We start from the raw sequence: 144,179 nt of genomic DNA on the forward strand, positions 1-144,179 counted from the left end.
CTTAAGAAATATTTAGTTCTTAGGTTTTATTTCTTTGGTTTTAAAATGTTTTCTATAGGTATCAGGGCCGCCATCAGGGGGCTACAGCCAGTACACATGTAAGGGGGCCGCGCATTCGAGGGGCCCGGACCACAGGTCACAAACCGGGCTATCTTTAACACGAGGCAGCTGCCATCAGAGTGGACCGGCTGCCAGAATGCAGGGGAGGATGGAGAGGTGGGTGGATCCCATGTGTGTGCAGTTTGGGGGCCCGCTGTCAGACGCTGTGCGGGGAGAGGTCAGGTGCCAGGTGCAGGTTGGAGGACCCGTGCATGTAGGCTCCGCTCTGGTCAGGTACCAATGTGTGCCGGGCTGTTTGGGGTGGTGAAGTAAATATGCATGGGGCCAGTTGGTGTCAGCGGAGGGCACCATGGAGGAGATGGTCAAGGTGAAGAAGCCCCCCCTTTCTTGCATCTGACGCCAGAGATCCTGGTGGAGATGGGACACAGGCTCAGCTGCCCCTCCTGGCACTGGCTGGGCAGGTGAGAGCTGGGAGGACTGGTGCTTCCCTAGGTGTGTAAGACACTCCCTCCCACCTGTCTCGCTGCCCCCCTACCTGTGACACTGCCTCCCACCTGTCCCACTGCCCCCCACCTGTCCTGCTGCCCCCACCTGTCCCGCTGCCCCCTACCTGTTACACTGCCTCCCATTAGTCCCACGTCCTCCCACCTGTCCCCCTACCTGTGACACTGCCTTCCACCTGTCCCCCACCTGTGACACTGCCTCCCACCTGCCCCACTGTTCCCCACCTGAGATACTGCCTCTAATCAATTTTACCGCTGCCCCCCTCTTGTCCCGCTAACCTCCTCCCATGACATTTCCCCCTCCAGTTCCACTGCCCCGCCTGTCCCCTGCCCCCCTTTCATCCGGTTTCCCCCTCCTGTCATGCTGCTCTTCTCCTGTGATACTCCCCCTCCTAACCTACTGCCCCCACTTGTCCCCCTGCTCCTTTCCTGTCCCACTTCCCCCCTTCTGTGGTAGGATGAGATGGGACTGGAGGAGGAGGACATTTGACTGGAGGAGGACATGGGGTGGAGGAGATGGGATTGCAGGAGGATAAAGAGGACATAGGTTAGAGAACATGGAATGGAGACAGAGGAGGACGTGAGATGGCCAGTGGGCGGATTGGATGGGACAGCCAGTGGGCAGGCCCTGGGGAATGTTGGCGATCAGGCAGGGAGGGCCTAAAGCTGTGTAAAGGGCCCCACCATTTCTGATGGCTGCCCTGATGGGTATTACATTGTAGCGCAGACTAAAAGATAGTTTCATTGGGATTCTGAGCACTTATAAGGCAGTATAAGTGGATACATTTAAAAGCTTAGCATAGAGAGCATAAAAATTCCCAGGAGCCCAAGAACCAAGCTTTTTTGGGTTAAAATTGGAAGAAGGATCTCAATGTTTCACTCCTTCATTTTTCAATAGCACTTGAAAAATGAAAATTAATCTTTTACTCGGCGTGACAATGATAATCTTTCATGCTACATAACCATGTCGGCTGAATTGCCATGACAACCTTCTACTCCAGTTCTGAGAATTCCCAGGAATAATTGGCACATCACTTACTACAAATGAGATGACATGCACGCAGCTAATCCCCCAAAGCAAACAGGAGTAGACCTAATCATATTCTGCTTTTCTCTTGTGTAGTCCATATAAATAGCCTAAAATCAATTTGTGTGTGCTTGAGTAACTCTGAGGCCGGGTACTCACGACCAAACATGTATGGTGAAAGCGGTCCGTCGGACCGTTTTCACCATACATGTCTGCCAGAGGGCTTCTGTACGATGGTTGTACACACCATCGCACAGAAGTCCGCGCGTAAACAATACGCGGGGCGTGTCCGCGGTGTCGCCGCGTCGATGACGCGGTGTCGCCGCGACAATGACGCAGCGACGTGGGCGGCCCGCCTTTAAAATGCTTCCACGCATGTGTCGAAGTCATTCGACGCATGCGAGGGACGGCGGGCGCCTGGACATGTACGGTAGGTCTGTACTGACGACCGTACATGTCCGAGCGGGCAGGATTCCAGCGGACTGTTTTAAAACAAGTCCAGGAATATTTGTCCGCTGGGAAAAGGCCCGGCGGGCAAATGTTTGCTGGAATTCGGCCCGCTCGCGCCCACACACGACCAAACATGTCTGCTGAAACTGGCCTGCGGACCAGTTTCAGCAGACATGTTTGGTCGTGAGTACGGGGCCTAACCTGGTTTGCCGCAGGATAATTCATTTGGACCCAATAACACACTGACAAACTCAATGCAAAGACACCGGTCAGGTACACCCAGGCCCGGATTTCCCACAAGGCCACTGAGGCCAGGCCTTGGGGCGGCAGGGCGCCAAGGGGCAGCAGTGGCATGGAGTCCCCCGACGCCCGGAACATACAGTTAAGGGCGGTAAGTTATGGGGGAATCCGCTCGCTCGTTAACAAGTGATTGCGGCGATGTCGATGCTCCCGTCCTTCCTCCCCTCTCCCCCCACCCCACATACCTCTCTTTGCTGGCTCTGTCTTCGGGACTCCGTTCTCCCCCCGGCCACCGAGTCTGTCTCCTGTTCCTGCTGCCGATGTACACAGTGAGAGGGGTGAGCTGTGGTCTTCCCATCTCAGCTGTGACAGGAGTTCTAGCACAGTGCTAGGACTCCTGTTTTGGAGGTGACAGGGTCAATAAAGAGAACATGTCACCTCCAATTGCTATCACACATGGAATTGTTTTCTCCTGTGTGATAGCAAAAAAAAGTTAAGTGAAAAAAATTGATAAAAAATAAATAAATAATAAGAAATAATAATTAAATTAATAAACTAAAAATGTAAATAATAAGAAAAATAATAAGAAAATTATAAAAAAATCTTAAAAAAGTAAGCGATAAGCTACAAAAAAAGTGATAAAGTAAAAAAAATTAAAAAAAAATTGAACTTACCGTGCCGCCCATTCTCCGTTGATTTGGGAGGTGGGTTCGGTTGGCAGGGAGGGGGTGCATTGCGGAACCTGGCCTTGGGGCGGCAGGGAGAGCAAATCCGGCCCTGGGTACACCGCAGCTCAGTGTTTGCCACGGTGGAAGTGAATGCTGCAAGAGCCTTCCTAAAGGTTTGGGGTTTACTGTAGGTGCTTCAAATGTCGCCTCCAAGGCATGGCTCTAATGTACCAAGAAGATGGCTTGGGTACCACATTTTTTAGAATACATTTTGAGTATCATTTGATATTCTGTATCTGTGGTCCTTGGGTTGTGATGATAACCAATTCTGCCTTTTTAGTCATGTTGTAAGATGGGTTCTAAACCAGGGGTATCCATAGACATTGGGAATATGAGACTGGATCTCAAACTATGGCCCATGGGCCAGAATTGGCACGCAACAAGATTTTATCCAGCACATGGCCAAGGGGAGTGGCAAAACCCCAATGTGCACAGGCTGAGGATTCAGATGAGCAGGGGTTGGCTATGGTCTCTGCTTCAACTTGATGTAAGGGGGATCTAATGAGGACCCTGAAGGTTGGGTTCACAGTAGTGTAGGTCAGGAATGTGTGCATAATTGTGCGTGTTGCCAACCCACACTGAGAAGCACTTCACTTTAGCAGAGATGCAGGGGTGTCTTTTAATTCTTAATGGCACCCCATTGGATCAGCACCCGAGTTGCAATTTAAATAAAGGGTCAAGGACTTCTCTGTGTTTTTCATGGGTACAAACAAATGGCCACTGCCCTCACCTATAACTGACTTTTATAGCAAGGAACATATGGAAGGGCAACACATTCAGTTCAAAACCTTTGGACCTGGAGGGAGACCACCCCCTCCTCTTGGGACACACTGGACAACTTTTGCTGCCATAGTGCTACATGCTGGGTGTCCAGTGCACCCCTGTGCCTTAAGGAGGGGTGGTCTCCCTTCAGGCTCACCTGCCCTCTGCCTATCTATTATAATGCATGGGTTTCCAATGTGGGGGCTCTCAAAATTTTGAGTTGGGATCAGGGCTCAAGTCCTGCGGGGAATGCATGGGAACGGAGTCCCTGCACTTTTTTCACAGCAGGAACGCAGTTCCCTTTGCAGAACTAGAGCAGCCGAGCCGCACGAGCCGATCCTTCACTAAGCGGCAATGCCCAGCTCGAGTCACTGTCAGGGGCAGGCGAACCTTAGTAATCTTTTATGTTACTGGCCGCTTCCTGTATATGGATTCATCGGGTAGTGTGCGGGTATTCCGTCACTTCCTCGATGCCGCAATGTCTCCTGGGAGCTTTTGTCATTGTTCCCAGGAGACATTGCGGAGGTCTGCCGCCAGTTATCGTGGGATTTAGAAAGAACTCATCGAGGAAGAGACGGAATACCTGCACACTACCCGATGAATCCATATACAGGAAGCGGGCAGTAACATAAAGGATTACTAAGGTACAGTGGATCAAAGAAAAAAAAACATGCGGTTTAGTAATTATGCATATGAGCGTATAATTTTTTTTTTTTTTTGGTGGGGAAGTGGATCTTGGGTGGGAGTTCCCACACTTTTTTCCCCAGGACTTGACCCCTGGTTGGGACTACAGATACCAGGGTGCCTTGACGGGGCTCTGTGGCTTACACATGTATTTGCAAATATGTGCAAACTAAAGTCCCGTTTTTACGGCAAACTGTAAAGTGGATTTTGGTCTGAAAGGCATTGGCCGTGAACTTGTTCTGCATACACACGGCCCAACGTTTCCAGCCAACATTCACCAAATCACGTGTTTTTTTCAGCTCTTTACCGCCACCCTTTGGGCAACTTCTGCTATTGTTGGCTGATGTTTAGCATTGGTTCCGAGCATGCGTGTTTGTACTTTGGATTTTAGTTGGACTGACTTGCGTACACACGATCGGATAAACCGACGTAACAGATTTATTGCCAGACAGTTGGTGAGCATGAACAGCCAACATTTATTGTCGTTAACTTGGCAAACAATTGTCTGATGGAGCATACTCACGGTCGGCTTATCCGGCACAACACATTCATCAGACAATTATGGCCATAAAATTGGATTGTGTGTATGGGCCTTTAGACAGGACAATTTTGTTGGTTAGCAGTCTGGTCAGTAAGTTGAACCGGTTTCTTTTGGTTTTGCTTTTCATGGATACAGCATCCCATTTAAATGAATGGGCTGCTGTACCTACGATGTGTGCAAGCACACACACCACACGAGTGTGAACAAAATATCAGAGAGTATTGTTATGAGGATCCTGATGTAGTGAGGGACTCTGATGGGAGCCCTGAGGTAAGGGGGGACTCTGATAGACTTAAGAGAGGGCTCTACTGGAGACGCTGATGTAAGGGGACTATGATGGGGGTCCTGATGTAAGGGGGGGGGCCTGACGTAAGAAAGGACTTTGATGGGGACCCTGATGTAAGGTGGGGTCTCTGCTAGAGATCCTGGTGTAAGAGGGACTCTAATGTATGAGGCGACTATGATGGGGACCCTGATGTTAGAGGGAACTCTGAGGGGGATTCCTTTTATTTATAAAACTGATTTTTTTCGGCCTACTTAATCATTTGTAGCCCCCTGCTGTAATGGATTAACCAAAAAATTCCACCTATTAGTTAAAACCACGCTATTGGCATATTTTGAAGCCATATTGATCACTAATACAACTGGCGATGATTATGATTTGGACAGCCTGGTTAAGGGGTATGGGAAATTTATTAGGCAATCCATTGGGGGTCTGTAATGATAAAAAAAATATCAACAAGCCACTGGTGAAAGGGTGTAAAGGAGTGATTACAGCCACAGCAGTCTGAGGAACATAGGAATCAGAGAAGGTGACTCCAGCAAACAGGCAAATGCCGCGTACACACGATCGGCTTTTCCTTTGGAAAAACCTTGAATGGTTTTTCCGACGGAATTCCGCTCAAGCTTGGCTTGCATACACACGGTCACACAAAAGTTCTCTGAACTTTCGACCGTCAAGAATGTGGTGACGTACAACACTACGACGACCTGAGAAAATGAAGTTCAATGCGTCGGAATTGCTACAGACGAGCGATAGAATTTTTTTTCTGCCGGAAAATTTGAGAACCAGCTCTCCATCTTTTCTTTGGAGGAAATTCCGACAGCAAAAGTCCAATGTAGCCTACACACAGTCGGAATTTCGGACCAAAAGCTCACATCGGACTTTTCTTGTCGGAATTTCCGATTGTGTGTACGCGGCATTAGTGTTATTTTTCATCACAAAAAAAAACGTTTATTTTTTTTTTTATCGATACACCTCAGTTTAGTGCTCAGAACATACATTTTCCAGCTATCTCTAGGACTTGTGTCTTCCGTTTTGATGGCTTGAGATTTTATTGGTCCAGTTCTGATGGGTTTGGTAGAGGTCGGCACTGCAGCTGGAGGCAAGGCAGCAGCTTGATTCTCTTCTACCTTTTCTTGGGAGACAAAGGAGGGTTCCGGTATAGAGTCTGAAGGCTTGGTGGCACCTGGGGTGACTTTCTGAGGTTTGGGGATCACTGGTTTGCTCTGCTGATGCTGTTGTTGCTCGTAGAATCTATGTGTAGACTGCAATACCTCCGCTCTCTTCAGATCTTGTTCTGCCCTTATAGCAGCATTAATTTGCACCCTAGAAGGTGGAACAGGTGGTGCACGGGACACATGGTGCAAACGTGGATGGTTCATCAGGCCTGTGGGCATCTGTGGAGGCATCTGATTGGTAAGTGTCATTGGTGGACGTTGAACTGGTGGTTGGAAAGAGTTTGGATGGGGTCCTCTGAACATTGGAGGCACCAGGTTAGGCTGGGAAAGCATCTGAGGTGGGAACTGTGTTGGGTAGGGAGGCTGGCCCATCCTTACATTGGCAGTTGATGTATACTGATGTTTCTGGTAAACCAAGCTATTCATTTTACTTGACTGACTGTTAGGACTGGTAGAATTGGCCGGAAAAGCTTATTACACCCAAACCCTTGACCTCAACATACCCACTAAACCTTAACCAAATCAATAGACATGAGCTAATACTCTGGATTCATGCTTAGAACGACTGTAGTTAACGATAAGTTAATAATTTGACATGGCTGGACTATGAAATACAAGATAAGAAGACTGCATTCACTTAGTTTTACTGAATTTTTTGTCCAATGTCTGCTGAAGTCACTTCAGGGGCTGGTCCTAATATTAGCTGTACAGGGGGACTCGTGTGCCAATAGCCCCTTACAATGTTTGCTTGATGCGCCAGGCTAATCATGCTCAGATAATAATAATAAAAAAAAAAAGGTTGATGAGTCAACAGATCAAGAACTCCACATTAACATCAGCCAGCTGCAAATGAACATGAGTGGTATTGAACCTAGAACACGTGTTCTTAACTCCGTTCTTTGTAACCCTGTCGTGATGAGAACTGTATGACTTGCTTGCCTTATGTAGTACGGAGTTTGTTGAAATAGGTATCAGGTGGATGACAATGACAGAAATGAGGCATGAGCTGGGAATGTTTAACCACTGAGGTCCTCAATTAGCAGTCACCTCACATACAACAACGTGCAGTAACCATATTGGTGTTTGCTTACAGGGGATAGAGAGTCCAGCCTATGTCACAGTGCTAGAACTTCACAAAGGTCACTGACCCTTAAAGCTGGACAAACCGCTTAATACACATCTGAAACACAAACTGTCTTGGTCTCCAAAGGATTTGATCTTCTGTTTAGCCCGTCTTGGCATCCCTATCGCAGCAACAAGGCAGCATGGTCAAAGACACCGCTAGGTAGCCTGCTGGTTGGAGAATGAAAAAGTAGCCGTACACTGCTGTCATCCATCTGATCACTCTACTCTTTCCTTATCCACATTATTCCTTTCTGCACATGTGCACTGACCTTATTGACTCTTAGGCCTTTGTCACATTTCTAATCTTTCAATGTATTTGTTTTAGAAGACTAAAAATCTCAACTCCCCTGTAACGACACCCTGAGTATGAAAGTGGTTAAAGTTGTTTAGGACATTCTATACCCAAACACAAAGGCAGCTACCGAACACTCCAATCAGCCGAACAAGAAACCCATACGAATAATTCTCCCCTAAATACGAGATGAGGCTCTGTGTTGAGGGTCAAACAGGAATCGGCTTTATTGGAATGAATACTTTATTGGAATGAATAGTCTTTCATATACAGTAAAACGAGGAGGTGCATATCACTCTGGAAATACACCTGTGACCAGACCTAATTAACATGAGCTAATTAACTAATCCCTTTAAGCAGCCTGGTCATTGTTATGATAAATCAGGATTTCACTACAGGTCAGACTTGTTGTCACTGAGCTTCACACAGAAGATGATACATTATCATAAGTTTTAAACACAGGAAAAAACAAAACAAAACACAGGACATATTCTCACAATAGCAGGAGCTCCACTAGGAGTCGGCCCGTCTCCTACATTGTACAGAGGCAGCTCTTTCAATTAACATGTTGAGTTCAGAATCAAACAAACCAAGAATAGTCTTAACATATATCCTGGGAGATATTGTGGATAAATATCACTGTCCCATTTTAAGTAATCCAAGACATATTTTCTCAGTTACCCTATGCCCCTAATGGACACAGGGTAACTTAGACATAAGAGGTGCATGGGGAGCTGAAACAAGGGTATCCCATACTTTCCAAGGGATTCTGGGTTCCACGGGCCCTCCCGTCGCATCCCCCCACACCTATTTTTTTATTTTTAAATGACGGTATACAAACCCCAAATCCAGCAATATTCGGTTTGGTTACTGGACTTTATGGATCCTTTCCCTTAACTGATGTTGGCCCTCCTTACTCTTATAGGGGTGACTCCCTAAGAAGCTACTGGATTTAATTGGGTTACTCTGCCTTTCCCAGTGGTGACCCACCCTTTTCTGGATCCAAAAACACACTGGGGTAGATTCAGATAGAAGATACGACGGCGTATCTCCAGATGTCCCCAAACATATTGCAGCCATGTCCCCAAACATATTGCAGCCATGTCCCCAAACATATTGCAGTCATGTCCCCCATATATACGCAGCCATGTCCCCCATACACGCAGCCATGTCCCCAAACATATTGCAGCCATGTCCCCCCACATATTGCAGCCATGTCCCCCCACATGCAGCCATGTCCCCCGTACCTAAATGATGCCGCCGCCGCGTTAATCACCGCGCGGGGAACATTACAGTCAGCTTTTGTTTGAATAAGCTGTTTTCCCTGCCGCGCTGTGTATAGAGACACTCCCCCTTGCTCGCGATTGGACAGATCCGTCCAATCCCGAGCAAGGGGGAGTGTCTATGCGCGGCGGGGAAAACAGCTATTCAAACAAAAGCTGACTCTAATGTTCCCCGCGCGGTGATTAATGCGGCAGCGGCTTTGCGATATACGACGACGGTGGCGGCGGCGGGGGGGGGGGAAGTATTCTATTTAGGCATCGGGGGTATTTGCGGGAGTACAAGTACTTCCGCAAATACTGGTATCGGTATCGGGACAACCCTACTGCAAGTCATTGGCTTGCTAAGAAGTAATTTTCAGATAAGAATGATAACCCTGGTGCCTGCAAGTTGGCAACATTAGGCCCCATATTCCCATATATAGCCATGTCCCCAAACATATTGCAGCCATGTCCCCCACATATCCAGCCATGTCCCCCCACATGCAGCCATGTCCCCCGTACCTAAATGATGCCGCAGCCGCGTTAATCACCGCACGGGGAACATTACAGTCAGCTTTCGTTTGAATAAGCCGTTTTCCCTGCCGCGCTGTGTATAGAGACACTCCCCCTTGCTCGCGATTGGACAGATCCGTCCAATCCCGAGCAAGGGGGAGTGTCTATGCGCGGCGGGGAAAACAGCTATTCAAACAAAAGCTGACTCTAATGTTCCCCGCGCGCATGGGCATCCGCTCCATAGGGCAAGGGGGGTCGTTTGCCCCCCCCCCCCTGGAATTGCCAGGGAGAGCCAGGAGCAGGGCCCAACTGGCCCTGGGGCCGATTTAAGCGGTGACTGCAGTGCTTCCCTCCCCTCTAGTTGTCCCTTATTTAGAGTGCCTGTCCCTCTTCTGGAATTAAATCCATTTGTCCCTCATTCCAAAAGATTCCTCTTTTAGACCTGAAATAAATATACTGTCAATATAGTGTAGTGTTTCAGTCAAGGGAAAGGGGTGCTGTATAATGTAAAGGGGTCCAGTGATGCAGGGTGCTGTGTAATGTAAAGGGGTCCAGAGCTGTAAGGTGCTGTGTAATGTAAAGAGGTGCAGTTGTGGAGAGGGGGTACACAGTAGTGACAAAGATATTGAAAGATGCAGGGGGCACAGTGGGGTGTTTTTCCATATTAATGTGTGGGGGGGGGGCGCTTTTAACCCCTGCTAGCGGTCGAAGAAAGGGTAAAATGCAACTGTGTATCACCGCTGCCAAACCGCCCGCCTCTGAAAAAATTTCAGCGGACGCCCATGCCCGCGCGGTGATTAACGCGGCAGCGGCGGCGGCTCTGCGATATACGACGGTGGCGGGGGGGGGGTCAAGTATTCTATTTAGGCATCGGGGGTATTTGCGGGTATCGCGACAACCCTACTGCAAGTCATTGGCTTGCTAAGAAGTAATTTTCAGATAAGAATGATAACCCTAGTGCCTGCAAGTCAGCAACATTAGGCCCCATATTTCTATCCTCATGTTAGATACCAGTCTACCTTGGCATCAACTTTGTTATGTAACACAAGCAATTTTAACAATGATGTCTTATGTTTGTGCAGCTAGCAATAGCCAGGCTCCTCTCGTTAAATGACGCCTGTGTTGCAGTCACTGGAGGGGACACAGAAGGTGCCAGTATTCCGTCTGCCTTCGGATCAGGACTTTTCATTTCACAGCCATGTCTGGTGCCCACAATGCTGTTATCTCCAGCCGCTGGGAATCATCAGACTGGCGAGGGATAAGATTCCCTCTGCTGCCTTCAAGCAACATATAATTGAGGAGAATCCACACCGTGTAACGCTCTGTGAAATAAAAACTGTGTTGGCTAATGAGAGTTTATTTAATTGTTGATGCTACAAAGACAACGGCCGTCGTATTTTAAAAGGGTTCGTCCATCCCTAAGTGATATTTCAGTATTTTTTTGTAAATACTGGAGCTTTAGTGATTGTAAACCTGAACAGATTTATCTTATTTGCTCCTTTCTGGTTGGTTAAAGTTCAACTTTAGCAAAAAAAATTATTTTTGGACATTTGCTATGTATAAATTGTCTCTTTTTGCATGGAACAATTATAAAAAGGAAAAAACCCTGCCATGGCCTTGGCAACCAGTGATTTCAATCGATCGTGATAGGCGGAAAACTGAACACAGTGGCCCAGATTCTCAGTGGAGATACGACGGCGTATCTCCAGATACGCCGTCGTATCTCTGCGTTGTGCCGTCGTATCTATGCGCCCGATTATTAGAATCAGTTACGCATAGGTATCTGTTAGATCCGACAGGCGTAAGTCTCTTACGCCGTCGGATCGTAACTGCATATTTACGCTGGCCGCTAGGGGCGTGTACGCTGATTTACGTGTCGAAATATGTAAATCAGCTAGATACGCGAATTCGCGAACGTACGCCCGGCCGACGCAGTAAAGTTACGCCGTTTACGTTAGGCTTTTCCCGGCGTATAGTTACCCCTGCTATATGGTGGCATAAGTGCGGCATACCAATGTTATGTATGGCCGTCGTTCCTGCGACGAAATTTGAAAATTTTACGTCCTTTGCGTAACTCGTCCGTGAATGGGGCTGGACGTAATTTACGTCCACGTCAAAACCAATACGTCCTTGCGGCGTATTAGGAGCAATGCACACTGGGAGATTTCCACGGACGGCGCATGCGCCGTACGTGAAAAACGTCAATCACGTCGGGTCACACCACATTTACATAAAACACGCCCCCCCTGTTCCAAATTTGAATTAGGCGGGCTTACGTCGGCCGATTTACGCTATGCCGCCGCAACTTACGGAGCAAGTGCTTTGAGAATACAGCACTTGCCCGTCTAAGTTGCGGCGGCGTAACGTAAATCGGATACGTTACGCCGCCGCAAAGATACGCCGCTTGACGAGAATGTGGCCCAGTGTTTTCTGGGAAACCGAGTGTTCCGCCTATCACGGAACAGCACAAGGAGGAGCGTGATTTTTTAAAACTGCATGGCCACCGTCTATGGGCCATATTCACAGAAGAGATACGACAGCGTATCTCTGATACGCCGTCGTATCTCTCAGAGTATCTATGCGACTGATTCATAGAATCAGTTACGCATAGGTAGCCCTTAGATCCGACAGGTGTAATTGACTTACACCGTCGGATCTTAGGATGCAATACTTCGGCCGCCCGTTCGCGTCGTATTCCAGCGTCGGGTATGCAAATGAGGATTAAAGTGCCCAGAGGCGATTAAGTTTGCATGTGTTGCGCTATATAAGTTTTCATTCATTCATTTACGGCGATCCACGACGGTTTTCGCGTTCGTTACGTCGTCGCTAGTAATTTTTTCCCGTCGCAAAGTTACGGCTGCTTTAACATGGCTTAACTTTAGTCGAGCCATGTTAAAGTATGGCCGTCTTTCCTGGGTCGAATTTAAAATTATTATTTTTTTTGCGTCCGGGAATACGAACGTACGTTACACACGTCGCCATTCAAAAAAATGACGTCACTTCGCGCAAAGCACGGCGGGGATTTCAAAACGGAGCATGCGCAGTACGTCCGGCGCGGGAGCGCGCCTAATTTAAATGGTACACGCCCCATTTGATTAGGCGGGCTTGCGCCGGACGCGCCGCCGTAAGTTTTCACGCAAGTGCTTGGTGAATCAGGCACTTGCGATGAAAACTTGCGGCGGTGTAACGTATATACGATACGTTACCCTGCCGCAATTATATGTGAATCTGGCCCTATTTCACAGACTCGGTACACAGATCGGATTCTGCAATGGGCACGGTAAGATCGGGCTGCAAATGGGCACAGTGAGGTCAGGCTGCAAATGGGCACAGTGAGGTCAGGCTGCAAATGGGCACAGTGAGGTCAGGCTGCAAATGGGCACAGTGAGGTCAGGCTGCAAATGGGCACAGTGAGGTCAGGCTGAAAATGGGCACAGTGAGGTCAGGCTGCAAATGGGTATTGTTGACCCTTATTTTCCGCTTACAGTAGCTGCTGCATTCTCACCCTCGGTTTATACTCAAGTCAATACGTTTTCCCATTTTTTTTGTGGTAAAATTGGGTCCTTGGCTTATATTCGGGTCGGCTTATACTCGAGTATATACGGTATGTTATGTTTTGACACCCAAACTCAAGACAGGTAAGTTCTTCTCATTCCTCGCTCCTGCCCAGGCTGCCTTGATGATGATCCTGCTCTGCTCTGCACTATGGCTTCCTGTGCTGTACCAATCTATGACTTTTAGATTGTGAAATGTGGAACATCCATAAACTAACATCACGCATGAAGCTGGCAGGAATTCCTAACATTTTTATGTAAACTTGGTAGAGGAGAACACAACCGTCTTTCTCTGGGATCTCTCAATGCAAAACTCCGCTAACAATGGGCACATTACATAGAAAACGTGTTCTCCAACGCATTGTCTGTGGGAGGACCGAGAGAGCGCTAGATGCCTGAATATTTACCCCAATGTTGGGGGACACAGAGTATTTACTATTATCTGCTGCTATATTGTTTTCTATTCGGTGAAGGGTTTCATATTAATATGTAGCTATGTAACAATACATACAGTGTAATATGTGTTTGCCCAAAGCTTACATTGTTGTTAAAGTATCTAAACCCAAGAACAAAAAATATAATATATTGTGGCTTACCCAGTCCCTAAATGTTCTGGCTGCATTTGTTTTCTTTTTACAGACTTTTCTTTTTTTTTTTCCTGTTTGTTTTACCTTGTGTCAGTTACGCAGTTCTAGGGTGACAACGCTCAACAATTGCACTGTATTGATGGAGAAGCAGTACTGTCCCTCTAAAGCCTCGTACACACAATTAGGTAGATTCAGGTAGATAGGATTAAACTTGCGGCGGCATAGCTTAGCCTGTTTAGGCTACGCCACCGTAAGTTAGCTAGGCAAGTACATGATTCTCAATGTACAATATACGGCGGCGTAGCCTAAAGCGGGCGGGCGGAAGGGCGCCAAATTCAAATGTGTTGGAGGGGGGCGTGTTTTATGGTAATGAGGCTTGACCTCACGTTTTTTACATTTTTTTTCAATGCACATGCGCCGGGCACCTACATTTCCCAGTGTGCATTGCGGCTTAGGCCCCGTACACACGAGAGGATCCATCCGCTGAAAAATCTCAGCGGATCGGTTTCAGCGGATAGATCCCCTGGTGTGTACTTTCCAGCGGATATTTATCCGCGGATATTTCCGATTTCCAGCAGATAAAAATTTGTAAGCATGCTTACAAATCTATCCGCTGGAATCGGCTCCAGCGGATCGATCCGGTGGTCTGTACAGACTCACCGGATCGATCTGTCCGAACCCGTCCCTCGCATGCGTCGTAATGATTCGACGCATGCGTGGAATTGCTTATATGACAGCGTCGCGCACGTCGCCGTGTCATCATCGCGGCGACGGCGTGACACGTCACCGCGGTGTAAATTCTGCGCGGATTTCGATCCGATGGTGAGTACACTCCATCGGATCAAAATCCTCAGAGGATTTATCCGCGGAAACGGTCCGGAGGACCGTATCCGCGGATAAATCCTATCGTGTGTACTAGGCCTAAGTACGCCGCACGGGCCTATGAATTTCGACGTGGACGTAAACGACGTAAATCCTGATTCGCAGACGACTTACGCAAATGACGTAAAAAATTCGAATCTCGCGGCGGGAACGGCGGCCATACTTTAACATTGTTATTCCACCTAATAGATGGAATAACTTTAGGCCTGCTAATGCCTTACGGAAACGGCGTAAAACTACTGCGGCGGCCGGGCGTACGTTCGTGAATCGGTGTATCAACTCATTTACATATTCTACGCCGACCGCAATGAAAGCGCCACCTAGCGGCCATCCGAAAAATTGAAAAACCTAAGATAGGACGGCGCAAACCGTCTTATCTTAGATATGTTTAAGCGTATCTCTGTTTGAGCATACGCTTAAACATAAGTCGGCGTAGATTCTGAGTTAGGTCGACTTAACTCCTACTGAATCTACCTAAATGAGATTTTCTGACAACAATTGTGTGATGGCAGGGTTTTGTCGGAAAATCCAACCATTTGTACGCTCCGTTCGGGCAATTGTCGTAATAAAATCCAAAGTACAAACACGCATGCTCCGAACCAATGCTAACCATAGCACAACATTAGCAGAAGTTGCCCAAAGGGTGGCGCTAAAGAGCTGAAAAACAACATTGTTTCTTGTATGTTGGCTAAAAAAGTTCTGCTGTCTGTGTGCAGAACAAGTTCACAGACCGCGCCAAAATTCCACGGATTGTCAGATGGAAATCCGATCGTGTGTACGAGGCTTAAGAGAGGACTAAAAGCACTACCCCCCCCCCCTATCTTCTCTTCTGCTTAACCAAGAAAGGAGGGGTTCTGTAGTCCTCAAAGAATGAATGTAACTGATGTAGCCATGCCTGATTTTGGGGTTGCTGAATGTAGTGGTTCACCCATCACCCTGCCAAGCCAGACATCCATCCCAGTCACTCAGAGACAGAAACCAGTCCATTGCTTTTGTTTATTTTGAGCAGGGCTTTTTTTCAGCAGGAACGCGGGGGAACGCAGTTCCGGCACCTCCAGATCTGAATGTATGTAATGGTGCTCGGAGGTGGGTAGAGGGTGGAACCAAGGAACGGTGCTCGGAGGTGGGTAGAGGGGTGGGTAGGAGGTGAAGCCAAAGAATGGTTCTTGGAGGTGGGTAGGGGGTGGAACCAAGGAATAGTGCTCGGAGGTGGGCAGGGTGTGGAACCAAGGAATAGTGCTCGGAGGTGGGCAGGGTGTGGAACCAAGGAATAGTGCTCGGAGATGGGTAGAGAGTGGAACCAAAGAATGGTGTTCGTAAGTGGGTAGGGGCGGAGAAAAGGAATGGTGCTCGGAGGTGGGAAGGGCTGGAACCAAAGAATGGTGCTCGGAGGTGGAACCAAGAAATGGCGCTCAGAGGTGGGTTGGGGGTGAAACCAATGAATGGTGCTCAGAGGTGGGTAGGGGGTGAAACCAATGAATGGTGCTCAGAGGTGGGTAGGGGGTGGAACCAAGGAATAGTGCTGGGAGGTGGGTAGGGGGTGGAACCAAGGAATAGTGCTCAGAGGTGGGTAGGGGGTAGAACCAAGGAACTGTACTCAGAGATGGGTAGGGAGTGGAATCAAGGAATGGTGCTTGGAGGTGGGTAGGGGGTGGACACAAGAGGTGACAGAAGGAGGGAGTTCCTGTACCTATTCTCTGAGAAAAAAAGCCCTGATTTTGAGGGAGAATACATTTGGATGGGGATTTGGGAATTAAGGGATGCCCAGGAATATTCAGTGCAAAGTTTCTTAGGACTCCTATATACACTCCTGTATATACACTTCACTCTTCTCTCTCCAGCACAAACACTTTCTGCTCACCGTTTCCTCCTCCAGCACTTTACTTGCTGCAGACTGTTCCTCCACCAACACTTCCCTTGCTGCAGACTGTCACTCCTCCGGACCAGCTAGCACTGCATGTGTAGACCTGACACTACTTCAGCCAGGCCTCAAAGAACTGCCTTTTGCAGGCAGGGACCTTAGGCCCATGTGGTGTAGAATAGTCCAGGTGCTAGCTGTCCTCTACTTGGCTACCACTCCCAGATAGCTCTCTTCAGGCCCTGCCAACCAGCCTGGTTGCAAAGACCCTTTCCACTGCCCTTCTCCACAGTCCTCTCTCCACTGGTTCTGCACCCATCTCTCAAACTGCAATCTCCCAGTTCTCTCAGGCTTTCCCTTTCCCAGTCCTCCCGACTGTGCTCACTCACCAGCCCTCCTGGCTGTGACCAGTGTTCCAACATGGAGACTCTTAGAAGTGTTCTCTCCCGCTGTCCTCTACTTGCCCTCTCATGTGCCTCTTCTTCCAGGATATCGACACTCCTCCTGGATGCACCCCATCCCAGGGTCCCTGTGGGGCCCGACAGCCTCCACACCTTTCTCACTCCATCTCTTCCACCCAACAACTCCTCCCTAGCTGGGCTGACCCCAGGTATTTAAGGAGGCCAGCCCCCTGCCAATCCAAGTTGGGGATTAGTCAGGGCTCCCTAAGATACCACAGGAATCTCCCCCTCTCTTCCCCTCCTCTCCTTTTAGAAAATGCCAGAAGGGAGAGGGAGGTAACCAAGAAGTGAGACTGCCTGTGAGTCATCAGCTGCTACCCTGAGCCACTCCCAGCCCAGAATGAAAACAAACAGACCTAGAAGCCAGCTAGGCCTGTCTAAATGTACCTAAACATCCCCTCCCGCTGCTTGTGATAATTGCGGAGTGGTTCTTTAGCCGCATTGGTTGGTATTACTTGAAAGCCGACTGCCATCTTTAAAAAATGGTACTGGGGTGATGCCTCTGGCTGCAGACATCCCCCTGGTACATTCACTTCAACAAAATTACATACAGGTACGTGATTTTGCATGAAGTGGTTAAAGTATAACTAAAGGCAAAGCTTTTTTTTTTTTTTGGATGGAGTGGAGATGGATTAGAACCCCTGTCCATTTTTATTGTTGTCTGTTCCCCCCCTTTAATGAGATTCACCTTCTCTATTTGTCCTGTTTATCATTATCATTGAAAATAAAAGACAATCCTGAATGTCCCCAGAAAAGTAATAGAGGAAACATTTTGCAATGGGGACACAGGGTTTTGATAACCTGGGAGTCCCCAAGAAATTCCCTTAATTTGCAGGGCTTTCCGCTCACTTCCTGTTTGGCTATCGGACAGGAAGTCAAGCGAAATCTCTGAAATGGCACACAGATGGCTATATACCATGATCCATGAGGCTGCGCTATATACCATTATCCGTGATGCTGCGCTATATACCATGATCTGTGAGGCTGCGCTATATACTCTGATCCGTGAGGCTGCGCTATATACCATGATCTGTGAGGCTGCGCTATATACTATGATCTGCAAAGCTGCGCTATATACCATGATCCGTGAGGCTGCGATATATACCATGATCTGTGAGGCTGCGCTATATACCATGATCCGTGAGGCTGCTCTATATACCATGATCCGTGAGGCTGCGATATATACCATGATCCGTGAGGCTGCGATATATACCATGATCCGCGAGGCTGCGCTATATACCGTGATCTGCGAGGCTGCGCTATATACCGCGATCCGTGAGGCTGCGCTATATACCGTGATCTGCGAGGCTGCGCTATATACCATGATCCGTGAGGCTGCGCTATATACCGTGATCCGTGAGGCTGCGCTATATACCGTGATCTGTGAGGCCTGCGCTATGTACCGTGATCCGTGAGGCTGCGCTATGTACCGTGATCTGCGAGGCTGCGCTATGTACCGTGATCTGCGAGGCTGCGCTATATACCGTGATCTGTGAGGCTGAGCTATATACCATGATCCGTGAGGCTGCACTATATACCATGATCCGTGAGGCTGCGCTATATACTCTGATCCGTGAGGCTGCGCTATTTACCATGATTCATGAGGCTGCGCTATATACTCTGATCCGTGAGGCTGCGCTATATACCATGATCCGTGAGGCTGCGCTATATACCATGATCCGTGAGGCTGCGCTATATACCATGATCCGTGAGGCTGCGCTATATACCATGATCCGTGAGGCTGCGCTATATACCATGATCCGTGAGGCTGCGCTATATACCATGATCCGTGAGGCTGCGCTATATACCATGATCTGTGAGGCTGCGCTATATACCATGATCCGCGAGGCTGCGCTATATACCATGATCCGTGAGGCTGCGCTATATACCATGATCCGTGAGGCTGCGCTATATACCATGATCCGTGAGGCTGCGCTATATACCATGATCCGTGAGGCTGTGCTATATACCATGATCCGTAAAGGCTGCGCTATATACCGTGATCCGTGAGGCTGCGCTATATACTGTGATCCGTGAGGCTGCGCTATATACCATGATCCGTGAGGCTGCGCTATATACCATGATCCGTGAGGCTGCACTATATACCATGATTTGTGAGGCTGCGCTATATACCATGATTTGTGAGGCTGCGCTATATACCGTGATCCGTGAGGCTGCGCTATGTACCGTGATCCGTGAGGCTGCGCTATGTACCGTGATCCGTGAGGCTGCGCTATATACCATGATCCGTGAGGCTGCGCTATATACCATGATCCGTGAGGCTGCGCTATATACCATGATCCGTGAGGCTGCGCTATATACCATGATCCGCGAGGCTGCGCTATTTTCTCTAATCTGTGATGCTGAGCTGTATACTCCTGACACTATGGGTGGAAGCAAGTGTACAGGGGACAGAGTGGGTGGATTATATAAGGGGTGGGGCTTATATGAAGTGGGAGGCGGTCAAAAACGAAGGACGGGGTATCGCCCCCACCCCATCCTAAAACTTCACCGGCTGCCACTGGTGTACGTGTTTTTTCATATGAAGTCTTTTTTGAAGTTGTGGAAATATGATCAGGGTTGTGGACATTTTGCAAAATATAAAACTTGCGAATGTCAGATGCGCACAAAAGAACTTGGCACATGCAGCCTGTAAAAACTATTTTCTTTAATGTTTTATTACTAATGCATTGTCCCTGCTAGAGGGGTGATGAGGGATTTTGCAGTATTTGTAATGCTGCTGCCCTCCTGTGGACAATGAAGGCACGGCATCCGCCCTTGGCCAAGGAATATAGGATGTCTTTTTTTGCACCAGTCTGTATTTAGTAATAGAGCTGTGGTCCTCATTCACTCTGCATGTAAGCATCAGAAGTCCTGCATAGTGATGGTTCCACCAAATAATCCTTGTGACAAGCCGGTAGGATGGGACTCATTCCTCAGACAGACGAGGTCACCTGAACAAGTGACTGCTTAACGGTCACAATAGTTACCACTGATCACCTCTAGTTGTCTGGCTGACTTGTTGACCTTCTGTTTTAACCACTTGTCAACTGCCTCATGTACATATAGCTCAGCAGAATGGCACGGGCAGGCAAAGCAACGTACAGGTACGTTGCTTTAAATCTGCCGCCTAGCGTGCTCGCGCGCACCCGCCACAAGCTCCATGACCGTGCCCGCAGGACCCGCGGACTTGATGTCCGCCGTTGTCCAGCGATTGTGTCATGGAGATGCAGAACGGGGAGATGCCTCTGTAAACAAGGCATTTCCCTGTTCTGTCTAGTGACAGGACACTGATCTACTGCTCCCTGTGTTCGGGAGCAGTGATTGTCTTGTCACTGGTAGCCCGCCTGCCCAACCCCCCCCCACAGTTAGAATCACTCCCTAGGACACACTTAACCCCTACTGGTTAACCCCTTCACTGCCAGTGTCATTTACACAGTAATCGGTGCATTTTTATAGCACTGATCGCTGTGAAAATGACAATGGTCCCAAAATAGAGTCAAAAGTGTCCAATGTGTCTGCCGCAGTCACGAAAAAAATCACTGATCGTCGCCATTAGTAAAAAATGATTTTTTTTATAAAAATGCCATAAAACTATCCCATATTTTGCTATAACTTTTGCGCAAACCAATCAATATATATATTTTCTTTTTTACCAAAAATATGTAGAAGAATACATATCAGCCTAAACTGAGAAAGAAATGTTTTTGGGGAAATATTTATTATAGCAAAAAGTAAAAAAAAAAATCTTTTGTTTATAGCGCAAAAATTAAGAATCGCCGAGGTGATGAAATGCCACTAAAAGAAAGCTCTATTTGTGGGCAAAAAAAGGACATCAATTTTGTTTGGGTACAACGTCGCACGACCGCGCAGTTGTCAGTTAAAGCGACACAGTGTCGAATAGCAAAAAGTGATCTGGTCAGGAAGGGGGTAAATTCTTCCGGGGCTTATAGGCTGGGGGTGGAATTGTGTTGCCAATTTAATAAAGGACCAGTAGAGGGCGCCAAAGAGTGTGAATCAGTGTACTGTGTGGAACTGCATAGGAAAGGATTGATGGGAGCCTGTGTCTTTCAGCCAATACAGCTTGCTGGTAGAGTCAGGAGGTTGGGGCATTAACAGACAGGCAGAGCTCTGAGGAAAGTGGTTTAGTGAACATCTCTCCATCTCATTTTAGTTTGTTGATGAAAATTTGAATTGATTTTCATCAATTGACTCAATTCAAATTTTATTGTCATTGAGTTTTCGGCACGGAAAACCATGACGGAAATATTTTCATCTACGATATTAACACTGCTGTCCTCCCTCTGGGTTGTGACAACCGCAGTCTTTCAACCCGCTTCCCTTGAGTGTAGGGCATCATGGGTGTCAGTGCCATTCTCCTGATTTAGGACTGCTCAGCACTGATGAGGTAATCAGGAGGACCTGATGTGTCGTGTGACTGACTAGAGGACATTTAAAAAGATACAGTGCATCCGGAAAGTATTAACGGTGCTTCACTTTTTCCACATTTTGTTATGTTACAGTCTTATTCCTAAATGGATAAAATTCATTTTTTTCCCCTCAAAATTCTACAAACAATATCCCATAATGACAACGTGAAAGAAGTTTGTTTTAAATCTTTAAAAATGTATTAAAAATAAAAAAATTCCATGTACAGAAGTAGTCACAGCTCAATACTTTGGTGAAGCACCTTTGGCACCAATTACAGCCTCAAATCTTCCTGAGTATGATGCTACAAGGTTGGCATACCAATTTTGGGCAGTTTCTCCCATTCTTCCTTGCAGGACCTCTCAAGCGCCATCAGGTTGGATGAGGAACATCAGTGTACAGTCATTTTCAGATCTCTTCAGAGATGTTCAATTGGGTTCAAGTCTGGGCTCTGGCTGGGCCACTCAAGGACTCGCAGAGATGTCCCGTTGCCACTTCTTTGTTATCTTGGCTGTGTGCTTAAGGTCGTTGTCCTGTTGGAAGATGAACCTTTACCCCAGTCTGAGGTCCAGAGCAGGTTTTCATCAAGGATGTCTCTGCACATTGCTGCATTTATCTTTCCCTCTATCCTGACTAGTCTCCCAGTTCCTGCTGCTGAAGAAAATCCCCACAGCATGATGCTGCCACCACCATGCTTCACTGTATGGATGGTGTTGGCCAGGTGATGAGCAGTGCCTGGTCTCCTCCAGACATGACACTTGCCATTCAAGCCACACAGTTCAATCTTTGTTTCATCAGACCAGAGAATTTTGTTTCTCATGGTCTGAGAGTCCTTCGGGTGCCTTTTACTGAGGAGTGGCTTCAGTCTGGCAACTCTACAATACAGGCCTGATTGGTGGAGTGCTGCAGAGATGGTTGTTCTTCTGGAAGGTTCTCCTCTCTCCACAGAGAAACACTGGAGCTCTGTCAGAGTGACCATCAGGTTCTTGGTCACCCCCCTGATAAAGGCCCTTCTCCCCCGATCTCTCAGTTTGGCCCGCTCTAGGAACAGTCCCGGTGGTTCAAAACTTCTTCTATATACAGATGATGGAGGTCACTGTGTTCATTGGGACCTTCAATGCTGCAGAAATGTTTCTGTACCTTCCCCAGACCTGTGCCTCCATACAATCCTGTCTCGTAGGTCTACAGACAATTCCTTGGACTTCATGGCTTGGTTTGTGCTCTGACATGCACTGATAACTGTGGGATCTTATATAGACAGGTGTGTTCCTTTCCAAATCATGTCCAATCAACTGAATCTACCACAGATGTACTCAAGTTGTAGAAACAACTCAAGGATGATCAGTGGATACAGGATGCACCTGAGCTCAATTTTGAGTGTGATGGCAAAGGCTGTGAATATTTATGTACATGGGATTTTCTTCGTTTTTTTTAAATAAATTTGCAAAAAAATCAAAAAGTGGTACATGCACTGGTTTTGGCTATTTTAAGGTGGGTGCGACTTGAATAGACATCTGTGCATGAAACCGCACCAATGTCGCACTGAGATGTGGCTTTGAAATTATGTGATTTCCGATAAAGTCGCACGATTTTCAAAGCCACAGTTGATGTGAACTGGGGCTTGGTATATCTCCCCCATTTTAGTTCCAGTCGGTGATCTTTGTCATTTAACAACATTAAAGCGAAGGTTCACCCAAAAAACAAGTATCTAACATTACATTCAGTATACCTCAAACATGTACAGTATGCCAGTGTTTTTTTTTTTTTTTTTGGGGGGGGGGGTGTACATACGGTATTATCGGTATTTTCCTCCTGGCTTCCGGGTACTCGCTCCCGTGGGACTGGGCGTTCCTGTGCAGTGCCGCAATGTCATCTGGGACTTCGCCCATATGATTGACGTGCCTGAGAAAAACTCCCACCGGCGGATAAGGCGCGTCATGACTATCCGAAAGTAGCCAAACCGCGAGTCGGCTCTATACGGCGCCTGCGCAGTCAGCTTTACACGGCTCCTAGTCAATGCACAGGCGCCGTATAGAGCCGACTCGCGGTTCGGCTACTTTCGGAAAGTCGTGACGCGCCTTATCCGCCGGGGGGAGTTTTCCTCAGGCACGTCAATCATATGGGTGAAGTCCCAGATGACATTGCGGCACTGCACAGGAACTCCCACGGGAGCGAGTGCCAGAAGGAAAATACTGATAATATCGTATGTACACCCCCCCAAAAAAAAATACTGGCATACTGTACATGTTTGAGGTATACTGAATGTAATGTTAGATACTTGTTTTTTGGGTGAACCTCCGTTTTAAAGCCATTTTTCCAAGAACACAAAACTTGTCATCTAAATATCGGCCTTTTAACAATAATGGCCAGAGGGCCACATCCTTACTATGCCTATGTGGATTTTTTTTTTCAGACAATAAAGGGGTTAAAAATGTTAGCTAACCAACCACCTGTACACCCCCCTATGGGCCAGAGCAGTTTTTACATTTCTGCTATGAACCTGTTTATTCTGCAATAACTGTCAATAAAGGGGCTGTAAACCTATAGCTATGTACAGTAGTACTTTGGATTATGAGCATAATCCGTTCCAGAAGCATGCTTGTAATCCCAAAGCACTGATATATCAAAGCAAGTTTTCTCGGCTTCTAACTTCAGCTTGTTCAATTAAGCTGACAAGAAGCGCACGTTCACATTGGGCAGATTTGGAATGCAATTTGACATGTCAAATTGGCGGCTATTGCCAGCACCGGCACCGTGCGAATCGGTGCGACACCGAGTTTGCAGCACCACACCGATTCCCAAAAGTCGTTTCTGCACTACTTTTGGCAACGATTTGAAAGGACAACTGTGCATGAACCCGCACAGATGTCTGCCAAATCGCCCCCAAAGTCGGACTGCGTTGTCGGTTTGAAATCGTGCGATTTCAAACCCACCCTAACTGTGAATTTGGGCTAAAACCTGGAAGTGGATTGGTTACTACAGTGTTTTCCCGAAAATAAGACCTAGCGTAAAGTTCTGGGATGGCTGCAATATAAGCCCTACCCCAATTCCTTGTAAAATCGTCAAGACTTTTCTGTAAAAAGATAGCGTGTCTCCTTGTGTAACTTTATTGTGGAAAAATAGGATTTTTATACTCACCGTAAAATCCTTTTTTCTGAGTTCATGGACGGACACAGCCTTAATCTTGACAAAGTGGGTATTAGCTTTCCAATAGGAGTGACTAGGCAGAATGTGTTAACATCAAAGCTGAACAGCCCCGCCTACTGGCTATATCCCCTCAGCAGCTCAGTTTGTCAAAAGCAGTACAAACTTAAAAACGAGGGGTGGGTGCTGTGTCTGTCCATGAACTCAGAGAAAAAGATTTTACGGTGAGTATAAAATCCTATTTTCTCTTTCGTTCATGGACGGACACAGCCTTAATCTTGACAAAGTGGGACGTCCCAAAGCAGTGTCAAAAAATGAGGGGTGAGAACAGCATAAAATTAAGAAAAAAAAATAAAAAAATTGAAATAAAACCTCCAGGCCTATGGGCCCGAAGGGAGCCACGTCTTCTCCTTAGCTAGGCAGAAAAAAAACTGAGCTGCTGAGTGCAGGCTGAGGGGATATAGCCAGTAGGACCGCCCCCTGGGCAGGGCTGTTCAGCTTTGATGTTGTTAACATATTCTGCCTAGCCACTCCTAAAGGAAGGCCAATACCCACTTTGTCAAGATTAAGGCTGTGTCCGTCCATGAACGAAAGAGAAATAACTTATTTGCAGCCCCACTGGGCGCTCACATGGCCCGCCGGAGATCTTCTCTTCCCAGCAGACGTTGGCAGCCCTTCCCTTTGCAGCGCTTGTAGCAGGCTAACACACTGCACGGATTACATGATTTTACAAGATCGTTAAAGTTTATTTTTGGGATTACAGAATTTCACAATGCTGACAGTGGGGGGGGGGGGACTTCTTTTTGTACATACCGTAAATAAATAAGACATCCCCTGAAAATAAGCCCTAGTGTGTTTTCTGTAGCCAAAGGTAATATAAGACCCAGGCTTATTTTCGGGGAAACGCGGTATGCACAACTGCACTGGATTTTGTAAATCTTCCCCAATGCGTTCTTCACCAAGTCTAGGCTACTAGTAACAACCCAATCACAGCAAGTATACCGACACATGTGGGTGCCAGTGGATCATCAGGCGTGTGTGCACACATGAGTACTCTGATAGGTGATTGTGCAATGCAAACACAGAACCTGTGGACAAGACTCGGTTTCTGACCCAATCTGGCCAGTCTAATGCCACGTACACACGATCCGAAAATCGGACAACTTTTTTAGTTTACTAGTCGCAAGTAGAAATTGTCGTACGACCAAAAAAATTGATGTCATGTGTTGTAATGCATTTGTGTTGTATTTTCGGACGACAACTGTACTGACCAAACGAAAATCGTACGATCTGGTATCGTACGAGGAAAATTTTCGTGCATGTCCGATAAAATCACATCGGATGAACTAAAATGATCGGCTCGTCCAGTCCTGTACTAACGATCTGATTATCGTACGATTCTTCCTCGGACGACATTTTTCGTACAATATTCGGATCGTGTGTACGTGGCATTAGTGGTTGTAAACCCTTACAGACCACTTTTACCTACAGGTAAGCCTAGATTAATGCTTACCTGTAGGTACAAGAATCATCTCCTAAACCTACACAGTTTAGGAGATATTTGAAAAAGACATGCACAGATGTCTACGGCGCATGCGCCATAGACAACAGCGCACTGAGCGTGCCGCTAGTGGCGGCGCCTGCTTATGAGTGACATCATCGCGGCTCCGGCCAATCACAGCCCTGGAGCTGCGATATCCGGAAGTCACTCCGGGAGACATGGCGGCGATGAAGGAGGTTGGCTGCGGGGGCTTCGATCTCAGGTAAGTACTTCATAATGAGCTAGTATGCTATGCCTTTGTCTTGCAGGGTGTATTTTTTATTTATTTTTGGCTTTACTTCCTCTTTAAATTTATTATGTAAAAAGGACTCCAAAACACACAGATTTAGAAAAGAAACATTTTACTGTAACAGTCTTTTTTTTGTTGTATTAAGGCACTTAAATACCCAGGAAGGATGGCACATATGGACAGCCACAAAGCGACAGAACAGCCAAAAGGGGGTCTCATTTATTAATAAAAAAAAAAAAAAAACATGGAGCAGATTTGGCCAATCTACAGTAAAATAAATGGAAGCAGAAGGGTTGCTATGGGTAACGCAGATGCTATCTGTGCCTACATTTTTTATAACCAGACCCCATCAGAAGGAGGAATAGTCCAACAGTACATTCAGGCTACAAACTTCAAATACCAGGCCTCAGCCCTCGTTCACATTGAACGCGGCTTTGAAGTCGCGCGAATTCAAAGCTGCATTTCAGTCCGACTTTGGGGGGCGCGACTTGAAAGACATCTGTGCGGGTTCATACACAGAGGTCTATTGAAGTCGCCAAAAGTACACTTACCTGTTCTACCTCTTTAAAGTGGAAGTAAACCCCCAAGGAAGCTGCCATCTTGGCCTCTGTGAATGCTGCACATGTGATCAGTTATGACACCAGCAATTGGATGGTTTGACAGTTTGATTGAGAGCACAACCAATGGGACAGTTACATTTATGGCACGTGATGGGAATACAACTGCTTTTGGAAACTGTTATATAGATGGGTTTACTTTCACTTTAAAATGAAACTCAGCCCCCTGTTCACACCGGTGCGGTGCTTGTTAAACAAACACACACACACACACACACACACACACGTAAAGAGGGGGAGGAGAGGTTTGGGAGCCTCAAGGAGGCAGATAGACACAATTTTATTTTTTACGAAAATTTGATTACAGGGCCTTAAACTAGTGGATGTGTATAGTTTATAACAGGGTTTGACAAATTTGCTTGGAATCTAGGAGCCAGCTAAAAAAGTTAGGAGCCAGAAAACGCACCCCGTCCCGACGAGCTTGCGCGCAGAAGCGAACACATACGTGAGCAGCGCCCGCATATGTAAACGGTGTACAAACCACACATGTGAGGTATCGCTGCGATTGGTAGAGCGAGAGCAATAATTCTAGCCCTAGACCTCCTCTGTAACTCAAAACATGCAACCTGTAGATTTTTTTTAAACGTCGCCTATGAAGATTTTAAAGGGTAAAAGTTTGTCGGCATTCCACGAGCGGACGCAATTTTAAAGCGTGACATGTTGGGTATGAATTTACTCGGCGTAACATTATCTTTCATAATATTAAAAAAAATGGGGATAACTTTACTGTTGTCTTATTTTTTTAATTAAAAAAAGTGTAATTTTTTCCCAAAAAAGTGCGCTTGTAAGACCGATGCGCAAATATGGCGTGACAGAAAGTATTGCAACGATCGCCATTTTATTCTCTAGAGTGTTAGGATAAAATATATATAATGTTTGGGGGTTCTAATTAGAGGGAAGAAGATGGCAGTGAAAAATTACATTAGAATTGCTGTTTAACTTGTAATGCTTAACTTGTAATACCAACGGCTCACCACCAGATGGCGCCAGCTCACACCAAGCCAAGACGCCAGGACACTATTTCTAGTCGCCATGGCGACCGGGATTTGTCGACCCCTGGTTTTCAAGGATATTGTTTACTGTTACTTTAATCTATGTTAGCAGCATCTAGCCAAGAAAGGGGCACCTGTAATGGGCTCTGATGTTCTGAGAAAATAGGATAAAATGAGTCGGGACACTGAAAAGAAACCCAGAATCATATATATAGGCTACTGCTGATCTCTCCTTCTAAAACTAGTTGCCCAACTGTCAAGCTGATCCAATGGCTTCAACTCTTGCTTAAAGCGGAGTTCCACCCAAAAACAGAACTTCCGCTTTAAGCGACGGTGACCCCCTGACATGGCACATTTGGCATTTCATTTTTCTGGGGGGGGGGGGGGGGGGGGGGAGTGGGTACCCTATACAAGGAGGAACAGGATGAGCACTGCCAGAGCCCTACAAAATGACTTCAAGCAGGCCACTGGTGTGAATGTCTCTGACCAATCAGAAACAGACTTTATGGGGGTGGCCTTAGGGCCCGACGTCCTCTAGTGTGCTCACTGCCTGGCGCCATGGAGCTTGATTGGCATTTGCCATTGAACACCAGAATTGGCAGGTCCACCACTGGCACCCTGAGCTTTTCATAGATAAGAGCAGGTTCACCCTGAGCACATGTGACAGACATGAAAGGGTCTGGAGAAGCCGCGGAGAACTTTATGCTGCCTGTAACATCGCTCAGCATGACCGGTTTGGTGGTGGGTCAGTGATGGTCTGAAGAGGCATATCCATGGAGGGACACACAGACCTCTACAGGTTACGCAATGGCACCCTGACTGCCATTAGGTATCGGGGTGAAATCCTTGGATCCATTGTCAGACCCTACACTGGTGCAGTGGGTCCTGGGTTCCTCCTGGTGCACGACAATGCCCGGCCTCATGTGGCGAGAGCATGCAGCCAGTTCATGGAGGATGAAGAAATTGGTACCATTGAATGGCCCCCACGCTCACCTGACCTAAATCCAAAAGAACACCTCTGGAACATTATTTTACGGTCTATCAGGTGCCACCAGGTTGCACCTCAGTCTGTTCAGGAGCTCAGTGATGCTCTGGTCCAGATCTGGGAGGAAATACCCCAGGACACCATCCGTCGTCTCATTAGGAGCCTGCCCTGATGTTGTCAGGCATGCATACAAGCACTTGGGGGCCATACAAACTACTGAGGACCATTTTGAGTTGTTGCAATGAAATTTCAGCAAAATGGACTAGCCTACTGCATCATTTTTTTCCACTTTAATTTTCGGGGGGTCTTTGCTGGTCCACTTACAGCGGGCTGAATTCAAACGATGTGCCATCCTTTCATTCCTAACAAATTACCCCGTCCGCATCAGTATAGATATCCAGCATGAGATTTTTCCCATTGAGATCTGATGTGTTTTCAAAGTGTTCCTTTAATTTTTTTTTTGAGCAGTGTTACAAAAGTCCATCTGCCATGTCACATCTTTTTATAGACCTGTACCCCAGAAATGTAATATTCTGTATTTATTTTTTGCTGGGAAATATTTTAACATTCATTTTAGTCTCAATGCTTCTTTCTGCTCTTCCTCTTCAGTGCTGGCAGAGCCAAGGAACAGCCCTTATAACAAGGGTCTGTGTATAGCAGAAGGTGGAAAGGGGGCATGTCTGACCAAATCTATTAGTGATTTTGCTGGGTCTAAAGCTGGCTACACATTATACAATTGTATTGTACAATTTTCCCCATAGATTTACTAAAACCATTTAAAACAGTATTTTTTTTTTCTTTAAAATAAAACATTTTATACTTGTGCAGTATTTATACCACTGTGCAGTTCATTTTTCACAGAGTGGCCCCGATCCACTTCTTCTGGGGTCCCTCGGCGGCTCTTTGGTCCTTCCCGCAAGAACTCGTCACCTTCATGCGAGAGAGCTCGCATGGTGATGAGTCCTTGCGGGCGGGCGCGCTCCCCATAGCCGCTCACTGTATCACTCGGCCTCGGCACGCCGCGTCACTGGATGTGATCGACAGCAGCGCTAGCCAATGGCTGCGCTGCTCACATTTTTCCCTGCAAAAAGCAGCGTTTTGCATGCAATAGAATTCAATGGACCTGCATCCAAAACACATTTTGCATTTTTTTTTTTACCGGTTTATAGCTAGTTGTTAAAGGAAATGTAAGAAAAAAAAAATTACTGGCTAAAAAAAAACGCAAATCGCGGTAAAAACGCAGCAAGCACCGCAAAAACACTCAAAAGCAACATGCATAGGTGTGAATCGAGTCTAAGACAGGTATTTGCACCCACTTCCGGGAATACTCTCGTGCGGAAGCCCCGCTGTCTTCTGGGAAACACACAGTTCCCAGGAGAGAGTGGGGACCAGTGACGGTGCGACGCGATTGTTCAATCTCGCATGCCGACATCGCGGGCACGCTGGACAGGTAAGTGTCCATTATTTTATTGTTTTCAAAGTCAACAGCTGCAGTATTTGTAGCTGCTGACTTTAAAAAAAAAAAATTGGCAGAACCTCTGCTTTAAAAAGGTAAAGGCATCTACCAATTTATATATATATATATATAATTTTTTTATTGGATTAGCGCACTATTCTTTGTTTACTTAATTTATACGATCAGTGTGAGATCGTTATTGAATAGTTTCAGCTGTTCCTCTCATATACACTTATTTATTATCACTATACATAGCAGCACTTGGGTATTCCACACCTGCACCTTGTACTACATAGTTGAAGCTAAAGGAAAAAAAAAAAAATTGTATAATGTGCTGCCAGCTTTACAATGGCGTCTATTAATTTAAAAGTGACTTGGTAGTCCTATAAAATATTCTGTAATATTCACCCACACTACAATTAGCTGCAGAAGACAGCCCCATTGAAAGAAATGGGAGACTGCTGGCTCCTACTAGACATGTGCATTCGTTTCTCTCTCTCTCATCGGACTAAAGTCCAAAAGTACAAACACGCATGCTCAGAACCAATGCTAAACATCAGACAACAATAGCAGAAGTTCCCCAATGGGTGGCGGTAAAGAAAAGAAAAAACACGTGATTTGGTGAATGTTGGCTGAAAATGTTCTGCCGTGTGTATGCAGAACAAGTTCACGGCCAACGCCCCTTTGGACAAAAATCCATGGAAAAGTCAGATGGAAGTCCGATCGTGTGTACGAGGCTTAAGGATATGTAAAATGTCAATAAACAGAATCGAATACATAGAGAGCAGGGCTCAAAATTTCAAGTCCTGAGCCACTAGCCAGGCCTCAAAGGTTACTCGCCACCAGTGTCCCACCCAATACCTACCCTGCCCACCCCCAATTCCACCCCTAGACACGCCCTTATGAATTTCAGTGCAGCCTCACCTGTGCCCTTCAATGCAGCTTCACCTTCACTGTGCCCGCTGCTGCCTCGCCTGGGCAGAGGAATGCATGGCTGGAGGAAGAGAGGAGCCACGCGATAGCACGCCGTTGTCGGTGCTTACATTATAATTGTCTCCAGTCTGCTCAACACAGATCCGCCTCCTCTCGACTCTGTGCCTGTGATAGATAGAGTGCATTGCAGCATTGGACCAGCGTTCTGTCTATTACAGGCGCAGGTCAGGAGGAGGCGGGGCTGTATCAAGCAGAGACGATTATAATGTAAGCGCCAGTAACCGCGTGCCATCCCACGGCTCTCCACTTCCCCCCAGGGAAAATCGATGGGTGAACGGCTCCCAATCATCCCCGCTGGCGGTGTTCTCCCCCTCTCTCCCAGGCAGGCAGTCCAACTCGCAAGCCCTCACTTTCCACTCGCAAAATGCGAGTGGAAAATTTGAGGGCTGTGATAAGAGCACAGCTGCCTGCATTGCCCATAGCAACCAATCAGCGTCTTCTTTTTCTTTGCTAACCTTTACCAGAATGTCAAACAAAATGAGCCCGATTGTTTGCTTTGGGTTTTTTTTTTTTTATAGTCCAATTGTATGCTGTATCAAATCCTCTTGGAAACAACAATTACATTTCATATACAGTCTTTTGTTCAGAAAATACTCTAAAGTCCCCTTTTCATATCAGTTTCCAAGTACAGACATGGCCGGAAATAATGGATTTTCTGACAACCACCAAAAATTGCACAAAAAGGAGTGCAATAATAAATAGCACCTGTGTTAACGGAAATTGAGCTTTACATCATTAAAGAAAGAAAAAAAAAAGAAAAAGGAGAGAAAAAAATAAAAAGAAGTACCGTATATAACATTTTTTTTTCTTTTTAAAGGGGGTAGAAAAACGTACGATAAAAAAAATCTTGTTGAGATCCTCCTCCGAAAAGAAGATTTTGGCTTCTGTTTTGCAGTCCACAGCAGAAAACCTCTTAAATAAACGTTGGGTAGGAGGCCGAGGTCTATGTCATGAGCACACTCTGGCAGACGGATCACGGAGGCTCACGAGTCAAACTGCCTTTAACAAAACATTTTCAAATACTTTAGGAAAAAAATAAAAAATGTATACTGTAATGGCAGCTTAGTTCCCTCAAGAAAATGATCTGTGGCAATGGATCCCTGATTCACAGATTCCATCCAGGCAACAGTCTGAAGGTCAATGTCTGGGTTACCGTTATAATTCCGTTTTTGTTGGCATGGACTCCAATGGTGGTCCCAGGACCCCTTCCTTGGAAGGGTCAGAGTCTGGAGCCGTCGGAGGCTCTGGTTGTTTCGCAGAGTCCACAGGGCCGTCAGCTGCACCTTCTGAAGGTATTCTTTCTGATGTTTTGGCAGATTCGTTGCTTAAAAATATATCCACGTCTTCTGTGTTAAAAAGCATCTTTATCAAATCATCCGCTTGGATCCTTTCCTAAAAAAAAAAAAAAGGTATTAAGAATTTTTTTTTTTAGCCAAAAGGCCTTAAAAGGGTTGTTAAGGTAATTCAATTTTTTTAACCACTTCCATACCGGGCCTATTCTGGCACTTCTCTCCTTCATGTAAAAATCTTAATTTTTTTTAATAGAAAATTACTCTGAACCCCCAAACATTATATGTATCTCTATCTATATCCACCTCTCTCTCTCTCTCATATTTATATATATCTCTCTCTCTCTCATATTTATATATCTCTCTCTCTCTCATATATATATATATATCTCTCTCTCTCTCACACCTCTCTCATATATATATATATATATATATATATATATATATATATATATATATCTCTCTCTGTGTATCTCTCTCTCTGTGTATCTCTCTCTCTGTGTATCTCTCTCTCTCTGTGTATATATATCTCTCTCTCTCTGTATATCTCTCTCTGTGTATCTCTCTCTCTCTCTCCCCCTCCCCTTTTTTTTCCCTTATCAAAAGTGTGTGTATATATATATATATATATATATATATATATATATATATATATATATTTTATATATAATATATATATGTGTATATATATATAGGCCTAAACTGATGAAGACTTTTTTTTTTTTAACAATTTTTCTTTAGGGTATTTATTATAGCAGAAAGTAATAGATTTTCGAAATTGTCGCTCTTTTTGCAGAGGTGATAAAATACCACCAAAAGAAAGCTCTATTTGGGGGGGGGGGGAGAGAGAGACATAAAATAGTTTGGGTACAACGTCGTACGACCACGCAATTGTCAGTTAAAGCAACGCAGTGCCGTATCACAAAAAAAGTCTGGTCATTAAGGGGGCAAATCCTTCCGGGGCTGAAGTGGTTAAAAGGGACTTACTGACCTTCTGGCAGATCAACAGGTCATTTCTGTGTACTTTGAATAAGGAGAGGTGTACATATAGGCATATTATTTTTTTCTCTTACCAGCACACGATTAATCAGCAGCATGCAGACCTGTTAAACTTCTATTTGTTACATGATGTCACTTACCCTTTCATTATGTCGGGGGTCCAGTGTAAACCACAATGCCACCGCACACCTCTGACCCTTAGTGACTGCTTTTACTCCATGGGGGTTCTCTGCTCCGGAGGAGAACCCCACCATTCGCCCACACTGTGGCCTGACCTCAGCCTAGAGATAAAGCAAAATTATATCAACAGATGTTTTTGACCATTCCATTAACTGGATGGTCCATCTAAAAACTGATATGAACCGAAAAATAATGTTTTTCACAAATTCTGTGCACATGTACACTTCTTTCGGACAGGATTTAGAGGCGGATCAGAGGAACAATGACTTTACTGATGCCTACGAAAAGCAACCAGAAGGTGGGATCGGAGGCAAGTACTTTTTACTCTTAATTCTTTGGGTGCTTTCAGCTTTTAAAGCAGAGATTGTGGTGGGGTACTCTCACTGCAAGGGTTAAAGTCTAAGCCCTAGTTCACACCAGTGCGACTTTAAAATTACGCTACTTCAGCGCCATTTCAAAGCCAGAGATCAGTGCGATTTGCACCTCTGCTTTTTTTGTAGCTTTCGACTTCATTTAACAGAAGTCTAAGCAAGCAGCAATGAAATCTCCAAAAAAGTAGCGCAGGAACCTTTTTTCCAAGTCGCTGTGACTTGAGTCGCAACAATATGAAGGGTTCCATTGCCGGTGTTCTATTGAATAGTCCCCCTCCCCCTGTCGAATAGTGCCCGTGTAGTGAAGAAAAAGTGCGCAGTGCAGAAGGGCACAACACCTTTTTTCCTGATCAGCTGGCGTGACGTCACCATAGCGCATGCGCACATCGTAGGAGGAATTTTTCGTCTGGAGACAGTATTTGATGGCCACAATTCAAAGCTATGCAAACGGCGGAAGGAAACCGTAGTTGTCAGATTGTGACTCGCTGTTGCGGCGCGGGTTTACAGCGTGCTCAAGATCCGGTTTTGTCTGTGTTGCAGGGCAGGTTTTGCCCGTGTCAAACGGCGAGTTGCAGCACAGACAAAACCCACCGCGCAACAGTGAGGCACAATCTGAGAAATGCGGTCTCCCTCCACTGTTTGCATAGCTTTCAATTCTGCCCGTCAAATGGTATTGCCCGTCGAAAAATGCCTCCTACGGTGTGCGCATGGTGACGTCACGCCAGCTGATCGGGAAATCAGCTGGAGTGCCCTTCCGTAGTGCACATGCATGGGCACTTTTTGACAGAGAGTACTATTCAATAGAACACCGGCAATGGAGTGCAACTTGTCATGAAATTTTGAACTGTAAAATTGCATCATAAAATCGCACCAGTGTGAACCAGGGCTAAGGGAAGAAGAGATTGCATTACTTTTTCTGGAAAGCGCACTTCTCTTTGCTCGAGGTTGTGGCGGCCTCTTGGTGTCATCACATAACGCAGGGCTATTATCTCTGCAGTGTACCAGCCCTTCCAGTCCTCATTTTGTATGGCCCAAAATCGCACTGTGCCCCAATGAAAGGTACATACACTTAGATTTTTTTTTTTGCATTGGAAATCGGATCGCATGGGTGTTCACACCCATGGGAACCGCTTTAGCCAATCGCACTGCTTTTCGGGAAAAGTTTTGGAGTGTTAACAGACACCCGCAGTGGTTCACATAAACTGAGTGCAATTGTGATGCGGTGCAGGAAACGCACAGGAATGACTGCGGATTCCGCACTGCATCAGTGTGAACCAGCACTTAAAGTGGTGTTCCGGCCCAAATAAAAATTAAAAGCCAACAGCTACACATACTGCAGCCGCTTGCTTTTAATAATAGGACACTTGCCTGTCCTGGTGTCCCTCGAAGTCGGCACCGCAGCGGATGTTTCCATCAGCCGTCGGGTGCTGCCGTCGCCATTGCGGGTAAGGCAACTCGGTAGTGTAGCCTTACGGCTTCACTCCGGGAACTCTACTGCGCATGTGCGAGGCTTGCTCCTCTCTCCTTTTGGCCCGGGGGAGCCCCACGGTGACGCCACGGGTCGCGGCCCAAACTCCCGGAAGCGGGAAAGGATACCGGTCAAAGACAGGTATCCTGTCCCCCCTGAAAGGTGCCAATTGTGGCACCGGAGGAGGGAAGTTCCACTTTAGAGTGGAACTCCGCTTTAATCTGCATATTTGTTCCTTGATTAGTTACAAAAAGTAATAAAGCCTTCAGGAAATAAGCAAAGTAAAAGAAAAATAACAGAAAACTAAAAACAACGAGCCATACTTACTGTGACTGTTTTGGCATCCAGCTCTGTGAAGTAGAAGTTTCCTCCCTCAAAGTCTCCATTTAAATACAAAATGGCACTAAAAAGAGACATCAAACATTAGGGAGTGTGCAAAACAAGAGTACATTTCAGTCTGCAAAACCACATACTGTATGATGCAATTTGCAAATACCAAATGACACCTTCTTGCCATAAGCAGAAAACACGGCTTCCGGGCTTTGTGACCTCTAACCTAGGCAAAGGTCACATGGTCTCCAGCAGTATACAACAGAGGGTTTCACATCATTAGAGACTTCAAAAAGTTTATGGCTTTCATTAGCAAGACGTGGAGTGAGATAAGATGAGCAACATGACAAAAGCAAGAAAATATGTATAAATTATATATTGGTGGTGCACCGAAATGGAAATTCTGGATGCACTTGGCTGAAAACAGAAGCGGAAACATTTATTAAAAAAAAAAAAAAAAATACAATCTTGTCCCAGACATCCTTGGGCAGCTCTTTGGCCATGGTGGAGAGATTGAAAATCTGATTGTTTCTGTGGACAGGTGTCTTTTAGAGAGGTAACAAGCTGAGATTAGGAGCACTCCTAATCTCAGATCATTACCTGTATAGAAGACACCTAGGAGCCAGAAAGCTTGCCCATTGATAAGGGATCAAATACTTATTTCACTCATTAAAATGCAAATCAATTTATAACTTTTTTGAAATGCGTTTTTCTCAGTGGCGGTGCATCCATAAAGGGCGCAGGAGCGCCGGCCCCTCTCCTGGCACCGCTCTATCACCATAGATTCATGCATTGCATGAATCTGTCTATGGTTGCTGCCGACACCCCCTAATCGGGTGTCCAGACCCTTTTCGGGCATCGAGCACCTGAATTACAGCGGAAGGGGGGGGGGTGGTTTGGAAGCACAGGATTACAGCCATAAACTCCAATAGGCACCCAAAAATGCACCCGCTTCCCACTCGGCTGTATGTTAGCAAAGCAGAGGAATTTGCTTTGCCAACATTGAACCGCCTCTCAGCCAATCAGGTGCACCGGGTCTGTATTACCAGTCACCCGATAGGCTTCCAATCACAGCGCCTGTCGTTTCAGCCAATCAGGCGTCCAATCATAGAGGAGGAGGGACATACATTGGTCCCAATGAGATTGCGGGTGTCAGCCGATAAACATCCGCTGACACCCGTAATCACCCGCCTCCGCAAAGATCCGATTTTGCAGATGGAAGAATGTCCAATTTTCTCTTCCGTTCATAGACGGACACAGCCTTTATTGACCTTAGGGTTATGCTTCTTCCTACCAGGAGATTAAATCTCCTGGTAGGAAGAAGCATAACCCTAAGGTCAATGAAGGCTGTGTCCATCTATGAACTCAGAGAAATGGATTTTACGGTGAGTACAAAAATCCTTTTTTCTCTTTCGTTCATAGAGGGACACAGCCTTCATTGACCTTAGGGTTATGCTTCTTCCTACCAGGAGATTTAATCTCCTGGTAGGAAGAAGCATAACACTAAGGTCAATGAAGGCTGTGTCCGTCTTTGAACTCAGAGAAATGGATTTTACGGTGAGTACAAAAATCTTTTTTTCTTCCGTCTGCGGATCGAATGAACACGGACACACGGTCCGTGTTCATTCGATCCCCCCATAGGGGAGAGCGGAGAAAAGACAGGGCGGTCCCTGCACAGTGTGCGGAGACCGCCCTGTCATCTGACGGCTCAGCGGGGATCAACGGAGCGATCCACGTTGAGTTTACGGACACACGGAGACGGATCATTACTGATCCGCCCCGTAGTGTTAAAATAAACCTACCATCAAAATTATAAACTGACCATTTCTTTGTCAGTGGGCAAACGTACAAAATTAGAAGGGGATCAAATACTTCTCCCCCCCCTCACTGTATGTAAGGATTTACAGCCACTTTTAGTTAAACCCCAACCAAAACATTAGTTTCAGGTAGAATTGGATAGGCGTTAGATTTATTTTTTTGCATTCAGGGTTTCCAGATAAAATTTTAAAAAAATACTAATAACAGGGCTTACTTATCCCATTCCACCCAACAATGTAAAGTTTGGAGATTGGTGCAACAGAGAATATTTCCTGTGCAGATCGCAGGTCTCATCAGGTTGCCTTTGGCCTAGGGGCAGAACATTGGCCTGAATTTTCCTGTCTATGCATTGCACAGAGATTCCAATGTACTCATTTCATGACCGTTATGAACAGAACAACCTGAATCTCAGACAAGTCGCAGCTTGACTAAGATAAAGAGGAAAAGCGGTCTGCGCTCATACAAATATGTTTAACCACTTCAATACCGGGCACCTTCACCCCCTTCCTGCCTAGGCCAATTTTCAGTGCTGTTGCACTTTTGCGCGGTCATGCAACGCTGTACACAAATGAAATATTTTTTTTGAGACAAAGCTTTAAGAAAGAAAGAAACTATTTTTGTTTTCAATATTTCAGTCGGACCGTTTTCAACGTACATGCCTGCCAGAGGGCTTCTGTACGATGGTTGTACTAACCATCGTACAAAAGTCCGCGCGTAAACACTACGCGGGGCGTGTCTGCATCGTCGCCGCGGCGACGTGGGCGGGCCTGCCATTAAAAGGCTTCCACGGCTGCGTCGAAGTCATTCGACGCATGCGAGGGACGGCGGGCGCTCGGACATGTACGGTAGGTCTGTACTGACGACCGTACATGTCCGAGCGGGCAGGATTCCAGCGGACGGTTTTAAAACACGTCCAGGAATATTTGTCTGCTGGGAAAAGGCCCGGCGAGCAAATGTTTGCTGGAATTCGGCCCGCTCGCGCCTACACACGACCAAACATGTATGCTGAAACTGGCCCGCGGACCAGTTTCAGCATACATGTTTGGTCGTGTGTACGGGGCCTTAGTGTCACTAGGCCATGTTTTGCGATACAGCACTGCGTTGCTTAAACTGACAATTGTGCGGTCATGCGACACTGTACCCAAACATAACATTTATGTCCTTTCCCCCCTTTTTTTTTTTTTTTTTTAAAAACTTTGGAAAAACGTTTTATTAGCGGGACTGCGACATTGCGGCAGAGACGTGCTGGATATAAATTTTTACACACGCCACCCTCGTGTCCCATTGCGGCGGACAGATCGGACACTTTACACATTTTTGGGACCATGGACATTTATACAGCGATTAGTGCTATAAAAATGCACGGATTACTGTGTAAATATCACTGGCAGGGAAGGGGTTAACACTAGGGGGCAATAAAAAAAAGGGGTTAAATGTGTTCCCTGGGAGGGGTTTCTAACTATGTGGGAAGGGGACTGATTGAAGGAGGAGAGAGAACGCTGTTGCTAATCACTAGGAGCAGCAGATCTCTCCCTCTCCTCCCCTGACAAAGGGCGCCCATCTCGAGCCAGCATTTGTCGCACTGGCTCGTTCCTGTGGGGGGGGTTTCGCTTGTCGATGGCTGACCCGAACGTGGCTCATCCTCAGTAGTTTCCTTCACGTCCCAAAAGTGTTTCCACCAGTCGGAAAAACATTTTCTGCTCGCAGCTTCCAACCCGTACACTTGCACCAACATTTTCATGGGTCTCCATCGCCCATTTCCCCAATTTACAGCAGAACTTGATATTCACTCGTACCATTGCACTGTGACCCTACCTCTCACACCGGCCCTGTTTGACTGCCCGCAGCGGGTTTACTCTGATGATCACGTGTACTCCGCGTTAGGTGCCACTTCTCGACGCGACTCTAGATAGCCATGAGCATGCGCACACACTTGGCCCATGTTGCCGTCGAGATATCAGACCATTGACAAGCTTTTTAGACACCCCTTGTACAATCAATATGGGACAGCAGTGCACTAAATGGCAAACTCCATATATCGGCTGTGGGTACCAACAAAACGCATATGGAAGAGGGGAATGATAAAACCTACCTGTAATCTCGGAAAGTATATGCTGGGTGCTCCTTTACACACATCAGAGCTTCGGCATTTAAAATGCAGTTATCAACATGGACAGGATGGCTGAGGTCATGTCTGTCCCCTTGTTTCTCTGCAAAATAAGAAATCCAACTGTTTAAATCCAAGAGAATAACCTACAGTTGCTTGATGAATGCATTTTTTTTTTTTGAGAAGGATAACCCACCACATATTGTTATTGAGCAAAAACTTGAACACACACAGCTTTGTAGTCATTAAAAGCGGTATTAAACCCAAAAGCAAAAACGTTTAATGATGCAGCTCTAGTAAGCTGTAATATAATATAATATAATTTCCGTATTTAACGGCGTATACCGCGCACTTTTTTCCCCTTAAAATCAGGGGGAAATCGTGGGTGCGCGATATACGCAGATCCCCGCTGTCTGAGCCTAGAGCTGAGTGTACTGCGCACTCGGCCACGCCCCCAGCCACGCGAGAGGAGCCGAACACACAGGAAATCCAGCTCCTCTCGGCTCGCGCCAAATCCAAAAACAAACACTGGACACGCTGGACGGAGAAGGACACCTGGATGGAGGCCGCAGACTGACACCTCCAAAGCCGCAGACGGACACGCTGGACGGAGACGGACACCTGGATGGAGGCTGTAGACGGACACCGCCAAAGCCGCAGACAGACACGTTGGACGGAGACGGACACCTGGATGGAGGCCGCAGACGGACACCTCCAAAGCCGCAGACGGACGACGCGCAAGGAAGCCGCAGACGGACACCCACAAGGCTGGACGGACCCCGCGCAAGGCCGCAGACGGACGCAGGGCAAAAAATGTACGCTTTATTTTTTTTTCCCTTTCTAAGCTTGGGGTGCGCGTTATACCCCGATAAATACAGTAGTTAAAGAAATTGGGATCTCGATTCAACCCCCACTCGCGATCTTAATACAGCATTTCCTCGATTTAGTGCAGAGAGTTCTCAGCTCACAAAAACAAAAAAACACAACAGGCAGCCTGCTAAGTTTATAACAAGTTGAGAGATTTGAATCTGATCGATTGCTTCTGTCGACAGGTGTTTTTTTTATACAAGCTGAGATTAGGAGCACTCCCTTTAACCACTTAAAACCCGGACCATTATGCAGATAAAGGACCTGGCCAGTTTTTGCGATTCGGCACTGCGTCGCTTTAACAGACAATTGCGCGGTCGTGCGATGTGGCTCCCAAAAAAAATTGGCGTCCTTTTTTCCCCACAAATAGAGCTTTCTTTTGGTGGTATTTGATCACCTCTGCGGTTTTTATTTTTTGCGCTATAAAGAAAAATAGAGCGACAATTTTGAAAAAAAATGCAATATTTTTTACTTGTTGCTGTAATAAAAATCCCCCAAAAAGATATAAAAAAACCTTTTTTTCCCCCCTCAGTTTAGGCCGATACGTATTATTCTACCTATTTTTGGGGAAAAAAAAATAATAATAAAAAATATCGCAATAAGCGTTTATCGATTGGTTTGCGCAAAATGTATAGCGTTTACAAAATAGGAGATAGTTTTATTGCATTTTTATAATTTTTTTACTACTAATCAGCGATTTTTTTCATGACTGCGACATTATGGCGGACACATCGGACAATTTTGACACATTTTGGGGACCATTGTCATTTTCACAGCAAAAAGTGCTATAAAAATGCATTGTTTATTGTGAAAATGACAATTGCAATTTGGGAGTTAACCACAGGGGGCGCTGTAGGGGTTATGTGTGACCTCATATGTGTTTCTAACTGTAGGGGGGCGGGGCTGGACGTGTGACATCATTGATCGCGTTTCCCTATATCAGGGAACACACGATCAATGAAGCTGCCACTTTGAAGAACATGGAAGCTGTGTTTACACACAGCTCTCCCCGTTCTTCAGCTCCGGGGACCGATTGCGGGACTCCGGCGGCGATCGGGTCCGCGGCGCTTCGGACTGGGTCGCGGGCGCGCGACCGGGCACTAAAAGAGGACGTACAGGTACGTGCTTGTGCCCAGCCGTGCCATTCTGCCGACGTATATCTGCAGGAGGCGGTCCTTAAGTGGATAAGAGTGCTCCTAGTCTTGGCTTGTTACCTGTATAGAAGACGCCTGGAAGCCAGAAATCTTGCCGATTGACAAGGGATCAAATACTTATTTCACTCATTAAAAATGTAAATACATGTAGAACTTTTTAAATGCGTTTTTCTGGATATATTTTGTTCTGTCTCTTGCTGTTAAAATAAACCTACCATTAAAATGATAGACTGATCATTTCTTTGTCAGTGGGCAAACATGCAAAATCAGCAGGGGATCAAATACTTTTTCCTCGCTGTAACTTTTGAATGAAGATACCATATATACTCGAATATAAGCCGATAAGAACAAAAGATGATCAGGACAGCCGCACTCCAATCTAACGTAACTTTAATGTAAAAAAACTGGAAACAGGCACTACAAGTCACAGCAACGGAACCTAGGACAGCTGACGCGTTTTACACTAACTTCAGTGGTGTAGATTCAGTAAAGAATTACGCCGGCGTATCCATAGATACGCTGCGTAATTTCAAAGCTGCGCTGGCGTATCTACTTTCTGTATTCAGAAAGCTAGATACGCCGACATTAGCCTAAGATACAACTGGCATAAGTCTCTTACACCGTCGTATCTTAGGGTGCATTCTGACGCTGGCCGCTAGGGGCGCTACCGTTGTTGTCGTCGTAGAGTATGCAAATTACCTAGATACGCCGATTCACAAACGTACGTACGCCCGGCGCAATTTATTTACGTTGTTTACGTTAGGCTTTTTCGGCGTAAGGTTGTTCCTGCTATTAGGAGGCGCAGCCAATGTTAAGTATGGACGTTGTTCACGCTTCGAAATTTGAATTTTTTACGTTGTTTGCGTAAGTCGTTCGCGAATAGGGCTGGATGTAATTTACGTTCACTTCTAAACCAATACGTCGTTGCGGCGTACTCGGGAGCAATGCACACTGGGATATGTACACGGACGGCGCATGCCGTCGGGTCATCATGGTCAGGTCATCATATATTTACATAAAACACGCCCCCCTTCCACATTTGAATTCCGCGCGCTTACGCCGGCCCCATTTACGCTACGCCGCCGCAACTTACAGAGCAAGTGCTTTGTGAATACTGCACTTGCTCCTGTAAGTTGCGCCGGCGTAGCGTAAATACAATACGCTGCGCCGCCGTAACTATGGGCGCCCCTACCTGAATCTAGCCCATTGTTTACTCAAGCTGTGAGTAAACACTGAAGTTAGTGTGAAACGCGTCAGCTGTCCTAGGTTCCGTTGCTGTGACTTGTAGTGCCCGTTTCCAGTTTTTTACATTAAAGTTACGTTGGATTGGAGTGCGGCTGTCCTGATCATCTTTTGTTCTTATTTGCCATGTGCATTGCGATCACCCTCAGTCACTGAGAAGAAGATTGCACCCAACAAGACCTGCCTGGAGCGGCAATCTCTGTCTCTCTAGTATAAGCCGACCCGAATATAAGCCGAGGCACCCAATTTTACCACAAAAAAAATGGGAAAACGTATTGACTCGAGTATAAGCTTAGGGTGCCCATCTGCATGCCTCGCTGTGTCCATGCCTCACGGTGCCCATGACTAGACTAACGTTTAACATTGGAGTCTATGGAAGACTCCAATGTTTTGTTTTTTGTTTTTTCTAAAAAATCGGTGCTCCCCGGCCGTAGGTTCCCCAGACAACAAACTTTGCACACTTGTTGCGAAAAAATTTGGCTAAATGTGTGCCAAGTTCCGGGTCTTCATTCAAAAGTTACGCCGGAGAAATGGCCATTTAACATGGGAGTCTATGGAAGGGGTGCCCGGGTTTGAAAAAAAAAAACAAACGGTGCTCCCGGCCGTAGGTACCCCGGGCAACAAACTTTGCACACGTGAAGAAGAGTGGGGCTACATGTGTGCCAAGTTCCGGGTCCAGAAGACCTACGACTGGGCGGTACCGGGTCCCCAAAGTCACTGGAGATCAGGCGCAAAAAAGGTGACTCGAGTAAGCCGAGGGGGGCATTTTCAGCACAAAATAAAATAAAAAAATGTGCTGAAAAACCCGGCTTATATTGGAGTATATACGGTAAATATTGCACCGAAGAGAGTCCTTTTTATTATTTTTGTATGTTTTTTTTTTAAAGCGATTATGCAAAAACAAACAATCTGTATATAAAGGCGGTGAGACAACATTTGCTACTTATGACCTAAATCAGGGGTCTCCAAACTGTGGCCCGAGGGCCAGATGTGGCCCTTTGCTAGCCTTTATCCGGCCCTTGGGGCACTATTTCTCCCACTGACACCAACAATAGGGCACTATTTCTTCCACCGATACCAATATTTGGAAACAATGTCTCCTACCAATAAGGACATTACTCCTCCTCCTCCTATTGACCACCAACCCTGAGGCCATATTTATTCTTACTGATGCTGGGCCCATGACATTTTCTGCCCACGCTGGCCACAATTCGGCCCTCCTAAAGTCTGAAGAACAATAAAACTGGCCCTTTTTGAAAAGTATGGAGACCCCCGAGCTAAATGAAGCACAATCCCTGTACAGCAGAACTTAGAGAAGCTCAGCGTGTACATGCAATAGGTCATAGGTGATGAGATGTATTGCTCCTCAATAATGACTGTACCTTCAATTGCTGACCGGCACACCAGATGAGAATAGGAGAAGTACAGAGGGTTTTCCAGGCGGAAGTAAGACTCCACCAATCGTCGCACTTTGTCGGTGACGTTATAGTAAAGGTGCGCACTTTTCAATGGCACTTTCCCTTCTTGGCCCATCTGAAAACAAGGGGACAGAGTTACTACATCTTGTTAATTAAGTCTTTATGTAAACCTAAGGCAAGAGTTACATCCCAATATTTAGACTAGAGTAATAAAAGGTTTAATCACTTGACCTCCAAAAGATTTAGCCCCCCCCCCCCCCTTCATGACCAGGCCATTTTTTGCGATACGGCACTGCATCACTTTAAAAACTGACAATTGTGCAGTCATGCAAAAAATAAAAACCGCAGAGGTGATCAAATACCACCAAAATAAAGCTCTATTTGTGGGGTACAGCGTCGCACGACTGCACAATTGTCAGTTAAAGTAACGCAGGGCCTGTCATGAAGGGGTAAAACCTTCCGGAACTGAAGTGGTTAAACCTTGCTGCAGCAATTCTAAGCAACCCCCCCCCTCTCTCCTTTCCTTGCAGCGCTTCCTATAAAAGGCACAATACGAAAGTTGTGGATTGCATTTATGAAATGGAAGCGCTTCTAGATTAACTCACTGACTTACCTTTAGAGCTTTATAGACGGTTACCCCATAGAACTTCTCATTAGGAGTGTGGGGGGAGGTTGTACCTCGATAGCCATCACCAGCGGAGGCTGCGGCCTAGGAAACAGAAAATAAATTTGAATTTTTTTTTTAATCAAAATTATTATTAAAAAAAAATATATATATATATATAAATAAATAAATAAAATATATATATAAATATTTGAATTTAGTTTAGAACTGGAGCATATTACACGGATGATGAATAGAAATCATCTGTATTTTTAGCGCTTAGCTGGAGTTTTATTTTTTTTACCTGAAAAAGATTTTTCAACGCTCACGTGCTTACTTTAGTGATATTTCATACAAACAATTCTGGATTTTCCCCGTTTAGAGTCGCTTCACACCAAAACGCACAGCCCTTGTGAAGAGCAGATCGCAAGCGCATTACTTTTGCAGGCACCAAATCGCATTGGTAGCACTGTACCATGCGATTTAGTGCAGAACGTTTTTTTTAAAGTAGTGCAAGCACTACTTTTTGCGCAGTTCGGTACGTTTTGCAGCCCATTCAAATGAATAGGCTGACCAAACGCAGTGTGTGGGAATCGCATTCGAATGAGTGCATTTGTCTTCAGAGATGACTCCATCAGTCACCACCAAAGAAGTTGAGTGTCACGTGCTCAGCATCATATCCAGAGGTTGTCTTTGGGAAATGGACACATGAGTGCTGCCAGCATTGCTGCAGAGGTTGAAGGGGTGGGGGGTCAGCCTGTCAGTGCTCCGACCATACGTCGCACACTGCATCAAATTGGTCTGCATGGCTGTCATCCCAGAAGGAAGCCTCTTCTTCTAAAGATGATGCACAAAAAAGCCCACAAGCAGTTTGCTGAAGACAAGCAGACTAAGAACATGGATTACTGGAACAGTGTCCTGTGGTCTGATGAGACCAAGACAAACTTATTTGGTGTCAGATGGTGTGAAGCGTGTGTGGCGGCAACCAGGTGAGGAGAACAAAGACAAGCGTGTCTTGCCTACAGTCAAGCATGGTGGTGGGAGTGTCATGTCTGGGGCTGCATAAGAGCTGACGGTGATCTGCCAATATGGTTCCGGCTATCAGGATGGTTCCTGTAAGGACTGCGCAGGCGCAATCCTTGCCGACAGAAATCTCCGAACCTCGGCCGGCATCCAGGGCGACATGGAATTCGAGAAAAGTGGCCAGTCGGCCCACGTCCTCGCTCGGACAGCCTCCTGGCTCTTTTTTTTTTTTAACAACCTCCAATCCACGGGGATGTTAAGGAATGAGCCTGGATGCCGGCCGAGGTTCGGAGATTTCCGTCGGCAAGGATTGCGCCTGCGCAGTCCTTACAGGAACCATATGGATAGGGGAAAAATACCGACAAGTCACCGGCACTGAGGAGCTACAGATCATTGAGGGAACCATGAATGCCAACATGTGCAGTGACATAATGAGCAGAGCATGATCCCCTCCCTTCGGAGACTGGGCCTCAGGGCAGTATTCCAACATGATAATGACCCCAAACACACCTCCAAGACAACTACTGCCTTGCTAAAGAAGCTGAAGGTAAAAGTGATGGACTGGACAAGCATGTCTCCAGACCTAAACCCTATTGAGTATCTGTGGGACATCCTCAAATGGAAGGTGGAGGAGCGCAAGGTCTCTAACATCCACCAGCTCTGTGATGTCGTCATGGAGGAGTGGAAGAGGACTACTGTGGCAACCTGTGACGCTCTGGTGACCTCGATGCCCTAGGCAGTGGTGGAAAATAATGGTGGCCACACAAAATATTGACACTTTGGGCCCAATTTGGACATTTTCACTTAGGGGTGTACTCACTTTTGTTGCCAGCGGTTTAGACATTAATGGCGGCGTTTTGAGGGGACAGCAAATGTAGGGCTCTTTCACGCAGTCCGGGCTCTGCTCAGCGGGGATCACGCCGCCGATCTCCGCTGAGCAGGCAAATGACAGGTCCGTCTCCGCACACTGTGCAGGGACCGACCTGTCAGAGCGCCACTCTCCCCTATGGGGGAATCAGATGACGGCGGTCCGTAGAGTCCGTTGTCATCGGATGACGGATGGAAAAAAAAAAATAGGGTTTTCCTCCGTCACACTTTGGCGGGTCGGATGTCAGCGGGCAAGTCACCGCTGACATCCGTGGCTCCATAGAGGTGTACGGAGCGCCCGTTCAGGTCTGCCTAAAAAAGTAACTGTTATACAAGCTGTACACTCACTACACAACATTGTAGCAAAGTGTCATTTCTTCAGTGTTGTCACATGAAAAGATAGAAGAAAATATTTACAAAAATGTGAGGGGGGTACACACTTTTGTGAGATAATGTATATAGCACTGTATATAGCACCAACAGTTTGCTGAGCATTTTACAACACGAGGGCAGACAGTACAGTAACGATACAAATCCAATACAGGAGAAATCAGAGGGCCCTGCTGGTTAGAGCTTACACTCTAAAACGGGAGGGTCAAATTATACAAAAAGTGGAGAATGACCTGATGGAGAAAATAAAAGTACAGTTGACAGGTGAAAGTAAAACAGTCTTCTCGGATGCGAAGGGTTAAGGATCGCCTAAAAGTAGACAGAGTAGGAGATTCATGCAGATTGGGGTAGGGAGTTGCAGAGGATGGGAGAGGCTCAGGAGAAGTCCTGCAAGAAAGCATGGGAGGAGCAGGAAGGGCGTCAGAGAGCAGGAGGTCTTGGGAGGAACATAGAATGAGTAGGTTGGCATTTTGGGACTAGGATAGTGATGTAGCTGGGGATAGAGATGTAGATGGCTTTGTAAGTAGTTAGTATTTTGAATTTAACATCAACATCACCCTGCAGAGAGCTGTGCTTACATTGGTGAGCCGTAAGAGTTCCCGGCATTCGTCTTCAGAGATGACCCCATCAGTCACCACCCTCTGAGATCCGTTCAGGGTATTTGAATTCATCACAACGCTGACATCATCAAACAGAACTGGACCGCCTGTGGAAGGAGCCCTGGGGTTACACATTCTTCAAACAAACAGAAGTTCAGTAAAACAAATAAAAGCAGTATCAAACCACACACAAAAACAAAAAAGTCATAATGTGCTAGTATGCATTGCATACTAGCACATTATGACAGGTTTGTCGGAATCAAAGCCCTCCAGCGGCATGCTGTCATCGTTGGAGGCACTTCCATCTTCATCTCGTCTTCCTTCCGGGTCAACGGGCTTCAGCGATATGAATGGCTGACCTGCCGATGATGTCACGCACGCGAGAGTGACCGTTTACGGCGCAGCTCTGAAGGAATGGCACGGGTGGCCGCTCCTTTAGAGCGCATGCGCCAGTGATGTCACCCGCTGCATCCAAGGTAAGGATCTCCTAAACGGCGCACGTTTAGGAGATATTTACAGTACCTATAGGTAAGCCTCATTATAGGCTTACTAATTATAGGAAAACAATTATACAAGGAAGCTTACTCCCACTTTAAAGGATGCCCATAAATGGCTGATCTTTAACCACTTAACCTTTAGGCAGCTAAATGCCCAGGCCAGGTTTTGCGATTCGGCACTGCGTCGCTTTAACAGACAATTGCGCGGTCGTGCGATGTGGCTCCCAAACAAAATTGACGTCCTTTTTTCCCACAATTAGAGCTTTCTTTTGGTGGTATTTGATCACCTCTGTGATTTTTTTTTGTGCGCTATAAACAAAAATAGAGCGACAATTTTGAAAAAAAATTCAATATTTTTTACTTTTTGCTATAATAAATATCCCCCAAAAATATATAATTTTTTTTTTCCCCTCAGTTTAGGCCGATACGTATTCTACCTATTTTTGGTAAAAAAAAAAAAAAAAAATCGCAATAAGCGTTTATCGGTTGGTTTGCGCAAAATTTATAGCGTTTACAAAATAGGGGATAGTTTTATTGCATTTTTATCATTTTTTTTTCTACTACCAATGGCGGCGATCAGTGATTTTTTTCGTGACTGCGACATTATGGCGGACACTTCGGACAATTTTGACACATTTTTGGGACCATTGTCATTTTCACAGCAAGAAATGCATTTAAATTGCATTGTTTATTGTGGAAATGACAGTTGCAGTTTGGGAGTTAACCACAGGGGGCGCTGAAGGAGTTAGGGTTCACCTACCGTGTTTCCCCGAAAATAAGCCCGGGTCTTATAATTATTTTGGCAACCAAAGACACAGTAGGGCTTATTTTCAGGGTAGGTATTACCATGTAATGTGATGTCTTCTCTCCCCCTCTCCCTGCCTGTCAGGAATCCCCAGTGCGAGTTAAAATGCTTGTAAAATCCTATAATCCACTCTATTACAGTAAAATATAATGTACAATGTGTGTTTCTGTAATATAATTGTGCCGAATAGCTTCGTTATAGCGCCGCTCTGCGCTTCTGTGACCCGCTGGAGCTCTCTTCCCCGCATTTATATTACAGAAGCACACACATTGTACATTATATACTACTGTAATAGAGTGAATTATAGGATTTTACAAGCATTTTAAACTAGGGCTTATTTTCGGGGTAGGGCTTATATTGCAGCCCTCCTGGAAAATGACGCTAGGGCTTATTTTCGGGGTAGGTCTTATTTTCGGGGAAACACGGTAGTGTGTGTTTACAACTGTAGGGGGGTGTGGCTGTAGGTCTGACGTCATCGATCGTGTCTCCCTATAAAAGGGATCACTCGATCGATGCAGCCGCCACAGTGAAGCACGGGGAAGCCGTGTTTACATACGGCTCTCCCCGTTCTTCAGCTCCGGGGAGCGATCGCGATGGGGCGGCTAGAAACGAATAGCCGCGCCCTCGTCCCGGATTGCTCAATGAGGCTTAGCGACCGCCGCATGTACCGGGGGGTCCCGACCCGCGGAAAGGCAGCGACGTGCGGGCACGTTGTTCTGCCTGCCCGTGCCATTTTGCCGACGTATATGTACATGCGGCGGTCGTTAAGCGGTTAATGCACTGTGGGGGGGTCTCTCAGATTATTTCTCTTTTTTTTTTTTAAGAGGTACCACATCATACCTCTTGTTTTGCTGTACTCCTTTGTATCAAAAGGAGTGCAGTTCTTTCTGCACTCCTGTAACCTGTTTTCAGCAGACAGCGGGTTGAAGTCTGCTGTCTGGTAACATTACAGAGCCGGTCCAGGCTCGGGAAAAATCGCGACAATGGAGTTGGGAATCGGCCCAAATGCCTGGATCGGCAAGCCTGCTCAGCGAGCAGCTGAGAGTTCCGAGCCGGCCTTTCCCGCCCCATCCACAGCTCAGCGCTCCAGTGAGTGAGGAGGTGCAGGGAACACTGACTAACACTCACCAGCTCTCTGCTCACGGAGCCCTGAGAACCAAGAGATCCGCAGTGTTTGATCGCTCGGTTCTTAGGGTTAGAGCAGACAGGGGACAGATGCTGCATCCACCTAGGTAAGTATGATTTAAAAAAAAAAAAAAAATCCCATACATACATATCTTTTAAAGTGCATGGTCATCTGGGCAAAAAAAAAAAAAAAAAGCAGTGCAGCTATAATGCAAAAATCTAGATCAACACCTGTGGCGGCCCGTCCATAAAAGGCTCAGGGGCAATGCGCCCCATCCCCCCCTATCCATGAACCCAGCCCCTAATTTACATTAAAGCGGGGGTTCACCCTAAAAAAAATTCTAACATTACAATGAGCCGACGTGTGACACGGACATTATGCTGGTCTTTTTTTTTTTTTTTTTTCGTACATACCTTTTTATCTGTATTTTCTCCCCGGATTTCCCGTGGGAGTGGGCGTTCCTATTCACAGGGTAAGTGATTGACGTTCTTCCGACCGGCGCATACAGCGCATCACGAGTTGCCGAAAGAAACCGAACGTTGGGTCGGCTCTATACGGCGCCTGCGCACCGATGTTCGGCTTCTTTCGGCAACTCGTGACGCGCTGTATGCGCCGGTCGGAAGAACGTCAATCACTTACCCTGTGAATAGGAACGCCCACTCCCGCGGGGAATCCGGGGAGAAAATACAGATAAAACGGTATGTACGAAAAAAAAAAAAAAAAAAAAAGACCAGCATAATGTCAGTGTCACAGGTCAGCTCATTGTAATGTTAGAATTTTTTCTTTAGGGTGAACCCCCGCTTTAAATTGAAAAACATGCAGGGCGCAAGATGCATGATTTCAATGGAGGGGAGGGGGGTTTGTGGTACATGATTAGAGCCGGAGGCTCCAATTGGATTAACAAAAAGGGGTGGGCTTGGGGCACAGAGCCCACTCAGTTGTGTGACAATAGCGGAAAAAATATTTACTATGGTTTTCCCGATACTCCTCCTGGCGAATCAGGAAGCGGGCCCCGAGACCCGATTGTCCTAAGGCTCCCTGGCCAATCTGGTGTCAGGGCCCGCTTCCTGATTTGCCAGGAGGAGAAACGACGGCTCTTCCCTCGGCTGGAGCGAGAAACAGCAGCCCTACCCTTTGTCCTCTAAAATAAGGCCACATTCCCATCCATCTCCTGTGGGGGAGAGGGGGGTGGCGACGGTGCAAGTGGGGGGTGACGTGCGCTCCCCTCAAAATATTGAGCACCAGCCGCCATTGATCAACACAGAGAACTATAAAATATACTTATATTGGTTAGTTGCTTTGTACATTGCAGCTCGCCTTACTGAATTGAAAAAGCGTGTATAAAATACTAGTGAGGTTAGGGGGGAGAAAAAAAAAAAAAAAATCGCACCTTCTCTGACACCGCTTCTGACACCGTTCATATCCATGGCCTCCTTGGTTTTTTCATCCACCAGATTTTCAATCTCTTTCATCAGATTTCCAATTTCCTCAGATATTCTTGCCGCTGTCTCACGCTCCATCCTGAAAAAAAAATAAAAAAGACAAATCATACAGGCTCGGTTCTTCTAAGCAATGTGGAATTATGGGAAAGTTATATCTTCATACTTCGGGATCAGTGTATAAAGCTGTAAAATGGAAACACATTAACGCCATACTATAAAACAAAAAATGCAGGCCATTTTATATAAAATGTAACTGTGCATCCAATGTAGTCCCAAAAGCAATATTACAATACTAAAGCAATCCTCCAGTGTTACCACTATACCTGCACTTTTTTTTAATCCATGTATACCTTTTGTCGGGCTCTTCTGGATGGTCCAGTGCCACCACCAGATGAGAGGCACTCTTATCTTACTTTGTGCCAGAGTAAGGACCACCAACTGCCGTCACCCTCTGATCTGGTGGTGGCAGTTGACGTCGTCCCGTGCCCCAAGACGTCATATGACGAAACACGCGTCAGGAGGAGTTGACGTGCTGACGTCATTGCATGTCTGAGCAGAAGGGTGTTCGCAAGCCGGCCAGCTATTTTTGCTGCTTTTATCATCTTCCTGCTGTAAGCAACTTTTTATATTTAATAAATGTTTATATAAATCGGATTTACGCTATGGTCAGTTCCTTTCATTTTGGGTAACTTTCGACCACTTTCCATGAACATCAAATGATAGTGTCATCTGCTGTATACCTCTCCTCCACCACCATCGATTATAGGAAGTTGCAGTTTAAGAATCCCCTGGATAAAGGCCCTTGGCTGGGTATAAGCCATAAGCTCATCTAGTTTGCCTTTCGGTAAGTGCAAAATCTATGTGGTGTTGGCACGCAACTTGTGGCGGCAGAATACCCTATTGACTGCACCAAATTCTACGCACATTTGTGTTGATGGACTATATTCAGCATAATTTATTATCATTGGATGTTTTGAGATATTTTTTCACTTTCATCTATGTTATTCACTTGGGGATATTGTCATTAAATTCTGGATGATCCTTATGGTGTAACCATACACCATTCCTTTACACTTGGTTTTGGTTTATTATTTACCTAGTTATTTTGTATTAGTTAGGCTCCATTCACACCTGAACGCGGCATATTGTACCGCGATTTGCCGCGACAAATTGCGGCGTTTTGTCCCGTGATTTGCCGCGACAAAACGTGTCGGTTTTTACCGCGGTTTTCGCTGGAGGGGTGATCTACACATTGTCGGCTATGGCCGAACGCCGAAGCCGCCTGAAAAAAAAGGGTCAGGGACTTGTTTTGAGCTTCAGGCGTATGGCGTTTCGGCGTGGAGATGTGAACCATCTCCATAGCCGACAATGTTAAATCACCCCTCCAGCGTATGTCAGGCTGCAATAGCGTCGGGCGTCAAAACGCCTAGGTGTGAATGGAGCCTTAATGTTTAGCACGGCTACATCTCTTTCTATTTACTAATGACGTATTAGCACTATTCAGTGCAGTATTGAGCACCACAGTGGCCAAGTGGTTAGTACTGCTAGCTAGCAGCACTGGGGCCATCGGTTCAAATCCCAACCATGGCACTACCTGCCTGTGTAGGTTTCCTCCGGGTACTCTGGTTTCTGGTTTCCTCCTACACTTCAAAGACACGCTGGTGGGTAAAGTGGCCCTGGTATGTGAATGAATGTTAATTAGGGACCTTAGATTGTAAGCTCTTTGAGGGCAGAGACTGACGTACGAGAGAGACTGACGTACGAGAGAGACTGACGTACGAGAGAGACTGACGTACGAGAGAGACTGACGTACGAGAGAGACTGACGTACGAGAGAGACTGACGTACGAGAGAGACTGACGTACGAGAGAGACTGACGTACGAGAGAGACTGACGTACGAGAGAGACTGACGTACGAGAGAGACTGACGTACGAGAGAGACTGACGTACGAGAGAGACTGACGTACGAGAGAGACTGACGTACGAGAGAGACTGACGTACGAGAGAGACTGACGTACGAGAGAGACTGAGACACACGCAGGTATATGTAAAGTGCTGTATTTAGGTTTTGCCCTAGGCCTGACTAAACTTGTGCAACACCTAATTTAAATATGACCCACCCCTTCCTGTCAAGGCCACACCCCTTTCTGTTTAAGACCCATCCTGAAATTTTCGAGTGGGGACACTAGTTCTAAGGGCCTGGGGGGGGGGGGGGGGCAATGAATTCCCTTAATTTGCATAGATTTCCTATCACTTCCTGTTTGGCTATGGGGCAGGATGTGAAGGGAAATCTCTGCAATGGGTCAGGGATGGTAAAAAAAAAAAAATCAGTACAGAGACAGAAATATTTGGCAATTTCTTGCAGTTAAAGTGTTACTAAACCCAGGATCCTGTATCCACTATATCTGGTCTCCCACAGTACACAGAACATGGAAATTTAATTATTTTAGTAAATATAAAAACTGCTAAATACTTTTTCTCATCAGCAGTATATGGCAGTCTTGTGACTTCTATCAGTGTCTGGTTAAAGCTTGTAGGAGGAGTTTTCTCCTCCGACTGTCCTATGAAGCTGCAGGATCCCTGACCTTCTGTCTGGACATTGCCGATTGGCTCCGTGCTGATCACATGCACCCTCCCAAGAAAAACAAAAAAACAACTCTAGCAATACACACTAAACTGAGCATGTGCAGTGCCACCAAAGGCTCTGTACGATCAGGAGATGGATTGGTGACAGTGGAAGAAGGGGAGGATCGGAGAAGACAGGATCAAACAGCCTTTTTACACAAGGCAGAGGATTAACCCCTTAGGTTCTACAGCGATTATAACAAGCATTCTTTACGGCATATACAGACTGATTTTACTTGTGAATTTAGTAACACTTTAAGGCTGCTTTTCGAACTTGTACATGTCTATTTTTCCTGGAGTTCTGATGTAAATGTGCACCGTGTACACATACTGACTTTAAAGTTTATCACAACTAAAAACGTACTTTTGTTTTTCTTGAAGTCTCTTGGGCATTACATATCGTGGTGTCCATGTGTCCTGCAAAAAAAAAAAAAGCAGATGAGATCAGGGACAGACACTGCACTTGGCATTCCATAACATACACCCCGCTTGCAGAAATTGGCTTATATACTACAAGGGAGAGGAGGGCACAGTGTGCAGGTTGTATTTTATTTAGATAAATAAAAGCTGACCAGTGTCAAATGGTTCCATTCAGCCCCTGCAACTGAAACTTTTGCTGGACAGCCTGGCCTGTTAAAGGAAGTAAAGACTGGCCTACTGCAAGTATAATATAAAAAACAAAAAAAACGAACACACTATATTACCAAAAGTATTGGGACACCTGCCTTTATACGTGCACACAAACTTTAACCACTTAAGGACCGCCTCCTGCACATATATATGGGACGATGCCCTCGAGGCCGCAGACGAAGGAGAATCTTGTCTCCTGGTTCTGCTGGACCTAAGCGCAGCCTTTGACACGGTAGACCACAAACTGTTACTGATGCGACTGGCCGAGGTAGCAGAAGTCGCAGAAGATGCTTTACCATGGTTTTCTTCCTTTCTTGAAAACCGATCACAGTTAAATTGGGTTCTTTCACGTCGGAAAAGCGCACGGTGTCATGTGGAGTCCCCCAAGGATCCCCCCTGTCACCGGTGCTTTTCAATATCTATCTTCGCCCTCTCTTTGATATTATCAGTAGCCAAGAACTACTCTATCACTCTTATGCAGACGATACACAATTGTATTTTCGCATCTGCAACAAAAAGGATCATCATCTCAGTTTAGAGAAATGTCTCTCTTTGATAGAAAACTGGATGACTAAGAGTTATCTTAAACTCAACAGTTCAAAAACAGAACTTCTCATGTTTCACGCCAGCCGAAAGAGTCAACTGGCAACAACCTGGACACCCCCGCCCATTCTGGGCCAAATCATCACCCCTAGCTCCAAAGTCAAAAGTCTCGGGGTCATCTTCGACACCTTCATGACAATGGACGCACAAATAGGGTCAGTAGTCAGCGGAGCGCACCATCTGTTGCGACTTATTCCATTTATTCCTAAAGAAGACGTAGCAGTCGTGGTGGGAACAATCGTGAATTCCAGACTGGACTATGCTAACGCCCTGTACCTCGGACTCCCAAAGTACCAAATCTCCCGTCTGCAAGTCGTACAGAATACGGCCGCCAGACTGGTGACTGGGAAAAAATCATGGGAATCAATCTCACCTTCGCTGAGAACCCTTCACTGGTTGCCAGTAAAAGACAGAATTGCATTTAAAGCACTCTGCCTGACACATAAGTGCATCCATGGGAAGGCTCCGCAATATCTTTGCGACAAGATAGAACCTCACAATTCTAATCGCGTTCTGCGATCCACCGACCAAAATCTGGTCAGGGTACCAAAAACCAAATACAAGTCCAAAGGAGAAAGAAGGTTTGCTTTTCAGGGTCCTAGACTATGGAACGCTTTACCAACCAGCATTCGGTTGGAGGAAAACCACCTGACTTTCAGAAGACGGATCAAAACTCTGCTCTTCTGATGTCATGAGACACGAACAACTAGCGCCCAGAAGCGATTCAGTTCGCATGCGCCGCGCTTTATAAGTTTTTCATTCTATCATTCATTCATATACGTCGGCAGAATGGCACGTACAGGTACATCGCCTTTAACCACTTAACCCCCGGACCATATTGCTGGTCAAAGACCAGAGCATTTTTTGCGATTCGGCACTGCGTCGCTTTAACTGACAATTTTGTGGTCGTGCGACGTGGCTCCCAAACAAAATTGGCGTCCTTTTTTCCCCACAAATAGAGCTTTCTTTTGGTGGTATTTGATCACCTCTGCGTTTTTTTTTTGCGCTATAAACAAAAATAGTGACAATTTTGAAAAAAATTCAATGTTTTTTTACTTTTTACCATAATAAAAATCCCCCAAAAATATATAAAAAATACTTTTTTTCCTTTCTCAGTTTAGGCCGATACGTATTCTTCTACATTTCTTTTTTTTTTAAACCAAAAATTTTGCAATAAGCGTTTATCGGTTGGTTTGCGCAAAATTTATAGCGTTTACAAAATAGGGAATAGTTTTATTGCATTTTTATGGATTTCTTTTTTTTTTTTTTTTTTTCTTTACTACTTGTGGTACCATTGTCATTTTCAAAATTTTAAAAAATGCATCGTTTACTGTGAAAATGACAATTGCAGTTTGGGAGTTAACCACAAGGGGGCGCTGAAGGGGTTATGTGTGACCTCATCTGTGTTTCTAACTGTAGGGGGGTGTGGCTGTAGGTGTGACGTCATCGATTGCGATTAAGGAAACACACGATCGATGACAGCGCCACAGTGAAGAAAGGGGAAGCTGTGTTTATAACAAACATGTCATACTTACCTCCACTGTGCAGCTCGTTTTGCACAGAGTGGCCCCGAACCTGGTCTTCTGGGGTCCCTCGGCGGCTGTCTCGGCTCTCCCTCGCAAGAACTCATCACCTTCATGCGAGCGAGCATGGTGTTGAATTCCTGCGGGCGCGCTCCCGTCATGCAGCCAGCGGCCATAGCCGCTCACTGCATCACTCCGGCCCCGCCCAGGCACGGCGCGTCATTGGACGTGATTGACAGCAGCACGAGCCTATGGCTGCGCTGCTTTCAATCCATCCAGTGTAGCCAGTCAACGGCCAGCCTCAGAAACGAGAAGGATGGGGGGGTCCCAATATATTAAATACACACACACACACCTTTTTTTTTTTATGTATATAATTTATATTACAGAGGGACAAAAACTAGTATGTAAATATTAATGATAGACTGCATCAAATGTCATTTTTCCCCCCCTAGATGCACTACGTCATCCTTCGCAATAAAAGTCGAATTTTTGATAAGATGCTCTATAAAGAAGAAGACACTGCAGCCTCTCATCACATGACTCAGGCTGTCCAATGAGGGTTGACCTTCTCATACAGAATAGTAGAGAACATCCATGGTACAATGAACAACAATTTCTCCAGAAGAGTGAAAAGCATTAAAGCTGCAAAAAAAAAAAAAAAAAAAAAAAAAAAAAAAAAAGGGGGGGAAGAAGAGAAGGAGCAAAAGGTGGCCGACATTTAACTTACAGGGTCAACAAAGGGAATTCCAAAAGTATCATAGGCAAAATACAGCAGCTCTTTCTCCAGCAGACTGCGTTGCATGTATGTCTTTGCATCCTAAAGAGAAATAAAGATAAAACAATTATTATGCATTTTAATTTTTTTTTTTAAATCATAGTTTCTCAACTCCAGTCCTCAAGATGCCCCAACAGGTCATGTTTTTAGGATTCCCCTCAGATGAAACAGCTGTGGTACTTAAAGTACTGAAGGAACCTTTTTCAAAGTCGCCATGACATAAGTCACAGCCATGTGACCAGTTCCATTACCAGCAATGAGGTGAGACTTGTCATGCGATTTGGAACTGTCGCATTGGTGTGAACGGGGGCTTAGTGTTCTAAACCAGTAGTCTCCAGGCTGTGGCCCAGGGGCCAGATGTGGCCCTTTGCTTGCCTTTATCCGGCCCTTGGGACACTTTTCCTCCCACTGATACAAAACACTATTTCTTCCACTGACACCAAAGATGGGGAATGATTCTTGCTACTGACAACAGGGCACCATTTCTTCCCATTGACACAAATGATGGGGATCTATGCCACAGACTTACACCAATGAAGGGGCACTATTCCTCCCACTGACACCAATGATGAGGGCACCCCATTTCTTCCCACTGACACCAATGATGGGGGCACCCCATTTCTTCCCACTGACACCAATGATGGGGGCACCCCATTTCTTCCCACTGACACCAATGATGGGGGCACCCCATTTCTTCCCACTGACACCAATGATGGGGGCACCCCATTTCTTCCCGCTGACACCAATGATGGGGGCACCATTCCTCCCGCTGACACCAATGATGGGGGCACCATTCCTCCCGCTGACACCAATGATGGGGGCACCATTCCTCCCGCTGACACCAATGATGGGGGCACCATTCCTCCCGCTGACACCAATGATGGGGGCACCATTCCTCCCGCTGACACCAGTGATGGGGGCACCATTCCTCCCGCTGACACCAGTGATGGGGGCACCATTCCTCCCGCTGACACCAGTGATGGGGGCGCCATTCCTCCCGCTGACACCAATGATGGGGGCGCCATTCCTCCCGCTGACACCAATGAAGGGGGCGCCATTCCTCCCGCTGACACCAATGAAGGGGGCGCCATTCCTCCCGCTGACACCAATGAAGGGGGCGCCATTCCTCCCGCTGACACCAATGAAGGGGGCGCCATTCCTCCCGCTGACACCAATGAAGGGGGCGCCATTCCTCCCGCTGACACCAATGAAGGGGGCGCCATTCCTCCCGCTGACACCAATGAAGGGGGCGCCATTCCTCCCGCTGACACCAATGAAGGGGGCGCCATTCCTCCCGCTGACACCAATGAAGGGGGCGCCATTCCTCCCGCTGACACCAATGAAGGGGGCGCCATTCCTCCCGCTGACACCAATGAAGGGGGCGCCATTCCTCCCGCTGACACCAATGAAGGGGGCGCCATTCCTCCCGCTGACACCAATGAAGGGGGCGCCATTCTTCCCACCGACACCAATGATGGGGGCGCCATTCCTCCCACCGACACCAATGATGGGGGCGCCATTCCTCCCACTGACACCAATGATGGGGGCACCATTCTTCCCACCGACACCAATGATGGGGGCACCATTCTTCCCACCGACACCAATGATGGGGGCACCATTCCTCCCACTAATACCAAAGATGGGACATGGTTTACTCCCACTGACGCCAGGACAGTTTCCACTCTGAATGGCCACAGTCCGGCCCCCCTAAAGTCTGAAAGACAGTAAACTGGCCCTTTGTTTGGAAAGTTTGGAGACCCTTGGTCTAAATCAATCCGATTACTCAAAAAAAAACGTCAGAAAAATGGCAACAAGGAGGAAATTATTGTGGATGGAAAAACAAGCACAGCCCACTATAGAAATGGGAGACATGGAAATGTCATTGTCAGAAAACTTACTTCTCGGAGTTCAATAAAAGCGGCTTGTTCCTCCCCCAGGACCGCGGTGTAGTACACCAAATTCTGATTCATCACCTCGTCCGTCGGATGGAACAATAGGTAGGTCTTCGTACATTCGATCGCTTTGGTGTAATTCTCAGCTAGGAACCAGTAAAGGGCCACAAATGGTTAGTAGTGGAGACCACAGTGTTCCCAACATGATGACTGCCTGGAGAAGCACGATCCAGGATCAAGGAATTTATTATTTCTCCATCAACAAAGGCATTTTTATCAGATTTTTGTATAGCGTGGGGGAAGGGTTGAACCCTTTGTTGGGTTTCTGTTCTGAGTTCATGCTGAAGAGATCATCCCTTCATTTGCGTGATGACCAATGACACAGACACACAGTGAGGGGGAAAATCAACAATTTAGAGTTGTCACCAGGGACAGCCGAGGCAAAAATCTTATAATGGGGGGGGCGCCTGTTCTTGTGACAACTCCCCCGGGCTCAATTCACACTAGCATGACTCCAAAGTCGCATGATTTCCAGCGTGACTTTGATCCGACTTTACACTCTCTGGATCAAAGTCGCATCACAGTAGTGTAGGAACCTTTTCAAAGTTGAACCAAATGGGCTGCCACTTGTCATGCGACTTTGATGTCGCACAAGTGTGAACGGATGGGAATTCTGTTCACTTTGGAGAGATTATCTCCCATTTCCTTTGGTGTCTCCAGGAAATAAAAAGGAAATCCCCACAGACTACAAAAAAAAACACCTGAAAGTGGTTTTACCCTTCCCCGCTTTTTTTAGTTTTCAGTGTTGGTATAGTTTGACAATTATTTGGTCATGCAATAGTGTACACTAGCGTTGCACCAAAACCATGTACAAGCAGGGCCGGATTTGCTCTCCCTGCCGCCCCAAGGCCAGGTTCCGCAATGCACACCCTCCCCACCAACCGACCCCTCCCCAAATCAATGGAGAATGGCAACCGGATGGCAGGGGCGGCACGGTTAGTTCAAATATTTTTTTTTTACTTTATCACTTTTATTTATTTGTAGCTTGTCGCTTACTTTTTTTTTATTTTTGTATAATTTTCTTATTATTTTTCTTATTCTTTACTTTTTAATTACTTTATTTTATTAATTTAATTATTATTTCTTATTTTTTTTATCAATTTTTTGCTATCATACAGGAGAAAACAATTCCCTGTGTGATAGCAATTGGAGGTGACAGGTTCTCTTTATTGACCCTGTCACCTCCAAAACAGGAGTCCTAGCACTGAACAGCTGAGATGGGAAGAGCACAGCTCACCCCTCTCACTGTGTACATCGGGGGGGAGGGACAGGAGACAGACTCGGTGGCCGGGGGGAGGATGGAGTTCCGAAGACAGAGCTAGCAGAGAGGTATGTGAGGGGGGGAGGGGAGGACGGACAGGAGCACACATTTTACAAGTGATTTCGGCGACATCGCCGCAATCACTTGTTAACGAGCGAACGGATTCCCCCATAACTTACCGCCCTTAACTGTAAGTTCCGGGCGTCGGAGGAATCCATGCCGCTGTGTGTATGTATTATATATATATATATATATATATATATATATATATATATATATATATATATATATATATATATATATATATATAATTTATATTATAATAATAAAAAAAAAAGAGAATTTTTTTTATATCAGCCCTGTTGGAGAGGGGGGGGGGCTTTGATATCAGAGAAAGATCGAGGACACAGAGTCCCTTTCTCAGCAGCCTCAGCTGCACTGGAAATGAATGGACAGGGACTGAGGCTCTTCTCCATTGATAAACTGAAGCAGAGTAAACACAGTTTACGATGCTCAGTTATTAATGGACAGTCAGTGATCACCAACTGTGCATTCAGAAAAAGGAAGGAGCTGGTAAATGACATATTTACCAGCTCCTTCCGCTCTCCATCTTGGCAGATCTGGGACCGGAGGAGGACAAGGATCGGGACCCGGGGAGGAGGACCCATGGGCATGTCTCATATACACATTACAAGATGGATCCATGGGCATGTCTCATTTACATTACAAAGTGGACTTCTGATCAAAATGTAACTTAACCAGTTAAAGTGGAGGTTCCCCCTAAAAAAAATTCTAACAATACATTCAGAAGACTGATTACACTGCGGGTAGGCTGGGTTTTTTTTTTTCGTACATACCTCGTTATCGCCGTTTAATCCCTCCGCTTCCGGGTATGATTCTTGCTGGACCTAGTTGATTGACGTTCCTCCGACCGGCGCATACTGCGCGTCACGACTTTCCGACAGAAGCCGAACGTCAATGAGCAGGCGCCGTATAGACCCGACTCCATACGGAGCCTGCGCAATGACGTTCGGCTTCTTTCGGAAAGTCGTGACCTCAAGTATGCGTCGGTCGGAGGAACGTCAATCAACTAGGACCGCCCAGCCCCGCAAGAATCATACCCGGAAGCCGAGGGATGAAACGGAGATATCGAGGTATGTACGAAAAAAAAAAAAAAAAAACCCAGCCTACCCGCAGTGTAATCAGTCTTCTGAATGTATTGTTAGAATTTTTTTTTAGGGGGAACCTCCACTTTAAGCTTCAGACCTTTTTTTCTTTTTAATTTCAGCATATTAACTCACAGCTTCTGCTTCAAAAAATGAGAATGTTGAGTCTGTTAGATCTGATAACCTGGGAAGCAAAAGATCCACTTACTGCTGTGGTAGGCGAACTGCAGGTAGTTGAAGTGCGATGGGAGGAAATCTTCAATGGGCTTCTCTTTGCCAGGCGGTGTGGCCAGTTCAGAGACACAAGCTTGTCTGCAGTTCATCACCTGTACATAATGATCTGCAACACAACATGTGACATCAAATGTTAAAACAGAGGTTCCATCAAAAAAAACAATTTTGCTTTAAACTGTAGCTTACGACTAAAAAAAAAAAAAAAATTTTTTTTTTTTACTCATCTGGAAATGCCTGTTGCTATGCAGTCCCACAAAATCTGCCTTTGGAACCACCTAGGATTCTGACATCATCTCCCTCTAATGCTCCTGGGAAATGTGTGTCATCATTTCCCAGGATGCAGTGCGCTGTCCAATTATCACTCCCCATCCAAGACTTCCAGGAAGTAGGTGCCTGTAGGCTTCACAATGCCCACAAGCAAAATGGCAACGGTGTAGACATAGTTTTATAAACCATCTTTTTTGAATATCTATGCGGATCGGCGGCGGATTGTAAAATAGTAAGTGACCGGATTTATATTATAAAAACGCAGGATGGAAGGACATACATTTAAAAAATGCCAATTGTGGTTGGAACTCCGCTTTAACGTCAAATTAATAGTGGAAGAAATACTGTATTTATTGGCGTATAACACTCACCCGAACTTTAAGAGGGAAGTTTCAGCAAAAAAAAAAAAAAAACCCTTTCTACAGCCCCCTGCGTATAACACGCAGGCACAGTTTACCCTCTTTTTTCAGGGTAAAAAAGTGAGTGTTATACTCCAATAAATACAAACTTTGCACACTTGTAGATATTCAACTGTAATATCTGATATCTGAAGGTCCAGATTGGAGAAAGCAGTGTACCGGCGGAAACACTCAAGTGGAGTGTGATGGGGGATCCGTTACAAGTCCCCCGCACCACAAGGTGTCTGGGACTCCTCAGGCTGTCAAGCCGGATTCCATGGTGGGGATCTTCCAAGAGATCAGGAGGATGGATTTGCCCAAAATTCAGAGCTGGTTTCCTGAGCCATCAAGGAATAGCCTGGTCTTTGGCATCAGACAAATCATTTTTTTCCCAGACTGAGGCGACTTGCTCCACAAAAGGCCAAATAAATTGTTAATAAATAATTAATTAATGAATAAATAATTTATTAATTAATTATTAATTGTAAGGTTCTAAAAAAACTTAAAGGCATAAGGATACTGCCTCAATTGGAAGATGAAGGAGCAGCACACTAGTGAAGTTATAGCCCTGGTCTCCCCTCCTGTTAAGCCAGGAATGTTAAGGAAGAGAGACTAATGCCGCGTACACACGACTGTTTTTCGGGATGTAAAAAAAAATATGACATTTTTAACCACTTAAAGACCAGGCCACTTTTTGCGATTCGGCACTGCGTCGCTTTAACTGACAATTGCGCGGTCGTGCGACGTGACTCCCAAACAAAATTGTCGTCCTATTTTTCCCCACAAATAGAGCTTTCTTTTGGTGGTATTTGATCACCTGTGTGATTTTTAGTTTTTGCGCTATAAACAAAAATAAAGCAACAATTTTGAAAACATTTTTTTTTACTTTTTGCTATAATAAATATCCCCCAAAAATATATAAAAAAAACTTTTTTCCCTCAGTTTAGGCCGATACATATTCTTCTACCTATTTTTTTTTTTACGAAAATCGCAATAAGCGTTTGATTGGTTTGCGCAAAAGTTAGAGCGTTTATAAAATAGGGGATAGTTTTATGGCATTTTTCTTAATATTTTAGTTTTTTTACTAGTAATGGCGGCGATCAGCGATTTTTATCGGTACTGCGATATTATGGCGGACACTTCGGACACTTTTGACACATTTTTGGGACCATTGGCATTTTTATAGCGATCAGTGCTATAAAAATGCATTGATTACTATAAAAATGCCACTGGCAGGGAAGGGGTTAACACTAGGGGGCGAGGAAGGGGTTAATCATGTTCCCTGGGTGTGTTCTAACTGTAGGGGGGGTGGACTGACTTGGGGAAATGACAAATCGCTGTTCATACATTGTATGAACAGACGATAGGTCATTTCCCCCCCCTGACAGGACCGGGAGCTGTGTGTTTACACACACAGCTCCCGGTTCTCGCTCTGTAACGAGCGATCGCGGGTGCCCGGCGGTGATCGCGACCGCTGGGCACGCGCGCCAGCGTCAGGGGAGAGCGGGGGCGCCTGCCCCTATTAGCTGCTGGGAGAGGTGACGTATAGCCAAGTGCTCTCGCCCAGCAGAGCCGACCTGCCGCCGTTTAACTGCGGCGGCTGGTCGGCAAGCAGTTAATGGTCTAGAAAAAAATATGTTTTTTTCAACCCGATCGTTAAACCGGCCTTGCCTACACACGATCGTGAAAAAAAAATGCTGTAGCAAAGCGCGGTGACGTACAACAGCACTATAAAAGGGAAGTTCCATTCGGAGAGCGCCACCCTTGGGGCTGCTTTTGCCGATTTCGTGTTAGTAAAAGACGATTCGCGCTTTTCAGTCCGTTACAGCGTGACGAATGTGCTTACTCAATTACGAACGCTAGTTTCTTATTGGAGAAGATCGACACTTCAGAAAGAAGTAAAATGCATGCGATATAGTCGGTTCATACCAGTAATACTCTGGAATAAATCTGCACTGTAATCCATGTAGTTGTAACCTTCATAGTCGTAGGGTCCTTCGCAAAGACTGCGACATTCAAGGTCTGCGACAAAATATTCCTCCAAGGCTTTTTCAAAGTGGACAATGGAAACGGCATACTCCTCGTCTGTGTAATGGCCGACTCCCTTGCGGAACTCTTGCTGCAGAGAAAATAAATACAATTGTCAGGTCAAGTAACACAAAATGATCATCATGGAGAGGGAAACGATGGGGAATCCAAGTCCAGCTTTTGTCAGCACTGCTGCACTAACATGTCATAAAAATGTGGTGCGCCTGGTGGCGAAACGCGTGGAACGGGGCTTGACCGGTGACGACATCATACCTGCTGAGTGATGACGACGATGCAGAAAGTTACATGCTGCTTTTTGATCTACCTCTGCAAGTACCGTTTCATTTTTAACCACTTTACCACCGTGCTAATTTTGGCACTTCTCTCCCTTATGTAAAAATCACATTTTTTTGCTAGAAAATTAATCAGAACCCCCAAACATTTATAAAATATATATAAATAAAAAATATATCATTATATATATATATATATATATATATATATATATATATATATATATATATATCTATATATATCTAAAAAAATAAAATATATATATATATATATATATATATATATATATATATATATATATATATATATATATATATATATAAAATATATCTATATATCTATATATATATAAATAAAATATATCTATCTATCTATCTATCTATATATATATATATAAATAAATAAAATATATCTATATAAATAAAATATATCTATCTATCTATATATATATAAATAAAATATATCTATCTATCTATCTATCTATCTATATATAAATAAAATATATCTATCTATATATCTATATAAATAAAATATATCTATCTATCCATCCATCCATATATATATATTTTTTTAGCAGACACACTAGGGCAGTGATGGCGAACCTTGGCACCCCAGATGTTTTGGAACTACATTTTCCATGATGCTCATACACTCTGCAGTGTAGTTGAGCATCATGGGAAATGTAGTTCCAAAACATCTGGGGTGCCAAGGTTCGCCATCACTGCCCTAGGGAATAAAATGGCGGTCATTGCAACTTTTTTTCCCCTCGCACGGTATTTGCGCAATAATTTTTGGGAAAAAAACGGTTTCATGAATTAAAAAACAACAAAACAGTAAAGTTAGCCCAATTTTTTTGTAGAATGTGAAAGATAATGTTACGCCGAGTAAATTCAACCCAACATGTCACGCTTCAAAATTGCGTCCACTCATGGAATGCTGAAAAAACTTTTACCCTTTAAAATCTTCATGGGCGACGTTTAAAAAAAAAAATCTACAGGTTGCATGTTTTGAGTTACAGAGGAGGTCTAGGGCTAGAATTATTGCTCTCGCTCTACCAATCGCGGCGATACCTCACATGTGTGGTTTGAACACCGTTTACATATGTGGGCGCTGCTCACGTATGTGTTTGCTTCTGCGCGCAAGCTCGTCGGGACGGGGCGCGTTTTCTGGCTCCTAACTTTTTTAGTTGGCTCCCAGATTCCAAGCAAATTTGTCAAACCCTGGCTTAGAACACCCACATAAGAAATGGTACGAGTGATTTTGCAGGTGGTCGGATTCTTGCACACAAGGTGATTGTGACAGACGATTGGAGACGGAGTTCTCCTTTATTGGTAACAGTTTTTCATTCCCAAGTGTCACGTCTATAGGAAGAGCCCCGACTGAACACATAATGCAGCCACTGACCCGGAAACAACGTGTTTTCATGTTCTGAGAGGCCGGGGCATGGAATGGCCAACCAAACCCACTGAGGTGCAAACATCACTAATCCCACCTCTGCATTCCTGGGACCTATACGGGGCCCGGCCTGCTTTCTACTCACCATATGCGGCTTGGCTTCCAAGTCTTTGAAGTCGGATTCCGACACGCCAGCCATCACCTTGTAATACTCCAAGTTCTGCCGCATCTCCATGTGATCGGGGTTCCCCACGTAGAAGGTGTGAGCTGCCGCCACGGCCTTATCCAGTTTTTGGATCTGAAAAATACAAACACACAAAAATATTGGGATGCATCATTCCATGGAGAGAACAGTTAGTAAAAACAAAAAACTCCAAAGAGCCAACGAGCTGCAGCCACTGGTTCACGTATTCCGACAGCCGCAGGAGATCTATCCATTCACACCAAAGGAATAGTGGGCCAGATTCACAAAAGGGATACGACGGCGTTTCTCCTGATACGCCGTCGTATCTCTGTTTCTATCTATGCGACTGATTCATAGAATCAGTTATGCATAGATATCCCTAAGATCCGACAGGTGTAATTGTTTTACACTGTCGGATCTTAAGATGCAGTACCGCGGCCGCCGCTGGGGGGAGTTCGCGTCGTAAACCAGCGTCGGGTATGCAAATTAGGAGTTACGGCATTTCCCGACGGTTTTTCGCGTTCGCTACGTCGCCGCTAGTCTAGTTTCCCGTCGCAAAGTTAGTCCTTTTTTTTGGTGCCTTAACTTTACACAGCAATCGTATTGCTGTATAAAGTATGGCCGTCGTTCCTGCGTCGAAATGTAAAAAATAACGCTGTTTGCGTAAGCCGTCCGAGAATACGGAATTACGCTACGTGCGTCGCCGTTCGAAAAAATGACGTCACTTCGAGCAAAGCACGGTGGGAGTTCGGAAACGGAGCATGCGCGGTAGGTCCGGCGCGGGAGCGCGCCTAATTTAAATGGCACACGCCCATTTGAATTGGCGTAGGTTTTCATCGCAATTGCTTGGTGAATCAGGCACTTGCGATGAAAAATTGCGGCGGTGTAACGTATCTACGAAACGTTACGCCACCGCTCTTCTATGTGAATCTGGCCCAGAAAGATTTCTCTCGTACAGCCTGCATATATGGCCAACACATAGAACAAGCACATGCATTTTGTAGGTGCAATAATGCAGCAGCATGAAAGTATAAAATTCTAAAACAATGGAGCGCTTGCTGTGTATAGTGTGCATAAAGCAATAAAAAAAAAATAAAAAAAAATCAATGGATAGTAATAATATTCAAACATAAAATAAGACTATATATAAAGGGCTAGATTCTCAGAGACTTACGTCGGCTTATCAGTAGATACGCCGTCGTAAGTCCGAATCTGCGCCGTCGTATATTTAAGCGTATTCTGGAAACCAGATACGCTTAAATTTGGCTAAGATACGAGCAGCGCAAGTCTCCTATGCCGTCGTATCTTAGGGTGCATATTTACGCTAGGTGGCGCTTCCGTTGTTTTCCCGCGTCGAATATGCAAATGCGCAAGATACACCGATTCACGAACGTACGCCCGTCGCAATTAGTTACGCCGTTTACGTAAGACATAAGCTTTTCTGTATAATGTGAAAGATGATGTTACGCCGAGTAATTAGATACCTAACATGTCACGCTTTAAAATTGCGCACACTCATGGAATGGCGCCAAACTTCGGTACTTAAAAATCTCCATAGGTGACGCTTTAACATTTTTTACAGGTTACTATTTTCGAGTTACAGAGGAGGTCTAGTGCTAGAATTGTTGCACACGCTCTAACGCACACGACGATACCTCACATGTGGGGTTTGAACGGCGTTTACATATGTGGGCGGGACTTGCATGCGTGTTCGCTTCTGCACGTGAGATAACGGGGACAGGGGCGTTTTGAAGAAAAAAAAAAATGTTTAATTTTATTTTACTCAATTTTTTTTTTCCTTTTTTTTCTTTTATAGCACTTATTGCTGTGAAAATGCCAATGGTCCCAAAAATGTGTCAAAATTGTCCGATGTGTCCCCCATAATGTCGCAGTCATGGAAAAAAAAAATAAAAAAAAAAAAAAAAAGCCAATCGCCGCCATTAGTAGTACAAAAATAATTATTAATAAAAATGCAATAAAACTATCCCCTATTTTGTAACCACTTTAAATATTGTGCAAACCAAATCGATAAACGCTTATTGCGATTTTTTTTAACCAAAAATAGGTAGAAGAATACGTATCGGCCTAAACTGAGGGAAAAAAAAATAAAAACGTTTTTTTTATATATTTTTGGGGGATATTTATTATAGCAAAAAGTAAAAAATATATATTTTTTTTCAATATTGTCGCTCTATTTTTGTTTATATTGCAAAAAAATTAAAAACTGCAGAGGTGATCAAATACCACCAAAAGAAAGCTCTATTTGTGGGAAAAAAAGGACGCCAATTTTGTTTGGGAGCCACATCGCACAATTGTCAGTTAAAGCGACGCAGTGCTGAATCGCAAAAACTGTCCGGGTCCTTTACCTGCATTTTGGTCCGGGTCTTAAGTGGTTAAGGACCTTGCCTGTTTTTCAGATTTGGTGTTTACAAGATTAAAAATTATTATTTTTGTTTGCTAGAAAATTACTTAAAACCCCCAAACATTATATATATATATATATATATATATATATATTTTTTTTTTTCTAACACCCTAGAGAATAAAATGGCGGTCATTGCAATACTTTTTGTCACACCATATTTGCGCAGCGGTCTTACAAGCGCACTTTTTTTTTAAAACATTTTGGTCCGGGTCCTAAGTGGTTAAATTGGTCTTTTCTTTGTTTAGCAAAAAAAAAAAAAAAAAAAAAAAAAACACCTTGTGTTAAAGTGGAGGTTCACCCTCAAAAAAATTTCTGACATCACACAGTCGCGCCATCCTACCGACAGAATGCCGGTGTTTTTTTTTTTTTTTCTCAGCACATACCTCGTTATCACGATTTTCACCCCCCGGCAATCCCGCGGGACTGGGCGTTCCCAAGCACTGCCTGTGATTGACAGGCTTCCGAACGGCGCATGCTGGGCGTCACAGGTTGCCGACAGAACACGAACGTCGGTGCGCAGGCGCCGTATAGAGCCGCACCGACGTTCGGATTTTTTCGGCAACCTGTGACGCGCAGTATGGGCCGTGCAGAAGCCTGTCAATCACAGGCAGTGCTTGGGAACGCCCACTCCCGGGGGGGGGGGGGGGATTGCCGGGGGGTGAAAATCGTGATAACGAGGTATGTGCTGAGGAAAAAAACAACCACTTTAATTAAATACCACTAAAATAAAGCTATATCTGTGTGAATTTTTTTTATTATAAAAATGCCATTTGGGTACAGTGTTGCATAACGGCGCGATTGTCATTTGAAGGGCGACGGCTCTGAAAGCTGAAAATTGTTCTGGGCTGGAAGGGGGTGAAAGTGGCCAGTAAGCAAGTGGTTAATAAATATGCAGAATTCGGTATAAGCCCGCTTGTGATTGGTTTGCTTTATTTTGGAGCAGCCAACGGCTAATGTCTTTAGAAAGGTCTTAGAAAATAATATTAAAGGATGAGATTGCGCTGTATAGAAGAGACGCAGACTTTACACTATTCACATGGAGTTGATCCAGAATAAATAATAATAAATAATAATAATAATAATAATAATAATAATAATAATGATGATGATCCAGTGTCAGGCACATGGAGTTGATCCAGAATAAATAATAATAATAAATAATAATAATAATGATGATGATCCAGTGTCAGGCACATGGGGGGGAATGTGGAGTGTCGGGGGAAGTCGGATCTCGCTGCAGTGAGACATTCCTGGGAGGAGAAGTGACGGAGGATTCCCCACCTCACTACGTGGCAGTGCAATGATGGGGGGAGGGAAGTCTGAAGATGCAGCCAGCGTCCTCTTCTACAACTCCACAATCACAGATGTGTGACCTCCGCACACCTGGGCCATCATTGCTCGCTACACTGAGCGGGACAAGCAGCAGATCCGCCGCCAGGGATAGCTGTGGCAGTCTGGGACTTGTTGTCCTCCCAGAACTGACCAATCACAGATCTGATATGCAAAAACAAAAGTTTCATTCAACAGGCAAAGCACATCATTAGAGAAGTCTGTGTAATGGTGACCCCCCCCCCCCCCCCACACACACACAGATCTGATCACACAATGTGATGGAATAAATGACTGAAAACACACATACTGCTCCATCAACCAATCAGAGCAAAGCCGATCAATTATAGAATTATCCTGATCCCCTAAACAGTAAACTGATCTGCAATAGGATTGTGTAATATATATATATATATAAATAAATGTGTATGGCCAGCATAAGACGATCCTGAACTACAACTCCACCGGGATCACCTGCACAGTGATCTGCTGCCAATCCCCTGTGAGCTGTGTATTGCTAGGAGTTGTAGTTCCATATCAGCTGCACAGTGATCTGCTGCCAATCCCCCCCCCCCCCCGTGTGATGCTGGGAGTTGTAGTTCTGTATCAGCTGCACAGTGATCTGCTGCCAACCCCCCCCCCTTGATTTCTGGGGGTTGTAGTTCTATATCAGCTGCACAGTGATCTGCTGCCAATCCACCCCCCCCCCGTGACCTATGTATTGCTGGGAGTTGTAGTGAGCGGGCAATAGAAGCAGAGACCACACCGACTGTTAGATTATTAAACTGCGCCATCATGTCTGCAGTCATGCCTTAGGCCCCTTTCACACGTGTGCGACTTTTCCTACAACTTTGGACATCAGAGTCGCATGACGAGTCGCACCCCACGATTCCCATTCATATCTGGGAGAGTTTAAGTCACACCGACTTTAATGTAGTCCCTGTACGACTTTGATGCGAGTTGAGGTCTATAGACCTCAAGTTTACACCTGAAATCGTTTCTCTGATCGCGGGAAAATTGCATTCGAAATTACGGCAAAAATCGCAGCGTGAAAGGGACAGTTTCCTTAAAGATGTACAGCCAAAGCTCATATGACTGTACTTTTCCTGTGGATCACAGTCCGTTCGGCACTCCTGTGACCCGACAGTCGGCTGACATCGCAGAGCCGGTCAAGGCTCGGGCAAGATTGCGGTAATAAAGTCTGGATCCGCCCACAATTCTGGACCGGCACCTGGCTAAGTCTCTCAGCAATATGGCTGAGAGCCTGAGCCAGCCTCCCGCCACAGCTCAGTGCTCCAGTGAGTGTACAGGGGGGGGGGGGGGGGCAGAGCAGAGAGCCGGTGACCGACAGTCACCAGCTCTTTGCTTACAGAGCTCTGAGAACCGAGCGATCAGCAGCGTTTGATTGCTCAGTTCTCAGTCTTCAGATGCAGCCTCCACCTAGCCAAGTACGATTTTGAGAGAAAAAAAAAACCCCTCGAACTTCTCTTTTAAAAAGGACAAGTCCCCAGCCTGCGCTCGTTTGGCTGGGCGTTTGGTGCAATTCGTTTTCCACTCCTGTGACCCTTTTTTTTACAGAGAGCGGTCCGAAGTCCGCTCTCTGCTGACACCACCAATGTCAGGTCAGGCACCATCCTGACAATAAAGTCTGGATCCACCAGGTGCCCGGACTGATGCCAGTTTCAGCCTCTCAGCGAGCCGGCGCTTCAATGAGCTCGTTGGCGCAGAACAGAGAGCCGCTGATTGACAGTCAGCAGCTCTCCACTTGGGGAGCTGAGAGAACTGAGCCATCTATGCAGAGACGTCAGGGGACAGATGCAGCATCCACCTAGGCAAGTATGAATGGACAAAAAAAAAAAAATCCCCCCCCCCCCATGAATCTGTTACAAAGTTTCTTCCCCGGAGATCCTGCAGGGTGACAACGCTGAGCCTCCACCTCCCAATCATCAGCAGCGTTGTCACCCTGCTGGATGTCCTCCTTGGATCCATCAGATACCCAACAACCAAGGAAAGCGGCTCACAGGGCCGGCTGGCAACACTGAGCCACCACCTAACAATTGGCAACCGCGGTGCCAGCCGGCCCTGTGAGCCGCTTTCCTTGGTTGTTGGGTATCTGATGGATCCAAGGAGGACATCCAGCAGGGTGACAACGCTGCTGATGATTGGGAGGTGGGAGGGTGCTGCACCAGGCAGGATCTCCGCAAACTTTCCAAAAAGTGAAAAAAGTTCAACCTAAATTCTAGAAAAACGTAAAATCCTCTTTTGCAGTAGGGCTGCACCCGCACTTCTCTGCTTATTTAAGGGGGGGGGGGGCCTGGAAAAGCAGGTTTACTTACCTGATCCTCCGCTCCAGCACTTCCTCCCCCCCCATGGTCCGGCGTTCAGATGACCTCATCCAGACAGAGGCGGAGCCCTACACTGGCCATGAGTAGGCACTGCCAGGACATGGGGGTGCGGGGCCCTACACTGGCCATGAGTATGCACTGCCAGGACATGGGGGTGCGGAGCCCTACACTGGCCATGAGTATGCACTGCCAGGACATGGGGGTGCGGAGCCCTACACTGGCCATGAGTATGCACTGCCAGGACACGGGGGTGCGGGGCCCTACACTGGCCATGAGTATGCACTGCCAGGACACGGGGGTGCGGGGCCCTACACTGGCCATGAGTATGCACTGCCAGGACATGGGGGTGCGGGGCCCTACACTGGCCATGAGTAGGCACTGCCAGGACATGGGGGTGCGGGGCCCTACACTGCCCATGAGTAGGCACTGCCAGGACACGGGGGTGCGGAGCCCTACACTGCCCATGAGTGTGCACTGCCAGGACATGGGGGTGCGGAGCCCTACACTGCCCATGAGTGTGCACTGCCAGGACATGGGGGTGCGGGGCCCTACACTGGCCATAAGTATGCACTGCCAGGACATGGGGGTGCGGGGCCCTACACTGGCCATGAGTAGGCACTGCCAGGACACGGGGGTGCGGGGCCCTACACTGGCCATGAGTAGGCACTGCCAGGACACGGGGGTGCGGGGCCCTACACTGGCCATGAGTAGGCACTGCCAGGACACGGGGGTGCGGGGCCCTACACTGGCCATGAGTGTGCACTGCCAGGACATGGGGGTGCGGGGCCCTACACTGGCCATGAGTATGCACTGCCAGGACACGGGGGTGCGGGGCCCTACAATGGCCATGAGTAGGCACTGCCAGGACATGGGGGTGCGGGGCCCTACACTGCCCATGAGTGTGCACTGCCAGGACATGGGGGTGCGGAGCCCTACACTGGCCATGAGTGTGCACTGCCAGGACATGGGGGTGCGGAGCCCTACACTGGCCATGAGTGTGCACTGCCAGGACATGGGGGTGCGGGGCCCTACACTGGCCATGAGTATGCACTGCCAGGACATGGGGGTGCGGAGCCCTACACTGGCCATGAGTATGCACTGCCAGGACATGGGGGTGCGCCCCCCTACACTGGCCATGAGTATGCACTGCCAGGACATGGGGGTGCGCCCCCCTACACTGAACATGAGTACGCACTGCCAGGACATGGGGGTGCGAAGCCCTACACTGGCCATGAGTATGCACTGCCAGGACATGGGGGTGCGGGGCCCTACACTGGCCATGAGTATGCACTGCCAGGACATGGGGGGTGCAGAGCCCTACACTGCCCATGAGTATGCACTGCCAGGACATGGGGGTGCGGGGCCCTACACTGGCCATGAGTACGCACTGCCAGGACATGGGGGGTGCGCCCCTTACACTGGCCATGAGTATGCACTGCCAGGACATGGGGGTGCAGGGCCCTACACTGGCCATGAGTATGCACTGCCAGGACATGGGGGTGTGCCCCCTACTCAGCAAGATGAGGATCAGGCCAGTTAAAGTGTTCTTACTGCCCTCCCCAAATTAGCCGGTAATCCTCACATTGCAAGGACGACTTTCCGCTTTCACCTTAAGAGCCGGGTCACACCGCGATGTGCACGCTACGTTCCTGACAGCTCATTCATTCATACACAAATATGTGGCCCCTCGGTGCCTAGTCCTGGTGCTGAGGGGCCACACATTTCTGTGAACTGCTGCCCATACACCTGTGCAGAGAGCAAGCGCCCAGCACAGTTACCGTCTAACCGAAAGCTCCTTGTGTCCAGTCATACACGGACCGCCGGTATTTTAAATTTGGCGCAGGCGGCGCGTCAAAGCGCCACTCTATGACTTTGGCGCACAAATCGATGTCAGAAACGGAAGTGTTGCGTGAATTAGAGGGATTTTCACCAGGAAAGGGGCACAGCTCCTGGATGAAGAACATCATTTGCCTAAGGGCTCTACAAAAAAAAAAAAAAGGGTACCCCCCAAATATTTGGGGAGGTGGGAGGAGTACAAGAACCTAAGGGTGCAGAACTGAGTGAAGGTGTGCTTTAAGAAATGCCCCTGGCTGTACCAATGATTGGGGGTGTATTTTTGGGCCCCTGGCTGTACCGATGATTGGGGGTCCCTGGCTGTACCAATGATTGGGGGTCCCTGGCTGTACCAATGATTGGGGGGGGGGGGATTTTGGGACCCCTGGCTGTACCAATGATGGGGGGGGATATTTGGGGACCCCTGGCTGTACCAATGATTGGGGGTCCCTGTCTGTACCAATGATAAGGGGGATATATTTGGGGACCCCTGGCTGTACCAATGATGGGGGGGATATTTGGGGACCCCTGGCTGTACCAATGATGGGGGGGGATATTTGGGGACCCCTGGCTGTACCAATGATGGGGGGGGATATTTGGGGACCCCTGGCTGTACCAATGATGGGGGGGGATATTTGGGGACCCCTGGCTGTACCAATGATGGGGGGGGGATATTTGGGGACCCCTGGCTGTACCAATGATGGGGGGGGATATTTGGGGACCCCTGGCTGTACCAATGATGGGGGGGGATATTTGGGGACCCCTGGCTGTACCAATGATGGGGGGGTATTTGGGGGCCCCTGGCTGTACCAATGATGGGGGGGTTATTTGAGGGCCCCTGGCTGTACCAATGATGGGGGGTCCCTGGCTGTACCAATGATGGGGGGGGGGGGGTATTTGGGGGCCCCTGGCTGTACCTTGAAGTAGGCCACCTGGAGGTAGTTGTAGGGACTCCTCTTCCTGAACTCCAGCTCCAGCTCTTCCCCGATCACATAGCGGACAGCCGGGGCTCCGATCCGCTCCTCCTCACACCGCCGCACACAGCCCGCCCGCTCCAGCACCCTCTGGAAGAAGCTCAGGTCCTGCACGGCTCCCGCCTCCCGGGGCTGTCCCGACAAGTCTCCGGCGGAGGCGCACTGCACGCTGCACGAGATGCGGTACCGGCGGACCAGATCCCGGTTCCGCAGCGCCTTTTCCATGTTCAGGATGACGGAGGGCCAATCGAAGCGGAAATACGCCTCCACCCCGTTATCGTACAAGAAGTCATAGGGCTCCAGGGGGGCGGCCAGCGGATCCCCCACCGCCAGCAGGGCAAAGAGGACCCCGGAGAGGAGCGCACAGACCGCCATCATCACCGCACTGCCAGCACAGGCACTGACACGCCCCCGCATACACCACTCCCACATTGCATTCTTTCCCCGCGGACCTGATCCGCCCACAGGCTCTACAATAACACGCCCCCTCATACACCACTCCCACATTGCATTCTTTCCCCGCGGACCTGATCCGCCCACAGGCTCTACAATAACACGCCCCCTCATACACCACTCCCACATTGCATTCTTTCCCCGCGGACCTGATCCGCCCACAGGCTCTACAATAACACGCCCCCTCATACACCACTCCCACATTGCATTCTTTTCCCGCGGACCTGATCCGCCCACAGGCTCTACAATAACACGCCCCCTCATACACAACTCCCACCCTACATTCGTTCCCCGCTGACCTGACAGGCTCTACAATGACCACGCCCACAGCTCCCAGACTCGGCTGGTCCACGCTGTCACTAAACATCTGACCACGCCCGTCATTGTTACCACGCCCCTCGACGTTACCACGCCCCTCTGTATTCTAGTTAGCGCTTACTAATTATTATCACTCCTACCCTGCACTTTTTCATCGTTTCACACAGTCTCTGTAATAACACGCCCTAAGTGTTAGAACACGCCCACAGCTGCCAAAGACTGTAGGGCAGTCTACGCTGCTACTAGTTCCCTAACCACGCCCTCTGATAGACCACTCCCACACTGCATTTTTTCCACGGCGGCCTGGCGCTAGGGTGACACGCCCTACGCGTATAAAAAACACGCCCACAGCTCGGCTAGTCCACGCCGCTACTAATTATCTAACCACGCCCTCCTCCTAACCACTCCCTCTCTGCATTCTTTCTCCGCTAGCCTGACACGCCCACAGGCTACACAATGACACGCCCTACGGGTGCACAAACACGCCCACAGCTCCAAGGCTCAAGTCTCGTCCACGCTGCTACTAATTATCTAACCACGCCCCCAGTATGACCACGCCCTCTGCCTTCTAATTATAGTTTCCTACTTTTTTTTTTCAGTAGCTGAAGCCAGAAATCAGTGTTCTGTATTACCAATGTGTCATTAAAGGGGTATTACACCCAAAAATAAACATTCTACATAGCCACTGCCATTGTGAGTCATGTGTGCATGTCTCCCCCTAGTGTTGGCTTGGACTTCATGTGTCATTTCCTAAAAAAGACAGAAATGAATACAAAACTACAGAATGCAAAAGCTACTCCTGAGCCAGAAGGCTGGAAACTTTCGGGGGTCTCAGGGAAGGGGCCAGCTAGGAACCCCGAGAAGGAGAACAAGAGAAAGGCTGAGACAAAGCACCAGAAGAAGGGCCTGGGGATGACAATCCCGTCACACTCACACTCAAGTAACCCGTCACTGGGGTTGGGGACACAGGCACAGGATGTCATTGACTTATGGCCACCCAGGGCCATTGTTAGCAGGGCCGTATTTAACCACTTAAGCCCCGGACCATTTTGTTGCTAAATGCCCAGGCCAGGTTTTGCGATTCGGCACTGCGTCGCTTTAACAGACAATTGCGCGACGTGGCTTCCAAACAAAATTGGCGTCCTTTTTTCCCCACAAATAGAGCTTTCTTTTGGTGGTATTTGATCACCTCTGCGGTTTTTATGTTTTGCGCTATAAACAAAAATAGAACGACAATTTTGAAAAAAATTCAATATTTTTTACTTTTTGCTATAATAAATATCCCCCAAAAACATATATAATTTTTTTTCCCTCAGTTTAGGCCGATATGTATTCTTCTACCTATTTTTGGTAAAAAAAAATCGCAATAAGCGTTTATCGATTGGTTTGCGCAAATATAGCGTTTACAAAATAGGGGATAGTTTTATTATTATTTTTTTTTTTTTTACTACTAATGGCGGCGATCATCGATTTTTTTTTTCGTGACTGCGACATTATGGCGGACACTTCGGACAATTTTGACACATTTTTGGGACCATTGTCATTTTCACAGCAAAAAATGCATTTAAAGCGGTGGTTCACCCTTAGAGAGCACTTTTTACCCCTAGATGGATGCTCGTTTGGTCTAGGGGAATCGGCTATTTGTTTTAAAATATGAGCAGTACTTACCAGTTTACGAGATGCATCCTCTCCGTCGCTTCCGGGTATGGGCTGCGGGAATGGGCGTTCCTTCTTGATTGACAGTCTTCCGAGAGGCTTCCGATGGTCGCATCCATCGCGTCACGATTTTCCGAAAGAAGCCGAACGTCGGTGCGCAGGCGCAGTATAGAGCCGCACCGACGTTCGGCTTCTTTCGGCTACGAGTGACGCGATGGATGCGACCGTCGGAAGCCTCTCGGAAGGCTGTCAATCAAGAAGGAACGCCCAGTCCCGCAGCCCATACCCGGAAGCGACGGAGAAGATGCATCTCGGAAACGGTATGTACTGCTCATATTTTAAAACAAATAGCCGATTCCCCTAGACAAAACGAGCAGGAATCTAAGGGGAAATTTTTTTTTTTTTAAGAAATGGGTGAACTCCCGCTTTAATTTGCATTGTTTATTGTGAAAATGACAGTTGCAGTTTGGGAGTTAACCACAGGAGGCGCTGTAGGAGTTAGGGTTCACCTAGTGTGTGTTTACAACTGTAGGGGGGTGTGGCTGTAGGTCTGACGTCATTGATCGAGTCTCCCTATAAAAGGCATCACTCGATTGATGCAGCGCCACAGTAAAGCACGGGGAAGCCGTGTTTACATACGGCTCTCCCCGTTCTTCAGCTCCGGGAAGCGATCGCAATGGGGCGGCTATAAACGAATAGCCACGCCGTCGTCCGGGATCGCTCCCCGAGGTATCCGACCGCCGCATGTAGCGGGGGGGGTCCCGATCGGACCCCCGACCCACGTCTAGGCAGGGACGTACAGGTACGCCAATGTGCCTGTACGTGCCATTCTGCCGACGTATATCTACATGCGGCGGTCGGGAAGTGGTTAAAGCGACGCAGTGCCGAATCGCAAAAAGGGGCAAGGTCCTTAACCTGCATATTGGTCCGGGTCTTAAGTGGTTAAGGAACAACGGTCCCTGCTGAGGGGGTGAGACATCTGAGGAAGCTGGAGACCAGGGAGAGATTTCTGCAGCCTGGAGAAGTTGCTTGCCTGAAAGCTAAAGTAAAGTTGACCTGGAGTCAACCCAGCCCCTTTGTCGTGTTGGAGACCGATGAGCAGGCCAATACTGTTGGAATAGAGATGGTCCCAGAGCTAGTCCCTACCAAGGACTGGGAAGAAGGTGCCGATCAGTCTTCGGCATATCACAGACTAGACATGTGCACTACCGAAAAATGTTTTGCTTGTTTTTTCCATTTTCGCTTTATTCATTTTTTTGCTTTATTCATTTTTTTGCTTTTTTCGGAAATTTTTATATTCGGAATTCGAAAATCCAAATTTTCCCATTTTCAAATTTTGAATTTTTTAAAAACTGAAAAAGCTAAAGAAAAATCAGTAAAATTCAAAATAATAACTAATAATAACTTTTAAAATTACAGGTATTAGAATTTCCTTTCAAAGTTGGCTGTTAGTGAATGTAACGAATACAAATTTATCTGAAGTTACGAATTATCCAAAATAACAAATGGAACATATAAAACAATTGAATGGAACAAATTAATAATAAATAATAATCATATTTTTTTATTATTATTATTTATTATTATTAGATCGTTGCATTCCAATCGTTATTTTGGTTAATTCCTAACTTTGGATGACTTTGTAATCGTTACGTTCACTAACAGCCAAATTTGAAAGGAAATTTCAATACCTAATCTCCAAAATATAGAATTTCAATTTTCTGAAATTTTGAATTTCCTAATTTTTGAAATTTCCAAAATTACGGTATTCCGACTTGTTCATTCCCCGCCTTAGTTGGGGAAGGTGGTAAACTTTGGTGGGGGTGGGTCAGCCATGCCTTGTGAAACTCTAACCCTAACTGCTAGCCCTAGCCTTAACCCCCAACCCTAACCCTTAGGCATAGCCCTAACCCTAACCCCCAACTCCTAACATTAACCCCTAACCCCCAAAGTTAACCCTAAACCCTAGCCATAACCCTAGCCCCCAACCCTAACCCTCTAACCCTAGCTGTAGCCCTAACCAATAACCCCGAATCCTAACCCTAAACCCTAGCCATAACCCTAGCCATAACCCCCAACCCTAAACCCTAACCCTCTAACCTTAACCCCCTAACCCTAGCCCTCATCCTCTAACTCTAACCCCTAATCCTTACCCTAAACCTAACCCCATAATCCTAACTGCTAACCCCAGCCCATAACCCCCAACCCTAGCCCCCAACCCTAACCCCAACCCCCTAACCATAACTCATAACCCCTAATCCTCTAACCCTAAGCCCTAAGCCTAACCCCTAACCCTAACCCCAACCATAACCCTAACCCCTAACACTAAACCTAACTGCTAACCCTAAGCCCTAACCCTCTAGCCCTAAACCTAACACCCTAAACCTAAACGAATCCCTAGCCCTAACTGCTAACCTTAAGCCCTAACCCTAAGCCTAACCCTAAGCCCTAACTCCTAGCCCTAACCCTAGCTATAGCCCTAACCAATAACCCCCAACCCTAACCCCCAGCCATAACCCTAACCCTAACCCCCAACCCTAACACCCTAAACCCCAACCCGAACCCCAACCCCAACCATAAACCCTAATCCTCTAACCTTAACCCCCTGACCCTAACTCCTAACCCTCTAACCCTAACCCCTATGCTAACCCTAACCCTCTAACCCTAACCCCTTACACTAAACCTAACTGCTAACCCTAACCCCAACTCCTAACCCCAACTCCTAACACCTAACCATCTAACCCTAACCCCTAAATGTTAACCCTAAGCCCTAACCGCTAACCTTAACCCCAGCCCCTAACTCCTAGCCGTAGCCCTAACCACTAACCCCCAACCCTAACCATAACCCTAACCTTAGCCTAACCCTAACACCCTAACCCTAACTGCTAACTTTAAGCCCTAACCTATAACCCCCAACTCCTAACCCTAGCTGAAGCCCTAACCAATAACCCTCAACCATAATGCTAAACCCTAGCCATAAAACTAACCCTAACCCCCAAACCTAACCCTAAACCCTAGCCATAATGCTAACCCTAGCCCCTAACCCTAAACCCTAACCCTCTAACCTTAACCACCTAACCCCTATCCCCTAACCCTAACCCTCAGCCCTAACCACTAACCCCCAACCCTAAACACTAGCCATAACCCCTAACCCTCTAACCCTAGCCCTTACCCCTAACTGATAACCCTCAGCCCTAACCCCAACCCTATCCCTAGCTGTAGCCCTAACCCCCAACCCTAAACCCTAGCCATATCTCTAAGCCTAACCTTTTAACCTTAACCCTCTAACCCTAACCCTAACCCTAACTGGTACCCCTAACCCCCAACCCTAGCCACAACCGTAACCCTGGCCCTAACCCTCTAACCCTAACCCCTAACCTTAACCCCAACCCCTAACCCTATCCATAACCCTAACCCTAACACCCTAACCCTAACTGCTAACCTTAAGCCATAACCCTAACCCCTAACCCCCAACCCTAAGCCCTAACCCTAATCATCTAACCCTCTAACCCTAAACATCTCCTAACTTTGAATTTTCGAATTTGAAATTTTCAAATTTTGCAATTTCATATGTTCGAACCTCGAATTTTTGAAATTTCCAATTTCTGAATTTCCATTCATTTTACCCGTTTTGCTAGCCGAAGGGGATCTTGGACAATCATTCCTATGGGACAGTTTAATGTAACCGGGATGAATGCCTTTTCTGTCTGTGCTGCATCATAGCGATATAGAAAGTCTACATAACTACAGAGACATCTGATTTTGGTCTGGTAAATAATGTGTGTTTTAATTTTTGCAAAAGTACAAATGCAAACAAAAGTCCTTATACTTTTGTAATTGTTATTTAGGATTTTGGACTTCTCCAGTTAAGTTTTCCTGCTCAGTTTGTGCTGAAGGTGTAATATGACACAGACTTGTGTCTGCTGCTGATGTGGCACTATAGCAACATCTGTGCAACTCATCAGCAGCTGGCTCGTTGGTCTAGGGGTATGATTCTCGCTTAGGGTGCGAGAGGTCCCGGGTTCAAATCCCGGACGAGCCCAGGTTTTACTTTACAAACCTTTTCATTATATGCCTTTGTGACCAAAATATCTTTTTCTTCTGTTACTTGGACAGCTACAGGGTGCTTGCAAATACTATAGTAGACCCCATCCTCCCATTGGCCATTGAGAACCATTTATCACAACAAACAACACTGCTCTGCTGGGTGATCACCACCATCGGTAGTGATCACCAGCTGGGAGCCAGTGCCCAAAACATCCAGTGAGAATGACAGATGGACACATGTCCAAATACAAGCACATATGTACATCATTGGGTGCCTACATATACACTTTAAGGCCTTGTTTACACTAGCGGTGCTCTTAGAAGAGCGATCCACTTTTGGATCGCTCTTCAGAGAGCATTTGAAAGGCAGCGAGGAGGCATTTTATTGCCTCCTCCCTGTCTGCTTTAACCCATTGAACACAATTTCATATTGCCCCTATTCAGTTGCAGTGGAGGTTGGTGGACAATTTTTTTTTGGGGGGGCGCAAACAAACTAAAAAAATATGAAACAAAAACATCAAATGCAGCCTTACTGTGCCCATCATATACAGCCAACTGTGCCCAGCAAATGCAGCCACTGTGCCCATCATATACAGCCACTGTGCCCATCATATACAGCCAACTATGCCCAGCAAATGCAGCCATTGTGCCCATTATATACAGCCAACTATTCCCAGCAAATGCAGCCACTATACCCATCATATACAGCCAACTGTGCCCATCACTGTGCCCAACATATGCAGCCAACTGTGCCCCTCATATATAGACACTGTGCCCATCATATACAGCCAACTGTGCCCAGCAAATGCAGCCAACTGAGCCCATCATATACAGCCAACTGAGCCCCTCATATATAGACACTGGGCCAGATCCTCAAAAGCGATACGCCGTCGTATCCCTGTTTCTATCTTTGGAACTGATCCACAGAATCAGTTTCCAAGAGATAGACAGAAGATCCGACATGTGTAAGGGACTTACACTGCCGGATCTTAGGATGCAGTACCGCATCCGCCGCTGGGGGCATTTCGCGTCGAAATCCCGCCTCGGGTATGCAAATTAGCACTTACGGAGATCCACGAAGCTTTTCAGCTTCGTTTTTTCTCCGTAAGTTTTAGTTTGCAATCGTAAAATTAGGGCTGCTTTTACAAAGTGTAAACTGTTTACACCTTGTAAAAGCAGATCCTTCTGTCTAGTGACGCGATTTTTTTTTTTTGTTTTAATTTTTTTTTTTTCGACGCTCGGCGTAACGTAATTTCGCGCTATGCACATCGGGAAAATGACGTCACGAGCATGCGCAGTACGGCCGGCGTGGGAGCGCGCCTAATTTAAATGGGAATCGCCCCCATTTGAAGAGGAACGCCTTGCGCCGGCGGAATTTAAGTTACACAGCCGAAAATTTCTAGGTAAGTGCTTTGTGGATCGGGCACTTAGGTAGAAATTTTAAGGCAGTGTAACTTAAATGGGAATTTTTACGTTACGCCGGATCTTTGTGGATCTGGCCCACTGTGCCCATCATATACAGCCAACTGTGCCCAGCAAATGCAGCCAACTGTGCCCAGCAAATGCAGCCAACTGTTTCCATCATTTGCAGCCAACTGTGCCCATCATATACAGACAACTGTGCCCATCATATACAGACAACTGTGCCCATCATATACAGACAACTGTGCCCATCATATAGAGGTTTTGATAGGGAGGTGTAATTGGGGGGGGGGTGTAAAATGAATGGGGCTCTGCACTGCATCCCCACAAGTGATAAAAACTTGATGTGCTTTGACTTTGCTTTGACTATCAACAGATACACACAATGGATTCTCATTCAATTGGGAAGTCTGTATTATTGGTTGATGTTGATCATTGGTTGTGTTTTGTTTGATACTATATATTTTTTGTGCATTTTCTTACATGCTAGCTATGAGTAAGCACTGATTGTAGTGCGAAACATCAGCTGTATGCCCCTGTCTTTGCTGTGATGTGTGGTGTTTGAACACTTTTATCAATAAAAGGCAACCAAGAAGGTTTTTCCAGAGTGCGGCTGTCCAAACATTTCTTTCTACAAGTGCTTTGACTTTTGCCAGAAGGCCTAGAACCGAGCAGACCCATGGGCCCCATGTATAGCCCTCATTCTCCTCCTTCTCATCCATGCCCGGGTTATGGGCATCATAGGTGAATTGGGGTAAGTGATGAATAACGATACAGTAAATTAAAAAATGTAGCCCAATTAGAAATGGGGGATGAGGAGGAAGAGAAAGATGGAAAGGGAAAGTGCTGAACCATTGCACCTTTGGTTTTAAATGAGAGGAGAAAGAAGAACCAAGTAGAGAAGAACGTGCAACATCTAGAAGTGGAGGCTGGCACAGGTGTGGATGTGTAGTGGGGTCCTACACGGGCCTCTTGAAGTGGCCGGTTACCCATGCAGCAGGGCTAAGGCCCTAAGGCCCCCAAGGGGTTAAAGCAGACAGGGAGGAGGCAATAAAATGTCTCCTCGCTGCCTTTCAAATGCTCTCTGAAGAGCGATCCAAAAGTGGATCGCTCTTCTAAGAGCACCGCGAGTGTAAACAAGGCCTTAAAGTGTATATGTAGGCACCCACTGATGTATATATGTGCTTGTATTTGGACATGTGTCCATCTGTCATTCTCACTGGATCATTGCTGTGACCAGGATGTTTTGGGCCACTGGCTCCCAGCTGGTGATCACTGCCGATGGTGGTAATCACCCAGCAGAGCAGTGTTGTTTGTTGTCATAAATAGACATGTGCAAAAGGGAAAAATTTGTTTTGTTTCGTTTTAATTCGCTGTTTAATTAATTTTGTTAAGTTAGATTTGTTACATGTGTTAAATTCGTATTCGGAATTCCTTCGTTTTCGACCGAATTTCGAAAAATCCGGTCGAATTCAAAAATATTTCGACCGGATTCGAAAACAAATTCTATTCGATTCGAATTCGAAAACAATTCTTCTATCTATCTTCCATTTTCTGAAATTCGAAATTCATATAGAATGAACTCAAATTTGAATAGAAAAATATTAGAAGAGTAGAATAATAAAATTATATATATATATATATATATATATATATATATTAATATATTTTATTCTACTCTATTCTAATATTTTTTTATTCCAAATTGAGTTCATTCTATATGAATTTTGAATTTCAGAAGATGGTTTTATATATATATATATATATATATATATATATTAGTGCTGTCAAGCGATTACAATTTCTAATCGCGATTAATCGCATTAATGTCATAGTTAACTCACGATTAATCGCGCGATTAAGGAGGTTCACCCTTTAAAACATTTTTTTTTTGTTTTCTTATTTTTTTTATAATATTAAATTGTGTTTTTTTATTTTTTTAAATTTTGATCACTTTTATTGCTGTCACAAGGAATGTAAACATCCCTTGTGACAGGTACTCTTTATGGAGGGATCGGGGTCTAAAAGACCTCCGAGCCCTCCTTTGCACTTCAAAGTATTCAGATCGGCGAAAACGGCGATTCTGAATACTGTGTACTTTTTTAAATCCGGCGCCATTGGCAGCCGAGAAACCCGGAAGTGACGTCATGACGCCGCTTCCGTGGTTTCAATGTGGAGACTTAATCAAAGCCGTTTACAGCTTAGTGTCAGTCTCCGCCTGAACACAGAACGCGGCGGATGGAGGATCGGGTCTCCCGGTGGGACGGGAGGCCCGGTCAGAGCGGCGAAAGGCGGCGGGAGGGGGGGGGGATGTCCCCTCCCGCTCCTCCGGCATAACAACCGAGCGGCTTTTAGCCGCATCGGTTGTTATGTTTGGATAGCCGATCGCCCGCTCTAAACAACGGTACCGGGATGATGCCTGCGGCTGCAGGCATCATCCCGGTATAACCCCCGAACGGCGCCTCGTTAATCGCGCGATAAAAAAATTTACGGCGTTAACATGGGTTTGTGTTAACGCCGTTAATAACGCGTTTAACTGACTGACAGCACTAATATATATATATATATATATATATATATATATATATATATATATATATATATATATATATATATATATATATATATATATATATATATATATATATATATATATAAAACCATTTTCTGAAATTCGAAATTCATATAGAATGAACTCAAATTCGAATAAAAAAATTAGAATAAAGTAGAGTAGAAAAAAAAAAAATAAAATAAATAAATAAATAAATAAATAAATAAATAAATATATATATATATTTTATTCTACTCTACTTTATTCTAATATTTTTCTATTCGAATTTGAGTTCATTCTATATGAATTTCGAATTTCAGAAAATGGAAGATAGATAGAAGATAGATAGAAGAAGCCAGGTCATATTCTATTGTATTTGATTACATTCTATTAAATTCCATTCTGTTCTTTACTATTCTTTGATTTTCATTCTATTGTTTTATTATTTTATATTCTATTTTTTTGTATTCTTTTTTAGAAATCGATTTATATTTTTTAGATTTTGATTCAAATTTGCTTTCAATTCTCATTCGAATTTGTTATCGAATCGAATTGTTTTAGAATTCGAGTCGAATAGAATTTGTTTTAGAATTCGATTCAAATAGAATTTTTTTTTCGAATTCGAGTCGAATAGAATTTGTTTTCAAATTTGAGTCGAATTTCGTCCGCGGGTTTTCGATTCGAAAACGTTCATTCGGATTCGGTTAAATTTGTTAATATTACAATTCGGGAATTCGTATGCATACGAATGTCCGAAAAATGGAAAATGTCTCCGAATTTCGATTCGGAACAAAACGAAATGCACATGCCTAGTCATAAATGGTTCTCAATGGGCAATGGGAGGATGGGGGGTACTATAGTATTTGCAAGCACCCTGTAGCTGTCCAAGTAACAGAAGAAAAAGATATTTTGGTCACAAAGGCATATAATGAAAAGGTTTGTAAAGTAAAACCTGGGCTCGTCCGGGATTTGAACCCGGGACCTCTCGCACCCTAAGCGAGAATCATACCCCTAGACCAACGAGCCAGCTGCTGATGAGTTGCACAGATGTTGCTATAGTGCCACATCAGCAGACACAAGTCTGTGTCATATTACACTGTCAGCACAAACTGAGCAGGAAAAGTTAGCTGGAGAAGTCCAAAATCCTAAATAACCATTGCAAAAGTATAAGGACTTTTGTTTGCATTTGTACTTTTTCAAAAATTAAAACACACATTATTTACCAGACCAAAATCAGATGTCTCTGTAGTTATGTAGACTTTCTATATCGCTATGATGCAGCACAGACAGAAAAGGCATTCATCCCGGTTACATTAAACTGTCCCATAAGAATGACTGTCCAAGATACCCTTCGGCTAGCAAAACGGGTAAAATGAATGGAAATTCAGAAATTGGAAGATTCGAAAATGTGAAATTGCTAAATTTGAAAATGATATACAGCCAACTTTGCCCATCATATGCAGCCAACGGTGCCCATCATATGCAGCCAACGGTGCCCATCATATGCAGCCAACGGTGCCCATCATATGCAGCCAAAGGTGCCCATTATATGCAGTCAACTGTGCCCATCATATGCAGCCAACGGTGCCAATCATATGCAGCCAACAGTGCCAATCATATGCAGCCAAAGGTGCCCATTATATGCAGTCAACTGTGCCCATCATATGCAGCCAACTGTGCCCCATCATATTCAGCCAACTGTGCCCCATCATATGCAGCCAACTGTGCCCCATCATATGTAGCCAACTGTGCCCCATCATATGCAGCCAACTGTGCCCCATCATATGTAGCCAACTGTGCCCATCATATGCAGCCAACTGTGCCCATCATATGCAGCCAACTGTGCCCATCATATGGGGCCAACTGCGCCCATCATATGGGGCCAACTGCGTCCATCATATGCAGCCAACTGCGCCCATCATATGCAGCCAAACGTGCCCCATCATAGGCAGCCACTGTGATACCTACCCAACCGCCTGCCCGCATGTAATTAAGGGGCCTGCCGTCCGAAAAGGGGCAGGGTGCCTGAATAGCTGGTGGCTACAACGGCCATGGATAGATTCATGCTATGCATGATACATATAGGGGGGTGGCTGGAGAGAGGGGTCGGCACCTGTGCGCCCTTAATGGACGCACCGCCACTGTTCTGTTGAATCAATTGTGTTCAGCAGGTGGTACTGCCCACTGAACCCAACAGCAGGTTCAGCCTGCGTGTGCGTGTGCTGCCTTTACAGCATAAGGGAGAGCGGTTGGGGTGATAAAAACTCCAAACACAAATACACGTAGTGATTTTTTTTTTACAGATATATAAAAGGGCTACTCAATGGTTGTGCTTTACTAATACTGTACCTCTGAGGCCTCGTACACACGACCGAACATGTCTGCTGAAACTGGTCCGCGGACGAGTTTCCGCGGACATGTTCGGTCGTCTGTACGGCCGACCGGACAATTTTCCGGCGGATCGGATAGGTTTCCAGCGGACAAATGTTTCTTAGCATGCTAAGAAACATGTCCGCTGGAACCATGTCCGCCGGACATGTCCGATGGTTAGTACGACTCATCGGACATGTCCGCTCGCCCGAGAACCCGCGCATGGTGTCGAAGTGATTCAACGCATGCGCGGAAGCATTGAACTTCCGCGTCAGAGAACGTCGGTGTCATATACGTCACCGCGTTCTCTGTCCGCCGGGATTTTGGTTTGATGGTGTGTACAACCATCAGACCAAAATCTGCTAGCGGACATGTCCGATGAAAACGGTCCGCGGACCGTTTTCATCGGACAGATCCGCTCGTGTGTACAAGGCCTTATACTTCAAATATAAAAGAGTGGCCAATCCCTTTAAAATAATGCATTCTCATGTAGGGGGGTATCTCAGTTGTTAGGTAGGCAGGCTGAGTGAGCTCCCTCTAGTGGGTAATCTAAAACTCTCTCCATAAGAAAAATATGGAAGAGCATGTAAAAACAGCTATAGGTCATATCACAAATTAGTTACTAAACATTCTAAATATTCCTCAAAATATTTGCATTATACTAAAGAGAGCCTGACCTGTTCCCCAAACTGCATACTTGTTTTAGTGACGTGCAGGGAGGACTCTACATTCTTGGGTCAGGCTGTATATAGGGCCCCTATCCAAATTGAGATGACGTTCCTTCCCCTGCCATTAGGACCATCCCCATCTTTCAACAGCCAAGTAGAAGAATCTCAGAGAACAATGAAGTTTCTGCCATTTGACAGGGAAATGACAAGGGGTGGGGCTTAACCTTGACTTGTCACCAAACGCGAGCAGGTGAGTGAAACTTTTTAGGGCATGTCTATACATAAATACATTGATACATAGTTACATTGATCAAGCTTGGACCAGATATACCCAGGCCCGTCGGAACCCGGCAGGCAAAGCAACCATTTGCCTGGGGCCCCGAGCTGGCCAGGGGCCCCAGCAGGGAGGGCCCTTGCAGCACCGCTGCGTCCTCCTGCAGTCCGGTCGGCCGTGTACCATAACCGCGCGGTACAGGATAATCAGGTTCCTGTTCCCGGCCGGACTGACAGGAAGTGCACACACTGAGTGTTCACTTCCTTTCAGGCCGGCCCCGGGAACAGCAAACTGAATCCCCTGTACCGTGCGGTTATGGTACACGGCCGACCGGACTGCAGGAGGACGCAGCTATGCGGCAAGGGCCCTCCCTGCTGGGGCCCCTGTGTGGACACCAACATATGCCAGCGTGTGCGTGTGAGGCGGAGGATAGAGGTAAGCCGCCAACCCCCCCTCCCCGCTTCTCAACTTGAAAAGTCACTTTTTTTTTGCTTGGGGCCCCCAAATGTCTTCAAACGGCCTGGATATACCAAGCCTGGAATTCTTCTTCAAGCTGCAAAGGCAGTGGACAGAAGCGTGCACATGCCTTAGGTGTGATGCTTTGCATTTGCAGCCACAGCTGACATAACACCTCCTCACTGTCTGTCAAATGCCCTCTGAAGACCATTCCCCCATGGATCACTCTTCAGAGTGTTAACACTAGTGTAAATGAGCTACAGTTGCCACCTCACCTCTTTAAAACCAAACACATATTAATTACACATTTTCTGATAAGTGAGTTTAATTACCACCTTAATCCGCCACAGAACCCACCTAAATAATGTGTTACGTTTGTAGCGCCTGGCTACTTTCATAGCAGGTGCTATTGTAAATCCAGAAGGGGGTCAGAGAGTTAATTGGCTCTGGCCATGTTAATTTGGCTAAATTTCATAGGCCTCTGTTCCAGCCCTGGCTGTGCTGTGTGCCTATCCTCCTGTCTGGGGATTTCAATCACCCCCGGACAGTAGGGGGCAGCAGTAGAATCGGGGTAGTGTGGATACTTCTCCTCGGCAGCCAATCAGGAGGGTTAATCGCCTCGCTGTGCATGCTGTGGAGGGGTATTTAGGGTAAGGTGACCAGATTTTTAAAATGAAGGAGATTAAAATTTGAAGGAGATCCATGTGCTTAATCCAGTTGAGAGGGATTTTGGACCGAGATTGTCTCCACCTTTAGGAGGGTCTGTGGCAGAGACTTTAACCTAAAGTTCTGAGTGACACTCTGGCTGCCAGGCTGGTGAGAGAGGCCTATCCAGGTGCACTATACCCACTCTGGCTAGAGTGGTGAAAAAGTTTCTCATTGGAAGCAGAACTGTTTCCGCATCAGTTGGCTCTGAATCCGCCATTTCCATTTCTTCTATCCCTTCACCTACTTCTACATCTATCGGGCCAGATCCACATAGAAATGGATAAGCGCAGCGTATCAGAGATACGCTACGCCGCCGTATCTTACCTGGCTTTAAGTCGAATCCAGGAAGATTTTGCGCCGTAAGTTACGGCGGCGTAGTGTATTTCTGGCGGCGGAATTCAAATCGGCGATTAGGGGGCGTGATTGATTTAAATGAAGCACGTCCCCGCGCCGATTGAACTGCGCATGCTCCGTTTCGAAATTTCCCGCCGGGCTTTGCACGAAATGACGTCGCAACGACGTCATTTTTTGAACTTAGACGTGACTTACATCCATCCCTATTCACTGACAACTTACGCAAAAAATAAAAAAAATTCAAATTTCGACGCGGGAACGACGGCCATACTTAAAGCGGTTCTCCACCCTAAAGTGAAGTCGCGCTGATCGGCACCCTCCCCCCTCCGGTGTCACATTTGACACCTTTCAGGGGGGAGGGGGGTGCAGATACCTGTCTAAGGACAGGTATTTGCACCACTTCCGGCCACACGTCACGGGCAAAAGACGGGTTTTTTTCTGACATCCCGTCCGTCCCCCATTGTGTGCTGGGAACACTCGGCTCCCAGCACACAGCGGGAGCCAATCGGCGGGCGCAGCGCGACTCGCGCATGCGCCGAAGGGAACCGGGCAGTGAAGCCGGAGCGCTTCACTTCCTGGTTCCCTCACCGTGGATGGAGGGGGGAGCAGCAGGGTGACGAGCGATCGGCTCGTCATCTGCTGCGATCACCGCTGGACTCCAGGACAGGTAAGTGTCCTAATATTAAAAGTCAGCAGCTGCAGTATTTGTAGCTGCTGGCTTTTAATATTTTTTTTTACTGGCACATCCGCTTTAACATGGCAAGTCTATCTATACGCCGCAAAATAGCAGCTTTAACTATACGCCGGAAAAAGCCGACGTAAGAGAATGCGACGGACGCGCGTACGTTCGTGGATCGTCGGAAAAAGCTTATTTGCATACCCGACGCGGAAAACGACGCAAACTCCACCCAGCGGTAAAGGGCCAATCACAGTGGCCCTTTACCATGTCCAATCACAGCTGATCACAATGTAAACACACTTGCCGGTTATAGGCATTCCTTTCCTCACATGCTGTCACAGCGTGAGTAGAAGAGAGACGGTAACCGGCAAGTGTGAAAGGGGACATTTACACTGATCAGGGCACAGTGCTGCCTCATCAGTGCTGCCAATCAGTGCTGCATATCAGTGCCGCGTCATCAGTGAAGGAGAAAAATTACTTATTTGAAAATTTTTAGAACAGGAACTAATAAGAAAAAAAAAAAATTCCAGAGTTTTCTGTCTTTTTTGTTTGTTTAGCAAAAACATAAAAAACAAAAAAAAGCACAGGGGTATTTAAATGTAACCAAAAGAAAATTGTATTTGCATGATAAAAATTATAAAAATGTGTTTGAGTACAGTGTTGCATTACCGCGCTATCGTCATTCAAAGTGCGACAGTGCTGACAGCTGAAAATTGCCCAGTAGGCAAGTGGTTAAATGTATGAGCTGGTAACTTTAATAATTAAGCCTTATCTCCAAACTTCTATGCAGAAATGTTCACTCATATGAGCCTACAAAAGGTTTCTGTATGACAAGGCATGCTGTGACATGTAGTTCCACAGCACCAGACAGTGATAGAACAAACTCCTCTGTACACCAAGGGTGCACGTTACAGCACTGGTCATGTGATAACCCTGTGACAGACTCCAGCTCACATGCCCTCTCAGGAAAAGCCATTTTTGATACTGGCGAATTAAATGCTGTTTCACCAACCAGCTATTGTCATGTTATGAATACCACAGTCAGAGGAGCTCTGCTGCCGATATTTAGACACTAAACGTTGAACTCGAAAGAAATAAATCAACCAACAGAGGAGACAATAAAACTTTTGCCCTAAACAAAGATGGCCGCCGTTGTGTAAGTGCAGTAACTCAGCTGTTTTGTAACCTCACCTGTATGCACGTGTGTTAGATCATAGAGGATTTCAGAAGGTACGGGCTGTGTATCAAAGGGGATCATGGAGAAGAGCCACAAAGACCAGATTACTACAGGTGAAGTATGGAGCCTTATCTGTCATTATTCATTGCTCTGTAATGATACACAGAGAGTGCAGCTTCACATAACAACCAATCAGAATATGTGTGACTGACTGGACTGCAGTAAAGTGAGGTCTGGTTACTAGGGGCAACTGCATGTCAAGTCTTAGAGCCCAGTAACACCAGCCAGGTCTGCTGTGGTGCTTCTAACACACATGGGCTGACATGCATTGTATTAAGGCAGCGCATCCATGCGGAGCGGTTACCTAATGCATTGCAAATAACGCATGCAACATTTTTGGCAGCGCAATGCAATGTCCAGGAGTATATTACAGTTTGTTGCAGTGTGCTGGGAAAGGGCTTTGGTGTGTCAGTTCAAATCAATGCACCGACGCATCTTACAGTGCCACGCGCAGTTTAGCGTGTGTTAGGCCTCTGGCACTCCGCATTTAGAAAAGCTAAATGTAGGAATGGCAGTCAGGAGGTGTTCCTGCGTAAAGCTGGCCATACACCATACAATTTTCTTATTCAATGTACTATGTAGTGTAAGGGTTTGCCTGATTGCATACAAATATGAAAGTGTTTAGGTTTGAGCTCCTATTTAAGGATGAGCTCCGGCATGTTTGAATAGAACACGTGCAGAGCCCGCCAGGAAGTCGGCACCCGCGCTGCGCTAATCACAGCCAGGGAGACATTGTCCGATGCTCGGCTGCGGAGATCGGGAAATGTCTGCCTGGCTGTGATTAGCGCAGCGCGGGTGCCGACTTCCTGGCGGGCTCTGCACGTGTTCTATGCGAACACGCCGGAGCTCACCCTATTATATGGATTTGGTAAATTTGTACAAGAAAATTGTATTATGTATGGCCAGCCTTCGGCTAGGCTCACACTTACGTGCGCGCATTTGTATATGCACAAGACATGTGGGGAAAGAAGTCCCTAACCCTTTTTTAAAAACACACCACATGCAAAAAACGCTGATGCTTTGGCAATGTGTGGAGGTGCCATTAAAGTGATTGTAAGGCCTGGTTCACACTGGTATGATTTGAGATGTCAAATCGGCGGCATTTGCCAGCAATGGCACCGTCCTAATCGGTGCGGCGCTGCACCGTTTTCAAAAAGTAGTTCCTGTACTACTTTTTGCGATTTCGGGCCGCGATTTACATTGACATCTGTGCCGAAACCTGCACAGATGTCTCCGAAATCGCGGCCGAAATTGGGACTGCCAGGCGGGAGTGAAGCCGTGCGAGTTCAGCTGAACTCGCACGGCTTTACTCCCGCAGCCCAGTGTGAACCTGGGCTAAGACCCCTTTTACACTGAGGTGCTATAACGCAAAAAAATAGTGCCTGCAAAGCGCCCTGAAAGAGCGGCTCTTTTCACACTGGAGCTGTGCGCTGGCAGGCCGTTAAATGGCCTGCTAGCCGCATCTTTGGAGCGGTGTGTACACCGCTTTTGCCCATTGAAATGAATAGGCACCGCGGCCGAACCGGTGGCAAAGCGCCACTGCAGCGGCGCTTTGCAGGTGGTTTTAACCCCTCACTAGCGAGGGGTTAAAAGCGCCCCGCTAGCGGCAGAATACCTCCGCAAAAATTACGCCCAGTGTGAAAGCGGCCTAAAGTATTTTTTTTTTTTTAATTGCATGTTTTACTTACCTGCTCTGTGTAATGGTTTTGCACAGAGCAGCCCCGATCCTCCTCTTCTGCTGCTTGCTATGGGGGCACTCCTGTGTGCTCACTTCCGAGCCCTGCTCTGTGTGTTCATACTCCAGTCCTCAAGGCGCCCCAACAGGTCATGCTTTCAGGCTCTCCATTATTTTGCACAGGTGATTTGATCAGTTTCACTGCCTTAGTAATTACAACAGCTGTCTCATCTGAGGGAAATCCAGAAAACATGACCTGTTGGGGCGCCTTGAGGACTGGAGTTGAGAAACGATGCCATAGACACACAGAACGGGGCTCGGCCTCATCCCCAACTCATGGGCTGTGATCGACTGAGCTAATGAGGAGGGACACAGTGCTGGATTGGGCTCAGGTAAGTATAAGGCTGGGGGGTGGAGCTACAGACCTTTACAATCACTACTAATTAACTCCTTGCCGCCTGCTCTATAGCCGAAAGACGGCTACAGAATGGGCTTACTCTGCCAGGAGGGTGCACATGGACATTCTCCTGTAATCATGCTGTGTACACTATCGCTGAGTCCTGACTCGGTTGATCACAGATCAGGGTAAAGGGCCAATCACAGCAGCCCTTTACCACGTGTCCAATGACAGCTGATCAGGGATGTAAACACAAGCCGGTTATCAGGTTTTCTTTCCTCATGCTGACAGTGTGAGGAGAGCCGATAACCGATTTGTGTTAAAGGGATACCAGCACTGATTATCAGTGCAGTCCCAACAGTGCCCACCAGTGCTGCCAGTCAGTGCCCAATATCAGTACCACCTAGCAGTGCAGCCCCACCAGTGCACATCAGTGAAGGAGAAAAATGACCTGTTTGCAAAATGTTATAACAAACTATGACATTTTTTTTATTTGTTTTTAAATTTTCTGTGTTATTTTTTTTTTTTTTTTTTGTTTGTTAAGCAAAAAAAAAAACCCAGCAGTGATTGATTACCACCAAAAGAAAGCTCTATTTGTGTTAAATTTTTTTTATAAAAAATGTCCTTTGGGTACAGTGTTATATGACCGCGCAAAATGTCATTCAAAGTGTGACAGGGCTGAAAGCTGAAAATTGGCCTGGGCAGGAAGAGGGTAAAAGTGCCCAGTAAGCAAGTGGTTAATGGCACCCCCGCTCGTCTGGTAAAGAGCAGTGCATGCATTCCCGACCCACACATATGTAAACCTAGGCAGGTTTAGGCGCAATTAGCTTAACAGGCAGGATCAAATATTCGGAAAACAACTTTTTTTTTTTTTTAAACAAAATTCTACAGGCCAGCTTAAAGCGGGAGTTCACCCGAATTTTTTTTTTTTACCCTTAGATTGATGCTCATTTTGTGAAGGGGAATCGGGTAGTTTTTTTAAAAACGAAGCAGTACTTACCATTTTAGAGAGCGATCTTCTCCGCCGCTTCCGGGTATGGGCTGCGGGACTGGGCGTTCCTATTTGATTGACAGGCTTCCGACAGTCGCATACATCCCGTCACGAGTAGCCGAAAGAAGCCGAACGTCGGTGCGGCTCTATACGGCGCCTGCGCACCGACGTTCGGCTACTTTCGGAAAATCGTGACGCGATAGATGCGACCGTCGGAAGCCTGTCGGAAGACTGTCAATCAAATAGGAACGCCCAGTCCCGCAGCCCATACCCGGAAGCGGCGGAGAAGATCGCTCTCTAAAACGGTAAGTACTGCTTCGTTTTTAAAAAAACTACCCGATTCCCCTTCACAAAATGAGCCTCAATCTAATGTTAAAAATTAACATTTCCGGGTGAACCTCCACTTTAAGGACCGTGCATGCACAGCGTGGCTAGGTGGGGGCTAGGAATCAAGGTATATTTAGTTCCAAAGCAACATACTATAACAATTAAAATGATGGCATTATCTGCAGGCTTCAGCCAATCAGAGGAAGCTTTGTATTGCAAAGCTTCTCGTGAATGACTAATCAGTACTCGGCTTGAATGTATTTTGTTCCGGGAGCAGGGTGGATAGTCCAAGTCCCACTGCTGTATACTGTATGTAGATGAGGCTATATACAGTTAATATAGTGTACCCAGCAAGCGCACCTCTTAGTACAGTAAGTAGTTTGTTTGGGTCAGCTTAGCACAAACGATTTAAAGAGAAATTAATCGTGGAGTTAAAGTAGAACTATAGGCAAAACTTTTTCCTGGTGCCTCCATGGATAGGCACCAGGAAAGGAAAATTACGGTAAGTATAATACAATTTTCATTTTTTTTCCCCCTCTTCATTTTGGATAGAATAAGTGGGTTATAACCCCCGTCGGATATCTTTTTTTTTTTTTTTTTTCAATCCTTTTGAAAAAAAAAAGGAGATTTTTGCGTAGATTTTCTTTCTTTCTTTTTCGTAGATTTTCCTTTGCTTCCTGTCCCATAGCCAAACAGGAAGTGAGAGGAAATCCCTGCAAATAAAGGGACAAGGGTTCTAATACCTCTGCACTCTATCCAAAAAATAAATAAAAAACTTTTGCCTTTAGTTATGCTTTAAAGTGGAGGTCCGCCTTAAAAAAAAATATTAAAAGCCAGCAGCTACAAATACGGCAGCTGCTGACTTTTAATAAATGGACACTTAACTGTCCAGGGTGCCCGCGAGGTCAGCAGCTAGAGGCTGATCAAACGCTCGTTTCTTAGATGCCCCCCGCCGCCATCCTCGGTGAGGGAATGGTGAAATCACTTCCCAGTTCTCTACTGCGCATGCGCGAGTCGCGCTGCGCCTTCTTACTGGTCCCTGCTGTTTCCTGGGACCTGTGTGTCTCCCAGAAGACAGCGGGGGAGGACAGTGTAGGTGCCGGACGTGGCGTAGGTCACTGCGATCACCCTGGTGATCTATGTCAGGAAGTGGGAGCAAATACCTGTATTGCACAGGTATCTCACCCCCCCCCCGCTCCCCCTGAAAGGTGGCAAATCTGACACCGGAGGGGGGGAGGTATCCAAAAAGTGGAAGTTCCATTTTTGGGTGGAACTGCACTTTAAGTTTTAAAGTGAAACCAAAAGTTCCTCCTATACTCCCCCCCCTGCTGGCACTTCCATCCTTGACACCTTCAGCCATGTTGATTGGTCAGCCTGGAATGACGTAACTCCTGTTCATGTGCAAGAGAGCAATTTCACCATAGCACCACGGCATACCAAGAATGTATATTAAGCTATGCATTGGCTCCCTTTAACTTGCATTTTTTTTTTTTTTTTTAACACTGTCCCTTATTATGATCTTTTATGTTTCAGTGACCTTGGTGGAAAGCAGATCGAACCCTTCGGGGGTCCAGCTGGTCAGCACCTATCAAACCAATCGCATAGGAGACCCTTCCAACCTCGTGGAATTGGCAGAGCAGGTGCAAAAGGTCAGAATGTTTTTTTGAGTGATTGTGTCAGAATAGATTCCAGATATACAAACCCATGCGATCTGATTCTGCAAATCGCACTGCGTTCTGCAAACGGATTTCGGGGTGTCATTAAAAGAGAAGTAGGGTTTATTCATACTTGTCTAGGTGGATGCAGCATCAGACCTATGCTGCATCTGTCCCCGCCGTCTCTGCACTGAGAACTGAGCCACTGAAACCGCCGATGGCTCGGTTCTCACAGATCTCCAAGAGGAGAGCTGCTGACTGTGTCAGCGTCTCTCCTAATTGCTTCTCCACGCTCATTGGATCGCTGAGCTGAGGAGGGGCGGGGAGCGGCTGTCTCAGCGGCTCGCTGAGACTGCCATCAATCAAGGCAGCTGGCGGATCCAGTCTTGGGAAGTCGGGATGACGCGCTGCCCCCCGACTGATTCCAGTGACGTCGGCGGACTACAGACCGCTCTCCGCTGAAAACGGGTCACGGGAGTGCAAAACTAATTGCACTCCTGTGACCCAGAGGAGAAGCCCAGCCTAAAAAGCTCTGACTGGACTTCTCCTTTTAACATACACACCCGCAGTGGTTCGCATGAATGGGGTGCGATTTGGATGCAGTGCGGAATCTGCACTAAATTCACAGCGTACAAATGTGAATCGGCACTAAGACTTTACACACTTTACACAAGGCATATATTTAGCTGATTTCTACTGAAAATTGCAGACATGTGAGTAAAGTGCCTATTCACATATTTTTTTCATAGTTTAAAGGGGTTGTAAAGGTACAATTTTTTTTTCCTAAATAGCTTCCTTTACCTTAGTGCAGTCCTCCTTCACTTACCTCATCCTTCCATTTTGCTTTTCAATGTCCTTATTTCTTCTGAGAAATCCTCACTTCCTGTTCTTCTGTCTGTAACTCCACACAGTAATGCAAGGCTTTTTCCCTGGTGTGGAGTGTTGTGCTCGGCCCCTCCCTTTGACTACAGGAGAGTCAGGACGCCCACTAACACACAGCTCCTTTCTCTATCTGCAATGTAGACAGTGTCCTGACTATCCTGTAGTCCAAGGGAGGGGGTGAGCACGACACTCCACACCAGGGAGAAAGCCTTGCATTACTGTGTGGAGTTACAGACAGAAGAACAGGAAGTGAGGATTTCTCAGAAGAAATAAGGACATTTAAAAGCAAAATGGAAGGATGAGGTAATTATGTTTGCTATTATCGTCTGTACATGTTTATAATATAGGCTGGTACTCCTAATCTTAGGAGAAGAGTTTAGATTACATGCAAATAAGCTTCTAATACAGTGCTTTGTACAGGCATTGTTCCACCCATGGCTGAGCCCTTCTGGAGAGGTCATAGCAACAGTAGGCAGCTGTCACCCAAAGACCGGGTCCTTCATCTCCAATGGTGACATGTGAATTGAATCACACACACTTTTAAGCCCCGTAAACACGGGCAGAATGTTGGGAGAGTAGTAAGAAGAGCCGGCAAGACTGTAATCCTTGAAGTGTCGTTTATTGGTACATCAGAGCAACAATAAAACAGTGCTCACGCGTTTCGGCAATAGCCTTAGTTGTAGCTACGACTCATGCCGCGTACACACGATCGGTTAAACCGATGAGAATGGTCTGATGGACCGGTTTCATCGATCCAAACCGATCGGGTGTGGGCGCCATCGGTTAAAAAAAAGCCAACTTGTTTTAAATTTAAACGATGTATTCCTAACCGATGGGAAAAAAAACGATCGTTTGTAGGCACAACCATCGGTTAAAAATCCACGCATGCTCAGAATCAAGTCGACGCATGCTTGGAAGCATTGAACTTCGTTCTTTTCAGCAAGTCATTGGGTTTTACGTCACCGCGTTCTGACACGATCGTTTTTTTTTAACCGATGGTGTGTAGGCGCGACGGACCATCAGTCAGCTTCATCGGTTAACCGATAAAAACCATCCATCGATCTGTTCTCATCGGATGGACTGATCTTGTGTACGCGGCATGACGCTATTGTCAAAACGCGTCAGCATTATTGTTGCTCTGATGTACCAATAAAGGGCACTTTAAGGATTACAGTCTTGCCGGCTTTTCTTACTACTGTTGCATTTGAGTGTGTTGGGACACATCAAGCTTCGGCACCTGTGAGTGGACCTGGTGTATGGATTGGGTTGTCCCTGCAGAAAGCGCGGTTACCTTTTTTTTTTTTTTTTTTTTTCTTTTTCATGTAGAATGTTGGGAGACATTTGCCGGTTAGTTGGCTGGCTTCTGCCAATGACAGAGCGCTGATCGGAGTGTTCTGTTGGGGGTCCCCCTGTCAGAAAACACCACCTCAGTGGGGGAGATCGCTAAACTAACCTTGCATAGTTAATACAGCGACTCCGGCTGGAGCTGTCAGTTTTTTTTTTGTTTTTTTTTCAACCCTGCGGGGTTGTATGAAAAAAATTTAAATGGTGTGTACCCGGCTTTAGACCAATCGGGTTATGATTGCTTGGCAAGAATAAGAACTGCCTGCAGATCATCATGCTCCAATAAGAGAAAAGTACAAACCATCGGACATTTTCTACAAGGTCCTTCAGCAGCTACAGATATCATTATATATTGTGATTGAAGTTTATTGATGCTAAAGTCATTATTTGTCACCTCTAGGCTGATGACTTCATAAGAGCAAACGCCTGCAACAAGCTGACGGTGATAGCGGAGCAGATCCGGGTGTTACAGGAACAAGCAAGGAGGGTAAGTACCGGACGTGTACTCTAGACAGTTTGTGTTTAACCTGAATTTAAAGGGTAAATCCAAATTAGACTGCTACCAAATAGTCAACAGCTATGGTGGTGGGGAGAGGGGGGGGGGGGTAAATGATGCAACTCGGCTACAAAACACTAATGCCTCCTATATGCATAGTATTCTGATGTGGCTGTTTACACAGGCATGTGCGTAACCTCAGAGGTTTGTAAAGTGTGTATATATAAACCCAATCGCTGAAATCACATTAAAGTGGATGTAAACCCCAATTTTTTTTTTTTTTTTTTTTTATGTCACAATGTAGAGAATAAGATTTCCTATCGTCTGTGCCCAGTGTTGCCACACAGAGTTAATCCAGCTCTGAGCAATCCTCTTTTATTGTTCAGTGAAAATTAACAGACTTCCAGATAAAACCCTGTCCAAATAAAAAGTCCTTTCCTCTCTCCTTGCTTTGAGTGACAGGTTATTTACATTTACATTATTTCTCACTTTTTATACTGTGGATCACCTCATATTATGATAAACATAACATAACATATGATAAACATGTCCAAGCTAGATATGTAAATAACCTGTCACCTGTGCAGAAACTGACTGCATGGTGCCAACTAGGGCCATTGGAATACATGGAAAACGCTGTGCATGCATTTTGTGCAGAAAAAAAGCACACGGAACTGCGTCTGGTGTGAAATGGCCCTAAAGTCATTTTAGAAACCTTTGGTGATCAGACCCCTGACATCTCCCCTTTGAGACAGGGAAAGGGACTGAGGATAGAGATTCCCCAGTCATTTTCTCTGCAGCTCAGCTGCACTGGAGATGAATGGAGAGGAGACAGAGGCTCCTCCCCATTTATAAACGGAGACATCGTAAACAGTTTACGATGCTCAGTTATGAATGGACAGAGTCGGTAATCACTGACTCTGCTCTATCAGAAAAGGAAGGAGCCGGCAAATGACAGATTTACAGACTCCTTCCTCCGCTCTTCATCCTGATAGATCTGGAAAGGAAGGGGGGGGGGAATCGGAGGAGGAGATGGAGAGGGGGGAAGACCCCGGGAAGCAGGAGGAACACACGGGACAGTCAGGGGTGATTGGTGTGGCGGCGGGGGCAGTTAAAATCACAGATCCCCCCCCTGTATAGCCTTTCAATAAAGCAGCTGACAGCCGCGGGAGGGAGAGGAGGAGAAGTGACTGTCAGAAAATCTATACAGGGGGATCAGTGCTTGTAACTGCCCCTGCCGCCGCACTGATCACCTGTGAGGCTGACCAGCCCCCTTGCTACACTGAGGATGGCTGGCCTGATACAACAAGTATCGGATTAAGCATCGGAGTATTTGCATGATTGCCGATACTCGTGCAAATGCTCGGTATCTGTGCAGATACTAGTAGCGATATCGGTGCAACCCAACTTATTTTTCTCACTGAACTCAATTTATAAAATTTGTATTGTGTGTTTTTTTTTCTGGATTTTTGGTTAATATTCTGTCTCTATCATTTAACCACTTGACAACCGGGCCTATTTTGGCACTTCTCTCCTTCATGTAAAAATCAACATTTTTTTTGCTAGAAAATTAATCAGAACCCCCAAACATTATATATTTTTTTTTAGCAGACATCCTAGGGAATAAAATGGCAGTCATTGCAATACTTTTTGTCACATCGTATTTGCGCAGCGGTCTTACAAGCGCACTTTTTTTTGGGAAAAAATAATTTTTTGTCCAATTTTTTTATATATTGTAAAAGATAATGTTACGCCGAGTAAAATGATACCCAACATGACACGCTTAAAAATTGCGCCCGCTCGTGGCATGGCGTCAAACTTTTACCCTTAAAAATCTCGTTAGGCGACGTTTAAAAAATTCTACAGGTTGCATTTTTTGAGCTACAGAGTAGGTCTAGGGCTAGAATTATTGCTCTCGCTCTAACGATCGCGGCGATACCTCACTTGTGTGGTTTGAACACCGTTTTCATATGCGGGCGCTACTCGCGTATGCGTTCGCTTCTGTGCGCGAGCTCATCGGGACGGGGCGTTTTTAAAAACTTTTTTTTTTGTTTTCTTATTTATTTTTATAATTTTTTACACTGAAATAAAAAAAAAAAAATTGATCACTTTTATTCCTATTACAAGGAATGTAAACATCCCTTGTAATAGAAAAAAGCATGACAGGTCCTCCTTAAATATGAGATCTGGGGTCAAAAAGACCTCAGATCTCATATTTAGGCTTAAATGCAAAAAAAGAAAAAAAAAATTAAACTGTAATTTTTTCAAATGACAGAAAAAAAAAAGTTGCTTTAAGACGCTGGGCGGGACTGACGTTTTGACGTCACTTCCGCCCAGCAGAGATATGGGGACGGGTGGGGGTGATTTTTCCCTCAGTCGCATCCCCATACAGGTGCCGAACGAACCCGATCGCCTCCGCCGCTACCGACGGCTCCGGTAAGCGGCGGAGGGCGCGGGAGAGCGGCGGGAGGGGGGGCCCCCTCTCCCGCCACCGATAACGGCGATCTCGCGGCGAATCCGCCGCGGAGACCGCCATTATTTACAGGACCGTTGGCACTAAAGATGGATACCTCGGTTGTGGCAGCAGCTGCTGCCGTTACCGAGATATCCATCTTTAAAGTGCCGCCGTTAATAGACGTAAGGCTGTCGGCAAGTGGTTAATAAACACCTGATAAAAATCATAGACCCTTCATTTCTTTGTATGTGGGCAAACTTACAAAATCTGCAGGGGATCAAATAATAATTTTCTGTAACTTTTTTTGCCATCTTTTTTTCCTTTGGGAAGGCTTCCCTTCACTTCCTTTCCCTTAGCCACAAGTTGTCTCCAAAGTGAGGGAAACCCCCTTTAGTCCGTTGTCACCAGAATTAGTGGGAAAGAAAGAAAGGGTTGGGACTTTAAATGAGATGCATGTTGATGCAAACAGTATGTATAAGTAAATAAATTAAGTAGTAAAGTCCCAAACCCAGTTCCAGAATTAGTGGGAATATCTCCCCTCTCTTCCTGTTCTATTGTCAACTGAAAATTTGGGATTTTCTTTTACTCAGTGAAAAGGGCCACCGGGGTGAATCTTTCTAGCATGGATACAGACAACAAAAAACTTGACAGCTGTTCAAAATCCTCTCTGTTCCATCAAAAAAAAATATTTTTAAATTGGGAAGGACATTACGGGGGTTATTTACTAAAGGCAAATCCACTTTGCAATACAAGTGCAAACTGCACTGAAAGTGCCCTTGGAAGTGCAGTCACTGGGGTAGATTAAGTAACATTTGCTCTTTTTTTTACGTAGGCGCAGGGCACAGTTTTTGCCCTGCGCCCCCGCAAATTTTCTGCGCTACCCTCGATTCACGGAGCAGTAGCTCCGTAAATTGCGTGGGCGCTCCGGCAAAATGCCCGGCGTAAGCGCGCGCAATTTAAATGATCCCGTAGAGGGCGGGAATCATTTAAATTAGGAGCGTTCCCGCGCCGAGCGTAGTGCGCATGCTCCGTCGGGAAACTTTCCCGCCGTGCATGTGCACTACGCTCGGCGCGGGAACGCGCGCAATTTAAATGATCCCGTAGGGGGCGGGAATCATTTAAATTAGGCGCGTTCCCGCGCCGAGCGTAGTGCGCATGCTCCGTCGGGAAACTTTCCCGACGTGCATTGTGGTAAATGACGTCGCAAGGACGTCATTTGCTTCAAAGTGAACGTGAATGGCGTCCAGCGCCATTCACGATTCACTTACGCAAACGACGTAAGTAACGACGACGGGTATACTTTAGCATTGGCTGCCTCTGCTATAGAAGGGGCAGCCTTACGCAAAAAAACGACGTACGCAAACTGCGTATGCAGGGCTCGCGTAACGTTGTGAATCGGCGTTAGTATGCAATTTGCATACTATACGCTGACCACAACGGGAACGCCACCTAGCGGCCAACGTAAGAATGCAGCCTAAGATATGAGGGCATAAGAGCCTTGTGCCACGCATATCTTAGGCTGCAGTTGGCGTAACGAGCTCTCTGAATCAGGAGAAGTCGTTACGCCGGGGCAAGTAAGCAATTGCGCTGCGTAACTATGGTTACGCAGGCGCAATTGCTCTTTGAATCTGGGCCACTGTAGATTCGAGGGGGACATACAAGGAGAGTAAAAAACTGAATTTTAGCTTGCATATGATTGGATGATAAAATCAGCAGAGCTTCCCCTCATTTCAGATTTACAGCGACTGCACTTCCAAGTGCAATTTCAGTGCAAAGTGAATTTGCCTTTCGTAAATAACCCCCTATATGGATATGTAGAGTGTTCAGATGTGCGTCACAACTTGGTTTCACTGCTTCATATTTATAGACTCCAGAAGATTTTGCCTTGTATATTCTATGACCTGAGCACAGAAAGTATTGTAGAATCCATCTTACCCAATTTTATTGTCTTCATTGTACGCAGGCATTGGAAGAAGCCAAGAGAGATGCAGAGTTGCACCACGCAGCGTGCAATGTGGTAAAGAGACCCGGGAATATCTATTACTTGTATGAACGAGAGAGTGGGCAGAGGTACTTTTCCATCCTCTCTCCAAAGGTAAGATCGAGGGGCTTTCACCTTTTTTTTTATTTATTTTTTTATTTATTTTTTAATCATTTTAAAATCCACTCCTAGATCATTAAGAATGTTCTGGCATTGGGTTCACAGACACTGGGTTTGGCTGAGCGTCATGTTTACCGTATTTATCGCGGTATAACGCGCTCCCGCGTATACTGCGCACCCCTGAAGTGACCCCCAATCCTGTGGAAAAAAAGTTATTTTTGTACTTACAGTTTTGGTGTCTTGCGCGGCATCCATCGGCGGCCTCGTCGGGTCCGGCGTCCTTCTGCGGCTTCGGGTGTCCTCTTCGGCGGGTCCGGCGTCCTTCTGCGGCTTCGGGTGTCCTTCTGTGGCGGGTCCGGTGTCCTCTTCGGGGGGTCCGGCGTCCTTGCGTCCTCCCCGCTCGTTTCCCGCGCCGAGTTTTGAATACTGCGCCAGCATATACCGAGCGCAGTACATTTGGGCAGGCTCGGCAACTGTCGCGCTCACGTCCTGTACATCCAGGACGTGACCGCGGAAGAAGCCGAGGCTGGCCGACTATACCCGAGTGTACTGCGCTCGGTATATGTCGGCGCAGTATTCAAAACTTGGCGCGGGTATCGGCGTATATCGCACACCCGCGATTTTGCCCTGATTATCAGGGCAAAAAAGTGCGCGATATACGCCGATAAATACGGTACTTCTATTTGGAGGGGATAAATTGAGCTGATAGATGTTGTCATGATGCTTCTCCGCTCCCCAGTGGGATTAATGCCTCCTGTAAAGAGGAGATTGTGGGCTAATTTGTCCAGATCGGGAGATTGTCATCTCCTAATTATGGTTTCCCGAAACCTGCGTTCACATAGCCATCATCTACTCCAATCCATGCTGTTTTCCTGCCATCACATAATTTTTTTTTTTTTTAAGAAACAAAGGAAAGAGGGAAGAAAGAGCATCCATAACCAGTCACTTACCTGAAATAGATCGTAAAGTCTTTGCTATTTAAAGCGGAGCTCCACCCTAAAGTGGAACTCCCACTGATCGGAACCCTCCCCCCCTCCGGTGTCACATTTGTCACCTTTCAGGGGGGAGGGGGGTGCAGATACCTCCCCCCCCCCCCCCATTGTGCTCTGGGAACACTCGGCTCCCAGTACACAGTGGGAGCCAATCGGCAGGCGTAGCGCGACTCGCGCATGCGCCGTAGGGAACCGGGCAGTGAAGCCGGAGCACTTCAATTCCTTGTTCCCTCACCGAGGATGGCGGTTTCCGAATTCCAGAGCACAATTCACATGACATGTCAAAATCGGTGGTTCTCTGAGAGCCCTCTTAACTGGTCCGACTTTCAAAACTCCCTGCACTATTTTGGTCTGACTTGGGGCACGTATTGAGCCCATTGATTTGAATGGAAGTCGGGTTCATCATCTTAACTAATCCGACTTATGCGCTGAGGATCTTAAACCAGAGCTCCACCCCAAAGTGGAAATTCCACTTATCGGATTCCTTCCCCCCCCTATCTTTGACAGGTATCCTTTCCCGCTTCCGGGAGTCCGGCCGCGGCGTCACCGCGGGGCTCCCTCCTCCTCCCCTGTGCGCCGGGCTAATGGGAGAGAGGAGCGGGGCCTCGCGCATGCGCAGTAGGGTTCCTGGCGTGAAGTCGAAAGGCTACACTGCCGGGTTCCCTTACCCGCAATGGCGGCGGCATTGTAGCCTTTCAGGTTCACGCCGGGAAACCTACTGCTGACAGTAGCTGCTGGCTTTTAATTTTTTTCCCAGACCTCCTCTTTAAGGGGGAATTTCTCGCCAAAATGAAAAAAAAAAAATGTAATGCCCCTTTAGTCGAGCATGCAGCTCAGGAAAGGGGGGGGGACGAGCGAGCTCTGCGCCCCCACCCCATAGCACCTTGTTCCCATCTTAAAGGGGACAAGGGCTGCTTGCTGACAACTCTGGGTGGGGGTCTGTGGGTAGGGGTCTTATCGGAATTTTGGGGCCCCCCAGATCCCACCCCCTGTGTGAGTATGGGGTACATTGTACTCCTAATAAAAAACAAGAGACGTTTTTTGCCGAGTCTTGTTAAAAGTGAAGAATTTCCCCCATCATAGTTCCAACTAGGGGTGCAACGGATCAAAAAACTCAAGGATCGGATCGATCCTCGGATCAGGGGTCACGGATCGGATCGTTTTTCGGATCAGCAATAAAGAAATTTTTTTTAAATGTACAGCTAAAAAAGTAATCTCCTTAAAATGACCACACCGTATAAGCTTTGATCTCCATAAATAGTATCAACATTCCCTGCACTTATTGCCAAAAACGGTGGCAAATTAAATAAAAGGATATAAAAAAAAAGTTTGCCTACAAAAGATTGAAGGATTACCTAGGATTATTATTTACCTAAATGATCATGAGACTGTGCTGTGTTGCCAACTTACTTGCCTTTTTTAGAATTAAAATGTAGTTGAGTCCCATCTTCTCCATCCAGTGTGCTTGCCAGAGCCCAGAGCACAGCGTGACATGGCTCCCCGCCTCAGCGCGCTGACTACAGAAGTCAACACGCTGAGGCGGGGAGGCGTGTCACGCTGTGCTCTGGGCTCTGGCAAGCACACTGGGTAGAGCAAGATGGCCGCCGCTCCGGAGCTAGGCCGAAGCCGGGGACTTTCCTAGGCTCCGGAGCGCTCCGCGGATCGCGGGGTGTGCCGATCCGAACGGGGTGACCCGTTCGGATCACGGATCGGTGACGATCAGTTGCACTCCTAGTTCCAACGTGTCTTCTTTTTCCGGTCTTCTCCCTCCGGGAGGTTGTACTCACTTTTGTTGCCAGCGGTTTAGACATTAATGGCTGTGTGTTGAATTATTTTGAGGGGACAGCAAATTTACACTGTTATACAAGCTGTACACTCACTACACAACATTGTAGCAAAGTGTCATTTCTTCAGTGTTGTCACATGAAAAGATAGAAGAAAATATTTACACAAATGTGAGGTGTATGCCCAGAAAAAACCTCTTTGTGCGTTGTGGTTTTAACCCTCGCTAGTGGCTGAAAAAGGGTTAAACTCGCCCGCAAAAATGCCGTTTGGAGGCGCTACCCCATTGATTTCAATGAGCAGGGGCGCTATTTTCACCGCGCCTCAAAGATGTGGCTGGCAGGATTTTTTTTTTTTTACCATCCCGCCAGTGCAACGCTTCAGTGTGAAAGCCCTCAGTTCGGCTTTCACACTGGATAGAAAGGAGCGGCTCTTTCAGGGCGCATTGCAGGCGCTATTTTTAGCGCAATAGCGCCTCAGTGTGAAAGCAGCCTTACTTTTCTGGGGACTTTTTTTTTTTCTTTTTTTACTTTCAATGATAATGGTAAACAGGACAGATAGAGAGGGTGAATCTCATTAAAGGGGGGAACAGACAACAATAAAAATTACTCTATCCAAAACGGGGAAAAAAAAATTATTGCCTTTTGTTTTACATTAAACACGATAACATGTTTCCTTCTTCCACACAGGAATGGGGAAAGAGCTGTCCACATGAATTCATTGCGGCATACAAACTTCAGCACGATATGTCCTGGACGCCCTTCGAGCAAATCGAAAAACGGGACGCAGAAATTAATATCATTGATAAACTGCTAAATGATCAGATTGCCCTTCCATCATCAGCTGAACCCAACTTCAGAGGACTCACTTATTAATGTTTGGCAAATTCTCCGTGTCCTAGTGCGCTCAGTGGACAGTCTCTGCCATACGAACAATTATAATCAACAAGGAAACTACAATAATTGGCTGTATTATGTGATTATATTTGGTATTGGTTGTTTACGGAGTTGTATCTTTTAAGCAGTTGTGCCTTTTATTCTAACATTATAAATAACGTTCTGTGTTTTTTACTCTCCACAAAGGAGCTTGACTGTTTGAATTTGTTTTATATTATTATTTAAGAGAAAATATAGTGTGTGGGGGGATTTACTAAAACTGGAACAGACAGTACTACTAGTAATACTTCGGATTGCGAGTAACGCGGTTAACGAGCGTTTCGCAATATGAGCTATTTTTTTTTTTAAATCTTGACTTGGTTTGCGATTGTTGTCTCGCAAAACAAGCAGGATTCAAGCCTCTGCGGTGTGCAGTACCGCATTTGCCCATGGGTGCCGGTGACACTCGGAGCCGTTTGGATGGACTCGGAGTGCATCCAAGCAATCTCCGAGTCTCTCCGGCGCCCTACCCCCCCCCCCCCAACTCTGTCTACAAGCGGTACTGCATACAATAGAAGTCAATGTGGAACAAATTATCTTCGTTTTCCAGTGACGTCTATGGGGAAACTTGCCTTGACATGTGAGTGCTTTGGATTACAAGCATTCTCTTGTAATGCATTATGCTCGTAATCCAAGGTTCTACTGTATACGGAACAGCTGTGGTAACCAATCGGCTTTTGTCTTCATCTTGTTTAGTTAACCACTTAAAACCCGGACCAAAATGCAGGTAAAGGACCCGGACAGTTTTTGCGATTCGGCACTGCGTCGCTTTAACTGACAATTGCGCGGTCGTGCGACGTGGCTCCCAAAAAACATTGACGTCCTTTTTTTCCCACAAATAGAGCTTTTTTTTGGTGGTATTTGATCACCTCTGCGGTTTTTATTTTTTGCGCTATAAACAAAAATAGAGCGGCAATTTTGAAAAAAAATAATATTTTTTTCCTTTTTGCTATAATAAATATACCCCAAAAATATATATAAAAAAAAAATTTTTCCTCAGTTTAGGCCGATACGTATTCTTCTACCTATTTTTGGTTAAAAAAAAAAATCGCAATAAGTGTTTATTGATTGGTTTGCGCAAAATTTAAAGTGTTTACAAAGTAGGGGATAGTTTTATTGCATTTTTATTAAAAACATTTTTTTACTCCTAATGGCGGCGATCAGCGATTTCTTTTCGTGACCGCGACAATTTTGACACATTTTTGGGACAATTGTCATTTTTACAGCAAAAATGCTATAAAAATGCATTTTTTACTGTGAAAATTACAATTGCAGTTTGGGAGTTAACCACTAGTAGGCGCTGAAGGGGTTAAGTGTGACCTCATATATGTTTCTAACTGTAGGGGGGCGGGGCTGGACTTGTGACATTATTGATCGTGTTTCCCTATATCCAGGAACAGACGATCAATGACCGCGCCACAGTGAAGAACGGGGAAGCTGTGTTTACCCACACAGCTCTCCTCGTTTTTCAGCTCCGGGGACCGATCGCGGGACTCCTGCGGCGATCCGGTCTGCGGAGCTTCGGACCGGGTCGCGCGCCACGGCTGGGCACTTAGAGGACGTACAGGTACGTGCTTGTGCCAATCTGCCGCTGTATATGTGCAGGAGGCGGTCCTTAAGTGGTTAAAGTGGAATTTTACCCATAACAACCTTATAAAATAATGTGGAACATATATTCCACATTAATAATTATGCTACCAAAATTAGTGTGTGCTGTAAATTGCCTCCAGCATTGCTCCTGTTTCTTTTTGCTGGAGGCTGCCATTTTGCTGAATCATGGGGGCATAATAAACGACCAAGGCCCCATACACACGATAGAATCCATCCGCTGAAAAATCCCAGCGAATGGGTTTCAGCGGATAGATCCTATGGTGTGTACACTCCAGCGGATCTGTTTCCGCGGTTATTTATCCCCTGGGATGGATTTCCAGCGGATAAATATTTGCTGACATGCTATCAAATCTATCCGCTGGGTGGGGCGTGGCCAGGCAGCGGATGTAGCCGGACGCGATCGAAGTGAGCTCCGCCGTGTATCCTAGCTATCATCCTGAGGAAGAAACCACACAGACCAAAAGCACATTTTCGTGCCCCTCGCTATCCCGTGAGCACGGGCATACCTTTCTCGGCGCTCCGGTCCCGCGATGTCGCTCAGCAAGAAACAGCTGGTGAATAGACCGGCGGAGCACATGTTTCAAAATGGCGCATATGCAGGCCGCACAGCAAAGGAGAAACAACGAGAGGCGGCGGAAAAACTGTTCTCCAAGTCCCAGCCAAAGGATCAGGTGGCCACACCAAGTACACCGGAGGGCTCTCCAGGTGGTGGATCCGAAGCGGATGACACCGTACCGCTAGAAGACCCGGTGCAGGCGGGACTCGTGTGGGCCACAGTGAGTACTCCTAACCCCGAGTCTAATAGGCCCCAATCCCCAGTGAGCCCTACAACGGAGGGGGAACCTACTCTGCGGGACATATTTGCGGCAGTGACCTCATGCAATCTGTCCATAACTGCCCTAACCACGGAAGTTAAGGGTATGAAGTCCGAGATCTCTTTTCTCAGGCAGGATGCCCAAAAGATGAGGGAAAGAACCTCCGCATTGGAAGAGAGGGTGAGCACCATCGAGGATGACCTGGGGCCCATGCAGAGGGATCTCTCCTATAATAACCACTTGATTGACCAGCATTCCTCTAGATTAGAGGAATTAGAGAACAGGATGAGGAGAAGTAATATTAGGGCCATAGGCCTCCCGGAAAAAATGGAGGGGAAGAACCCCGTCGAATTTATTGAGAAATGGCTGGTTACTGCATTTGGGAGAGAAGTTTTCTCCCCTATGTTCTCGGTTGAACGTGCCCATAGAGTGCCATCCAGACCCCTACCACCTGGTGCACCACCGAGGCCTTTTTTGTTTAAACTGCTGCACTACCGGGACAGAGACGCTATCCTGCATAATGCGAGAATTAATCCAGCAGCCCTAAAAGTAGACAACACAAAAATCTCCCTATTCCCAGACTTCTCGGCTGAACTGCAAAAGAAAAGGGGCAAATTTCTGGATGTTAAGCGCCGCCTGAGAAACTTGGAGCTTAAATATGCGATGTTATACCCCGCCAGATTGCGAGTGGAAGTATTTGGTTCTGTACAGTTTTTCGATTCCCCGTCTGCTGCCACACAATGGTTAGACCGAGAAGAACAATCGATCCGGGACTCGAGGGGCAGACGTCCCGCAGACTAAGTAAAGGAATTGCCCAGTCATCCGGGGTTTCAGGTAGTATCCTCCGCACTATCCGCTGCTAGGCGGTTTTTGTTCGCTTTGATTGCTAAGGGCTAATAGTTGGCTGTTGAGAAGCTCTTTAAAGACACTATGGTGCGCTTCCACTGTTGCCCCCAGAAGGGCTATGTTGAGCCCTATACAGTACCACAACCGGTGGTTATTCAGGCCATGTTGGCCATGCTACAACTATTTTCAATACTAGGGAATCCCACCACGAACTGTCACATGAACTTCACCAGAAACTACCAATACACACCTGTGCTGCTGTTGACTTACAACCATGTCTCTCGAGTGCCACCATGCCTGTTCCGAAACTTCTCCTGTTCCGAAACTTCTCCTGTTCCAAGACACCTTTGTCGACGTACCTCCCAATCCTACTTTTGAGAGATAGGCCCAATCAAGGCTTTTACATTTGTCCGTTTGTCCCACACATGCTGCTGCAATGTTGCCCTACCTATATGCTTTTTGTCACATTATACCTAAGACTTGGCTTTAATACTGGTTTGCTAGCTACACTTGATCACAGTGATATTTACCTAGGTCTTATACGAGGACATTCTCCTGTCACTAATATGTATCTAATACAATGTCTAATATAACTAGATGCCTATCTTGGAATGTAAGAGGTCTAAATGGCTCTGTGAAACGGTTGGAGGTGCTGCGCACAATCAAGAGACTGGGTGCTGAGGTGGTGTGTTTGCAGGAGACTCACTTCTCCCCGGGCTCCACTCCGAGGTTAGCGACCGGGCAGTTTTGCCACCAATACCACTCCACGCATACGGTCTACTCGAGGGGAGTGAGTGTCCTGATCCGTCGAAGCACCCAATACTCAAATATGGCTACTAAAATAGATCCTGAGGGGAGATATGTCTTCATATATTGTTCTTTGTATGGGATTAAGTGTGTGTTGGCTGGAGTGTACATTCCTCCACCATTCTCCTCTACTGTATTGAAACTACTTGCTGATTTCATGTCTTGTCTTCCTGGTATCCCAGTGCTGGTCCTCGGGGACTTCAACAACCTGATGGAATATGAGAAAGACAAACTGAAGCATAATATAGGGTTAGGGGGACATGAGAGAAGGGGCCCCACACCTTTTTCTAGATTGATGGGGGAGTTGGGTTTGACGGATGTCTGGAGGATCCGTAACCCAGATGCCAAAGTGTATTCCTGCAGGTCAGCTTCAGTGGGAGGATTGTCTAGGATAGATATGGGCTTTGGCAATGTCCTCTTGCTCCCCATGGTGAAAGACTCTGCATATCACCCGAGACACACCTCAGACCACTCTCCGTTCACGGTCGATTTGGGCCTAGGGGTACGGAGGGGTAAGAGCCTATGGAAACTCAATCCGTTTTGGTTGTCCCTTATTCCAGAGCAGGATCCAATGCCACGACTCTTAACGGATTTTTTTAAGGATAATTTGGGAACGGCTGACATCCAAGTTGTGTGGGATGCGGCTAAGGCCTATATGCGCGGTCAATTTATTAGAATCATCAACCATATCAAAACCGACACTAAGGAGTGGGAGACAAGGGTGTTAGACGAAGCGAGTCGCTCTGAGGCAGACTATGTGACAGATCCCTCTGACGAAAACGCAAAGCGGAAATGGTTAGCCTCACAGAACATGCTTAAGGACCTCTCTTTTCAAAAAGCTGAGAACAAGAGGTTCTTTCTGCAGCAGAAGCATTTTGAAGAGGGGGAAAGCACAGGTCATATGCTGGCGATTCTAGCTAGGTCACAGCAGCCCCATTCCTACATTGCAGCGGTTGCTGATGCGGGGGGTGCGATGTGTCATTCCACGCAATCCATTTTAGAATGCTTTAAGGAATTTTTCCAAAATGTATACTCATCTAAGGTTAGCCCCACTAAGGAACAAATACACTCATTCTTGGACAAGTATCGGCTACCGACATTTTCTAAGTCTGAGGTTACCATGCTTAATGCGCCCCTTACCCGAGAGGAACTCCTAGAGGCGCTGGCGCAGGCACACAATGGCCGTGCACCAGGAGCCGATGGCCTTCCATCAGAGGTCTATTGCAGGTATTCAGAACAGATCATCCCCATCCTTTTGAAAATATATAACACGGCCTTTGAAACTGGAGTGCTGCCCCCATCTATGAACGAGGCCCTGATTATAGTTCTGTTGAAGCCTGGGAAGGATCCGCTCTCCCCAGATTCATACAGACCCATTTCCCTCCTGACATTCGATGTCAAGCTTCTGGCTAGAGTCCTGGCAACCAGACTATCCAAGTGCATTCACAATGTGGTGCATAGGGACCAATCAGGCTTCATTCCCACGAGATCCATGGCACAAAATCTACGTAGGCTGTTCCTAAATATTCAGGTCCCAGTAGACAATCCAGGCAATAGGGCCATACTCTCTCTCGATGCAGCCAAAGCATTCGATAGCGTGGAATGGCCATACCTTTGGGAGGCGCTGCAGCGGTTTGGGGTGGGACCCTCTTTTCTGAAATGGGTGCAATTGTTGTATAGCTCCCCAACAGCGAGGATGAGAGTCAACGGGGAGGTATCCGAGTCGTTTCGACTCTTTCGGGGCACACGGCAGGGGTGCCCACTGTCGCCCCTGCTGTTTGCCCTGGCACTAGAGCCCCTGGCGATTCACGTGAGAGCATCTTCAGGCGTCGCAGGTTATGCCAGGGGAACGGGGCGGGATGTTATCTCTCTATTTGCAGACGACACGCTATTATATTTAGGTGATACACGGGAGTCTTTGAGTAATGTGATGTCTTTGATAGCCGACTTTGGGGATCTGTCTGGCTTCAGCATCAACTGGAACAAGTCGGTACTCATGCCACTGGATCCCATGACAAACAGTCTCCCAAACTGCGCCAGGGATATAGAGGTGGTAAATGAATTCAAATATTTGGGTATTCAAATCACCCCCGATCCTACCCAATACTTGGCCAAGAATCTGACACCACTGTTACTTAAATTCAGACAGAAGTGTGCGTCCTGGAAAAAACTCCCTCTATCTGTCACAGGCAGAGCAAACCTTGTTAAAATGGTGTGGGCCCCCCAACTCTTATACATTTTTCATAACGCCCCGACCTGGATACCACATAGATGGTTTTCTCAGATTGATGCTCAGTTTAGGGATCTGATATGGGGTGGTAAGACTGCGCGCATAAAACTTAGTACACTACAACTTGCCAAGGACCAAGGTGGTCTAGCGGTCCCTCATGCTCGTTATTACTTTATTGCTTCGCAAATTCAACATGTAGGAAATTGGGGGGAGATAGACCACGGGGACCCGGTACGTGCGCCGCTGATTCCACAGGGGTCAACGCTCCCTGCGGTGTCCCACCTAGAAGCAGGGTTCACGCATCTAGACCAGACATTACCCACGGTGATACTGCTCAATACGCTCTGGAAATATGTCCGGTCCAGTCTTGGTGTCAGAGGGGTATGCCCTTTCACCCCAATATGGAAAAACTCTTACTTCAGGGAGCTCCTTAAACTCGAAGGCTTCAGGCCATGGGACAATGCAGGGATCCAATACATTACACAACTGTTTGATGGTTTAATCCTCAAATCATTTACAGATCTACTCAGAACTCAATTCTATAAATATCTTCAATTACGGCATGCAGCCCAGAAAGAAGCCAGACTTTCCCCTATAAGTATAGTGAGGCACCCCCTCCATAGCGATGTGCTTTTTAATAAGGACAAAAAGGGCATGATCTCACAAGTCTACTCCAGGCTGCTGAGTGTCACTCACGACGCGTCCGAATTGCCATGTAGGAAGGGGTGGGAAACTGATCTAGGCCCCATTGACGGGGATACATGGGAGATGTGCATAACCTCCGCTCCTTTGGTCTCAGTATCAGCGCAACATAGACTCTCGCATTTGTACCTCCTCCATAGAGTGTACAGAACCCCCGCCCGACTCTACAAATGGGGAATACGAGACTCCCCAATCTGTCCCAAATGTAATGTGGAGGAGGGAGATTTACTACACATGCTATGGAAGTGTCCGAAATTATTCCGTTACTGGAAATTTGTCATTACCACTATATCCCAGGCATATGGCTTTTCGTTGTCACATGACCCAGTGATATGCCTTTTAGGTGCCCTAGAGGTACCATTACTTTCTCCTAATGGCCATACAGCCGTACTGAGGCTGCTGTATGTGGCACGAAAGGCCATAGCTAGATTATGGATCACCCCCAGAGTACCGTCAGAGGGACAATGGGTAAAGATGGTAAATAGCCTGCTAATAAGAGAAAAGATCACTTACCAACATAGAAAATCACTTAAGAAGTTTTACTCACTATGGCAACCCTGGCTAGATGTACCGGGATTGGGCCCCACCCAATTGATCATGGAGAGACTACTGCAAGGGTAAGGGGATAATTGAAGGTTGGGTAAGGGTGGGCTGGTGCCAGGACAGGTAGTGAGATATCAAGGTGTGTCTCGTGCGACAGGTTGTGGTGTGGTAGGGATCCTTGGATCTTTGTCTTTTCACGAGAGTACAGGGTAATGGCACATAAAACAGGACCGTTGAGTGCCTACGCCGTGAGGCATGGGGTGATATATGTGGAGGGATTCGGGTATATTGGAATAGTTGGGGAGATGGGATAGAGCCTGGAGTCCAGTGCATTGAGGTGCTGACCTCCACTACGTATGGTTGGTGGCCTCAAGGGTGCTGGTTCCATGTACACGCAATACTGTACGGACTAATGTTATTGTATATCCTTAAATGTTTTATCTGGATGGGCTCTCGCCCAGTTGTGAACACATGTAAGTTGTTTTTTGTACGCATCCTACAGTACTGTATGATTATCTTTTTTGCTTCAATAAACCTTTTCTTGATTAAAAAAAAAATCTATCCGCTGGAATCCATCCCAACGGATGGATCCGCTGGTCTGTACAGACTCACCGGATCCATCCGTCCGAAGGGATCCCCCGCATGCGTCGTAATGATTCGACGCATGCGTGGAATTTCTTATATGACAGCGTCGCGCACGTCGCCGTGTCATAATCGCGGCGACGGCGCGACACGTCATCGCCAGAGGATTTCGGCGCGGATTTCAATTCGATGGTGAGTACACTCCATCGCATTGGAAATCCGCGCAAATCCTCTCGTGTGTATGGGGCCTAATAGTTGCCCTGAGGACAGATTCTCCCAGCTGTGGATCTCTGCTGCTCCTCCAGAGTTACCCTGGGCCACTTGGCTGCTTCTATGATTAACCTCCTTGGCAGATTATGATTGTAAGATTTTTTGATGCTGAAAGCGGTACAATGTTTTGCATGGAAATTTGGCATTTTATATTGTAGGTCTGCAATTCTTAGGAATAACTCACTTAAAGTGGATGTAAACCCCCCAAAAAAAATTTTTTTTCTTTATTTGTCACAATGTAGAGTATAAGATTTCCTATCATCTGTGCCCAGTCTTGCCACACAGAAAATTAACAGACTTCCAGATAAAACCCTGTCTAAATACAAAGTCCATTCCTCTCTTCTTGCTTTGAGTGACAGGTTATTTACATATCTAGCTTGGACATGTTTATCATAATATGAGGTAATCCACAGTATAAAAAGTGAGAAATCCACCCCTCCCCCACATAACACATCCTGGTAATATACAATGACCTGTGGATCACCTCATATTATGATAAACATGTCCAAGCTAGATATGCAAATAACCTGTCACTCAAAGCACTTTACACACAGCTCTCCCCGTTCTTCATTTCCGTGACCGTGGGACTCGGGGGGGGGGGGCCCGATCTCCGCTGGAGTCCCGCGATCGGTCCCCAGAGCAGAAGAACGGGGAGAGCTGTGTGTAAACACAGCTTCCCCGTTCTTCACTGTGGCGCCGTCATCGATCGTGTGTTCCCTTATATAGGGAATCACAAATCGATGACGTCACACCTACAGCCACACCCCCCCTACAGTTAGAAACACAGATGAGGTCATAACCCAATCAGCGCCCCCTTGTGGTTAACTCCCAAACAGCAATTGCCATTTTCACAGTAAACAATGCATTTTTTGCTGTGAAAATGACAATGGTCCCCAAAAATGGGTCAAAATTGTCCGCCATAATGTCGCAGTCACGAAAAAAATCGGTGATCGCCGCTATTAGTAGTAAAAAAAATTAATAAAAATGCAATAAAACTATCCACTATTTTGTAAACGCTATAAATTTTGCACAAACCAACCGATAAACACTTATTGCGATTTTTTAGGTAGGTAGAAGAATACGTATCGGCCTAAACTGAGGGAAAACATTTTTTTTATATATTTTTGGGGGATATTTATTATAGCAAAAAAGAAAAAAAATATTGATTTTTTTTCAAAATTGGCGCTCTATTTTTGTTTATAGCGCAAAAAATAAAAACCGCAGAGGTGATCAAATACCACCAAAAGAAAGCTCTATTTGTGGGAAAAAAAGGACGCCAATCCCGGGTATAATAAAGTTTGAAACAAAATCATAAATTATAATATAATAACTATAAATAATTATCAAAAATAATAACATTTATTCAATAATGTAATCAACTCAAAAACACTGAAATTTTCTCAGTTGCAGAATTGTCGCCATCAGTTGATTATTTTCCCCACAAGTCACTATCGCTCAATTCCGCAAGTGTTCTAATTTACTATAGCTGGTCTAAAACTGCTTTTGACGTAAAAGGGACACTTTTTGGTTGCTACAGACATTCTCCAGTTTCCAGGCAGAAAGAACAGTATATACAGTGCCTTGCAAAAGTTTTCACCCCCCCCCCCCCCATGGCTTTCTACCTATTTTGTTACATTACAGCCTTTAGTTCAATGTTTTTTTATTCTTTATTTTATGTGATGGATCAGAACACAACAGTCTAAGTTGGTGAAGTAAAATATATACATAAAACAATTTTTCAGAAAAAAATAAAAAAAAGAGATAATTGGCATGTGTGTATGTATTCACCCCCTTTGTTATGAAGCCCATAAAAAACTCTGGTGCAACCAATTGCCTTCAGAAGTCACATAATTAGTGAAATGATGTCTAAGTAATGTAGTAGTGCAATCCAAGTGTCACATGATCTGTCATTACATATACACACCTTCTTGAAAGGCCCCAGAGGCTGCAACACCTAAGAAAGAGGCATCACTAACCAAACACTGCCATGAAGACCAAGGAACTCTCCAAACAAGTAAGGGACAATGTTGAGAAATACAAGTCTGGGTTAGGTTATAAAAAATAAATAAAAAATCCAAATCTTGGATGATCCCTAGGAGCACCATCAAATCTATCATAATAAAATGGAAAGAACATGACAACAGCAAACCTGCCAAGAGACGTCCGCACACCAAATTTCACGGACCGGGCAAGGAGGACATTAATCAGAGAGGCAGCACAGAGACCTAAGGTAACCCTGGAGGAGCTGCATAGTTCCACAGCAGAGACTGGAGTATCTGTACATAGAACAATAAGCTGTAAGCTCCATAGAGTTGGGATTTATGGCAGAGTGGCCAGAAGAAATCCATTACTTTCAGCAAAAAACAAAATGGCACGTTTTGAGTTTGTGAAAAGGCATGTGGGAGACTCCCAAAATCTATGAAGGAAGGTGCTCTGGTCTGATGAGACTAAAATTTTACTTTTTGGCCATCAAAGAAAACGCCATGTCTGGCGCAAACACATCACATCACCCAAAGAACACAATCCCCACAGTGAAACATGGTGGTGGCAGCATGGGGGGGGGGCGTGGCTTACGGCTGATGACGTAGGAAGCACAGTGCGAGAGCTCTGCCGAAAATCCAGCTATCTATCCTGATTACAGGCTCCTGAAGTACCCACAGCGCCCGGAATACACACCGGAGCTTCATCCCCGATCCAGCGGTGCAGTTTTCCCCGTGAATCGGCAGTGGACATGTTCCGCAAAGGCAGCAAGGAATCTCTGCAGCCCTCAGAGTATGGAGGCCAAGATGGCAACCCGGACCCAGCGCTCGGCAAAGGAAGCAACCATGAGGATGTTCAGCGGCGCTCTGGGGAAGGGTGGCACGTCTAAAACACCCTCTCATCTCATGGATGCATCTGATCTGGACTCTCCTTCAGAGGCCCTAAAACAGGCATGGCTGTAAGACGCAGACCAGACCTCCTCATGGGACACAGCGAGTACTCCTGCTACAGATGACAATGCCAGGGCCCTGACGGACCAGGACAAACAGACCCCTGAACCGACCCTGAGAGACATTTTTGCAGTTATGATAGTCATTATATTAATGGATGTTTTGCAGGATAAGGAGATTAAAGGGGTGACACTGGAATAGAATATGGTTAGACAGGACATGCAGAAACTGCAGGATCACACAGCTGGACTGGAAGACAGAGTGAGCACTGTGGAGGATGATGTTGCCCCGCTACAGAGAGATGTTCACCATATGCAATCTATTATTACTGGCCACGCGGCCCGTTTGGAAGACATGGAAAATAGGCAGAGGCGCAATAATGTCCGTGCGGTTGGCATACCGGAGAGGCCTGAGGGCAAGAATCCTGTGGCATTTATTGAGAACTGGCTGATTAGCACATTTGGCAAGGATGTCTTGGTAGGTTTGCAGTTGTGCCATATTCTTTCCATTTTCGAATGGTGGATAGAACAGTGCTCCGTGAGATGTTCAAAGCTTGGGATATTTTTGTATTTTATTTTTTTAACCTAACCCTGCTTTAAACTTGTCCACAACTTTTTCCCTGACCTGTCTGGTGTGTTCCTTGGCCTTCATGATGCCGTTTGTTCCCTGCGGTTCTCTAACAAACCTCTGAGGGCTTCACAAAACAGCTGTATTTATACAGAGATTAAATTACAGGTGAACTCTATTTACTAAATTAGGTGACCTCTGAAAGAAATTGGTTCCACTAGATTTTAGTTAGGAGTATCAGAGTAAAAGGGGGCTGAATACAAATGTACGCCACACTTTTCAGATATTTATTTGTAAAATTGTTTTGAAAACCATTTATCATTTTCCTTCCACTTCACAATTATGTGCCACTTTGTGTTGGTCTATCACATAAAATCCATTTACAATTTCAGTTGCAACATGACAAAATGTGGAAAATTTCAAGGGGTATAAATACTTTAAGGCACTGTATATAATATGAGTATCACTTGTATAAGTGACTTGAATTACTGAAATAAATTAACTTTTTGATATTTAATTTTTTTGAGACACACCTGTACTGTCTAGTACTCTTGGTAAGTACCGTATTTACCGTATATACTCAAATATAAGCCGAGGAACCTATTTTTACCACAAAAAAAAAATTAGAAAATGTATTGACTAGATCGGGGATATGCAATTAGCGGACCTCCAGCTGTTGCAGAACTACAAGTCCCATGAGGCATAGCAAGACTCTGACAGCCACAAGCATGACACCCAGAGGCGGAGGCATGATGGGACTTGTAGTTTTGCAACAGCTGGAGGTCCGCTAATTGCATATCCCTGGACTAGAGTATAAGCCTAGGTTGTCCATGACTAGACTGACGTTTAACATAGTAGTCTATGGAAAGGGGTGCCCGGCTTTGAAAGAGAGAAAAAAAAAATATTCGGTGCTCCCCAGCCGTATGTCGCCCAGACAACAAACTTTGCACACTTGTAAAGGAGAAATGGAGCTACATATGTGCCAAGTTCTGGGTCCAGGGGACCTACGACTGGCCGGTAGCGGGTCCCCAAACACACCTACTGTTTAACATGGGAGTCTATGGAAGGGGTGCCCGGCTTTGAAATATCGGTGCTCCCCGGCCGTATGTCCCCCAAACAACAAACTTTGCACACTTGTAGGGGAAGAGTGGGGCTACATGTGTACCGGTACCGGATCCCCAAAGTCCGGGAGATCAGGCGCAAAAAGGTGACCCGAGTATAAGCTGAAAAATTTGCTGAAAAACTCGGCTTATACGGTAATAAAAACTCAAAAACTCACTGCAGTTAACCCAAGGCCAGTGCTTTGTCTGAAATGTTACCTCAATCTCTGTGAAGAATCTTAGCGGTGTGCAAACTAGACAGGAAGGATTTTTTTTTTTTTGCTACGCAACTCAATAAAAATGGTGATTAACCAGTAAATTAAAACCTCATTTGTTTTGTGACACACATACATGACAAATAAACTTAAAAAAAAAAGAAAAAATCTAGATTATTAGTTACAATTTACTCTTGATTAAAACAATTTATACAAAATATAGTATTTTTTCCCTTAGAATTTGAATACAAGATTAAAAAAAAACTTCAATGTAGAAACTAACATCTGTATTTTAACTCTGGAGCCGATAAGGCATTACTGGCTCATCAGTAAACACATTAACAATTAACTGACAAACATCCCTTTTTGGCTTGTGAATGCTGCAATGTGCACCGTGTTACTTCCTGTGGTTGAGATGTGGCCTGCTTTTTTTTTTTGCATTTTAGGGGAACAAACTGCAACATTTCCATACATATAACAAGAGGTCTTTGTTGCTTGCGGACATTCAAGAAAATCAAGAGAACAATGCAATGCTGCCCAGATGGAAAAAATAGTGCAAACAGCATCCGTGCGCCATTGTCTATTCTATGTCATTGTCAGATGGCCACTGAGCTCGCAATATACCTTACAATCTGACTGTACAATCGTTATTCAAAAAATAACCTTTAAAAGGGGTAACTCCACTTTCATGGTAAGAAAAAATAGCAAATAAAAAAAAAATTATATAGCATATACATTGTCATATTGTAATTGAATTAGAGCTGCACGATTCTGGTCAAAATGAGAATCACGATTCTTTTGCTTAGACTAAATATCACGATTCTCTCATGATTCTCAAAAACAATGCCAGAACCCCCCCCCCCCCCCCAATAAATAAACCTGTGATTTATCTGAAAATGGGAATATATAAAAAACAGACCAGTGATATGTCTATAATGTTAAAGACCATATAACTCCAATGAAAAAAGCAGAATCAAACTTTGATTCTGCTTTTTTCATAGGAGTTATATGGTCTTTAACATTATAGACATATCACTGGTCTGTTTTTTATACATCAGAAGCAGTACCGCCAGCAACCATTGGGTGGGGCATGGATACATACAGTTGTACAGAACTGTGAGAAAGATTAATACATCAGAAGCAGTACCGCCGGCAACCACTGGGTGGCGCATGGATACACGCTAGAGTTGTACAGATCTGCAAGAGAAGCCCAGGCATCCATCCAGCGGCGCAGGCTGCTGACGTCAGTTCCGATATCGGCGCCATTTGCGTTCCACGCTGGTTACATAGAACTGGCCGTGAAACAGAATAACGTTGTACAGTCAGACTGTAATGTGTAGGGTGAGCTTTGAACTGCCGAACAATAAAACCCAACTCAAAGAATGAATATTGGTCATATACTTATAAACACGAAGCCCTGAAGTTCATCTAAAGCCAAAACTTTTTTTTTTTTAGATTGAATAAAGTGGCGACATGTTAGAATCCCTTGTAAGGTTTTTACTGCTGTCTGTGTTTCCATTAGGGAGATTTACTCTCTCCTGATCAGCATTGTTCCTGGGACTGAAAAACTAGAGAGGATCCTAAATTTGTCACCAGAACAGGAATATGGGAAACGTTTCCAATTGGGACATAATTTTTTAACCATTTTTTTTACTCCATCCAAAAATGAAAAGAAAGTCATCGGCTTTAGAAATACACTATATTGCCAAAAGTATTGGGACGTCTGACTTAACTCGCACATGAACTTTAATGGCAACCCAGTCTTAGTCCGTAGGATTCAATATTGAGTTGGCCCACCCTTTGCAGCTAGAACAGCTTCAACTTGTCTGGGAAGGCTGTCCACAAGGTTTATGGGAATGTTTAACCATTCTTCCAGAAAAGCATTTGTGAGGTCAGGCACGGATGTTGGACAAGGCCTAGCTTGCAGTCTCCGCTCTAATTCATCCCTAAGGTGTTATTTCAGGTTGAGGTGTCGGCCAGTCAACCCAAAATTCGCTCATTTATGTCTTTATGGACCTTGCTTTGTGCACTGGCCCAAATCATTTGTTGGAGGGGGGATTATGGTGTGGGGTTGTTTTTCAGGGGTTGGGCTTGGCCCTTTAGTTCCAGTGAAGCAAACTCTTAAGACGTCAGCATACCAAGACATTTTGGACAATTTTATGCTCCCAACCAGTGCGCAAAGCAAGATCCGTAAAGACATGGATGAGCAAGGATGGATGTCCAACATGTCTTGGTGTCCTGACACCTTAAGGAGTTCCCTTCACTGGAACTATCGGGCCAAGCCCAACCTCATGAAAACAACCCCACACCATAATCCGCCCTCCACCAAATGATTTGGACCAATGCACAAAGCAAAGTCCATAAAGACATGGATGAGTGAGTTTGGGGTGGAGGAACTTGATTGGCCTGACCTTAATCCGATAGAACACCTTTGCGATGAATTGGACTGTGAGCCATTCGTTCTTGTCACAGATGCGCTTCTGGAAGAATGGTCAAATATTCACATAGACACACTCCTAAACCTTGTGGACAGCCTTCCCTGAAGAGTTGAAGCTGTTATAGCTGCAAAGGGTGGGCCAACTCAATATTAAACTCTATGGACTAAGACACCATTAAAATTCACGCGTGTGTAAAGGCAGGCGTCCCAATACTTTTGGAAATTTAATGTACTATAAAAGGGATAGAATAATGAGCCGTCATTGCAAAAATTTTCAAGCTCCAGGACTGTGATCCTGATCCTTCGATTTGGAGACTTACTGACTGAACAATTATATATCCCAACGTCTAACTGGCTGCATATGTGTTCCAAATCTTGGTTTTCCTAAATGGGGAAGTATGACAGCCCTTTAGGCTTTCACATTTCAAAAAAGTCAGCGTTACATTCAGCCAAATTCCTATCCTGACAGATTCCCTTTATCGTATATATAAGTGCTTTAATGGGTACAGAAGTAGATCTTTTTTTTAGGCTAAACCAGGGGTCTCCAAACTATGGCCCTCTAGTTGTTCAGGAACTACAATTCCCATCATGCCTAGTTGTGTTTGTGAATGTCAGCGTTTTACAATGCCTCATGGGATGTGTAGTCCTGCAGCAGCTGGATAGCTGTAGTTTGGAGATCCCTGGGCTGAACCATTATTCATGGGAATGACACTTATCTAGTCACGTGGCTGCAGCCCTGAGGGATAAGGCCAAGTGTACCTTGCCCTTTGCCTTTAGTAACTTCTAAACTATCAAACTGAAAATGAATTCAGCATTTAAAATGATCGACCACTTCTGCGCCACTACTGGAACATTCATAATCATTTCTTCACGTGTTATTTGACAGATCACGAAGATGGGAATTCAAGTATGGCAGTATTCTCCAGTTATCAGTTCGAATGTCAAAACAAGCCGTGTCCTCGTGATAATGAGCATGAATCAAAATGTGGAACCTGGGTGGTAGCAAAATGGCAATTTTGTATTCGTGATCATGATAAGACACCACAAATTTAGAAAAATGAGACTGCACAAAGACTTGCAGAGACTCTTTTGACATCTTGTGGCAGAATATGCTTTCTTCACACTGGCTTTGATCATCAGGCTGCATAGTTTGCCAGAGATTGCCAAACAGGTGGTACCGGGCATCCAATGGGCAAGACTCTGGCACAGGAATAGAAACGAAGAGTTCTGGGAATGAAATATGCAAAGGTTCGAATCTTGAAAGATAAGTGCACCCATCCTCAGCATTAAATGTGGCATTTACACCCAATATGGATGGATATGGTTCTTTGGGAACCAAATAAATAGTGACCACTGGAGGTTTTCTGTCAGCGTAGAGACACATTACATTAATGTCACCAATTTCTTTATAATTAGCATTCGAAAGTTCAAAGTGAAGCACAATACAAGAGAGTTTATGAAACTTTTTCTCAACCTCTCCTTTGAAAGTCAAATGGTACTTCAAAGCGAGCAATGAGGAAGCGTGATCCTCAAGGTATCGATAGTAATGTTCAAGATCATATTCAGCTGATGGAGTTTCTTCCATAAAATCTTCAGCAAAAGGCAACAAAGCACCCTTTTCATCATGAATGGGACACAAACACAGAATCGTTTTCTCGGTATTGTGAATTGTAAGCAAGGTGGAGAAGTTCTCACTTTCAGTCATTATCGAGGACAAAGACCTCGTTTTTGTTGGACCGCCCATCGGGGACATGTTGAGAATTTTACCGAGCTTGTCGTTGGAAACATTGGTCAAGAGAATGTAATACAGGCGCGAGCGGTCTTGGATGTCAATGTCTTCAAAATGGTGCATCAGATGCTGTAAAAGATCTGCCAAGTGCATGAAGACAACGTTTAGATGCTCATGTTGGAGAACGTGTTTGCAGACAGACAACAAAGCATTACCTAAACCCCAGTCCCCCTTTTGGCACAGGTCAGACTGAAAAACCAAACGTCTTAAGAAGAGGACTGTACTCGTTTGTGAAATGGTATTTTCTTGGGCGACCCTACAGAGAACTTTGAGATGGCAACGAAGAAACTTCATAGTTGAACTTTCCATAGGAAGGTTGACTACGTGCCTTTGTAAACCTTTAGACAATGACCCTGGCCAAGGCTGAAATTCCAGTAAAATCTGTGTCTGATTAATCAAATTAATAAAATAAAGTGCAAGAGAACTTTGGCTTTTGTACAGCGCTAACAGAGTTTCAGTCAAGTTCTCCATGTGCTTATCACAAAAATGAAAGTAGCGAACAAAAAGATACACAGAGCGGAAAAAGGTTGCTGTAATCTCTCTGCATGCATTTTTGTCAACCATGCTATACAGCGCCATGAGATGTTCAAATAAGTATCCTATACCCTTCTCAGAGCGATAGCCTTCGTTTTCCAGGTAGACCATACTCAGCAAATTCTGCCTGCAGAGCATTGTGGTACAGTCATTGAAAATATTGGGGAATAAGGATGATGTCATTTTGACAGTCAGTAGGACCGGTAGGTTCTCCCCAGGGTTCGAGTTTAGCGGTCTGTTCTCCGGAAAGTGCAACAGACAATCTAAGTAGAACAGCTTCAACGGCGTAGAGAGAAGTGGGTGCTGCGTCATCCCCACCAGCCTCTGGAGAAGAAAGTGCTCATCTTCAGCTGTGAACAAACTATCGGTGAAGACTGCTTTCATCTGAAGAATGCCGTGAAAACACGATACGTCTTTTGTTCCAAACAGTCGCACGAGCTGAGACTTGAAAATGACGGGCGATATGGTACGAACCATGGCCACAATCTGTGTTATTTGCCAAAACAGAGTGCTTTGGCATGCAGCAGTAAAGAGATAGGAGTCCTCTAATAGCAGAGCCAAGATAGATTTAAATTCTTTTGTCTCATTGTTTGATGGTAGCAGAAAAAGCTGCTCTCCTGATGACGGCTTCAGTTCCTTCATGTCTTTCGTGGCGCTCCAAACAAAACTGCCATTGCTTGTCAGCATTTGCTTAAGGTTTCCATCAGACGGTCCCTCTTTCTGTGCTAGGATCTGTACTGCATTCTTGAGGGCAACACTGTATAGCAGCGTGTATGACTGATGAGCACTAGTAATTTCCTGTTGCTGCATTGTGTATAAATGTTCCAGCCTTTGTGACAGGAGCCCCGGGTAGCAGTACTCCAGTTCTCGAAGGCACTCGCAAGCCATGACACGTACCGGCCTATTGGATGACCCCTGCTTTTTGTCGTTGATGTCTGATATAAGGTACATTAGCGAAGAGGCAAAGTCCAGGGATACTTTGCAATTGCAGTTGAAGTTATCAGTAGTGATCAGCACAGTCTCGATTGCCAAAAGAAGGTGGCACCTTAAACTTATACTTTTGACTGAAGTTGACATTTGATGTAAAATATTCATCAGGATCTCAGCAGTAAGTTCACCTGCAGCTTTCTCTGGACACAAGGTTGTAGGAAACTCCAATAAAAGATTCAGCATTAAAACCTAGAACAGAAAAAGTTATTATCGGTGTCAGTTACAGAACACTGCAAGAACAAACAATGGGGTAGATTTACTAAAATTGGTGCAGCTATGGATGGTAACCAATCAGCTTCTAACTTCAGCTTGTTCAACTAAAGTACCGTATTTATCGCGATATAACGCGTTCCCACGTATACCGCGCACCCCTAATGTTGCCCCCGAAATTCCTGTAAAAAAAAAAGTTATATGATTTTATTACTTACAGTTTTGGTGTCTTCCCAGCGTCCATCGTCCGGTCCGGCGTCCGTCTGCGGCCTCGATGGTGTCCTCCCGGCTTCTCCAGCGCGCGCCTCACGTCGAGTCCCTGCTTCCCGCGCTCAGTTCGAACGCCTCCCCCGACATATACCGAGTGCAGTACACTCGGGTACATTCGGCAAGGCTCGACTTAGCTCGCGCTCTGTGACATTTATGCATGAGCACGAGCGAAGCCGAGCCTGGCCGAATGTACCCGAGTGTACTGCACTCGGTATATGTCTGCGCAGGATTTCAAACTGAGCGCGGGAAGCGGCTATCGGCGTATATCGCGCACCCACGATTTCCCCCTTATTTTAAGGGAAAAATAGTGCGCGATATACGCCGATAAATACGGTAGTTGTAAAGGCACAAGGTTTTTTTTACCTTCATGCATTCTATGTGTGCGCAGCAGCCCTCCCTAATACTTACCTAATCCCCATCTCGACCCAGCGATGTCCACAAAAGCCTTGCCACTCTGGGGACTTGCACTTCTGGATGGCTTTTGGCAGCAGTGGAAGCCATTGGCTCCTACTGCTGTCGATCACAGCCAGTGAGCCAACCAGGAGACAGAGGGAATGGGGCCAAGCCGCTTGCTGTGGGGGGCACCCAGCAGGAGGGAGGAGCGACAGGATGGGACCAGAGACGAGGAGGATCTGGTCTGCTCTGTGCAAAACCATTGCACAGAGCAGGCAAGTATAACATGTTCGTTATTTAAAATTTTGCTTAAAGTGGTTAAAAGAGAAGTACGTTTTTTGTTTTTGTTTTTAAGATTCATACTTACCTGGGAGAAGGATTAAAACCCATCTCTTCTGAGGTCAAAGGGTTTCACTCACGGAATGGATACAGCGCCCAGAGGCGATTCAGTTCGCATGTGTTGCGCTATATAAGTTTTTCACTCACTCTAGGTGGGTGAGGCATCGCTGTCACTGTCCAGCTGGAGCATCTTGTGAGATTTTTGGTACTCAACAACACCATGGATCTCACTGGAAAAAGATGGTAAGATCTTTTCCCTAGTTACTAAATTTTTACAATGGTCTGTCCGTCAGACAAAAGTCCACAGTACAAACACGCATGCTAAGAAGCAATGCTCACCAAACACAACGTTAGCAGAAGCTGCCTAAAGGGTGGCACTAAAGAGCTGAAAAACAACGTAATACGTCACTACGTTTGTGTTTGTTGGCCGACAATTGTGTGCCGTTTGTATGCAAGACAAGTTCCTGGCCATTTTCCTGACGCTTTGTCTGCAGAAAATCCGATCCTGTGTACGAGTTTTTGTTTGTCGCTTTAAACAATAACTATACATTTAAAAAAAAAGAAGTAGGGCCAAAGCTCTTTTGGCTCTACTTCTCTTGTGGGTCACAGGAATGCACTCCGTTCTGCCCTCAGCCGACAGTCGGGATCCACCCGCATGCCTGGACCGGCAGCTGGCTCAGCCTCTCAGGGATCAGCAGAGAGCCTAAGCCAGCAGATCCAGTGAGTGCTGGAAGGGCAGAGCAGAGAGCCACTGACTGACAGTTATTGACTCTCTGCACACTGATGACTGAGAACCGAGCGATCAGCAGTGTTTGATCGCCCAGTTCTTGGTCTTAGGTGAGGCGGGGCACCTCTGCACCTGAGGTCGAAGCTGAAGTCATCTAGGCATGCATGTATGTTTGTTTTTTTGATTCCTGAATTTCTCTTTTACATAATTTAAAGAGGACCTTCTCTCCCCTACCCCAGTTTTCCTTGCCCTCTTACTTTGACTGCTGGGACATCCTCAGGAAGCATACTCACGTCTGGTACAACTTGCCACTCCACCTTCGCATGCCGGGTCCCCAGCCACAACCCGATCTTCTTTAGTCATCATGGGGCCGGCTGTCTTTTAGGTTTTTGCAGCCGCCCTCCATATGACATTCAGCTGCGCATTCACAATGTGGAAAATGCCCTAAAGCCTCTGGGGATGCACGGGCAGGAGTATCCCAGAAAGCTTTGGTTTCTATGCAGAGTTGTACCAGATTTTGCACTCTCCAGTTTTCGTAAATCTTCCCCATTGTCTGGTGTCTCTCATAGCTCTAACTGTGGCCAGATTTCTCAACTCCAGTCCTCAAGGCGCCCCAACAGGTCATGTTTTCAGGCTAGCCATTATTTTGCACAGGTGATTTGATCAGTTTCACTGCTTTAGTAATTACCGCAGCCGTTGCATCTGAGAGAAATCCTGAAAATCCTGAAAACATGACCAGTTGGGGCGCCTTGAGGACTGGAGTTGAGAACCACTGCTTTAGAGGAGCATTTACAGCAGGGATATGCAATTAGCGGACCTCCAGCTGTTGCAAAACTACAAGTCCCATCATGCCTCTGCCTTTGGGTGTTATGCTTGTGGCTGTTAGAGTCCTGCTATGCCTCATGGGACTTGTAGTTCTGCAACAGCTGGAGGTCCGCTAATTGCCTATCCCTGATTTACAGGAACCAAGAAAAAAAAAAAAAAAAAAGACTTTACCGGCTAAAGATTCCAAGACTTAATTTGCTCAAATACCTTTGTTTGTTCGTTCAAACTTTCACTCTTCAGATCTTTTAACAGATCATCCACAAAGCTCTCCACGGTTGTGCTGGCTAAGAAGGACCTTGGATTGGCACAGAAGGCTGCCACCTTCTTGGACCAGCTAGTACTGTTCCTCTCTGCCATGATGCTGAACAGGGGACTAAACCAGAAAGTCAGTACTGGAACCTGTGTATAACATACATAAAGGTCAATTAGAAATGGAACGACACAAATCAAGACCAGCAGACGGCACACAACACTATGTGATAACGCACAAAATTATTATAGAGTCACCTAAAAGCAAGGTCCGCCGTTTACAATCGCCCCTTCTCCTCCTCTGATGAAATGGCACAAGAAAGTGTTTGAAAATCACTTGTAATAATTGTTATCCGGCCCATAGCGAAAATCAGTGGTATGCCCTTAATCGCTCGCCGCCTGCCCACAGTAGTTATTCTGTGGGCAGCTCCAGGCTGGGCAATGTACCTGTATGCCGCAGCCTTTCTTCCGGGTTCAGGGCAAGCATGCACGTGCCCCCTACTGACCCATGCTGTGATTGGACACAGTACAAGTTTGGCAGATTTCAACCAATCACAGTTTTGTGATTCTTCCCGTCAGTGTATCTGCTTGCCCATATGGTATGTACCTAGATACACTGACAGATCTTCAGGAGACCTACATGGCACCAGCGATCTTACAGGCCCCCAAAGAAAACATACACACACATATATATACACCGTATTTATCGGCGTATACCGCACACTATTTTGCCCTGAAAATCAGGGCAAAATCGTGGGTGCGCGATATACGCCGATACCCGCTTTCCCGCCACGAGTTTTGAATACTGCGCCGGCATATACCGAGCGCAGTACACTCGTGAATCTTCGGGCAGTCTCGGCGCCTCTCGCACTGACGTCCTGTACGTACAGGACGTCAGCGCGACAGTTGCTGAGCCTGCCCGAAGATTCACGAGTGTACTGCGCTCGGTATATGCCGGCGCAGTATTCAAAACTCGTGGCGGGAAACGAGCGGGGAGGACGCGAGGACCCGCCGAAGAGGACGCCGGACCCGCCGAAGAGGACACCCGACCCGCCGAAGAGGACACCCGACGAAGACGGACGCCCGACCCGCCGAAGACGGACGCCCGACCCGCCGAAGACGAACGCCCGACCCGACGAGGCCGCCGCGCAAGACACCAAAACTGTAAGTACAAAAAAACTAAAAAACGTTTTTTCCACAGGAATTCAGGCCACTTTGGGGGTGCGCGGTATACGCGGGAGCGCGTTATACCGCGATAAATACGATATATATATATATATATATATATAATTATTATTATTAATAATAATAATAATACATTTTTATCAGAAATTGAATATCTGGGACGTGGAGAAATGGGAGGAGAGGCTAGAAGTAGATTAGTCTGGGAGAAATGGAGAACTTTCAAAACGTCAGGAAAATTCATACAGGCAATGACAGAAATAGACAGGTGAGATCTAGGCATAAACAAGGCGTTTACTTATCCGATGCCTTGAAAGTCCCGCGTCGTGAACGCGCTAGCTTCTCGGCTCATCCATTGGTTGATTGAAAGCAGCGCAGCCATTGGCTCGCGCTGCTGTCAATCACATCCAATAACGTGGCTGCCGGGGGCTGGGGCCGGGTGATACGGTCGGCAGCTATGAGAGAGCTTGCACGAAGGGGGTTAGTTCTTGCGGGGAGGAGCCGAGACAGCCACCGAGGGACCCCAAAACGAGCTGCACAGTGGAGGCAAGTATGACATGTTTGTTATTTAACCGCTTAAGCACCGCCTCCTCCACATTTACGTCGGCAGAATGGCACGGCTGGGCACATGCACGTACAGGTACGTCCTGTGCTAGTGCCCGGTCAACGGCGCGCGCCTGCGACCCAGTCCGAAGCTCCGGGACCGCGGGACCCGATCGCCGCTGGAGTCCCGCGATGGGTCCCCGGAGCTGAAGAACGGGGAGAGCTGTGTGTAAACACAGCTTCCCTGTTCTTCACTGTGGCGCCGTCACCGATCGTGTGATCCCTTTTATAGGAGGACACAATCGATGATGTCACACCTACAGCCACACCCCCCTACAGTTAGAAACACATATTAGGTCATACATAACCCCTTCAGCGCCCCCTTGTGGTTAACTCCCAAACTGCAATTGTCATTTTCACAGTAAACAATGCAATTTAAATGCTTTTTTTTGCTGTGAAAATGACAATGGTCCCAAAAATGTGTCAAAATTGTCCGAAGTGTCATAATGTCGCAGTCACGAAAAAAAAAAACGCTGATCGCCACCATTAGTAGTAAAATATATATATATTTTTTTTTATAAAAATGCAATAAAACTATCCCCTATTTTGCAAACGCTATAAATTTTGCGCAAACCAACCGATAAATGCTTATTGTGATTTTTTTTTTACCAAAAATAGGTAGAAGAATACGTATCAGCCTAAACTGAGGGAAAAAAACGTTTTTTTTTTATATATTTTGCATTTTTTTTCAAAATTGTCGCTCTATTTTTGTTTATAGCGCAAAAAATAAAAACCGCAGAGGTGATCAAATACCATCAAAAGAAAGCTCTATTTGTGGGGAAAAAAGGACGCCAACTTTGTTTGGGAGCCACGTCGCACGACCGCGCAATTGTCTGTTAAAGCGACGCAGTGCCGAATCGAAAAAACCTGGCCGGGTCCTTTAGCTGCCTAAAGGTCCGGGTCTTAAGTGGTTAAAAAATAAAAATAAAAATTACCTTTAGAACCCCTTTAATTTTTTTTTTGTTGCAGGCAGAACTTTGCTTTTTTTTATTCACTTCCATTTCATAAACTATTAAAAATTAAAAAACTTGTTTTTCTTTTTGCTTTGCGCGTTAATATTTTTCCACCTTTACATATATTTACAGGTTTCACATTGAAAAAACAAACATTAAAACACATTACACTTATTTAATTTGTAAATTACTTTTCAAATGTTTTGTACCATCGCTAACAGCTGATGTGTAAACAAAACAGTTGCGGTTCTCATGAACAAAATGGGATCGGTGCTTCCCTACTAGAAGTGATTGAAGGAAGTGAAAGGAGAAGTAGGGCTGAGGATCTTTTGGCCGGACCTCTCCAGCGGGTCACATGACTGCACTTGGTTCTGCACTCCTGTGTCCCAGACTCAGCTGACAAGTGGGCTGAAGTCCTCTTTAGGGTGACCTTAGAGATATACAATAATGTCGAGATCCCCCCAGATTCCTGAACGGCAGCGAGCCGCTGAGAGGAGAGCCGCTGAGAGGAGAGCCTGAGCCAGCCACCCCCTCCACAGCCCGGGGCTCCAGTGAGCTCTGGAGGGGCAGAGAGCCGCTAGACCCTCATTCACATGGATTGTGGCTCTGAGACCAGCAACTTCATCTGAAATCGCACCATTTCAAAGCCGCAGGTCAGTGTGACTTCGGGGGTGACTTTGAGGACATCTGTGCCGCTTCACACACAGAAGTCTCCGCAAGTCGCACCTGAAATCGCCAAAAGAGAGGCAGGAAATGATTTTATAATATTGGTGCAGCACAGCGAAGTCACAGCGATTGCCGGCAATAGGCTCATCATGCGATTTGACTGTCCCCCTGTATATATACACTCTCTGTGATCTCTATCCCCCTGTGGGCGCCCTCTGTGATCTCTATCCCCCCTATATTCATACACTCTCTATGATCTCTATCCCCCTGTATACATACACTCTCTGCGATCAAATTGTGTGTGATTATATATACACACACACACACACACACACACACACACACACACACACACACACACACTCTCTCTATGATCTCTATCCTCCAGTAATATACACTCTCTATGATCTCTATCCTCCTGTATATACACTCTCTATGATCTCTATCTTCCTGTATATACACTCTCTATGATCTCTATCCTCCTGTATATACACTCTCTATGATCTCTATCTTCCTGTATATACACTCTCTATGATCTCTATCCTCCTGTAATATACACTCTCTATGATCTCTATCCTCCTGTATATACACTCTCTATCCTCCTGTATATACACTCTCTATGATCTCTACCCCCCCTGTATATACACTCTCTATCCTCCTGTAATATACACTCTCTATGATCTCTATCCTCCTGTATATACACTCTATCCTCCTGTAATATACACTCTCTATGATCTCTATCCCCCTGTATATACACTATGATCTCTATCCCCCTGTATATACACTCTCTATCCCCCTGAATACACACTCTCTATGATCTCTATCCTCCTGTATATATCACTCTCTATCCTCCTGTAATATACACTCTCTATGATCTCTATCCTCCTGTAATATACACTCTCTATGATCTCTATCCTCCTGTATATACACTCTATCCTCCTGTAATATACACTCTCTATGATCTCTATCCTCCTGTAATATACACTCTCTATGATCTCTATCCTCCTGTATATACACTCTATCCTCCTGTAATATACACTCTCTATGATCTCTATCCCCCTGTATATACACTCTCTATGATCTCTATCCTCCTGTATACACACTCTCTATGATCTCTATCCCCCTGTATATACACTCTCTATCCCCCTGTATACACACTCTCTATGATCTCTATCCTCCTGTATACACACTCTCTATGATCTCTATCCCCCTGTATATACACTCTCTATCTTCCTGTATATACACTCTCCATGATCTCTATCCTCCTGTATATACACGCTCTACCCTGCTGTAATTAGGGTTGCCAACTCATCCCTTTAAAACAGAACACATATTAATTACACAGGTTCTGAGGCTGATTAAGGAGGTAATTAAACTCACTTGGTGCCTTATTTGCATTAAATTAGCCTCAGAACCTGTGTAATTCATATGTGTTCTGTTTTAAAGGGATGAGTTGGCAACCCTAGCTGTAATATACACTCTCTATGATCTCTATCCCCCTGTATACACACTCTCTATCCTCCTGTAATATACACTCTCTGTGTATACAGGAGGATAGAGATCATAGAGAGTGTATATACTGGAGGATAGAGAGTGTGTATACAGGGGGGATAGAGATCATACTCTCTATCCTCCAGTATATACACTCTCTATCCTCCTGTATACACACTCTCTATGATCTCTATCCCCCTGTATACACACTCTCTATGATCTCTACCCCCCCTGTATACACACTCTCTATGATCTCTACCCCCCTGTATACACACTCTCTATGATCTCTATCCCCCTGTATACACACTCTCTATGATCTCTACCCCCCCTGTATACACACTCTCTATGATCTCTACCCCCCTGTATACACACTCTCTATGATCTCTATCCCCCTGTATACACACTCTCTATGATCTCTACCCCCCCTGTATACACACTCTCTATGATCTCTACCCCCCTGTATACACACTCTCTATGATCTCTACCCCCCTGTATACACACTCTCTATGATCTCTACCCCCCTGTATACACACTCTCTATGATCTCTACCCCCCTGTATACACACTCTCTATGATCTCTACCCCCCTGTATATACACTCTCTATGATCTCTATCTTCCTCTATGCTAATGATAAATTGTATTGCTGCCGTACCTTTAATTCCCAGTGACAGTGACTCCTCCACCCCCTTCTTTTCTTGTACTGGTGTCACAGGAACAGGAAGTGAGAGGGTTTTCCCCATAGGGGGGTCGCTGTCACAAATACATGGAAAGGCTCCCCCCTCCCTCTCTCTCTCTGCAAAATTGAAAACGAATAACAACGGCCAGATGTGCAGAAAAGCTTTGATCTGTGTGTCTGGCCAGATACATAGAAACACATTGCAGATATACAGACCTTCTATGGGGATGACATGCAGGCGTGGCCAGGCCCCCGGGGCCCCTCCGGACGTTGTCACAGCTCAGATACACATCACTCACCACCTCAACTTCACTGTATACCAGCCGCCAGTCCTGAGGCTAAACCAACCGGAAGCACCGTACAGCTGACCGGATGTGGCGCACGGCGGTCAGCCATCTTCACTGCGGGCAACTTTTGCCAATTCACTTCACAAAAAAGCCTGACAGCTGATAAGTAACGACCACAAACCTAATTTTAAGGTTTGTAATGACGACAGTGTTCTGCTACTACATAAAATGGGGATGTTTCCTTCTTCATGGCGGGAAGGTGCAGCCTGCCCTTAATAAACATGGCCGCCCCGGCGTCTACTCATTGACTTTAATACGGCGTTCGAGCCATTGGAGCGGGGTGACGTAATGACGCTGTGCTTTGCCCCTGCCTGCCAGCCGAGGAAACCCTGTGCAGAGCTGCCAACGCCCGGTGAGGAGACGGGGAGAGAGTAAGGTGAGCGGGCGCCGGGGCTAACCGGGGAAACCGAGTGTGAGGGAGGGCAAAGCGGGCGGGTGGTGTGTGGCGACCGGTGTGTGTGAAGGGAGAGGAGGCTCCGGACATGACTGGGGCCTGAGGCGGATATGTACCGGGCCCGGGAGGTCCCCCGCCCTTCTCACTCCGACCACACACGGCCAGAAGGACGGAGAACCGGGATCTATGACTTCTCCGGTGGGGGAGGGGAGAGGGGTGCCGGGCACCCCGCAGTGGGCGTGTCACCGGACCCCGTATCAGGGGACCCGAGACCTCCACACACCCAGAATCATAGAGGGCGTATATACACAGGAGGATGGAGATCATAGAGAGTGTATATATGCCGGAGGATAGAGATCATAGAGACTGTGTATATACATGGGGGGGGGGAAATCATAGAAGGTGTATATACAGGGGGGGTAGGGATCATAGAGGGTGTATATACAGGGGGGGTGTAGGGATCACAGAGGGTGTATATACAGGATGGGGATCATAGAGGGTGTATATACAGGGGGGGGTAGGGATTATAGAGGGTGTATATACGGGGGGGGGGGGGTTAGGGATCATAGAGGGTGTATATACAGGGGGGGTGTAGGGATCACAGAGGGTGTATATCTTTGGGGGGGGGTAGGGATCACAGAGGGTGTATATACAGGGGGGGTAGGGATCATAGAGGGTGTATATACAGGGGGGTAGGGATCACAGAGGGTGTATATACAGGGGGGGGGAGGGATCACAGAGGGTGTATATACAGGGGGGGTAGGGATCACAGAGGGTGTATATACAGGGGGGGGGGGGGAGGGATCACAGAGGGTGTATATACAGGGGGGGGGGGTGTAGGGATCACAGAGGGTGTATATACAGGGGGGGGGGGGGTAGGGATCACAGAGGGTGTATATACAGGGGGGGGGGGGGGTTAGGGATCATAGAGGGTGTATATACAGGGGGGTAGGGATCACAGAGGGTGTATATACAGGGGGGGGGAGGGATCACAGAGGGTGTATATACAGGGGGGGTAGGGATCACAGAGGGTGTATATACAGGGGGGGGGGTGTAGGGATCACAGAGGGTGTATATACAGGGGGGGGGGTGTAGGGATCACAGAGGGTGTATATACAGGGGGGGGGGTGTAGGGATCACAGAGGGTGTATATACAGGGGGGGGGGGGGTAGGGATCACAGAGGGTGTATATACAGGGGGGGGGGGTAGGGATCACAGAGGGTGTATATACAGGGGGGGGGTAGGGATCACAGAGGGTGTATATACAGGGGGGGGGGGGTAGGGATCACAGAGGGTGTATATACAGGGGGGGGGGGTAGGGATCACAGAGGGTGTATATACAGGGGGGGGGGGGTTAGGGATCATAGAGGGTGTATATACAGGGGGGTAGGGATCACAGAGGGTGTATATACAGGGGGGGGTAGGGATCACAGAGGGTGTATATACAGGGGGGGTAGGGATCACAGAGGGTGTATATACAGGGGGGGGGGGTGTAGGGATCACAGAGGGTGTATATACAGGGGGGGGGGGTGTAGGGATCACAGAGGGTGTATATACAGGGGGGGGGGGGGTTAGGGATCATAGAGGGTGTATATACAGGATGGGGATCATAGAGGGTGTATATATGCCGGAGGATAGAGATCATAGAGACTGTGTATATACATGGGGGGGGGGGGGGGGTTAGGGTTCATAGAGGGTGTATATACAGGGGGGGGGTAGGGATCATAGAGAGTGTTGTTTTTATATATGTATGTGGGATAGAGATCATGGTTGTTTGGTGGGGGGGGGGGCTGATGGGGTTTTGCTGGTATTTGGATGGTGATACTTTGGAGGGGTGTTGTGCGGGGGATGGTAATGTTATATTTGGGATGCTGATGATTGGGGGGAGGAGGGTGATTTTTGGGACATAAGATGCATACTATGTGACGCGGTGGGGCTGTGTTTTCCTCATGTAGATTGGGGGGGGCGGGGGACAGTTTTTGCGCTTTGTATTTTGGGGTGCTGCTCTGTATATCCACCAGGAGAATCTGGCGTTGGTTGGGGGAGCTGACAAATGGGCCCACAGATCATAGGAGTGCCATCTGCTTCCATTGGTAATCCAGGGGCACTGTGCCTAGGGTAGGCTCTGGCAACCTGTAGGACCACAAATCCCAGCATGTGATTAGACGGCACAGGGGGGTGTGGAGGATGGGTTCTCTGTGGTGGGGGGTGTGGAGGATGGGTGCTCCGTGGTGGGGGGGTGTGGAGGATGGGTGCTCCGTGGTGGGGGGGGTGTGGAGGATGGGTGCTCCGTGGTGGGGGGGTGTGGAGGATGGGTGCTCCGTGGTGGGGGGGGTGTGGAGGATGGGTGCTCCGTGGTGGGGGGGGGGTGTGGAGGATGGGTGCTCCGTGGTGGGGGGGGGGTGTGGAGGATGGGTGCTCCGTGGTGGGGGGGTGTGGAGGATGGGGGCTCCGTGGTGGGGGGGGTGTGGAGGATGGGTGCTCCGTGGTGGGGGGGGGGGTGTGGAGGATGGGTGCTCCGTGGTGGGGGGGGTGTGGAGGATGGGTGCTCCGTGGTGGGGGGGGTGTGGAGGATGGGTGCTCCGTGGTGGGGGGGGGTGTGGAGGATGGGTGCTCTGTGGTGGGGGGGGTGTGGAGGATGGGTGCTTTGTGGTGGGGGGGGTGTGGAGGATGGGTGCTCTGTGGTGGGGGGGTGGAGGATGGGTGCTCTGTGGTGGGGGGGTGGAGGATGGGTGCTCTGTGGTGGGGGGGGTGTGGAGGATGGATGGGTGCTCTGTGGTGGGGGGTGTGGAGGATGGGTGCTCTGTGGTGGGGGGTGTGGAGGATGGGTGCTCCTGTGGTGGGGGGGGGGGTGCGTTCTATATACAGGTTATTGATCTGGGATGAGAAGTTGTGGCTGTTGGAACAGACAGCTGATTCTCTCCCCTTGTACAGAGTCTGCACTGTTCATAGTGACAGGATTGAATACATTGAGGGCTGTGATGATCAAATAGACTATGGGAGGATGTTGGCTTTAGGGGGATGGGGAGCAGGGCGGAAATGCAGCAGGGAGGAGGCTGGGGAGGAAGGGGGAGGGGCCGGTGGTAAGCTGTCACCCAGCATCCACAGATGCACTAAATCAAGACCTTGCACTGGAAATCCGTATTGTGATTTGTAGAATTCGGGGAGCAGACGTTTCTGTATGGAATCTGCTTGTGTTCTCTGTCAGGAAGAATCTGGTTGCAGCAATTATGCAGCGCATAGCTTTTGTATCTCCTCAGAGAGGATTGCCTTGTTCCAACCCTCTACGCCTTTCATTCTCCATGTAAACCTGACAGATCTGTAAACTGCAGCAAACTTGTGAGCTGGATCTTTGGATGGCATCCTTTAGAGGACATTTCCCATGAATCCTAGCGGCTCAGGCTTTCACATTCGATAAGATTGTATATCTGGGAGCTTTGTTCTGCTGGAGTTTGGTTGCTGAAGGTTTTTTTTTTTTTTTTCAGTTCAACTTCCTTTCAGCCACTCCTCACTTTATGTTTTCAAGTGACTCTGACATCCTTTGAGGCTTGTGGGAAGGGCGAAATGTAACGTTTGTCTTCTATGTCAAGAAATCTGAAAAAGCCGTGTTTGTTCAGAACTGAAAATATAGAGTCTCCTGCAGGATTCCTGGCGTCATGATTGGAGTTTAGACGGGTGAATGAGGGCAGAGGGGCTGCGTTGTGGGGTAGGGACTCCTCTGCGTGTGGCAGCAGTCTGTTTTGGCCACAAAAACTAGACAATTAACTGCAGCTGGTTTGTATATTTTTTAGAAACGCCGTCCCTTGATAAAAGCTGTGTAAGAAAGGACAGAGGTCCCGATCGCATACTATCGCTCGGATGAGTGGTTATATGAGAAAGGCGGCCATTGATTTTTTTTTTTTTTTTTTTTTAAGGCCATCTCTACCTTTTAGCAAAACATGTTATACCTGTGACAGCAGATGGGGGTTACTCTCCTCCAGAGCCGCTGTCACATTTTAGAATTTATGGGGTTCTACCTGCATAGTCATAGTTTTATGAATAAATAAAAAAAACCTGAAGTCACATCATGGCTGACAGACTTGTCATTCACAATGGATTATAAGTGTGCTGTCATAGTTTGATACCATTAAAGCCCAGCAACTAAGATTCCCTCTAGAGTGTGAGAACTAGTATCAAATGTAGAGCTTTTAAAGCGGAGTTCCAGCCAAAAGTGGAACTTCCACTATTTTGTCTAAACTCTGGTGCCACATTTGGCACCTTCCGGGGGGAGAGGGGATACCTGTCCCCACTTCCGGGAGCCATGGCTAATTACACCAGCAGCTCGGCTCCAGGGCAGTAGGAAGGCGCAGCGGAGCCTCGCACATGCGCAGAAGGAACCTGGCGTGAAGCCGTAATGCTACACTGCCAGATTCCCTTGGAGGAATGGAGGCGGCATGCACCCGACAACTGATGGAAACATTAGCTGTGGTGCCGACATTGCTGGACTCCAGGACAGGTAAGCGTCCTATTAAGTCAGCAGCTGCAGTATGTGTAGCTGCTGGCTTTTAAATTTTTAAGTGGTGGGCGGACCTCCGCTTTAAGGACACCGCCACTTGCATTTCATGATCATTTTATTCAAAGAAAGTTCAGCAAACACAAAATAACAGGGGTCCATCATTTCACTCTTGCTCCAAAACAAACAGTCACTCAGCCTTGCTTGCAGTACACCTGCTCTGGCCTTACCCTTTAGGCCTGTGGTCTGTCTGCCACAGACTGGTCGCTCACCAACTCAGTGCACACAGCTATCTGCCCTCTCCTAGATGGAGCTCTTCTGACTTCCTGGACCAGACCACCTGTCTGCCGGGGAGGAGCCCAGATCCAAAGCCCAGCAGCCACCTAACCAATTGGTGTACTGGTTGTTCTAAATACCTGGACCCAGGATTGAAGATTTCCTCTCACCCGGATCACTTTGAAATCTCCAGGTCCCAAAATGGACTTAAGAAAATCCAGTTTCCTCTGCCTTGAAGAGGTTGTAAAGTCAGTTTTTTTTATATCTTTAGTTAAAAAAAACCTGTGTGCAGAAGCTGCCCTCCAGCACCCCTTAATACTTACCTGAGCCCCATCTCCCTCCAGCGATGTCCACGATATCCTTGGCCGTCTGGGACTCTTGATTGGCTGAGACACAGCAGCGGTACCATTGGCTAACTGATTTTGACAGCAGTGGGAGTCAATCGAGAGAGGCGGGGCCGAACCAGGGCTCGGTGTCTGAATGGACACAGGGAGCTGCCGCTCGTGTACCCCTATAGCAAGCTGCTTGCTGTGGGGGCACTCAACAAGAGGAAGGGGCCAGGGGAGCTGAAGAGCGACCCGAGAAGAGGAGGATCTGGGCTGCTCTGTTCAAAACCAACTGTACAGAGCAGGTAAGTATAACATGTCATTTTTAGAGGGGGGGGGGGGAACCTCAGACTTTAGTCACGTTTAGAAAACCCCCCTGGAGCCCCTCAACATGCCTCTTCAAAGAAAAAACAGATAAAAAAGATTTTTTTTTTTTTTTTACACCCACTGCCAATGCAGAAACGTGTGGAAAACGGAACATTTGTCAGTTTACATCTGTTTTTCCTCCAGTCCATTTTATTAACGGAGGAAAAATATATAAATAAAATGAATGTAAATGGATGATCAGCCATTCACATCTGTTTTTTCCATAGAGATGCATTGATGTCCGTTTTTCATCAGTCAATTGATGGATAAAAACGGACATGAAATGTGTGAAAGGAGCCGATTTCTCCTCTGGTAAGAATAGCGGATTGTAGTTGACTGCAGAATTATAATTCTGCGAAAACAAGATGTTTATGGCACCAACGGTTGGGCAGCGTTTTACAAAATAAAGGAGGTCATACACTTACTCTTCAGTACAAGAGGATTAGGAGGACCCTAATGTAGCATTTCACCTTGGTATGTAAAAATCTTCTCGGAAACACTAGTAGGTTGTTTACATCGAATCTCGGTAAGATCATGTTTTATTCTAAGGAGTCGTTCACATGGCAGTTTAAAGCAGTGGTAAGGTTTTGAGCGCAAAATGGGGGGGGGGGGGGGTTTAAGTCATAATGTGCTAGTATGCACTGCGTTCTGGTACATTATGACACTTGCAAACGGAGCCCTTCAACAACGTGCTGTCAGGGCTCTCGCTGATCCCCGGGGCTTCCATCTACACCCATTCACTCTTCCAGGTTTCGTATTTTTGGCTGGGCTGAGGTGACATCACTCCTCCATGCGGGCAGGAGTCCCATTGCTGCGTCACACACAGCACATGTGTGGCTCAGATAACATTACCTGCTGACAGGCAGGGGGGACACTTATGACAGAAGAGACCTCATATGGCACAGGTGGCAAACACAAGGGCTGCATCTGGCCAGACAGACCATGTCATGTGGCCCGCGCAGCGGCC

The 144,179-nt window shown here is 46.3% G+C and overlaps 4 protein-coding genes and 2 non-coding genes across 6 annotated transcripts in view; 3 read left to right on the plus strand and 3 right to left on the minus strand.

Annotated features, from left to right (window-relative positions):
* Window positions 1-31,885: 31,885 nt before the first annotated feature.
* P3H1 (prolyl 3-hydroxylase 1) lies at window positions 31,886-76,646 on the minus strand. The gene is made up of 15 exons (XM_040326284.1): window positions 76,178-76,646; window positions 67,290-67,442; window positions 65,357-65,546; window positions 62,737-62,868; window positions 60,048-60,187; window positions 58,102-58,191; window positions 54,980-55,032; window positions 51,940-52,070; window positions 48,101-48,228; window positions 45,252-45,347; window positions 44,603-44,753; window positions 39,943-40,060; window positions 36,030-36,105; window positions 33,824-33,964; window positions 31,886-32,787 (listed from the first exon to the last, which is right to left on the minus strand). The coding sequence occupies exons 1-15, from the start codon at window positions 76,610-76,612 to the stop codon at window positions 32,551-32,553; spliced, it is 2,271 nt and encodes a 756-aa protein (XP_040182218.1). The 5' UTR covers window positions 76,613-76,646; the 3' UTR covers window positions 31,886-32,550.
* A 5,985-nt stretch (window positions 76,647-82,631) lies between these two features.
* TRNAP-AGG lies at window positions 82,632-82,703 on the plus strand. Its single transcript has one exon. It is a non-coding gene; the product is annotated as a tRNA-Pro (tRNA).
* Window positions 82,704-87,635: 4,932 nt separating this feature from the next.
* TRNAP-AGG lies at window positions 87,636-87,707 on the minus strand. The gene has a single exon. It is a non-coding gene; the product is annotated as a tRNA-Pro (tRNA).
* Window positions 87,708-93,294: 5,587 nt separating this feature from the next.
* On the plus strand, window positions 93,295-109,619 carry C10H1orf50 (chromosome 10 C1orf50 homolog). Its single transcript, XM_040326285.1, has 5 exons — window positions 93,295-93,480; window positions 98,351-98,466; window positions 101,099-101,185; window positions 105,613-105,744; window positions 109,214-109,619. Exons 1-5 carry the CDS (start codon window positions 93,447-93,449, stop codon window positions 109,397-109,399), a joined length of 555 nt encoding a protein of 184 aa, XP_040182219.1. The 5' UTR covers window positions 93,295-93,446; the 3' UTR covers window positions 109,400-109,619.
* A 16,178-nt stretch (window positions 109,620-125,797) lies between these two features.
* Window positions 125,798-137,453, minus strand: AP5B1 (adaptor related protein complex 5 subunit beta 1). The gene is made up of 3 exons (XM_040326286.1): window positions 137,228-137,453; window positions 131,399-131,590; window positions 125,798-128,616 (listed from the first exon to the last, which is right to left on the minus strand). The coding sequence occupies exons 2-3, from the start codon at window positions 131,546-131,548 to the stop codon at window positions 125,983-125,985; spliced, it is 2,784 nt and encodes a 927-aa protein (XP_040182220.1). The 5' UTR covers window positions 131,549-131,590; window positions 137,228-137,453; the 3' UTR covers window positions 125,798-125,982.
* Window positions 137,454-137,632: 179 nt separating this feature from the next.
* The window catches only part of CDC42 (cell division cycle 42), a 60,220-nt gene continuing 53,673 nt past the window's right edge, over window positions 137,633-144,179 (plus strand). Inside the window, 1 exon segment of the mRNA XM_040326288.1 lies at window positions 137,633-137,734. The gene's annotated coding sequence lies outside the window, so the exon portion shown is untranslated.

This window comes from Rana temporaria, chromosome 10 (assembly GCF_905171775.1).
Source record: "Rana temporaria chromosome 10, aRanTem1.1, whole genome shotgun sequence".
Taxonomy (NCBI): Eukaryota; Metazoa; Chordata; class Amphibia; order Anura; family Ranidae; genus Rana; species Rana temporaria.

What these genes read in the sequence shown, in the direction of transcription:
- P3H1 (XM_040326284.1), bottom strand. Translation starts at nt 76,612, where the DNA reads ATGATGGCGGTCTGTGCGCTCCTCTCCGGGGTCCTCTTTGCCCTGCTG. An exon ending in TCCAGGTGGCCTACTTCAAG is followed by an intron (nt 67,443 to 76,177) that starts GTACAGCCAGGG and finishes TGTATTTTTCAG; the next exon opens with ATCCAAAAACTGGATAAGGC. An exon ending in TTTATTCCAGAGTATTACTG is followed by an intron (nt 62,869 to 65,356) that starts GTATGAACCGAC and finishes GTTGTGTTGCAG; the next exon opens with ATCATTATGTACAGGTGATG.
- C10H1orf50 (XM_040326285.1), top strand. Translation starts at nt 93,447, where the DNA reads ATGGAGAAGAGCCACAAAGACCAGATTACTACAG. An exon ending in TGGCAGAGCAGGTGCAAAAG is followed by an intron (nt 98,467 to 101,098) that starts GTCAGAATGTTT and finishes TGTCACCTCTAG; the next exon opens with GCTGATGACTTCATAAGAGC. An exon ending in TTTCCATCCTCTCTCCAAAG is followed by an intron (nt 105,745 to 109,213) that starts GTAAGATCGAGG and finishes TCTTCCACACAG; the next exon opens with GAATGGGGAAAGAGCTGTCC.
- AP5B1 (XM_040326286.1), bottom strand. Translation starts at nt 131,548, where the DNA reads ATGGCAGAGAGGAACAGTACTAGCTGGTCCAAGAAGGTGGCAGCCTTC. An exon ending in GTTTGAACGAACAAACAAAG is followed by an intron (nt 128,617 to 131,398) that starts GTATTTGAGCAA and finishes TTTCTGTTCTAG; the next exon opens with GTTTTAATGCTGAATCTTTT.